The sequence below is a fragment of the Lytechinus pictus genome, chromosome 9 (assembly GCF_037042905.1).
Source record: "Lytechinus pictus isolate F3 Inbred chromosome 9, Lp3.0, whole genome shotgun sequence".
In the NCBI taxonomy this organism is placed as follows: Eukaryota; Metazoa; Echinodermata; class Echinoidea; order Temnopleuroida; family Toxopneustidae; genus Lytechinus; species Lytechinus pictus.
The window spans coordinates 25,844,185-25,988,363 of record NC_087253.1 but is presented as its reverse complement, the minus strand read 5'-3'; positions in this window follow the sequence as shown (position 1 = coordinate 25,988,363).

Below are 144,179 nucleotides of genomic sequence, written 5' to 3'. Positions count from 1 at the left end.
AAGTGATTAATAAAGATCAATTTGGTTGATTTTCAAGACATGAAAAGGTGATTTCGATTAGCGGCGAATGTATTACCAGACCAAAGTGGAATTGTTGGAATACACGTATATAATACATAATTATATAACACGCGCTATATTTTCGTCCATGCACCCCCTACCTTTCGGGGCATCGTAGACCCTGTCCCCCTTTTCTGTGCACCAATGTTCACCCCTAAATCGATGAAGTGATTAATAAAGATCAATTTGGTTGATTTTCAAGACATAAAATGGTGATTTCGATTAGCGGCGAATGTATTACCAGACCAAAGTGGAATTGTTGGAATACACGTATATAATACATAATTATATAACACGCGCTATATTTTCTTCCATGCACCCCCTACCTTTCGGGGCATCGTAGACCCCGTCCCCCTTTTCTGTCCACCAATGTTCACCCCTAAATCGATGACGTGATTAATAAAGATCAATTTGGTTGATTTTCAAGATATAAAATGGTGATTTCGATTAGCGGCGAATGTATTACCAGACCAAAGTGGAATTGTTGGAATACACGTATATAATACATAATTATATAACACGCGCTATATTTTCGTCCATGCACCCCCTACCTTTCGGGGCATCGTAGACCCCGTCCCCCTTTTCTGTGCACCAATATGTTCACCCCTAAATCGATGAAGTGATTAATAAAGATCAATTTGGTTGATTTTCAAGACATAAAATGGTGATTTCGATTAGCGGCGAATGTATTACCAGACCAGAATACACGTATATAATACATAATTATATAACACGCGCTATATTTTCGTCCATGCACCCCCTACGGTTCGGGGCATCGTAGACCCCGTCCCCCTTTTCTGTGCACCAATGTTCACCCCTAAATCGATGAAGTGATTAATAAAGATCAATTTGGTTGATTTTCAAGACATAAAATGGTGATTTCGATTAGCGGCGAATGTATTACCAGACCAAAGTGGAATTGTTGGAATACACGTATATAATACATAATTATATAACACGCTCTATATTTTCGTCCATGCACCCCCTACCTTTCGGGGCATCGTAGACCCCGTCCCCCTTTTCTGTGCACCAATGTTCACCCCTAGATCGATGAAGTGATTTATAAAGATCAATTTGGTTGATTTTCAAGACATAAAAAGGTGATTTCGATTAGCGGCGAAGTTATTACCAGACCAAAGTGGAATTGTTGGAATACACGTATATAATACATAATTATATAACACGCGCTATATTTTCGTCCATGCACCCCCTACCTTTCGGGGCATCGTAGACCCCGTCCCCCTTTTCTGTGCACCAATGTTCACCCCTAAATCGATGAAGTGATTAATAAAGATCAATTTGGTTGATTTTCAAGACATAAAATGGTGATTTCGATTAGCGGCGAATGTATTACCAGACCAAAGTGGAATTGTTGGAATACACGTATATAATACATAATTATATAACACGCGCTATATTTTCGTCCATGCACCCCCTACCTTTCGGGGCATCGTAGACCCCGTCCCCCTTTTCTGTGCACCAATATTCACCCCTAAATCGATGAAGTGATTAATAAAGATCAATTTGGTTGATTTTCAAGACATAAAATGGTGATTTAGATTAGCGGCGAATGTATTACCAGACCAGAATACACGTATATAATACATAATTATATAACACGCGCTATATATTCGTCCATGCACCCCCTACCTTTCGGGGCATCGTAGACCCCGTCCCCCTTTTCTGTGCACCAATGTTCACCCCTAAATCGATGAAGTGATTAATAAAGATCAATTTGGTTGATTTTCAAGACATAAAAAGGTGATTTCGATTAGCGGCGAATGTATTACCAGACCAAAGTGGAATTGTTGGAATACACGTATATAATACATAATTATATAACACGCGCTATATTTTCGTCCATGCACCCCCTACCTTTCGGGACATCGTAGACCCCGTCCCCCTTTTCTGTGCACCAATGTTCACCCCTAGATCGATGAAGTGATTTATAAAGATCAATTTGGTCGATTTTCAAGACATAAAATGGTGATTTCGATTAGCGGCGAATGTATTACCAGACCAAAGTGGAATTGTTGGAATACACGTATATAATACATAATTATATAACACGCGCTATATTTTCGTCCATGCACCCCCTACCTTTCGGGGCATCGTAGACCCCGTCCCCCTTTTCTGTGCACCAATGTTCACCCCTAAATCGATGAAGTGATTAATAAAGATCAATTTGGTTGATTTTCAAGACATAAAATGGTGATTTAGATTAGCGGCGAATATATTACCAGACCAAAGTGGAATTGTTGGAATACACGTATATAATACATAATTATATAACACGCGCTATATTTTCGTCCATGCACCCCCTACCTTTCGGGGCATCGTAGACCCCGTCCCCCTTTTCTGTGCACCAATGTTCACCCCTAAATCGATGAAGTGATTAATAAAGATCAATTTGGTTGATTTTCAAGACATGAAAAGGTGATTTCGATTAGCGGCGAATGTATTACCAGACCAAAGTGGAATTGTTGGAATACACGTATATAATACATAATTATATAACACGCGCTATATTTTCGTCCATGCACCCCCTACCTTTCGGGGCATCGTAGACCCTGTCCCCCTTTTCTGTGCACCAATGTTCACCCCTAAATCGATGAAGTGATTAATAAAGATCAATTTGGTTGATTTTCAAGACATAAAATGGTGATTTCGATTAGCGGCGAATGTATTACCAGACCAAAGTGGAATTGTTGGAATACACGTATATAATACATAATTATATAACACGCGCTATATTTTCTTCCATGCACCCCCTACCTTTCGGGGCATCGTAGACCCCGTCCCCCTTTTCTGTCCACCAATGTTCACCCCTAAATCGATGACGTGATTAATAAAGATCAATTTGGTTGATTTTCAAGACATAAAATGGTGATTTCGATTAGCGGCGAATGTATTACCAGACCAAAGTGGAATTGTTGGAATACACGTATATAATACATAATTATATAACACGCGCTATATTTTCGTCCATGCACCCCCTACCTTTCGGGGCATCGTAGACCCCGTCCCCCTTTTCTGTGCACCAATATGTTCACCCCTAAATCGATGAAGTGATTAATAAAGATCAATTTGGTTGATTTTCAAGACATAAAATGGTGATTTCGATTAGCGGCGAATGTATTACCAGACCAGAATACACGTATATAATACATAATTATATAACACGCGCTATATTTTCGTCCATGCACCCCCTACGGTTCGGGGCATCGTAGACCCCGTCCCCCTTTTCTGTGCACCAATGTTCACCCCTAAATCGATGAAGTGATTAATAAAGATCAATTTGGTTGATTTTCAAGACATAAAATGGTGATTTCGATTAGCGGCGAATGTATTACCAGACCAAAGTGGAATTGTTGGAATACACGTATATAATACATAATTATATAACACGCTCTATATTTTCGTCCATGCACCCCCTACCTTTCGGGGCATCGTAGACCCCGTCCCCCTTTTCTGTGCACCAATGTTCACCCCTAGATCGATGAAGTGATTTATAAAGATCAATTTGGTTGATTTTCAAGACATAAAATGGTGATTTCGATTAGCGGCGAATGTATTACCAGACCAAAGTGGAATTGTTGGAATATACGTATATAATACATAATTATATAACACGCGCTATATTTTCTTCTATGCACCCCCTACCTTTCGGGGCATCGTAGACCCCGTCCCCCTTTTCTGTCCACCAATGTTCACCCCTAAATCGATGAAGTGATTAATAAAGATCAATTTGGTTGATTTTCAAGACATAAAATGGTGATTTCGATTAGCGGCGAATGTATTACCAGACCAAAGTGGAATTGTTGGAATACACGTATATAATACATAATTATATAACACGCGCTATATTTTCGTCCATGCACCCCCTACCTTTCGGGGCATCGTAGACCCCGTCCCCCTTTTCTGTGCACCAATATGTTCACCCCTAAATCGATGAAGTGATTAATAAAGATCAATTTGGTTGATTTTCAAGACATAAAATGGTGATTTCGATTAGCGGCGAATGTATTACCAGACCAGAATACACGTATATAATACATAATTATATAACACGCGCTATATTTTCGTCCATGCACCCCCTACGTTTCGGGGCATCGTAGACCCCGTCCCCCTTTTCTGTGCACCAATGTTCACCCCTAAATCGATGAAGTGATTAATAAAGATCAATTTGGTTGATTTTCAAGACATAAAATGGTGATTTCGATTAGCGGCGAATGTATTACCAGACCAAAGTGGAATTGTTGGAATACACGTATATAATACATAATTATATAACACGCTCTATATTTTCGTCCATGCACCCCCTACTTTTCGGGGCATCGTAGACCCCGTCCCCCTTTTCTGTGCACCAATGTTCACCCCTAGATCGATGAAGTGATTTATAAAGATCAATTTGGTCGATTTTCAAGACATAAAAAGGTGATTTCGATTAGCGGCGAATGTATTACCAGACCAAAGTGGAATTGTTGAAATACACGTATATAATACATAATAATATAACACGCGCTATATTTTCGTCCATGCACCCCCTACCTTTCGGGGCATCGTAGACCCCGTCCCCCTTTTCTGTCCACAAATGTTTACCCCTAAATCGATGAAGTGATTAATAAAGATCAATTTGGTTGATTTTCAAGACATAAACTGGTGATTTCGATTAGCTGCGAATGTATTAACAGAACAAAGTGGAATTGTTGGAATACACGTATATAATACATAATTATATAACACGCGCTATATTTTCGTCCATGCACCCCCTACCTTTCGGGGCATCGTTGACCCCGTCCCCCTTTTCTGTGCACCAATGTTCACCCCTAAATCGATGAAGTGATTTATAAAGATCAATTTGGTCGATTTTCAAGACATAAAAAGGTGATTTCGATTAGCGGCGAATGTCTTACCAGACCAAAGTGGAATTGTTGGAATACACGTATATAATACATAATTATATAACACGCGCTATATTTTCGTCCATGCACCCCCTACCTTTCGGGGCATCGTAATCCCCGTCCCCCTTTTCTGTGCACCAATGTTCACCCCTAAATCGATGAAGTGATTAATAAAGATCAATTTGGATGATTTTCAAGACATAAAAAGGTGATTTCGATTAGCGGCGAATGTATTACCAGACCAAAGTGGAATTGTTGGAATACACGTATATAATACATAATTATATAACACGCGCTATATTTTCGTCCATGCACCCCCTACCTTTCCGGGCATCGTAGACCCCGAACCCCTTTTCTGTGCACAAATGTTCACCCCTAAATCGATGAAGTGATTAATAAAGATCAATTTGGTTGATTTTCAAGACATAAAAAGGTGATTTCGATTAGCGGCGAATGTATTACCAGACCAAAGTGGAATTGTTGGAATACACATATATAATACATAATTATATAACACGCGCTATATTTTCGTCCATGCACCCCCTACCTTTCGGGGCATCGTAGATCCCGTCCCCCTTTTCTGTGCACCAATGTTCACCCCTAGATCGATGAAGTGATTTATAAAGATCAATTTGGTCGATTTTCAAGACATAAAATGGTGATTTCGATTAGCGGCGAATGTATTACCGGACCAAAGTGGAATTGTTGGAATACACGTATATAATACATAATTATATAACACGCGCTATATTTTCGTCCATGCACCCCCTACCTTTCGGGGCATCGTAGACCCCGTCCCCCTTTTCTGTGCACCAATGTTCACCCCTAAATCGATGAAGTGATTTAGAAAGATCAATTTGGTCGATTTTCAAGACATAAAATGGTGATTTCGATTAGCGGCGAATGTATTACCGGACCAAAGTGGAATTGTTGGAATACACGTATATAATACATAATTATATAACACGCGCTATATTTTCGTCCATGCACCCCCTACCTTTCGGGGCATCGTAGACCCCGTCCCTCTTTTCTGTGCACCAATGTTCACCCCTAAATCGATGAAGTGATTAATAAAGATCAATTTGGTTGATTTTCAAGACATAAAATGGTGATTTCGATTAGCGGCGAATGTATTACGAGACCAAAGTGGAATTGTTGGAGTACACGTATATAATTCATAATTATATAACACGCGCTATATTTTCGTCCATGCACCCCCTACCTTTCGGGGCATCGTAGACCCCGTCCCCCTTTTCTGTGCACCAATGTTCACCCCTAAATCGATGAAGTGATTAATAAAGATCAATTTGGTTGATTTTCAAGACATAAAATGGTGATTTCGATTAGCGGCGAATGTATTACCAGACCAGAATACACGTATATAATACATAATTATATAACACGCGCTATATTTTCGTCCATGCACCCCCTACCTTTCGGGGCATCGTAGACCCCGTCCCCCTTTTCTGTGCATCAATGTTCACCCCTAGATCGATGAAGTGATTTATAAAGATCAATTTGGTCGATTTTCAAGACATAAAATGGTGATTTCGATTAGCGGCGAATGTATTACCAGACCAAAGTGGAATTGTTGGAATACACGTATATAATACATAATTATATAACACGCGCAATATTTTCGTCCATGCACCCCCTACCTTTCGGGGCATCGTAGACCCCGTCCCCCTTTTCTGTGCACCAATATTCACCCCTAAATCGATGAAGTGATTAATAAAGATCAATTTGGTTGATTTTCAAGACATAAAATGGTGATTTAGATTAGCGGCGAATGTATTACCAGACCAAAGTGGAATTGTTGGAATACACGTATATAATACATAATTATATAACACGCGCTATATTTTCGTCCATGCACCCCCTACCTTTCGGGGCATCGTAGACCAGGTCCCCCTTTTCTGTGCACCAATGTTCACCCCTAAATCGATGAAGTGATTCATAAAGATCAATTTGGTTGATTTTCAAGACATAAAAAGGTGATTTCGATTAGCGGCGAATGTATTACCAGACCAAAGTGGAATTGTTGGAATACACGTATATAATACATAATTATATAACACGCGCTATATTTTCGTCCATGCACCCCCTACCTTTCGGGGCATCGTAGACCCCGTCCCCCTTTTCTGTGCACCAATGTTCACCCCTAAATCGATGAAGTGATTAATAAAGATCAATTTGGTTGATTTTCAAGACATAAAATGGTGATTTCGATTAGCGGCGAATGTATTACCAGACCAGAATACACGTATATAATACATAATTATATAACACGCGCTATATTTTCGTCCATGCACCCCCTACGTTTCGGGGCATCGTAGACCCCGTCCCCCTTTTCTGTGCACCAATGTTCACCCCTAAATCGATGAAGTGATTAATAAAGATCAATTTGGTTGATTTTCAAGACATAAAATGGTGATTTCGATTAGCGGCGAATGTATTAACAGAACAAAGTGGAATTGTTGGAATACACGTATATAATACATAATTATATAACACGCGCTATATTTTCGTCCATGCACCCCTTACCTTTCGGGGCATCGTTGACCCCGTCCCCCTTTTCTGTGCACCAATGTTCACCCCTAAATCGATGAAGTGATTTATAAAGATCAATTTGGTCGATTTTCAAGACATAAAAAGGTGATTTCGATTAGCGGCGAATGTCTTACCAGACCAAAGTGGAATTGTTGGAATACACGTATATAATACATAATTATATAACACGCGCTATATTTTCGTCCATGCACCCCCTACCTTTCGGGGCATCGTAGACCCCGTCCCCCTTTTCTGTGCACCAATGTTCACCCCTAAATCAATGAAGTGATTAATAAAGATCAATTTGGATGATTTTCAAGACATAAAAAGGTGATTTCGATTAGCGGCGAATGTATTACCAGACCAAAGTGGAATTGTTGGAATACACGTATATAATACATAATTATATAACACGCGCTATATTTTCGTCCATGCACCCCCTACTTTTCCGGGCATCGTAGACCCGGAACCCCTTTTCTGTGCACAAATGTTCACCCCTAAATCGATGAAGTGATTAATAAAGATCAATTTGGTTGATTTTCAAGACATAAAAAGGTGATTTCGATTAGCGGCGAATGTATTACCAGACCAAAGTGGAATTGTTGGAATACACGTATATAATACATAATTATATAACACGCGCTATATTTTCGTCCATGCACCCCCTACCTTTCGGGGCATCGTAGATCCCGTCCCCCTTTTCTGTGCACCAATGTTCACCCCTAGATCGATGAAGTGATTTATAAAGATCAATTTGGTCGATTTTCAAGACATAAAATGGTGATTTCGATTAGCGGCGAATGTATTACCGGACCAAAGTGGAATTGTTGGAATACACGTATATAATACATAATTATATAACACGCGCTATATTTTCGTCCATGCACCCTCTACCTTTCGGGGCATCGTAGACCCCGTCCCCCTTTTCTGTGCACCAATGTTCACCCCTAAATCGATGAAGTGATTTATAAAGATCAATTTGGTCGATTTTCAAGACATAAAATGGTGATTTCGATTAGCGGCGAATGTATTACCGGACCAAAGTGGAATTGTTGGAATACACGTATATAATACATAATTATATAACACGCGCTATAGTTTCGTCCATGCACCCCCTACCTTTCGGGGCATCGTAGACCCCGTCCCCCTTTTCTGTGCACCAATGTTCACCCCTAAATCGATGAAATGATTAATAAAGATCAATTTGGTTGATTTTCAAGACATAAAATGGTGATTTCGATTAGCGGCGAATGTATTACGAGACCAAAGTGGAATTGTTGGAATACACGTATATAATACATAATTATATAACACGCGCTATATTTTCGTCCATGCACCCCCTACCTTTCGGGGCATCGTAGAGCCCGTCCCCCTTTTCTGTGCACCAATGTTCACCCCTAAATCGATGAAGAGATTAATAAAGATCAATTTGGTTGATTTTCAAGACATAAAATGGTGATTTCGATTAGCGGCGAATGTATTACCAGACCAGAATACACGTATATAATACATAATTATATAACACGCGCTATATTTTCGTCCATGCACCCCCTACCTTTCGGGGCATCGTAGACCCCGTCCCCCTTTTCTGTGCACCAATGTTCACCCCTAAATCGATGAAGTGATTAATAAAGATCAATTTGGTTGATTTTCAAGACATAAAATGGTGATTTAGATTAGCGGCGAATGTATTACCAGACCAAAGTGGAATTGTTGGAATACACGTATATAATACATAATTATATAACACGCGCTATATTTTCGTCCATGCACCCCCTACTTTTCGGGGCATCGTAGACCCCGTCCCCCTTTTCTGTGCACCAATGTTTACCCCTAGATCGATGAAGTGATTTATAAAGATCAATTTGGTCGATTTTCAAGACATTAAATGGTGATTTCGATTAGCGGCGAATGTATTACCAGACCAAAGTGGAATTGTTGGAATACACGTATATAATACATAATTATATAACACGCGCTATATTTTCGTCCATGCACCCCCTACCATTCGGGGCATCGTAGACCCCGTCCCCCTTTTCTGTGCACCAATATTCACCCCTAAATCGATGAAGTGATTAATAAAGATCAATTTGGTTGATTTTCAAGACATAAAATGGTGATTTAGATTAGCGGCGAATGTATTACCAGACCAAAGTGGAATTGTTGGAATACACGTATATAATACATAATTATATAACACGCGCTATATTTTCGTCCATGCACCCCCTACCTTTCGGGGCATCGTAGACCCCGTCCCCCTTTTCTGTGCACCAATGTTCACCCCTAAATCGATGAAGTGATTCATAAAGATCAATTTGGTTGATTTTCAAGACATAAAAAGGTGATTTCGATTAGCGGCGAATGTATTACCAGACCAAAGTGGAATTGTTGGAATACACGTATATAATACATAATTATATAACACGCGCTATATTTTCGTCCATGCACCCCCTACTTTTCGGGGCATCGTAGACCCCGTCCCCCTTTTCTGTGCACCAATGTTTACCCCTAGATCGATGAAGTGATTTATAAAGATCAATTTGGTCGATTTTCAAGACATTAAATGGTGATTTCGATTAGCGGCGAATGTATTACCAGACCAAAGTGGAATTGTTGGAATACACGTATATAATACATAATTATATAACACGCGCTATATTTTCGTCCATGCACCCCCTACCATTCGGGGCATCGTAGACCCCGTCCCCCTTTTCTGTGCACCAATATTCACCCCTAAATCGATGAAGTGATTAATAAAGATCAATTTGGTTGATTTTCAAGACATAAAATGGTGATTTAGATTAGCGGCGAATGTATTACCAGACCAAAGTGGAATTGTTGGAATACACGTATATAATACATAATTATATAACACGCGCTATATTTTCGTCCATGCACCCCCTACCTTTCGGGGCATCGTAGACCCCGTCCCCCTTTTCTGTGCACCAATGTTCACCCCTAAATCGATGGAGTGATTCATAAAGATCAATTTGGTTGATTTTCAAGACATAAAAAGGTGATTTCGATTAGCGGCGAATGTATTACCAGACCAAAGTGGAATTGTTGGAATACACGTATATAATACATAATTATATAACACGCGCTATATTTTCGTCCATGCACCCCCTACCTTTCGGGGCATCGTAGACCCCGTCCCCCTTTTCTGTGTACCAATGTTCACCCCTAAATCGATGAAGTGATTTATAAAGATCAATTTGGTCGATTTTCAAGACATAAAATGGTGATTTCGATTAGCGGCGAATGTCTTACCAGACCAAAGTGGAATTGTTGGAATACACGTATATAATACATAATTATATAACACGCGCTATATTTTCGTCCATGCACCCCCTACCTTTCGGGGCATCGTAGACCCCGTCCCCCTTTTCTGTGCACCAATGTTCACCCCTAAATCGATGAAGTGATTAATAAAGATCAATTTGGATGATTTTCAAGACATAAAAAGGTGATTTCGATTAGCGGCGAATGTATTACCAGACCAAAGTGGAATTGTTGGAATACACGTATATAATACATAATTATATAACACGCGCTATATTTTCGTCCATGCACCCCCTACCTTTCCGGGCATCGTAGACCCCGAACCCCTTTTCTGTGCACAAATGTTCACCCCTAAATCGATGAAGTGATTAATAAAGATCAATTTGGTTGATTTTCAAGACATAAAAAGGTGATTTCGATTAGCGGCGAATGTATTACCAGACCAAAGTGGAATTGTTGGAATACACGTATATAATACATAATTATATAACACGCGCTATATTTTCGTCCATGCACCCCCTACCTTTCGGGGCATCGTAGATCCCTTCCCCCTTTTCTGTGCACCAATGTTCACCCCTAGATCGATGAAGTGATTTATAAAGATCAATTTGGTCGATTTTCAAGACATAAAATGGTGATTTCGATTAGCGGCGAATGTATTACCGGACCAAAGTGGAATTGTTAGAATACACGTATATAATACATAATTATATAACACGCGCTATATTTTCGTCCATGCACCCCCTACCTTTCGGGGCATCGTAGACCCCGTCCCCCTTTTCTGTGCACCAATGTTCACCCCTAAATCGATGAAGTGATTTATAAAGATCAATTTGGTCGATTTTCAAGACATAAAATGGTGATTTCGATTAGCGGCGAATGTATTACCGGACCAAAGTGGAATTGTTGGAATACACGTATATAATACATAATTATATAACACGCGCTATAGTTTCGTCCATGCACCCCCTACCTTTCGGGGCATCGTAGACCCCGTCCCCCTTTTCTGTGCACCAATGTTCACCCCTAAATCGATGAAGTGATTAATAAAGATCAATTTGGTTGATTTTCAAGACATAAAATGGTGATTTCGATTAGCGGCGAATGTATTACCAGACCAAAGTGGAATTGTTGGAATACACGTATATAATACATAATTATATAACACGCGCTATATTTTCGTCCATGCACCCCCTACCTTTCGGGGCATCGTAGATCCCGTCCCCCTTTTCTGTGCACCAATGTTCACCCTTAGATCGATGAAGTGATTTATAAAGATCAATTTGGTCGATTTTCAAGACATAAAATGGTGATTTCGATTAGCGGCGAATGTATTACCGGACCAAAGTGGAATTGTTGGAATACACGTATATAATACATAATTATATAACACGCGCTATATTTTCGTCCATGCACCCCCTACCTTTCGGGGCATCGTAGACCCCGTCCCCCTTTTCTGTGCACCAATGTTCACCCCTAAATCGATGAAGTGATCTATAAAGATCAATTTGGTCGATTTTCAAGACATAAAATGGTGATTTCGATTAGCGGCGAATGTATTACCGGACCAAAGTGGAATTGTTGGAATACACGTATATAATACATAATTATATAACACGCGCTATATTTTCGTCCATGCACCCCCTACCTTTCGGGGCATCGTAGACCCCGTCCCCCTTTTCTGTGCACCAATGTTCACCCCTAAATCGATGAAGTGATTAATAAAGATCAATTTGGTTGATTTTCAAGACATAAAATGGTGATTTCGATTAGCGGCGAATGTATTACCAGACCAGAATACACGTATATAATACATAATTATATAACACGCGCTATATTTTCGTCCATGCACCCCCTACCTTTCGGGGCATCGTAGACCCCGTCCCCCTTTTCTGTGCACCAATGTTCACCCCTAAATCGATGAAGTGATTAATAAAGATCAATTTGGTTGATTTTCAAGACATAAAATGGTGATTTAGATTAGCGGCGAATGTATTACCAGACCAAAGTGGAATTGTTGGAATACACGTATATAATACATAATTATATAACACGCGCTATATTTTCGCCCATGCACCCCCTACCTTTCGGGGCATCGTAGACCCCGTCCCCCTTTTCTGTGCACCAATGTTCACCCCTAGATCGATGAAGTGATTTATAAAGATCAATTTGGTCGATTTTCAAGACATAAAATGGTGATTTCGATTAGCGGCGAATGTATTACCAGACCAAAGTGGAATTGTTGGAATACACGTATAGAATACATAATTATATAACACGCGCTATATTTTCGTCCATGCACCCCCTACCTTTCGGGGCATCGTAGACCCCGTCCCCCTTTTCTGTGCACCAATGTTCACCCCTAAATCGATGAAGTGATTAATAAAGATCAATTTGGATGATTTTCAAGACATAAAAAGGTGATTTCGATTAGCGGCGAATGTATTACCAGACCAAAGTGGAATTGTTGGAATACACGTATATAATACATAATTATATAACACGCGCTATATTTTCGTCCATGCACCCCCTACCTTTCCGGGCATCGTAGACCCCGAACCCCTTTTCTGTGCACAAATGTTCACCCCTAAATCGATGAAGTGATTAATAAAGATCAATTTGGTTGATTTTCAAGACATAAAAAGGTGATTTCGATTAGCGGCGAATGTATTACCAGACCAAAGTGGAATTGTTGGAATACACGTATATAATACATAATTATATAACACGCGCTATATTTTCGTCCATGCACCACCTACCTTTCGGGGCATCGTAGATCCCTTCCCCCTTTTCTGTGCACCAATGTTCACCCCTAGATCGATGAAGTGATTTATAAAGATCAATTTGGTCGATTTTCAAGACATAAAATGGTGATTTCGATTAGCGGCGAATGTATTACCGGACCAAAGTGGAATTGTTAGAATACACGTATATAATACATAATTATATAACACGCGCTATATTTTCGTCCATGCACCCCCTACCTTTCGGGGCATCGTAGACCCCGTCCCCCTTTTCTGTGCACCAATGTTCACCCCTAAATCGATGAAGTGATTTATAAAGATCAATTTGGTCGATTTTCAAGACATAAAATGGTGATTTCGATTAGCGGCGAATGTATTACCGGACCAAAGTGGAATTGTTGGAATACACGTATATAATACATAATTATATAACACGCGCTATAGTTTCGTCCATGCACCCCCTACCTTTCGGGGCATCGTAGACCCCGTCCCCCTTTTCTGTGCACCAATGTTCACCCCTAAATCGATGAAGTGATTAATAAAGATCAATTTGGTTGATTTTCAAGACATAAAATGGTGATTTCGATTAGCGGCGAATGTATTACCAGACCAAAGTGGAATTGTTGGAATACACGTATATAATACATAATTATATAACACGCGCTATATTTTCGTCCATGCACCCCCTACCTTTCGGGGCATCGTAGATCCCGTCCCCCTTTTCTGTGCACCAATGTTCACCCTTAGATCGATGAAGTGATTTATAAAGATCAATTTGGTCGATTTTCAAGACATAAAATGGTGATTTCGATTAGCGGCGAATGTATTACCGGACCAAAGTGGAATTGTTGGAATACACGTATATAATACATAATTATATAACACGCGCTATATTTTCGTCCATGCACCCCCTACCTTTCGGGGCATCGTAGACCCCGTCTCCCTTTTCTGTGCACCAATGTTCACCCCTAAATCGATGAAGTGATCTATAAAGATCAATTTGGTCGATTTTCAAGACATAAAATGGTGATTTCGATTAGCGGCGAATGTATTACCGGACCAAAGTGGAATTGTTGGAATACACGTATATAATACATAATTATATAACACGCGCTATATTTTCGTCCATGCACCCCCTACCTTTCGGGGCATCGTAGACCCCGTCCCCCTTTTCTGTGCACCAATGTTCACCCCTAAATCGATGAAGTGATTAATAAAGATCAATTTGGTTGATTTTCAAGACATAAAATGGTGATTTCGATTAGCGGCGAATGTATTACCAGACCAGAATACACGTATATAATACATAATTATATAACACGCGCTATATTTTCGTCCATGCACCCCCTACCTTTCGGGGCATCGTAGACCCCGTCCCCCTTTTCTGTGCACCAATGTTCACCCCTAAATCGATGAAGTGATTAATAAAGATCAATTTGGTTGATTTTCAAGACATAAAATGGTGATTTAGATTAGCGGCGAATGTATTACCAGACCAAAGTGGAATTGTTGGAATACACGTATATAATACATAATTATATAACACGCGCTATATTTTCGTCCATGCACCCCCTACCTTTCGGGGCATCGTAGACCCTGTCCCCCTTTTCTGTGCACCAATGTTCACCCCTAGATCGATGAAGTGATTTATAAAAATCAATTTGGTCGATTTTCAAGACATAAAATGGTGATTTCGATTAGCGGCGAATGTATTACCAGACCAAAGTGGAATTGTTGGAATACACGTATAGAATACATAATTATATAACACGCGCTATATTTTCGTCCATGCACCCCCTACCTTTCGGGGCATCGTAGACCCCGTCCCCCTTTTCTGTGCACCAATGTTCACCCCTAAATCGATGAAGTGATTAATAAAGATCAATTTGGATGATTTTCAAGACATAAAAAGGTGATTTCGATTAGCGGCGAATGTATTACCAGACCAAAGTGGAATTGTTGGAATACACGTATATAATACATAATTATATAACACGCGCTATATTTTCGTCCATGCACCCCCTACCTTTCCGGGCATCGTAGACCCCGAACCCCTTTTCTGTGCACAAATGTTCACCCCTAAATCGATGAAGTGATTAATAAAAATCAATTTGGTTGATTTTCAAGACATAAAAAGGTGATTTCGATTAGCGGCGAATGTATTACCAGACCAAAGTGGAATTGTTGGAATACACGTATATAATACATAATTATATAACACGCGCTATATTTTCGTCCATGCACCCCCTACCTTTCGGGGCATCGTAGACCCCGTCCCCCTTTTCTGTGCACCAATGTTCACCCCTAAATCGATGAAGTGATTAATAAAGATCAATTTGGTTGATTTTCAAGACATAAAATGGTGATTTCGATTAGCGGCGAATGTATTACCAGACCAGAATACACGTATATAATACATAATTATATAACACGCGCTATATTTTCGTCCATGCACCCCCTACCTTTCGGGGCATCGTAGACCCCGTCCCCCTTTTCTGTGCACCAATGTTCACCCCTAAATCGATGAAGTGATTAATAAAGATCAATTTGGTTGATTTTCAAGACATAAAATGGTGATTTAGATTAGCGGCGAATGTATTACCAGACCAAAGTGGAATTGTTGGAATACACGTATATAATACATAATTATATAACACGCGCTATATTTTCGTCCATGCACCCCCTACCTTTCCGGGCATCGTAGACCCCGAACCCCTTTTCTGTGCACAAATGTTCACCCCTAAATCGATGAAGTGATTAATAAAAATCAATTTGGTTGATTTTCAAGACATAAAAAGGTGATTTCGATTAGCGGCGAATGTATTACCAGACCAAAGTGGAATTGTTGGAATACACGTATATAATACATAATTATATAACACGCGCTATATTTTCGTCCATGCACCACCTACCTTTCGGGGCATCGTAGATCCCTTCCCCCTTTTCTGTGCACCAATGTTCACCCCTAGATCGATGAAGTGATTTATAAAGATCAATTTGGTCGATTTTCAAGACATAAAATGGTGATTTCGATTAGCGGCGAATGTATTACCGGACCAAAGTGGAATTGTTAGAATACACGTATATAATACATAATTATATAACACGCGCTATATTTTCGTCCGTGCACCCCCTACCTTTCGGGGCATCGTAGACCCCGTCCCCTTTTTCTGTGCACCAATGTTCACCCCTAAATCGATGAAGTGATTTATAAAGATCAATTTGGTCGATTTTCAAGACATAAAATGGTGATTTCGATTAGCGGCGAATGTATTACCGGACCAAAGTGGAATTGTTGGAATACACGTATATAATACATAATTATATAACACGCGCTATAGTTTCGTCCATGCACCCCCTACCTTTCGGGGCATCGTAGACCCCGTCCCCCTTTTCTGTGCACCAATGTTCACCCCTTAATCGATGAAGTGATTAATAAAGATCAATTTGGTTGATTTTCAAGACATAAAATGGTGATTTCGATTAGCGGCGAATGTATTACCAGACCAAAGTGGAATTGTTGGAATACACGTATATAATACATAATTATATAACACGCGCTATATTTTCGTCCATGCACCCCCTACCTTTCGGGGCATCGTAGATCCCGTCCCCCTTTTCTGTGCACCAATGTTCACCCTTAGATCGATGAAGTGATTTATAAAGATCAATTTGGTCGATTTTCAAGACATAAAATGGTGATTTCGATTAGCGGCGAATGTATTACCGGACCAAAGTGGAATTGTTGGAATACACGTATATAATACATAATTATATAACACGCGCTATATTTTCGTCCATGCACCCCCTACCTTTCGGGGCATCGTAGACCCCGTCCCCCTTTTCTGTGCACCAATGTTCACCCCTAAATCGATGAAGTGATCTATAAAGATAAATTTGGTCGATTTTCAAGACATAAAATGGTGATTTCGATTAGCGGCGAATGTATTACCGGACCAAAGTGGAATTGTTGGAATACACGTATATAATACATAATTATATAACACGCGCTATATTTTCGTCCATGCACCCCCTACCTTTCGGGGCATCGTAGACCCCGTCCCCCTTTTCTGTGCACCAATGTTCACCCCTAAATCGAGGAAGTGATTAATAAAGATCAATTTGGTTGATTTTCAAGACATAAAATGGTGATTTCGATTAGCGGCGAATGTATTACCAGACCAGAATACACGTATATAATACATAATTATATAACACGCGCTATATTTTCGTCCATGCACCCCCTACCTTTCGGGGCATCGTAGACCCCGTCCCCCTTTTCTGTGCACCAATGTTCACCCCTAAATCAATGAAGTGATTAATAAAGATCAATTTGGTTGATTTTCAAGACATAAAATGGTGATTTAGATTAGCGGCGAATGTATTAACAGACCAAAGTGGAATTGTTGGAATACACGTATATAATACATAATTATATAACACGCGCTATATTTTCGTCCATGCACCCTCTATCTTTCGGGGCATCGTAGACCCCGTCCCCCTTTTCTGTGCACCAATGTTCACCCCTAAATCGATGAAGTGATTAATAAAGATCAATTTGGTTGATTTTCAAGACATAAAATGGTGATTTCGATTAGCGGCGAATGTATTACCAGACCAAAGTGGAATTGTTGGAATACACGTATATAATACATAATTATATAACACGCGCTATATTTTCGTCCATGCACCCCCTACCTTTCGGGGCATCGTAGATCCCGTCCCCCTTTTCTGTGCACCAATGTTCACCCTTAGATCGATGAAGTGATTTATAAAGATCAATTTGGTCGATTTTCAAGACATAAAATGGTGATTTCGATTAGCGGCGAATGTATTACCGGACCAAAGTGGAATTGTTGGAATACACGTATATAATACATAATTATATAACACGCGCTATATTTTCGTCCATGCACCCCCTACCTTTCGGGGCATCGTAGACCCCGTCCCCCTTTTCTGTGCACCAATGTTCACCCCTAAATCGATGAAGTGATCTATAAAGATCAATTTGGTCGATTTTCAAGACATAAAATGGTGATTTCGATTAGCGGCGAATGTATTACCGGACCAAAGTGGAATTGTTGGAATACACGTATATAATACATAATTATATAACACGCGCTATATTTTCGTCCATGCACCCCCTACCTTTCGGGGCATCGTAGACCCCGTCCCCCTTTTCTGTGCACCAATGTTCACCCCTAAATCGATGAAGTGATTAATAAAGATCAATTTGGTTGATTTTCAAGACATAAAATGGTGATTTCGATTAGCGGCGAATGTATTACCAGACCAGAATACACGTATATAATACATAATTATATAACACGCGCTATATTTTCGTCCATGCACCCCCTACCTTTCGGGGCATCGTAGACCCCGTCCCCCTTTTCTGTGCACCAATGTTCACCCCTAAATCGATGAAGTGATTAATAAAGATCAATTTGGTTGATTTTCAAGACATAAAATGGTGATTTAGATTAGCGGCGAATGTATTACCAGACCAAAGTGGAATTGTTGGAATACACGTATATAATACATAATTATATAACACGCGCTATATTTTCGTCCATGCACCCCCTACCTTTCGGGGCATCGTAGACCCTGTCCCCCTTTTCTGTGCACCAATGTTCACCCCTAGATCGATGAAGTGATTTATAAAGATCAATTTGGTCGATTTTCAAGACATAAAATGGTGATTTCGATTAGCGGCGAATGTATTACCAGACCAAAGTGGAATTGTTGGAATACACGTATAGAATACATAATTATATAACACGCGCTATATTTTCGTCCATGCACCCCCTACCTTTCGGGGCATCGTAGACCCCGTCCCCCTTTTCTGTGCACCAATGTTCACCCCTAGATCGATGAAGTGATTTATAAAGATCAATTTGGTCGATTTTCAAGACATAAAATGGTGATTTCGATTAGCGGCGAATGTATTACCAGACCAAAGTGGAATTGTTGGAATACACGTATAGAATACATAATTATATAACACGCGCTATATTTTCGTCCATGCACCCCCTACCTTTCGGGGCATCGTAGACCCCGTCCCCCTTTTCTGTGCACCAATGTTCACCCCTAAATCGATGAAGTGATTAATAAAGATCAATTTGGATGATTTTCAAGACATAAAAAGGTGATTTCGATTAGCGGCGAATGTATTACCAGACCAAAGTGGAATTGTTGGAATACACGTATATAATACATAATTATATAACACGCGCTTTATTTTCGTCCATGCACCCCCTACCTTTCCGGGCATCGTAGACCCCGAACCCCTTTTCTGTGCACAAATGTTCACCCCTAAATCGATGAAGTGATTAATAAAGATCAATTTGGTTGATTTTCAAGACATAAAAAGGTGATTTCGATTAGCGGCGAATGTATTACCAGACCAAAGTGGAATTGTTGGAATACACGTATATAATACATAATTATATAACACGCGCTATATTTTCGTCCATGCACCACCTACCTTTCGGGGCATCGTAGATCCCTTCCCCCTTTTCTGTGCACCAATGTTCACCCCTAGATCGATGAAGTGATTTATAAAGATCAATTTGGTCGATTTTCAAGACATAAAATGGTGATTTCGATTAGCGGCGAATGTATTACCGGACCAAAGTGGAATTGTTAGAATACACGTATATAATACATAATTATATAACACGCGCTATATTTTCGTCCATGCACCCCCTACCTTTCGGGGCATCGTAGACCCCGTCCCCCTTTTCTGTGCACCAATGTTCACCCCTAAATCGATGAAGTGATTAATAAAGATCAATTTGGTCGATTTTCAAGACATAAAATGGTGATTTCGATTAGCGGCGAATGTATTACCGGACCAAAGTGGAATTGTTGGAATACACGTATATAATACATAATTATATAACACGCGCTATAGTTTCGTCCATGCACCCCCTACCTTTCGGGGCATCGTAGACCCCGTCCCCCTTTTCTGTGCACCAATGTTCACCCCTAAATCGATGAAGTGATTAATAAAGATCAATTTGGTTGATTTTCAAGACATAAAATGGTGATTTCGATTAGCGGCGAATGTATTACCAGACCAAAGTGGAATTGTTGGAATACACGTATATAATACATAATTATATAACACGCGCTATATTTTCGTCCATGCACCCCCTACCTTTCGGGGCATCGTAGATCCCGTCCCCCTTTTCTGTGCACCAATGTTCACCCTTAGATCGATGAAGTGATTTATAAAGATCAATTTGGTCGATTTTCAAGACATAAAATGGTGATTTCGATTAGCGGCGAATGTATTACCGGACCAAAGTGGAATTGTTGGAATACACGTATATAATACATAATTATATAACACGCGCTATATTTTCGTCCATGCACCCCCTACCTTTCAGGGCATCGTAGACCCCGTCCCCCTTTTCTGTGCACCAATGTTCACCCCTAAATCGATGAAGTGATCTATAAAGATCAATTTGGTCGATTTTCAAGACATAAAATGGTGATTTCGATTAGCGGCGAATGTATTACCGGACCAAAGTGGAATTGTTGGAATACACGTATATAATACATAATTATATAACACGCGCTATATTTTCGTCCATGCACCCCCTACCTTTCGGGGCATCGTAGACCCCGTCCCCCTTTTCTGTGCACCAATGTTCACCCCTAAATCGATGAAGTGATTAATAAAGATCAATTTGGTTGATTTTCAAGACATAAAATGGTGATTTCGATTAGCGGCGAATGTATTACCAGACCAGAATACACGTATATAATACATAATTATATAACACGCGCTATATTTTCGTCCATGCACCCCCTACCTTTCGGGGCATCGTAGACCCCGTCCCCCTTTTCTGTGCACCAATGTTCACCCCTAAATCAATGAAGTGATTAATAAAGATCAATTTGGTTGATTTTCAAGACATAAAATGGTGATTTAGATTAGCGGCGAATGTATTACCAGACCAAAGTGGAATTGTTGGAATACACGTATATAATACATAATTATATAACACGCGCTATATTTTCGTCCATGCACCCCCTATCTTTCGGGGCATCGTAGACCCCGTCCCCCTTTTCTGTGCACCAATGTTCACCCCTAGATCGATGAAGTGATTTATAAAGATCAATTTGGTCGATTTTCAAGACATAAAATGGTGATTTCGATTAGCGGCGAATGTATTACCAGACCAAAGTGGAATTGTTGGAATACACGTATAGAATACATAATTATATAACACGCGCTATATTTTCGTCCATGCACCCCCTACCTTTCGGGGCATCGTAGACCCCGTCCCCCTTTTCTGTGCACCAATATTCACCCCTAAATCGATGAAGTGATTAATAAAGATCAATTTGGTTGATTTTCAAGACATAAAATGGTGATTTCGATTAGCGGCGAATGTATTACCAGACCAAAGTGGAATTGTTGGAATACACGTATATAATACATAATTATATAACACGCGCTATATTTTCGTCCATGCACCCCCTACCTTTCGGGGCATCGTAGATCCCGTCCCCCTTTTCTGTGCACCAATGTTCACCCTTAGATCGATGAAGTGATTTATAAAGATCAATTTGGTCGATTTTCAAGACATAAAATGGTGATTTCGATTAGCGGCGAATGTATTACCGGACCAAAGTGGAATTGTTGGAATACACGTATATAATACATAATTATATAACACGCGCTATATTTTCGTCCATGCACCCCCTACCTTTCGGGGCATCGTAGACCCCGTCCCCCTTTTCTGTGCACCAATGTTCACCCCTAAATCGATGAAGTGATCTATAAAGATCAATTTGGTCGATTTTCAAGACATAAAATGGTGATTTCGATTAGCGGCGAATGTATTACCGGACCAAAGTGGAATTGTTGGAATACACGTATATAATACATAATTATATAACACGCGCTATATTTTCGTCCATGCACCCCCTACCTTTCGGGGCATCGTAGACCCCGTCCCCCTTTTCTGTGCACCAATGTTCACCCCTAAATCGATGAAGTGATTAATAAAGATCAATTTGGTTGATTTTCAAGACATAAAATGGTGATTTCGATTAGCGGCGAATGTATTACCAGACCAGAATACACGTATATAATACATAATTATATAACACGCGCTATATTTTCGTCCATGCACCCCCTACCTTTCGGGGCATCGTAGACCCCGTCCCCCTTTTCTGTGCACCAATGTTCACCCCTAAATCAATGAAGTGATTAATAAAGATCAATTTGGTTGATTTTCAAGACATAAAATGGTGATTTAGATTAGCGGCGAATGTATTACCAGACCAAAGTGGAATTGTTGGAATACACGTATATAATACATAATTATATAACACGCGCTATATTTTCGTCCATGCACCCCCTATCTTTCGGGGCATCGTAGACCCCGTCCCCCTTTTCTGTGCACCAATGTTCACCCCTAAATCGATGAAGTGATTAATAAAGATCAATTTGGTTGATTTTCAAGACATAAAATGGTGATTTCGATTAGCGGCGAATGTATTACCAGACCAAAGTGGAATTGTTGGAATACACGTATATAATACATAATTATATAACACGCGCTATATTTTCGTCCATGCACCCCCTACCTTTCGGGGCATCGTAGATCCCGTCCCCCTTTTCTGTGCACCAATGTTCACCCTTAGATCGATGAAGTGATTTATAAAGATCAATTTGGTCGATTTTCAAGACATAAAATGGTGATTTCGATTAGCGGCGAATGTATTACCGGACCAAAGTGGAATTGTTGGAATACACGTATATAATACATAATTATATAACACGCGCTATATTTTCGTCCATGCACCCCCTACCTTTCGGGGCATCGTAGACCCCGTCCCCCTTTTCTGTGCACCAATGTTCACCCCTAAATCGATGAAGTGATCTATAAAGATCAATTTGGTCGATTTTCAAGACATAAAATGGTGATTTCGATTAGCGGCGAATGTATTACCGGACCAAAGTGGAATTGTTGGAATACACGTATATAATACATAATTATATAACACGCGCTATATTTTCGTCCATGCACCCCCTACCTTTCGGGGCATCGTAGACCCCGTCCCCCTTTTCTGTGCACCAATGTTCACCCCTAAATCGATGAAGTGATTAATAAAGATCAATTTGGTTGATTTTCAAGACATAAAATGGTGATTTCGATTAGCGGCGAATGTATTACCAGACCAGAATACACGTATATAATACATAATTATATAACACGCGCTATATTTTCGTCCATGCACCCCCTACCTTTCGGGGCATCGTAGACCCCGTCCCCCTTTTCTGTGCACCAATGTTCACCCCTAAATCGATGAAGTGATTAATAAAGATCAATTTGGTTGATTTTCAAGACATAAAATGGTGATTTAGATTAGCGGCGAATGTATTACCAGACCAAAGTGGAATTGTTGGAATACACGTATATAATACATAATTATATAACACGCGCTATATTTTCGTCCATGCACCCCCTACCTTTCGGGGCATCGTAGACCCTGTCCCCCTTTTCTGTGCACCAATGTTCACCCCTAGATCGATGAAGTGATTTATAAAGATCAATTTGGTCGATTTTCAAGACATAAAATGGTGATTTCGATTAGCGGCGAATGTATTACCAGACCAAAGTGGAATTGTTGGAATACACGTATAGAATACATAATTATATAACACGCGCTATATTTTCGTCCATGCACCCCCTACCTTTCGGGGCATCGTAGACCCCGTCCCCCTTTTCTGTGCACCAATGTTCACCCCTAGATCGATGAAGTGATTTATAAAGATCAATTTGGTCGATTTTCAAGACATAAAATGGTGATTTCGATTAGCGGCGAATGTATTACCAGACCAAAGTGGAATTGTTGGAATACACGTATAGAATACATAATTATATAACACGCGCTATATTTTCGTCCATGCACCCCCTACCTTTCGGGGCATCGTAGACCCCGTCCCCCTTTTCTGTGCACCAATGTTCACCCCTAAATCGATGAAGTGATTAATAAAGATCAATTTGGATGATTTTCAAGACATAAAAAGGTGATTTCGATTAGCGGCGAATGTATTACCAGACCAAAGTGGAATTGTTGGAATACACGTATATAATACATAATTATATAACAAGCGCTATATTTTCGTCCATGCACCCCCTACCTTTCCGGGCATCGTAGACCCCGAACCCCTTTTCTGTGCACAAATGTTCACCCCTAAATCGATGAAGTGATTAATAAAGATCAATTTGGTTGATTTTCAAGACATAAAAAGGTGATTTCGATTAGCGGCGAATGTATTACCAGACCAAAGTGGAATTGTTGGAATACACGTATATAATACATAATTATATAACACGCGCTATATTTTCGTCCATGCACCCCCTACCTTTCGGGGCATCGTAGATCCCGTCCCCCTTTTCTGTGCACCAATGTTCACCCTTAGATCGATGAAGTGATTTATAAAGATCAATTTGGTCGATTTTCAAGACATAAAATGGTGATTTCGATTAGCGGCGAATGTATTACCGGACCAAAGTGGAATTGTTGGAATACACGTATATAATACATAATTATATAACACGCGCTATATTTTCGTCCATGCACCCCCTACCTTTCGGGGCATCGTAGACCCCGTCCCCCTTTTCTGTGCACCAATGTTCACCCCTAAATCGATGAAGTGATCTATAAAGATCAATTTGGTCGATTTTCAAGACATAAAATGGTGATTTCGATTAGCGGCGAATGTATTACCGGACCAAAGTGGAATTGTTGGAATACACGTATATAATACATAATTATATAACACGCGCTATATTTTCGTCCATGCACCCCCTACCTTTCGGGGCATCGTAGACCCCGTCCCCCTTTTCTGTGCACCAATGTTCACCCCTAAATCAATGAAGTGATTAATAAAGATCAATTTGGTTGATTTTCAAGACATAAAATGGTGATTTCGATTAGCGGCGAATGTATTACCAGACCAGAATACACGTATATAATACATAATTATATAACACGCGCTATATTTTCGTCCATGCACCCCCTACCTTTCGGGGCATCGTAGACCCCGTCCCCCTTTTCTGTGCACCAATGTTCACCCCTAAATCGATGAAGTGATTAATAAAGATCAATTTGGTTGATTTTCAAGACATAAAATGGTGATTTAGATTAGCGGCGAATGTATTACCAGACCAAAGTGGAATTGTTGGAATACACGTATATAATACATAATTATATAACACGCGCTATATTTTCGTCCATGCACCCCCTACCTTTCGGGGCATCGTAGACCCTGTCCCCCTTTTCTGTGCACCAATGTTCACCCCTAGATCGATGAAGTGATTTATAAAGATCAATTTGGTCGATTTTCAAGACATAAAATGGTGATTTCGATTAGCGGCGAATGTATTACCAGACCAAAGTGGAATTGTTGGAATACACGTATAGAATACATAATTATATAACACGCGCTATATTTTCGTCCATGCACCCCCTACCTTTCGGGGCATCGTAGACCCCGTCCCCCTTTTCTGTGCACCAATGTTCACCCCTAGATCGATGAAGTGATTTATAAAGATCAATTTGGTCGATTTTCAAGACATAAAATGGTGATTTCGATTAGCGGCGAATGTATTACCAGACCAAAGTGGAATTGTTGGAATACACGTATAGAATACATAATTATATAACACGCGCTATATTTTCGTCCATGCACCCCCTACCTTTCGGGGCATCGTAGACCCCGTCCCCCTTTTCTGTGCACCAATGTTCACCCCTAAATCGATGAAGTGATTAATAAAGATCAATTTGGATGATTTTCAAGACATAAAAAGGTGATTTCGATTAGCGGCGAATGTATTACCAGACCAAAGTGGAATTGTTGGAATACACGTATATAATACATAATTATATAACACGCGCTATATTTTCGTCCATGCACCCCCTACCTTTCCGGGCATCGTAGACCCCGAACCCCTTTTCTGTGCACAAATGTTCACCCCTAAATCGATGAAGTGATTAATAAAGATCAATTTGGTTGATTTTCAAGACATAAAAAGGTGATTTCGATTAGCGGCGAATGTATTACCAGACCAAAGTGGAATTGTTGGAATACACGTATATAATACATAATTATATAACACGCGCTATATTTTCGTCCATGCACCACCTACCTTTCGGGGCATCGTAGATCCCTTCCCCCTTTTCTGTGCACCAATGTTCACCCCTAGATCGATGAAGTGATTTATAAAGATCAATTTGGTCGATTTTCAAGACATAAAATGGTGATTTCGATTAGCGGCGAATGTATTACCGGACCAAAGTGGAATTGTTAGAATACACGTATATAATACATAATTATATAACACGCGCTATATTTTCGTCCATGCACCCCCTACCTTTCGGGGCATCGTAGACCCCGTCCCCCTTTTCTGTGCACCAATGTTCACCCCTAAATCGATGAAGTGATTTATAAAGATCAATTTGGTCGATTTTCAAGACATAAAATGGTGATTTCGATTAGCGGCGAATGTATTACCGGACCAAAGTGGAATTGTTGGAATACACGTATATAATACATAATTATATAACACGCGCTATAGTTTCGTCCATGCACCCCCTACCTTTCGGGGCATCGTAGACCCCGTCCCCCTTTTCTGTGCACCAATGTTAACCCCTAAATCGATGAAGTGATTAATAAAGATCAATTTGGTTGATTTTCAAGACATAAAATGGTGATTTCGATTAGCGGCGAATGTATTACCAGACCAAAGTGGAATTGTTGGAATACACGTATATAATACATAATTATATAACACGCGCTATATTTTCGTCCATGCACCCCCTACCTTTCGGGGCATCGTAGATCCCGTCCCCCTTTTCTGTGCACCAATGTTCACCCTTAGATCGATGAAGTGATTTATAAAGATCAATTTGGTCGATTTTCAAGACATAAAATGGTGATTTCGATTAGCGGCGAATGTATTACCGGACCAAAGTGGAATTGTTGGAATACACGTATATAATACATAATTATATAACACGCGCTATATTTTCGTCCATGCACCCCCTACCTTTCAGGGCATCGTAGACCCCGTCCCCCTTTTCTGTGCACCAATGTTCACCCCTAAATCGATGAAGTGATCTATAAAGATCAATTTGGTCGATTTTCAAGACATAAAATGGTGATTTCGATTAGCGGCGAATGTATTACCGGACCAAAGTGGAATTGTTGGAATACACGTATATAATACATAATTATATAACACGCGCTATATTTTCGTCCATGCACCCCCTACCTTTCGGGGCATCGTAGACCCCGTCCCCCTTTTCTGTGCACCAATGTTCACCCCTAAATCGATGAAGTGATTAATAAAGATCAATTTGGTTGATTTTCAAGACATAAAATGGTGATTTCGATTAGCGGCGAATGTATTACCAGACCAGAATACACGTATATAATACATAATTATATAACACGCGCTATATTTTCGTCCATGCACCCCCTACCTTTCGGGGCATCGTAGACCCCGTCCCCCTTTTCTGTGCACCAATGTTCACCCCTAAATCAATGAAGTGATTAATAAAGATCAATTTGGTTGATTTTCAAGACATAAAATGGTGATTTAGATTAGCGGCGAATGTATTACCAGACCAAAGTGGAATTGTTGGAATACACGTATATAATACATAATAATATAACACGCGCTATATTTTCGTCCATGCACCCCCTATCTTTCGGGGCATCGTAGACCCCGTCCCCCTTTTCTGTGCACCAATGTTCACCCCTAGATCGATGAAGTGATTTATAAAGATCAATTTGGTCGATTTTCAAGACATAAAATGGTGATTTCGATTAGCGGCGAATGTATTACCAGACCAAAGTGGAATTGTTGGAATACACGTATAGAATACATAATTATATAACACGCGCTATATTTTCGTCCATGCACCCCCTACCTTTCGGGGCATCGTAGACCCCGTCCCCCTTTTCTGTGCACCAATATTCACCCCTAAATCGATGAAGTGATTAATAAAGATCAATTTGGTTGATTTTCAAGACATAAAATGGTGATTTAGATTAGCGGCGAATGTATTACCAGACCAAAGTGGAATTGTTGGAATACACGTATATAATACATAATTATATAACACGCGCTATATTTTCGTCCATGCACCCCCTACCTTTCGGGGCATCGTAGACCCCGTCCCCCTTTTCTGTGCACCAATGTTCACCCCTAAATCGATGAAGTGATTCTTAAAGATCAATTTGGTTGATTTTCAAGACATAAAAAGGTGATTTCGATTAGCGGCGAATGTATTACCAGACCAAAGTGGAATTGTTGGAATACACGTATATAATACATAATTATATAACACGCGCTATATTTTCGTCCATGCACCCCCTACCTTTCGGGGCATCGTAGACCCCGTCCCCCTTTTCTGTGTACCAATGTTCACCCCTAAATCGATGAAGTGATTTATAAAGATCAATTTGGTCGATTTTCAAGACATAAAAAGGTGATTTCGATTAGCGGCGAATGTATTACCAGACCAAAGTGGAATTGTTGGAATACACGTATATGATACATAATTATATAACACGCGCTATATTTTCGTCCATGCACCCCCTACCTTTCGGGGCATCGTAGACCCCGTCCCCCTTTTCTGTGCACCAATGTTCACCCCTAAATCGATGAAGTGATTTATAAAGATCAATTTGGTCGATTTTCAAGACATAAAATGGTGATTTCGATTAGCGGCGAATGTATTACCAGACCAAAGTGGAATTGTTGGAATACACGTATATAATACATAATTATATAACACGCGCTATATTTTCGTCCATGCACCCCCTACCTTTCGGGGCATCGTAGACCCCGTCCCCCTTTTCTGTGCACAAATGTTCACCCCTAAATCGATGAAGTGATTAATAAAGATCAATTTGGTTGATTTTCAAGACATAAAATGGTGATTTAGATTAGCGGCGAATGTATTACCAGACCAAAGTGGAATTGTTTGAATACACGTATATAATACATAATTATTTAACACGCGCTATATTTTCGTCCATGCACCCCCTACCTTTCGGGGCATCGTAGACCCCGTCCCCCTTTTCTGTGCACCAATGTTCACCCCTAAATCGATGAAGTGATTAATAAAGATCAATTTGGTTGATTTTCAAGACATAAAGAGGTGATTTCGATTAGCAGCGAATGTATTACCAGACCAAAGTGGAATTGTTGGAATACACGTATATAATACATAATTATATAACACGCGCTATATTTTCGTCCATGCACCCCCTACCTTTCGGGGCATCGTAGACCCCGTCCCCCTTTTCTGTGCAAAAATGGTCACCCCTAGATCGATGAAGTGATTTATAAAGATCAATTTGGTCGATTTTCAAGACATAAAATGGTGATTTCGATTAGCGGCGAATGTATTACCAGACCAAAGTGGAATTGTTGGAATACACGTATATAATACATAATTATATAACACGCGCTATATTTTCGTCCATGCACCCCCTACCTTTCGGGGCATCGTAGACCCCGTCCCCCTTTTCTGTGCACCAATGTTTACCCCTAAATCGATGAAGTGATTAATAAAGATCAATTTGGTTGATTTTCAAGACATAAAATGGTGATTTAGATTAGCGGCGAATGTATTACCAGACCAAAGTGGAATTGTTGGAATACACGTATATAATACATAATTATATAACACGCGCTATATTTTCGTCCATGCACCCCCTACCTTTCGGGGTATCGTAGACCCCGTCCCCCTTTTCTGTGCACCAATGTTCACCCCTAAATCGATGAAGTGATTTATAAAGATCAATTTGGTCGATTTTCAAGACATAAAAAGGTGATTTCGATTAGCGGCGAATGTATTACCAGACCAAAGTGGAATTGTTGGAATACACGTATATAATACATAATTATATAACACGCGCTATATTTTCGTCCATGCACCCCCTACCTTTCGGGGCATCGTAGACCCCGTCCCCCTTTTATGTGCACCAATGTTCACCCCTAAATCGATGAAGTGATTAATAAAGATCAATTTGGTTGATTTTCAAGACTTAAAATGGTGATTTCGATTAGCGGCGAATGTATTACCAGACCAGAATACACGTATATAATACATAATTATATAACACGCGCTATATTTTCGTCCATGCACCCCCTACCTTTCGGGGCATCGTAGACCCCGTCCCCCTTTTCTGTGCACCAATGTTCACCCCTAAATCGATGAAGTGATTAATAAAGATCAATTTGGTTGATTTTCAAGACATAAAAAGGTAATTTCGATTAGCGGCGAATGTATTACCAGACCAAAGTGGAATTGTTGGAATACACGTATATAATACATAATTATATAACACGCGCTTTATGTTCGTCCATGCACCCCCTACCTTTCGGGGCATCGTAGACCCTGTCCCCCTTTTCTGTGCATCAATGTTCACCCCTAAATCGATGAAGTGATTAATAAAGATCAATTTGGTCGATTTTCAAGACATAAAATGGTGATTTCGATTAGCGGCGAATGTATTACCAGACCAAAGTGGAATTGTTGGAATACACGTATATAATACATAATTATAAAACACGCGCTATATTTTCGTCCATGCACCCCCTACCTTTCGGGGCATTGTAGACCCCGTCCCCCTTTTCTGTGCACCAATGTTCACCCCTAGATCGATGAAGTGATTTATAAAGATCAATTTGGTCGATTTTCAAGACATCAAAGGGTGATTTCGATTAGCGGCGAATGTATTACCAGACCAAAGTGGAATTGTTGGAATACACGTATATAATACATAATTATATAACACGCGCTATATTTTCGTCCATGCACCCCCTACCTTTCGGGGCATCGTAGACCCCGTCCCCCTTTTCTGTGCACCAATGTTCATCCCTAAATCGATGAAGTGATTAATAAAGATCAATTTGGTTGATTTTCAAGACATAAAATGGTGATTTAGATTAGCGGCGAATGTATTACCAGACCAAAGTGGAATTGTTGGAATACACGTATATAATACATAATTATATAACACGCGCTATATTTTCGTCCATGCACCCCCTACCTTTCGGGGCATCGTAGACCCCGTCCCCCTTTTCTGTGCACCAATGTTCACCCCTAAATCGATGAAGTGATTAATAAAGATCAATTTGGTTGATTTTCAAGACATAAAAAGGTGATTTCGATTAGCAGCCAATGTATTACCAGACCAAAGTGGAATTGTTGGAATACACGTATATAATACATAATTATATAACACGCGCTATATTTTCGTCCATGCACCCCCTACCTTTCGGGGCATCGTAGACCCCGTCCCCCTTTTCTGTGCACCAATGGTTACCCCTAGATCGATGAAGTGATTTATAAAGATCAATTTGGTCGATTTTCAAGACATAAAATGGTGATTTCGATTAGCGGCGAATGTATTACCAGACCAAAGTGGAATTGTTGGAATACACGTATATAATACATAATTATATAACACGCGCTATATTTTCGTCCATGCACCCCCTACCTTTCGGGGCATCGTAGACCCCGTCCCCCTTTTCTGTGCACCAATGTTTACCCCTAAATCGATGAAGTGATTAATAAAGATCAATTTGGTTGATTTTCAAGACATAAAATGGTGATTTAGATTAGCGGCGAATGTATTACCAGACCAAAGTGGAATTGTTGGAATACACGTATATAATACATAATTATATAACACGCGCTATATTTTCGTCCATGCACCCCCTACCTTTCGGGGCATCGTAGACCCCGTCCCCCTTTTCTGTGCACCAATGTTCACCCCTAAATCGATGAAGTGATTTATAAAGATCAATTTGGTCGATTTTCAAGACATAAAAAGGTGATTTCGATTAGCGGCGAATGTATTACCAGACCAAAAAGGAATTGTTGGAATACACGTATATAATACATAATTATATAACACGCGCTATATTTTCGTCCATGCACCCCCTACCTTTCGGGGCATCGTAGACCCCGTCCCCCTTTTATGTGCACCAATGTTCACCCCTAAATCGATGAAGTGATTAATAAAGATCAATTTGGTTGATTTTCAAGACATAAAATGGTGATTTCGATTAGCGGCGAATGTATTACCAGACCAGAATACACGTATATAATACATAATTATATAACACGCGCTATATTTTCGTCCATGCACCCCCTACCTTTCGGGGCATCGTAGACCCCGTCCCCCTTTTCTGTGCACCAATGTTCACCCCTAAATCGATCAAGTGATTAATAAAGATCAATTTGGTTGATTTTCAAGACATAAAATGGTTATTTAGATTAGCGGCGAATGTATTACCAGACCAAAGTGGAATTGTTGGAATACACGTATATAATACATAATTATATAACACGCGCTATATTTTCGTCCATGCACCCCCTACCTTTTGAGGCATCGTAGACCCCGTCCCCCTTTTCTGTGCACCAATGTTCACCCCTAAATCAATGAAGTGATTAATAAAGATCAATTTGGTTGATTTTCAAGACATAAAATGGTGATTTCGATTAGCGGCGAATGTATTACGAGACCAAAGTGGAATTGTTGGAATACACGTATATAATACATAATTATATAACACGCGCTATATTCTCGTCCATGCACCCCCTACCTTTCGGGGCATCGTAGACCCCGTCCCCCTTTTCTGTGCACCAATGTTCACCCCTAAAACGATGAAGTGATTAATAAAGATCAATTTGGTTGATTTTCAAGACATAAAATGGTGATTTCGATTAGCGGCGAATGTATTACCAGACCAGAATACACGTATATAATACATAATTATATAACACGCGCTATATTTTCGTCCATGCAGCCCCTACCTTTCGGGGCATCGTAGACCCCGTCCCCCTTTTCTGTGCACCAATGTTCACCCCTAAATCGATGAAGTGATTAATAAAGATCAATTTGGTTAATTTTCAAGACATAAAATGGTGATTTAGATTAGCGGCGAATGTATTACCAGACCAAAGTGGAATTGTTGGAATACACGTATATAATACATAATTATATAACACGCGCTATATTTTCGTCCATGCACCCCCTACCTTTCGGGGCATCGTAGACCCCGTCCCCCTTTTCTGTGCACCAATGTTCACCCCTAAATCGATGAAGTGATTAATAAAGATCAATTTGGTTGATTTTCAAGACATAAAAAGGTGATTTCGATTAGCGGCGAATGTATTACCAGACCAAATTGGAATTGTTGGAATACACGTATATAATACATAATTATATAACACGCGCTATATTTTCGTCCATGCACCCCCTACTTTTCGGGGCATCGTAGACCCCGTCCCCCTTTTCTGTGCACCAATGTTCACCCCTAGATCGATGAAGTGATTTATAAAGATCAATTTGGTCGATTTTCAAGACATAAAATGGTGATTTAGATTAGCGGCGAATATATTACCAGACCAAAGTTGAATTGTTTGAATACACGTATATAATACATAATTATATAACACGCGCTATATTTTCGTCCATGCACCCCCTACCTTTCGGGGCATCGTAGACCCCGTCCCCCTTTTCTGTGCACCAATGTTCACCCCTAAATCGATGAAGTGATTAATAAAGATCAATTTGGTTGATTTTCAAGACATAAAAAGGTGATTTCGATTAGCGGCGAATGTATTACCAGACCAAAGTGGAATTGTTGGAATACACGTATATAGTACATAATTATATAACACGCGCTATATTTTCGTCCATGCACCCCCTACCTTTCGGGGCATCGTAAACCCCGTCCCCCTTTTCTGTGCACCAATGTTCACCCCTAAATCGATGAAGTGATTTATAAAGATCAATTTGGTCGATTTTCAAGACATAAAAAGGTGATTTCGATTAGCGGCGAATGTATTACCAGACCAAAGTGGAATTGTTGGAATACACGTATATAATACATAATTATATAACACGCGCTATATTTTCGTCCATGCACCCCCTACCTTTCGGGGCATCGTAGACCCCGTCCCCCTTTTCTGTGCACCAATGTTCATCCCTAAATCGATGAAGTGATTAATAAAGATCAATTTGGTTGATTTTCAAGACATAAAATGGTGATTTCGATTAGCGGCGAATGTATTACGAGACCAAAGTGGAATTGTAGGAATACACGTATATAATACATAATTATATAACACGCGCTATATTCTCGTCCATGCACCCCCTACCTTTCGGGGCATCGTAGACCCCGTCCCCCTTTTCTGTGCACCAATGTTCACCCCTAAATCGATGAAGTGATTAATAAAGATCAATTTGGTTGATTTTCAAGACATAAAATGGTGATTTCGATTAGCGGCGAATGTATTACCAGACCAGAATACACGTATATAATACATAATTATATAACACGCGCTATATTTTCGTCCATGCAGCCCCTACCTTTCGGGGCATCGTAGACCCCGTCCCCCTTTTCTGTGCACCAATGTTCACCCCTAAATCGATGAAGTGATTAATAAAGATCAATTTGGTTAATTTTCAAGACATAAAATGGTGATTTAGATTAGCGGCGAATGTATTACCAGACCAAAGTGGAATTGTTGGAATACACGTATATAATACATAATTATATAACACGCGCTATATTTTCGTCCATGCACCCCCTACCTTTCGGGGCATCGTAGACCCCGTCCCCCTTTTCTGTGCACCAATGTTCACCCCTAAATCGATGAAGTGATTAATAAAGATCAATTTGGTTGATTTTCAAGACAAAAAAAGGTGATTTCGATTAGCGGCGAATGTATTACCAGACCAAATTGGAATTGTTGGAATACACGTATATAATACATAATTATATAACACGCGCTATATTTTCGTCCATGCACCCCCTACCTTTCGGGGCATCGTAGACCCCGTCCCCCTTTTCTGTGCACCAATGTTCACCCCTAGATCGATGAAGTGATTTATAAAGATCAATTTGGTCGATTTTCAAGACATAAAATGGTGATTTCGATTAGCGGCGAATGTATTACCAGACCAAAGTGGAATTGTTGGAATACACGTATATAATACATAATTATATAACACGCGCTATATTTTCGTCCATGCACCCCCTACCTTTCGGGGCATCGTAGACCCCGTCCCCCTTTTCTGTGCACCAATGTTCACCCCTAAATCGATGAAGTGATTAATAAAGATCAATTTGGTTGCTTTTCAAGACATAAAATGGTGATTTAGATTAGCGGCGAATATATTACCAGACCAAAGTTGAATTGTTTGAATACACGTATATAATACATAATTATATAACACGCGCTATATTTTCGTCCATGCACCCCCTACCTTTCGGGGCATCGTAGACCCCGTCCCCCTTTTCTGTGCACCAATGTTCACCCCTAATTCGATGAAGTGATTAATAAATATCAATTTGGTTGATTTTCAAGACATAAAAAGGTGATTTCGATTAGCGGCGAATGTATTACCAGACCAAAGTGGAATTGTTGGAATACACGTATATAATACATAATTATATAACACGCGCTATATTTTCGTCCATGCACCCCCTACCTTTCGGGGCATCGTAAACCCCGTCCCCCTTTTCTGTGCACCAATGTTCACCCCTAAATCGATGAAGTGATTTATAAAGATCAATTTGGTCGATTTTCAAGACATAAAAAGGTGATTTCGATTAGCGGCGAATGTATTACCAGACCAAAGTGGAATTGTTGGAATACACGTATATAATACATAATTATATAACACGCGCTATATTTTCGTCCATGCACCCCCTACCTTTCGGGGCATCGTAGACCCCGTCCCCCTTTTCTGTGCACCAATGTTCATCCCTAAATCGATGAAGTGATTAATAAAGATCAATTTGGTTGATTTTCAAGACATAAAATGGTGATTTCGATTAGCGGCGAATGTATTACGAGACCAAAGTGGAATTGTTGGAATACACGTATATAATACATAATTATATAACACGCGCTATATTCTCGTCCATGCACCCCCTACCTTTCGGGGCATCGTAGACCCCGTCCCCCTTTTCTTTGCACCAATGTTCACCCCTAAATCGATGAAGTGATTAATAAAGATCAATTTGGTTGATTTTCAAGACATAAAATGGTGATTTCGATTAGCGGCGAATGTATTACCAGACCAGAATACACGTATATAATACATAATTATATAACACGCGCTATATTTTCGTCCATGCAGCCCCTACCTTCCGGGGCATCGTAGACCCCGTCCCCCTTTTCTGTGCACCAATGTTCACCCCTAAATCGATGAAGTGATTAATAAAGATCAATTTGGTTGATTGTCAAGACATAAAATGGTGATTTAGATTAGCGGCGAATGTATTACCAGACCAAAGTGGAATTGTTGGAATACACGTATATAATACATAATTATATAACACGCGCTATATTTTCGTCCATGCACCCCCTACCTTTCGGGGCATCGTAGACCCCGTCCCCCTTTTCTGTGCACCAATGTTCACCCCTAAATCGATGAAGTGATTAATAAAGATCAATTTGGTTGATTTTCAAGACATAAAAAGGTGATTTCGATTAGCGGCGAATGTATTACCAGACCAAAGTGGAATTGTTGGAATACACGTATATAATACATAATTATATAACACGCGCTATATTTTCGTCCATGCACCCCCTACCTTTCGGGGCATCGTAGACCCCGTCCCCCTTTTCTGTGCACCAATGTTCACCCCTAGATCGATGTAGTGATTTATAAAGATCAATTTGGTCGATTTTCAAGACATAAAATGGTGATTTCGATTAGCGGCGAATGTATTACCAGACCAAAGTGGAATTGTTGGAATACACGTATATAATACATAATTATATAACACGCGCTATATTTTCGTCCATGCACCCCCTACCTTTCGGGGCATCGTAGACCCCGTCCCCCTTTTCTGTGCACCAATGTTCACCCCTAAATCGATGAAGTGATTAATAAAGATCAATTTGGTTGCTTTTCAAGACATAAAATGGTGATTTAGATTAGCGGCGAATATATTACCAGACCAAAGTTGAATTGTTTGAATACACGTATATAATACATAATTATATAACACGCGCTATATTTTCGTCCATGCACCCCCTACCTTTCGGGGCATCGTAGACCCCGTCCCCCTTTTCTGTGCACCAATGTTCACCCCTAAATCGATGGAGTGATTAATAAAGATCAATTTGGTTGATTTTCAAGACATAAAAAGGTGATTTCGATTAGCGGCGAATGTATTACCAGACCAAAGTGGAATTGTTGGAATACACGTATATAATACATAATTATATAACACGCGCTATATTTTCGTCCATGCACCCCCTACCTTTCGGGGCATCGTAGACCCCGTCCCCCTTTTCTGAGCACCAATGTTCACCCCTAAATCGATGAAGTGATTTATAAAGATCAATTTGGTCGATTTTCAAGACATAAAAAGGTGATTTCGATTAGCGGCGAATGTATTACCAGACCAAAGTGGAATTGTTGGAATACACGTATATAATACATAATTATATAACACGCGCTATATTTTCGTCCATGCACCCCCTACCTTTCGGGGCATCGTAGACCCCGTCCCCCTTTTCTGTGCACCAATGTTCATCCCTAAATCGATGAAGTGATTAATAAAGATCAATTTGGTTGATTTTCAAGACATAAAATGGTGATTAAGATTAGCGGCGAATGTATTACCAGACCAAAGTGGAATTGTTGGAATACACGTATATAATACATAATTATATAACACGCGCTATATTTTCGTCCATGCACCCCCTACCTTTCGGGGCATCGTAGACCCCGTCCCCCTTTTCTGTGCACCAATGTTCACCCCTAAATCGATGAAGTGATTTATAAAGATCAATTTGGTCGATTTCAAGACATAAAAAGGTGATTTCGATTAGCGGCGAATGTATTACCAGACCAAAGTGGAATTGTTGGAATACACGTATATAATACATAATTATATAACACGCGCTATATTTTCGTCCATGCACCCCCTACCTTTCGGGGCATCGTAGACCCCGTCCCCCTTTTCTGTGCACCAATGTTCACCCCTAAATCAATGAAGTGATTAATAAAGATCAATTTGGTTGATTTTCAAGACATAAAATGGTGATTTCGATTAGCGGCGAATGTATTACGAGACCAAAGTGGAATTGTTGGAATACACGTATATAATACATAATTATATAACACGCGCTATATTCTCGTCCATGCACCCCCTACCTTTCGGGGCATCGTAGACCCCGTCCCCCTTTTCTGTGCACCAATGTTCACCCCTAAATCGATGAAGTGATTAATAAAGATCAATTTGGTTGATTTTCAAGACATAAAATGGTGATTTCGATTAGCGGCGAATGTATTACCAGACCAGAATACACGTATATAATACATAATTATATAACACGCGCTATATTTTCGTCCATGCAGCCCCTACCTTTCGGGGCATCGTAGACCCCGTCCCCCTTTTCTGTGCACCAATGTTCACCCCTAAATCGATGAAGTGATTAATAAAGATCAATTTGGTTAATTTTCAAGACATAAAATGGTGATTTAGATTAGCGGCGAATGTATTACCAGACCAAAGTGGAATTGTTGGAATACACGTATATAATACATAATTATACAACACGCGCTATATTTTCGTCCATGCACCCCCTACCTTTCGGGGCATCGTAGACCCCGTCCCCCTTTTCTGTGCACCAATGTTCACCCCTAAATCGATGAAGTGATTAATAAAGATCAATTTGGTTGATTTTCAAGACATAAAAAGGTGATTTCGATTAGCGGCGAATGTATTACCAGACCAAATTGGAATTGTTGGAATACACGTATATAATACATAATTATATAACACGCGCTATATTTTCGTCCATGCACCCCCTACCTTTCGGGGCATCGTAGACCCCGTCCCCCTTTTCTGTGCACCAATGTTCACCCCTAGATCGATGAAGTGATTAATAAAGATCAATTTGGTTGATTTTCAAGACATAAAATGGTTATTTAGATTAGCGGCGAATGTATTACCAGACCAAAGTGGAATTGTTGGAATACACGTATATAATACATAATAATATAACACGCGCTATATTTTCGTCCATGCACCCCCTACCTTTCGGGGCATCGTAGACCCCGTCCCCCTTTTCTGTGCACCAATGTTTACCCCTAAATCGATGAAGTGATTAATAAAGATCAATTTGGTTGCTTTTCAAGACATAAAATGGTGATTTAGATTAGCGGCGAATATATTACCAGACCAAAGTTGAATTGTTTGAATACACGTATATAATACATAATTATATAACACGCGCTATATTTTCGTCCATGCACCCCCTACCTTTCGGGGCATCGTAGACCCCGTCCCCCTTTTCTGTGCACCAATGTTCACCCCTAAATCGATGAAGTGATTAATAAAGATCAATTTGGTTGATTTTCAAGACATAAAAAGGTGATTTCGATTAGCGGCGAATGTATTACCAGACCAAAGTGGAATTGTTGGAATACACGTATATAATACATAATTATATAACACGCGCTATATTTTCGTCCATGCACCCCCTACCTTTCGGGGCATCGTAAACCCCGTCCCCCTTTTCTGTGCACCAATGTTCACCCCTAAATCGATGAAGTGATTTATAAAGATCAATTTGGTCGATTTTCAAGACATAAAAAGGTGATTTCGATTAGCGGCGAATGTATTACCAGACCAAAGTGGAATTGTTGGAATACACGTATATAATACATAATTATATAACACGCGCTATATTTTCGTCCATGCACCCCCTACCTTTCGGGGCACCGTAGACCCCGTCCCCCTTTTCTGTGCACCAATGTTCACCCCTAAATCGATGAAGTGATTAATAAAGATCAATTTGGTTGATTTTCAAGACATAAAATGGTGATTTCGATTAGCGGCGAATGTATTACGAGACCAAAGTGGAATTGTTGGAATACACGTATATAATACATAATTATATAACACGCGCTATATTCTCGTCCATGCACCCCCTACCTTTCGGGGCATCGTAGACCCCGTCCCCCTTTTCTGTGCACCAATGTTCACCCCTAAATCGATGAAGTGATTAATAAAGATCAATTTGGTTGATTTTCAAGACATAAAATGGTGATTTCGATTAGCGGCGAATGTATTACCAGACCAGAATACACGTATATAATACATAATTATATAACACGCGCTATATTTTCGTCCATGCAGCCCCTACCTTCCGGGGCATCGTAGACCCCGTCCCCCTTTTCTGTGCACCAATGTTCACCCCTAAATCGATGAAGTGATTAATAAAGATCAATTTGGTTGATTGTCAAGACATAAAATGGTGATTTAGATTAGCGGCGAATGTATTACCAGACCAAAGTGGAATTGTTGGAATACACGTATATAATACATAATTATATAACACGCGCTATATTTTCGTCCATGCACCCCCTACCTTTCGGGGCATCGTAGACCCCGTCCCCCTTTTCTGTGCACCAATGTTCACCCCTAAATCGATGAAGTGATTAATAAAGATCAATTTGGTTGATTTTCAAGACATAAAAAGGTGATTTCGATTAGCGGCGAATGTATTACCAGACCAAAGTGGAATTGTTGGAATACACGTATATAATACATAATTATATAACACGCGCTATATTTTCGTCCATGCACCCCCTACCTTTCGGGGCATCGTAGACCCCGTCCCCCTTTTCTGTGCACCAATGTTCACCCCTAGATCGATGAAGTGATTTATAAAGATCAATTTGGTCGATTTTCAAGACATAAAATGGTGATTTCGATTAGCGGCGAATGTATTACCAGACCAAAGTGGAATTGTTGGAATACACGTATATAATACATAATTATATAACACGCGCTATATTTTCGTCCATGCACCCCCTACCTTTCGGGGCATCGTAGACCCCGTCCCCCTTTTCTGTGCACCAATGTTCACCCCTAAATCGATGAAGTGATTAATAAAGATCAATTTGGTTGATTTTCAAGACATAAAATGGTGATTTAGATTAGCGGCGAATATATTACCAGACCAAAGTTGAATTGTTTGAATACACGTATATAATACATAATTATATAACACGCGCTATATTTTCGTCCATGCACCCCCTACCTTTCGGGGCATCGTAGACCCCGTCCCCCTTTTCTGTGCACCAATGTTCACCCCTAAATCGATGAAGTGATTAATAAAGATCAATTTGGTTGATTTTCAAGACATAAAAAGGTGATTTCGATTAGCGGCGAATGTATTACCAGACCAAAGTGGAATTGTTGGAATACACGTATATAATACATAATTATATAACACGCGCTATATTTTCGTCCATGCACCCCCTACCATTCGGGGCATCGTAGACCCCGTCCCCCTTTTCTGAGCACCAATGTTCACCCCTAAATCGATGAAGTGATTTATAAAGATCAATTTGGTCGATTTTCAAGACATAAAAAGGTGATTTCGATTAGCGGCGAATGTATTACCAGACCAAAGTGGAATTGTTGGAATACACGTATATAATACATAATTATATAACACGCGCTATATTTTCGTCCATGCACCCCCTACCTTTCGGGGCATCGTAGACCCCGTCCCCCTTTTCTGTGCACCAATGTTCACCCCTAGATCGATGAAGTGATTTATAAAGATCAATTTGGTCGATTTTCAAGACATAAAATGGTGATTTCGATTAGCGGCGAATGTATTACCAGACCAAAGTGGAATTGTTGGAATACACGTATATAATACATAATTATATAACACGCGCTATATTTTCGTCCATGCACCCCCTACCTTTCGGGGAATCGTAGACCCCGTCCCCCTTTTCTGTGCACCAATGTTCACCCCTAAATCGATGAAGTGATTAATAAAGATCAATTTGGTTGCTTTTCAAGACATAAAATGGTGATTTAGATTAGCGGCGAATATATTACCAGACCAAAGTTGAATTGTTTGAATACACGTATATAATACATAATTATATAACACGCGCTATATTTTCGTCCATGCACCCCCTACCTTTCGGGGCATCGTAGACCCCGTCCCCCTTTTCTGTGCACCAATGTTCACCCCTAAATCGATGAAGTGATTAATAAAGATCAATTTGGTTGATTTTCAAGACATAAAAAGGTGATTTCGATTAGCGGCGAATGTATTACCAGACCAAAGTGGAATTGTTGGAATACACGTATATAATACATAATTATATAACACGCACTATATTTTCGTCCATGCACCCCCTACCTTTCGGGGCATCGTAGACCCCGTCCCCCTTTTCTGAGCACCAATGTTCACCCCTAAATCGATGAAGTGATTTATAAAGATCAATTTGGTCGATTTTCAAGACATAAAAAGGTGATTTCGATTAGCGGCGAATGTATTACCAGACCAAAGTGGAATTGTTGGAATACACGTATATAATACATAATTATATAACACGCGCTATATTTTCGTCCATGCACCCCCTACCTTTCGGGGCATCGTAGACCCCGTCCCCCTTTTCTGTGCACCAATGTTCATCCCTAAATCGATGAAGTGATTAATAAAGATCAATTTGGTTGATTTTCAAGACATAAAATGGTGATTTCGATTAGCGGCGAATGTATTACCAGACCAAAGTGGAATTGTTGGAATACACGTATATAATACATAATTATATAACACGCGCTATATTTTCGTCCATGCACCCCCTACCTTTCGGGGCATCGTAGACCCCGTCCCCCTTTTCTGTGCACCAATGTTCACCCCTAAATCGATGAAGTGATTAATAAAGATCAATTTGGTTGCTTTTCAAGACATAAAATGGTGATTTAGATTAGCGGCGAATATATTACCAGACCAAAGTGGAATTGTTGGAATACACGTATATAATACATAATTATATAACACGTGCTATATTTTCGTCCATGCACCCCCTACCTTTCGGGGCATCGTAGACCCCGTCCCCCTTTTCTGTGCACCAATGTTCACCCCTAAATCGATGAAGTGATTAATAAAGATCAATTTGGTTGATTTTCAAGACATAAAAAGGTGATTTCGATTAGCGGCGAATGTATTACCAGACCAAAGTGGAATTGTTGGAATACACGTATATAATACATAATTATATAACACGCGCTATATTTTCGTCCATGCACCCCCTACCTTTCGGGGCATCGTAGACCCCGTCCCCCTTTTCTGTGCACCAATGTTCACCCCTAAATCGATGAAGTGATTAATAAAGATCAATTTGGTTGATTTTCAAGACATAAAATGGTTATTTAGATTAGCGGCGAATGTATTACCAGACCAAAGTGGAATTGTTGGAATACACGTATATAATACATAATAATATAACACGCGCTATATTTTCGTCCATGCACCCCCTACCTTTCGGGGCATCGTAGACCCCGTCCCCCTTTTCTGTGCACCAATGTTCACCCCTAAATCGATGAAGTGATTAATAAAGATCAATTTGGTTGATTTTCAAGACATAAAAAGGTGATTTCGATTAGCGGCGAATGTATTACCAGACCAAAGTGGAATTGTTGGAATACACGTATATAATACATAATTATATAACACGCGCTATATTTTCGTCCATGCACCCCCTACCTTTCGGGGCATCGTAGACCCCGTCCCCCTTTTCTGAGCACCAATGTTCACCCCTCAATCGATGAAGTGATTTATAAAGATCAATTTGGTCGATTTTCAAGACATAAAAAGGTGATTTCGATTAGCGGCGAATGTATTACCAGACCAAAGTGGAATTGTTGGAATACACGTATATAATACATAATTATATAACACGCGCTATATTTTCGTCCATGCACCCCCTACCTTTCGGGGCATCGTAGACCCCGTCCCCCTTTTCTGTGCACCAATGTTCATCCCTAAATCGATGAAGTGATTAATAAAGATCAATTTGGTTGCTTTTCAAGACATAAAATGGTGATTTAGATTAGCGGCGAATATATTACCAGACCAAAGTTGAATTGTTTGAATACACGTATATAATACATAATTATATAACACGCGCTATATTTTCGTCCATGCACCCCCTACCTTTCGGGGCATCGTAGACCCCGTCCCCCTTTTCTGTGCACCAATGTTCACCCCTAAATCGATGAAGTGATTAATAAAGATCAATTTGGTTGATTTTCAAGACATAAAAAGGTGATTTCGATTAGCGGCGAATGTATTACCAGACCAAAGTGGAATTGTTGGAATACACGTATATAGTACATAATTATATAACACGCGCTATATTTTCGTCCATGCACCCCCTACCTTTCGGGGCATCGTAGACCCCGTCCCCCTTTTCTGTGCACCAATGTTCACCCCTAAATCGATGAAGTGATTAATAAAGATCAATTTGGTTGATTTTCAAGACATAAAAAGGTGATTTCGATTAGCGGCGAATGTATTACCAGACCAAATTGGAATTGTTGGAATACACGTATATAATACATAATTATATAACACGCGCTATATTTTCGTCCATGCACCCCCTACTTTTCGGGGCATCGTAGACCCCGTCCCCCTTTTCTGTGCACCAATGTTCACCCCTAGATCGATGAAGTGATTTATAAAGATCAATTTGGTCGATTTTCAAGACATAAAATGGTGATTTAGATTAGCGGCGAATATATTACCAGACCAAAGTTGAATTGTTTGAATACACGTATATAATACATAATTATATAACACGCGCTATATTTTCGTCCATGCACCCCCTACCTTTCGGGGCATCGTAGACCCCGTCCCCCTTTTCTGTGCACCAATGTTCACCCCTAAATCGATGAAGTGATTAATAAAGATCAATTTGGTTGATTTTCAAGACATAAAAAGGTGATTTCGATTAGCGGCGAATGTATTACCAGACCAAAGTGGAATTGTTGGAATACACGTATATAGTACATAATTATATAACACGCGCTATATTTTCGTCCATGCACCCCCTACCTTTCGGGGCATCGTAAACCCCGTCCCCCTTTTCTGTGCACCAATGTTCACCCCTAAATCGATGAAGTGATTTATAAAGATCAATTTGGTCGATTTTCAAGACATAAAAAGGTGATTTCGATTAGCGGCGAATGTATTACCAGACCAAAGTGGAATTGTTGGAATACACGTATATAATACATAATTATATAACACGCGCTATATTTTCGTCCATGCACCCCCTACCTTTCGGGGCATCGTAGACCCCGTCCCCCTTTTCTGTGCACCAATGTTCATCCCTAAATCGATGAAGTGATTAATAAAGATCAATTTGGTTGATTTTCAAGACATAAAATGGTGATTTCGATTAGCGGCGAATGTATTACGAGACCAAAGTGGAATTGTAGGAATACACGTATATAATACATAATTATATAACACGCGCTATATTCTCGTCCATGCACCCCCTACCTTTCGGGGCATCGTAGACCCCGTCCCCCTTTTCTGTGCACCAATGTTCACCCCTAAATCGATGAAGTGATTAATAAAGATCAATTTGGTTGATTTTCAAGACATAAAATGGTGATTTCGATTAGCGGCGAATGTATTACCAGACCAGAATACACGTATATAATACATAATTATATAACACGCGCTATATTTTCGTCCATGCAGCCCCTACCTTTCGGGGCATCGTAGACCCCGTCCCCCTTTTCTGTGCACCAATGTTCACCCCTAAATCGATGAAGTGATTAATAAAGATCAATTTGGTTAATTTTCAAGACATAAAATGGTGATTTAGATTAGCGGCGAATGTATTACCAGACCAAAGTGGAATTGTTGGAATACACGTATATAATACATAATTATATAACACGCGCTATATTTTCGTCCATGCACCCCCTACCTTTCGGGGCATCGTAGACCCCGTCCCCCTTTTCTGTGCACCAATGTTCACCCCTAAATCGATGAAGTGATTAATAAAGATCAATTTGGTTGATTTTCAAGACATAAAAAGGTGATTTCGATTAGCGGCGAATGTATTACCAGACCAAATTGGAATTGTTGGAATACACGTATATAATACATAATTATATAACACGCGCTATATTTTCGTCCATGCACCCCCTACCTTTCGGGGCATCGTAGACCCCGTCCCCCTTTTCTGTGCACCAATGTTCACCCCTAGATCAATGAAGTGATTTATAAAGATCAATTTGGTCGATTTTCAAGACATAAAATGGTGATTTCGATTAGCGGCGAATGTATTACCAGACCAAAGTGGAATTGTTGGAATACACGTATATAATACATAATTATATAACACGCGCTATATTTTCGTCCATGCACCCCCTACCTTTCGGGGCATCGTAGACCCCGTCCCCCTTTTCTGTGCACCAATGTTCACCCCTAAATCGATGAAGTGATTAATAAAGATCAATTTGGTTGCTTTTCAAGACATAAAATGGTGATTTAGATTAGCGGCGAATATATTACCAGACCAAAGTTGAATTGTTTGAATACACGTATATAATACATAATTATATAACACGCGCTATATTTTCGTCCATGCACCCCCTACCTTTCGGGGTATCGTAGACCCCGTCCCCCTTTTCTGTGCACCAATGTTCACCCCTAAATCGATGAAGTGATTAATAAAGATCAATTTGGTTGATTTTCAAGACATAAAAAGGTGATTTCGATTAGCGGCGAATGTATTACCAGACCAAAGTGGAATTGTTGGAATACACGTATATAATACATAATTATATAACACGCGCTATATTTTCGTCCATGCACCCCCTACCTTTCGGGGCATCGTAAACCCCGTCCCCCTTTTCTGTGCACCAATGTTCACCCCTAAATCGATGAAGTGATTTATAAAGATCAATTTGGTCGATTTTCAAGACATAAAAAGGTGATTTCGATTAGCGGCGAATGTATTACCAGACCAAAGTGGAATTGTTGGAATACACGTATATAATACATAATTATATAACACGCGCTATATTTTCGTCCATGCACCCCCTACCTTTCGGGGCATCGTAGACCCCGTCCCCCTTTTCTGTGCACCAATGTTCATCCCTAAATCGATGAAGTGATTAATAAAGATCAATTTGGTTGATTTTCAAGACATAAAATGGTGATTTCGATTAGCGGCGAATGTATTACGAGACCAAAGTGGAATTGTTGGAATACACGTATATAATACATAATTATATAACACGCGCTATATTCTCGTCCATGCACCCCCTACCTTTCGGGGCATCGTAGACCCCGTCCCCCTTTTCTTTGCACCAATGTTCACCCCTAAATCGATGAAGTGATTAATAAAGATCAATTTGGTTGATTTTCAAGACATAAAATGGTGATTTCGATTAGCGGCGAATGTATTACCAGACCAGAATACACGTATATAATACATAATTATATAACACGCGCTATATTTTCGTCCATGCAGCCCCTACCTTCCGGGGCATCGTAGACCCCGTCCCCCTTTTCTGTGCACCAATGTTCACCCCTAAATCGATGAAGTGATTAATAAAGATCAATTTGGTTGATTGTCAAGACATAAAATGGTGATTTAGATTAGCGGCGAATGTATTACCAGACCAAAGTGGAATTGTTGGAATACACGTATATAATACATAATTATATAACACGCGCTATATTTTCGTCCATGCACCCCCTACCTTTCGGGGCATCGTAGACCCCGTCCCCCTTTTCTGTGCACCAATGTTCACCCCTAAATCGATGAAGTGATTAATAAAGATCAATTTGGTTGATTTTCAAGACATAAAAAGGTGATTTCGATTAGCGGCGAATGTATTACCAGACCAAAGTGGAATTGTTGGAATACACGTATATAATACATAATTATATAACACGCGCTATATTTTCGTCCATGCACCCCCTACCTTTCGGGGCATCGTAGACCCCGTCCCCCTTTTCTGTGCACCAATGTTCACCCCTAGATCGATGTAGTGATTTATAAAGATCAATTTGGTCGATTTTCAAGACATAAAATGGTGATTTCGATTAGCGGCGAATGTATTACCAGACCAAAGTGGAATTGTTGGAATACACGTATATAATACATAATTATATAACACGCGCTATATTTTCGTCCATGCACCCCCTACCTTTCGGGGCATCGTAGACCCCGTCCCCCTTTTCTGTGCACCAATGTTTACCCCTAAATCGATGAAGTGATTAATAAAGATCAATTTGGTTGCTTTTCAAGACATAAAATGGTGATTTAGATTAGCGGCGAATATATTACCAGACCAAAGTTGAATTGTTTGAATACACGTATATAATACATAATTATATAACACGCGCTATATTTTCGTCCATGCACCCCCTACCTTTCGGGGCATCGTAGACCCCGTCCCCCTTTTCTGTGCACCAATGTTCACCCCTAAATCGATGGAGTGATTAATAAAGATCAATTTGGTTGATTTTCAAGACATAAAAAGGTGATTTCGATTAGCGGCGAATGTATTACCAGACCAAAGTGGAATTGTTGGAATACACGTATATAATACATAATTATATAACACGCGCTATATTTTCGTCCATGCACCCCCTACCTTTCGGGGCATCGTAGACCCCGTCCCCCTTTTCTGAGCACCAATGTTCACCCCTAAATCGATGAAGTGATTTATAAAGATCAATTTGGTCGATTTTCAAGACATAAAAAGGTGATTTCGATTAGCGGCGAATGTATTACCAGACCAAAGTGGAATTGTTGGAATACACGTATATAATACATAATTATATAACACGCGCTATATTTTCGTCCATGCACCCCCTACCTTTCGGGGCATCGTAGACCCCGTCCCCCTTTTCTGTGCACCAATGTTCATCCCTAAATCGATGAAGTGATTAATAAAGATCAATTTGGTTGATTTTCAAGACATAAAATGGTGATTAAGATTAGCGGCGAATGTATTACCAGACCAAAGTGGAATTGTTGGAATACACGTATATAATACATAATTATATAACACGCGCTATATTTTCGTCCATGCACCCCCTACCTTTCGGGGCATCGTAGACCCCGTCCCCCTTTTCTGTGCACCAATGTTCACCCCTAAATCGATGAAGTGATTTATAAAGATCAATTTGGTCGATTTCAAGACATAAAAAGGTGATTTCGATTAGCGGCGAATGTATTACCAGACCAAAGTGGAATTGTTGGAATACACGTATATAATACATAATTATATAACACGCGCTATATTTTCGTCCATGCACCCCCTACCTTTCGGGGCATCGTAGACCCCGTCCCCCTTTTCTGTGCACCAATGTTCACCCCTAAATCAATGAAGTGATTAATAAAGATCAATTTGGTTGATTTTCAAGACATAAAATGGTGATTTCGATTAGCGGCGAATGTATTACGAGACCAAAGTGGAATTGTTGGAATACACGTATATAATACATAATTATATAACACGCGCTATATTCTCGTCCATGCACCCCCTACCTTTCGGGGCATCGTAGACCCCGTCCCCCTTTTCTGTGCACCAATGTTCACCCCTAAATCGATGAAGTGATTAATAAAGATCAATTTGGTTGATTTTCAAGACATAAAATGGTGATTTCGATTAGCGGCGAATGTATTACCAGACCAGAATACACGTATATAATACATAATTATATAACACGCGCTATATTTTCGTCCATGCAGCCCCTACCTTTCGGGGCATCGTAGACCCCGTCCCCCTTTTTTGTGCACCAATGTTCACCCCTAAATCGATGAAGTGATTAATAAAGATCAATTTGGTTAATTTTCAAGACATAAAATGGTGATTTAGATTAGCGGCGAATGTATTACCAGACCAAAGTGGAATTGTTGGAATACACGTATATAATACATAATTATATAACACGCGCTATATTTTCGTCCATGCACCCCCTACCTTTCGGGGCATCGTAGACCCCGTCCCCCTTTTCTGTGCACCAATGTTCACCCCTAAATCGATGAAGTGATTAATAAAGATCAATTTGGTTGATTTTCAAGACATAAAAAGGTGATTTCGATTAGCGGCGAATGTATTACCAGACCAAATTGGAATTGTTGGAATACACGTATATAATACATAATTATATAACACGCGCTATATTTTCGTCCATGCACCCCCTACCTTTCGGGGCATCGTAGACCCCGTCCTCCTTTTCTGTGCACCAATGTTCACCCCTAGATCGATGAAGTGATTTATAAAGATCAATTTGGTCGATTTTCAAGACATAAAATGGTGATTTCGATTAGCGGCGAATGTATTACCAGACCAAAGTGGAATTGTTGGAATACACGTATATAATACATAATTATATAACACGCGCTATATTTTCGTCCATGCACCCCCTACCTTTCGGGGCATCGTAGACCCCGTCCCCCTTTTCTGTGCACCAATGTTTACCCCTAACTCGATGAAGTGATTAATAAAGATCAATTTGGTTGCTTTTCAAGACATAAAATGGTGATTTAGATTAGCGGCGAATATATTACCAGACCAAAGTTGAATTGTTTGAATACACGTATATAATACATAATTATATAACACGCGCTATATTTTCGTCCATGCACCCCCTACCTTTCGGGGCATCGTAGACCCCGTCCCCCTTTTCTGTGCACCAATGTTCACCCCTAAATCGATGAAGTGATTAATAAAGATCAATTTGGTTGATTTTCAAGACATAAAAAGGTGATTTCGATTAGCGGCGAATGTATTACCAGACCAAAGTGGAATTGTTGGAATACACGTATATAATACATAATTATATAACACGCGCTATATTTTCGTCCATGCACCCCCTACCTTTCGGGGCATCGTAAACCCCGTCCCCCTTTTCTGTGCACCAATGTTCACCCCTAAATCGATGAAGTGATTTATAAAGATCAATTTGGTCGATTTTCAAGACATAAAAAGGTGATTTCGATTAGCGGCGAATGTATTACCAGACCAAAGTGGAATTGTTGGAATACACGTATATAATACATAATTATATAACACGCGCTATATTTTCGTCCATGCACCCCCTACCTTTCGGGGCATCGTAGACCCCGTCCCCCTTTTCTGTGCACCAATGTTCACCCCTAAATCGATGAAGTGATTAATAAAGATCAATTTGGTTGATTTTCAAGACATAAAATGGTGATTTCGATTAGCGGCGAATGTATTACGAGACCAAAGTGGAATTGTTGGAATACACGTATATAATACATAATTATATAACACGCGCTATATTCTCGTCCATGCACCCCCTACCTTTCGGGGCATCGTAGACCCCGTCCCCCTTTTCTGTGCACCAATGTTCACCCCTAAATCGATGAAGTGATTAATAAAGATCAATTTGGTTGATTTTCAAGACATAAAATGGTGATTTCGATTAGCGGCGAATGTATTACCAGACCAGAATACACGTATATAATACATAATTATATAACACGCGCTATATTTTCGTCCATGCAGCCCCTACCTTCCGGGGCATCGTAGACCCCGTCCCCCTTTTCTGTGCACCAATGTTCACCCCTAAATCGATGAAGTGATTAATAAAGATCAATTTGGTTGATTGTCAAGACATAAAATGGTGATTTAGATTAGCGGCGAATGTATTACCAGACCAAAGTGGAATTGTTGGAATACACGTATATAATACATAATTATATAACACGCGCTATATTTTCGTCCATGCACCCCCTACCTTTCGGGGCATCGTAGACCCCGTCCCCCTTTTCTGTGCACCAATGTTCACCCCTAAATCGATGAAGTTATTAATAAAGATCAATTTGGTTGATTTTCAAGACATAAAAAGGTGATTTCGATTAGCGGCGAATGTATTACCAGACCAAAGTGGAATTGTTGGAATACACGTATATAATACATAATTATATAACACGCGCTATATTTTCGTCCATGCACCCCCTACCTTTCGGGGCATCGTAGACCCCGTCCCCCTTTTCTGTGCACCAATGTTCACCCCTAGATCGATGAAGTGATTTATAAAGATCAATTTGGTCGATTTTCAAGACATAAAATGGTGATTTCGATTAGCGGCGAATGTATTACCAGACCAAAGTGGAATTGTTGGAATACACGTATATAATACATAATTATATAACACGCGCTATATTTTCGTCCATGCACCCCCTACCTTTCGGGGCATCGTAGACCCCGTCCCCCTTTTCTGTGCACCAATGTTCACCCCTAAATCGATGAAGTGATTAATAAAGATCAATTTGGTTGATTTTCAAGACATAAAATGGTGATTTAGATTAGCGGCGAATATATTACCAGACCAAAGTTGAATTGTTTGAATACACGTATATAATACATAATTATATAACACGCGCTATATTTTCGTCCATGCACCCCCTACCTTTCGGGGCATCGTAGACCCCGTCCCCCTTTTCTGTGCACCAATGTTCACCCCTAGATCGATGAAGTGATTTATAAAGATCAATTTGGTCGATTTTCAAGACATAAAATGGTGATTTCGATTAGCGGCGAATGTATTACCAGACCAAAGTGGAATTGTTGGAATACACGTATATAATACATAATTATATAACACGCGCTATATTTTCGTCCATGCACCCCCTACCTTTCGGGGCATCGTAGACCCCGTCCCCCTTTTCTGTGCACCAATGTTCACCCCTAAATCGATGAAGTGATTAATAAAGATCAATTTGGTTGATTTTCAAGACATAAAATGGTGATTTAGATTAGCGGCGAATATATTACCAGACCAAAGTTGAATTGTTTGAATACACGTATATAATACATAATTATATAACACGCGCTATATTTTCGTCCATGCACCCCCTACCTTTCGGGGCATCGTAGACCCCGTCCCCCTTTTCTGTGCACCAATGTTCACCCCTAAATCGATGAAGTGATTAATAAAGATCAATTTGGTTGATTTTCAAGACATAAAAAGGTGATTTCGATTAGCGGCGAATGTATTACCAGACCAAAGTGGAATTGTTGGAATACACGTATATAATACATAATTATATAACACGCGCTATATTTTCGTCCATGCACCCCCTACCATTCGGGGCATCGTAGACCCCGTCCCCCTTTTCTGAGCACCAATGTTCACCCCTAAATCGATGAAGTGATTTATAAAGATCAATTTGGTCGATTTTCAAGACATAAAAAGGTGATTTCGATTAGCGGCGAATGTATTACCAGACCAAAGTGGAATTGTTGGAATACACGTATATAATACATAATTATATAACACGCGCTATATTTTCGTCCATGCACCCCCTACCTTTCGGGGCATCGTAGACCCCGTCCCCCTTTTCTGTGCACCAATGTTCACCCCTAAATCGATGAAGTGATTAATAAAGATCAATTTGGTTGCTTTTCAAGACATAAAATGGTGATTTAGATTAGCGGCGAATATATTACCAGACCAAAGTTGAATTGTTTGAATACACGTATATAATACATAATTATATAACACGCGCTATATTTTCGTCCATGCACCCCCTACCTTTCGGGGCATCGTAGACCCCGTCCCCCTTTTCTGTGCACCAATGTTCACCCCTAAATCGATGAAGTGATTAATAAAGATCAATTTGGTTGATTTTCAAGACATAAAAAGGTGATTTCGATTAGCGGCGAATGTATTACCAGACCAAAGTGGAATTGTTGGAATACACGTATATAATACATAATTATATAACACGCGCTATATTTTCGTCCATGCACCCCCTACCTTTCGGGGCATCGTAGACCCCGTCCCCCTTTTCTGAGCACCAATGTTCACCCCTAAATCGATGAAGTGATTTATAAAGATCAATTTGGTCGATTTTCAAGACATAAAAAGGTGATTTCGATTAGCGGCGAATGTATTACCAGACCAAAGTGGAATTGTTGGAATACACGTATATAATACATAATTATATAACACGCGCTATATTTTCGTCCATGCACCCCCTACCTTTCGGGGCATCGTAGACCCCGTCCCCCTTTTCTGTGCACCAATGTTCATCCCTAAATCGATGAAGTGATTAATAAAGATCAATTTGGTTGATTTTCAAGACATAAAATGGTGATTTCGATTAGCGGCGAATGTATTACGAGACCAAAGTGGAATTGTTGGAATACACGTATATAATACATAATTATATAACACGCGCTATATTTTCGTCCATGCACCCCCTACCTTTCGGGGCATCGTAGACCCCGTCCCCCTTTTCTGTGCACCAATGTTCACCCCTAAATCGATGAAGTGATTAATAAAGATCAATTTGGTTGCTTTTCAAGACATAAAATGGTGATTTAGATTAGCGGCGAATATATTACCAGACCAAAGTGGAATTGTTGGAATACACGTATATAATACATAATTATATAACACGTGCTATATTTTCGTCCATGCACCCCCTACCTTTCGGGGCATCGTAGACCCCGTCCCCCTTTTCTGTGCACCAATGTTCACCCCTAAATCGATGAAGTGATTAATAAAGATCAATTTGGTTGATTTTCAAGACATAAAAAGGTGATTTCGATTAGCGGCGAATGTATTACCAGACCAAAGTGGAATTGTTGGAATACACGTATATAATACATAATTATATAACACGCGCTATATTTTCGTCCATGCACCCCCTACCTTTCGGGGCATCGTAGACCCCGTCCCCCTTTTCTGTGCACCAATGTTCACCCCTAAATCGATGAAGTGATTAATAAAGATCAATTTGGTTGATTTTCAAGACATAAAATGGTTATTTAGATTAGCGGCGAATGTATTACCAGACCAAAGTGGAATTGTTGGAATACACGTATATAATACATAATAATATAACACGCGCTATATTTTCGTCCATGCACCCCCTACCTTTCGGGGCATCGTAGACCCCGTCCCCCTTTTCTGTGCACCAATGTTCACCCCTAAATCGATGAAGTGATTAATAAAGATCAATTTGGTTGATTTTCAAGACATAAAAAGGTGATTTCGATTAGCGGCGAATGTATTACCAGACCAAAGTGGAATTGTTGGAATACACGTATATAATACATAATTATATAACACGCGCTATATTTTCGTCCATGCACCCCCTACCTTTCGGGGCATCGTAGACCCCGTCCCCCTTTTCTGAGCACCAATGTTCACCCCTCAATCGATGAAGTGATTTATAAAGATCAATTTGGTCGATTTTCAAGACATAAAAAGGTGATTTCGATTAGCGGCGAATGTATTACCAGACCAAAGTGGAATTGTTGGAATACACGTATATAATACATAATTATATAACACGCGCTATATTTTCGTCCATGCACCCCCTACCTTTCGGGGCATCGTAGACCCCGTCCCCCTTTTCTGTGCACCAATGTTCATCCCTAAATCGATGAAGTGATTAATAAAGATCAATTTGGTTGCTTTTCAAGACATAAAATGGTGATTTAGATTAGCGGCGAATATATTACCAGACCAAAGTTGAATTGTTTGAATACACGTATATAATACATAATTATATAACACGCGCTATATTTTCGTCCATGCACCCCCTACCTTTCGGGGCATCGTAGACCCCGTCCCCCTTTTCTGTGCACCAATGTTCACCCCTAAATCGATGAAGTGATTAATAAAGATCAATTTGGTTGATTTTCAAGACATAAAAAGGTGATTTCGATTAGCGGCGAATGTATTACCAGACCAAAGTGGAATTGTTGGAATACACGTATATAATACATAATTATATAACACGCGCTATATTTTCGTCCATGCACCCCCTACCTTTCGGGGCATCGTAGACCCCGTCCCCCTTTTCTGAGCACCAATGTTCACCCCTAACTCGATGAGGTGATTTATAAAGATCAATTTGGTCGATTTTCAAGACATAAAAAGGTGATTTCGATTAGCGGCGAATGTATTACCAGACCAAAGTGGAATTGTTGGAATACACGTATATAATACATAATTATATAACACGCGCTATATTTTCGTCCATGCACCCCCTACCTTTCGGGGCATCGTAGACCCCGTCCCCCTTTTCTGTGCACCAATGTTCATCCCTAAATCGATGAAGTGATTAATAAAGATCAATTTGGTTGATTTTCAAGACATAAAATGGTTATTTAGATTAGCGGCGAATGTATTACCAGACCAAAGTGGAATTGTTGGAATACACGTATATAATACATAATAATATAACACGCGCTATATTTTCGTCCATGCACCCCCTACCTTTCGGGGCATCGTAGACCCCGTCCCCCTTTTCTGTGCACCAATGTTCACCCCTAAATCGATGAAGTGATTAATAAAGATCAATTTGGTTGATTTTCAAGACATAAAAAGGTGATTTCGATTAGCGGCGAATGTATTACCAGACCAAAGTGGAATTGTTGGAATACACGTATATAATACATAATTATATAACACGCGCTATATTTTCGTCCATGCACCCCCTACCTTTCGGGGCATCGTAGACCCCGTCCCCCTTTTCTGAGCACCAATGTTCACCCCTCAATCGATGAAGTGATTTATAAAGATCAATTTGGTCGATTTTCAAGACATAAAAAGGTGATTTCGATTAGCGGCGAATGTATTACCAGACCAAAGTGGAATTGTTGGAATACACGTATATAATACATAATTATATAACACGCGCTATATTTTCGTCCATGCACCCCCTACCTTTCGGGGCATCGTAGACCCCGTCCCCCTTTTCTGTGCACCAATGTTCATCCCTAAATCGATGAAGTGATTAATAAAGATCAATTTGGTTGATTTTCAAGACATAAAATGGTGATTTCGATTAGCGGCGAATGTATTACGAGACCAAAGTGGAATTGTTGGAATACACGTATATAATACATAATTATATAACACGCGCTATATTTTCGTCCATGCACCCCCTACCTTTCGGGGCATCGTAGACCCCGTCCCCCTTTTCTGTGCACCAATGTTCACCCCTAAATCGATGAAGTGATTAATAAAGATCAATTTGGTTGCTTTTCAAGACATAAAATGGTGATTTAGATTAGCGGCGAATATATTACCAGACCAAAGTTGAATTGTTTGAATACACGTATATAATACATAATTATATAACACGCGCTATATTTTCGTCCATGCACCCCCTACCTTTCGGGGCATCGTAGACCCCGTCCCCCTTTTCTGTGCACCAATGTTCACCCCTAAATCGATGAAGTGATTAATAAAGATCAATTTGGTTGATTTTCAAGACATAAAAAGGTGATTTCGATTAGCGGCGAATGTATTACCAGACCAAAGTGGAATTGTTGGAATACACGTATATAATACATAATTATATAACACGCGCTATATTTTCGTCCATGCACCCCCTACCTTTCGGGGCATCGTAGACCCCGTCCCCCTTTTCTGTGCACCAATGTTCACCACTAAATCGATGAAGTGATTTATAAAGATCAATTTGGTCGATTTTCAAGACATAAAAAGGTGATTTCGATTAGCGGCGAATGTATTACCAGACCAAAGTGGAATTGTTGGAATACACGTATATAATACATAATTATATAACACGCGCTATATTTTCGTCCATGCACCCCCTACCTTTCGGGGCATCGTAGACCCCGTACCCCTTTTCTGTGCACCAATGTTCATCCCTAAATCGATGAAGTGATTAATAAAGATCAATTTGGTTGATTTTCAAGACATAAAATGGTGATTTCGATTAGCGGCGAATGTATTACGAGACCAAAGTGGAATTGTTGGAATACACGTATATAATACATAATTATATAACACGCGCTATATTCTCGTCCATGCACCCCCTACCTTTCGGGGCATCGTAGACCCCGTCCCCCTTTTCTGTGCACCAATGTTCACCCCTAAATCGATGAAGTGATTAATAAAGATCAATTTGGTTGATTTTCAAGACATAAAATGGTGATTTCGATTAGCGGCGAATGTATTACCAGACCAGAATACACGTATATAATACATAATTATATAACACGCGCTATATTTTCGTCCATGCAGCCCCTACCTTCCGGGGCATCGTAGACCCCGTCCCCCTTTTCTGTGCACCAATGTTCACCCCTAAATCGATGAAGTGATTAATAAAGATCAATTTGGTTGATTGTCAAGACATAAAATGGTGATTTAGATTAGCGGCGAATGTATTACCAGACCAAAGTGGAATTGTTGGAATACACGTATATAATACATAATTATATAACACGCGCTATATTTTCGTCCATGCACCCCCTACCTTTCGGGGCATCGTAGACCCCGTCCCCCTTTTCTGTGCACCAATGTTCACCCCTAAATCGATGAAGTGATTAATAAAGATAAATTTGGTTGATTTTCAAGACATAAAAAGGTGATTTCGATTAGCGGCGAATGTATTACCAGACCAAAGTGGAATTGTTGGAATACACGTATATAATACATAATTATATAACACGCGCTATATTTTCGTCCATGCACCCCCTACCTTTCGGGGCATCGTAGACCCCGTCCCCCTTTTCTGTGCACCAATGTTCACCCCTAGATCGATGAAGTGATTTATAAAGATCAATTTGGTCGATTTTCAAGACATAAAATGGTGATTTCGATTAGCGGCGAATGTATTACCAGACCAAAGTGGAATTGTTGGAATACACGTATATAATACATAATTATATAACACGCGCTATATTTTCGTCCATGCACCCCCTACCTTTCGGGGCATCGTAGACCCCGTCCCCCTTTTCTGTGCACCAATGTTCACCCCTAAATCGATGAAGTGATTAATAAAGATCAATTTGGTTGCTTTTCAAGACATAAAATGGTGATTTAGATTAGCGGCGAATATATTACCAGACCAAAGTTGAATTGTTTGAATACACGTATATAATACATAATTATATAACACGCGCTATATTTTCGTCCATGCACCCCCTACCTTTCGGGGCATCGTAGACCCCGTCCCCCTTTTCTGTGCACCAATGTTCACCCCTAAATCGATGAAGTGATTAATAAAGATCAATTTGGTTGATTTTCAAGACATAAAAAGGTGATTTCGATTAGCGGCGAATGTATTACCAGACCAAAGTGGAATTGTTGGAATACACGTATATAATACATAATTATATAACACGCGCTATATTTTCGTCCATGCACCCCCTACCTTTCGGGGCATCGTAGACCCCGTCCCCCTTTTCTGAGCACCAATGTTCACCCCTAAATCGATGAAGTGATTAATAAAGATCAATTTGGTTGATTTTCAAGACATAAAATGGTGATTTCGATTAGCGGCGAATGTATTACCAGACCAGAATACACGTATATAATACATAATTATATAACACGCGCTATATTTTCGTCCATGCAGCCCCTACCTTCCGGGGCATCGTAGACCCCGTCCCCCTTTTCTGTGCACCAATGTTCACCCCTAAATCGATGAAGTGATTAATAAAGATCAATTTGGTTGATTGTCAAGACATAAAATGGTGATTTAGATTAGCGGCGAATGTATTACCAGACCAAAGTGGAATTGTTGGAATACACGTATATAATACATAATTATATAACACGCGCTATATTTTCGTCCATGCACCCCCTACCTTTCGGGGCATCGTATACCCCGTCCCCCTTTTCTGAGCACCAATGTTCACCCCTAAATCGATGAAGTGATTTATAAAGATCAATTTGGTCGATTTTCAAGACATAAAAAGGTGATTTAGATTAGCGGCGAATGTATTACCAGACCAAACTGGAATTGTTGGAATACACGTATATAATACATAATTATATAACACGCGCTATATTTTCGTCCATGCACCCCCTACCTTTCGGGGCATCGTAGACCCCGTCCCCCTTTTCTGTGCACCAATGTTCATCCCTAAATCGATGAAGTGATTAATAAAGATCAATTTGGTTGATTTTCAAGACATAAAATGGTGATTTCGATTAGCGGCGAATGTATTACGAGACCAAAGTGGAATTGTTGGAATACACGTATATAATACATAATTATATAACACGCGCTATATTCTCGTCCATGCACCCCCTACCTTTCGGGGCATCGTAGACCCCGTCCCCCTTTTCTGTGCACCAATGTTCACCCCTAAATCGATGAAGTGATTAATAAAGATCAATTTGGTTGATTTTCAAGACATAAAATGGTGATTTCGATTAGCGGCGAATGTATTACCAGACCAGAATACACGTATATAATACATAATTATATAACACGCGCTATATTTTCGTCCATGCAGCCCCTACCTTCCGGGGCATCGTAGACCCCGTCCCCCTTTTCTGTGCACCAATGTTCACCCCTAAATCGATGAAGTGATTAATAAAGATCAATTTGGTTGATTGTCAAGACATAAAATGGTGATTTAGATTGGCGGCGAATGTATTACCAGACCAAAGTGGAATTGTTGGAATACACGTATATAATACATAATTATATAACACGCGCTATATTTTCGTCCATGCACCCCCTACATTTCGGAGCATCGTAGACCCCGTCCCCCATTTCTGTGCACCAATGTTCACCCCTAAATCGATGAAGTGATTAATAAAGATCAATTTGGTTGATTTTCAAGACATAAAAAGGTGATTTCGATTAGCGGCGAATGTATTACCAGACCAAAGTGGAATTGTTGGAATACACGTATATAATACATAATTATATAACACGCGCTATATTTTCGTCCATGCACCCCCTACCTTTCGGGGCATCGTAGACCCCGTCCCCCTTTTCTGTGCACCAATGTTCACCCCTAGATCGATGAAGTAATTTATAAAGATCAATTTGGTCGATTTTCAAGACATAAAATGGTGATTTCGATAAGCGGCGAATGTATTACCAGACCAAAGTGGAATTGTTGGAATACACGTATATAATACATAATTATATAACACGCGCTATATTTTCGTCCATGCACCCCCTACCTTTCGGGGCATCGTAGACCCCGTCCCCCTTTTCTGTGCACCAATGTTCACCCCTAGATCGATGAAGTGATTAATAAAGATCAATTTGGTTGATTTTCAAGACATAAAAAGGTGATTTCGATTAGCGGCGAATGTATTACCAGACCAAAGTGGAATTGTTGGAATACACGTATATAATACATAATTATATAACACGCGCTATATTTTCGTCCATGCACCCCCTACCTTTCGGGGCATCGTAGACCCCGTCCCCCTTTTCTGTGCACCAATGTTCACCCCTAAATCGATGAAGTGATTAATAAAGATCAATTTGGTTGATTTTCAAGACATAAAAAGGTGATTTCGATTAGCGGCGAATGTATTACCAGACCAAAGTGGAATTGTTGGAATACACGTATATAATACATAATTATATAACACGCGCTATATTTTCGTCCATGCACCCCCTACCTTTCGGGGCATCGTAGACCCCGTCCCCCTTTTCTGTGCACCAATGTTCACCCCTAATTCGATGAAGTGATTTATAAAGATCAATTTGGTCGATTTTCAAGACATAAAAAGGTGATTTCGATTAGCGGCGAATGTATTACCAGACCAAAGTGGAATTGTTGGAATACACGTATATAATACATAATTATATAACACGCGCTATATTTTCGTCCATGCACCCCCTACCTTTCGGGGCATCGTAGACCCCGTCCCCCTTTTCTGTGCACCAATGTTTACCCCTAAATCGATGAAGTGATTAATAAAGATCAATTTGGTTGATTTTCAAGACATAAAATGGTGATTTCGATTAGCGGCGAATGTATTACGAGACCAAAGTGGAATTGTTGGAATACACGTATATAATACATAATTATATAACACGCGCTATATTCTCGTCCATGCACCCCCTGCCTTTCGGGGCATCGTAGACCCCGTCCCCCTTTTCTGTACACCAATGTTCACCCCTAAATCGATGAAGTGATTAATAAAGATCAATTTGGTTGATTTTCAAGACATAAAATGGTGATTTCGATTAGCGGCGAATGTATTACCAGACCAGAATACACGTATATAATACATAATTATATAACACGCGCTATATTTTCGTCCATGCAGCCCCTACCTTCCGGGGCATCGTAGACCCCGTCCCCCTTTTCTGTGCACCAATGTTCACCCCTAAATCGATGAAGTGATTAATAAAGATCAATTTGGTTGATTTTCAAGACATAAAATGGTGATTTAGATTAGCGGCGAATGTATTACCAGACCAAAGTGGAATTGTTGGAATACACGTATATAATACATAATTATATAACACGCGCTATATTTTCGTCCATGCACCCCCTACCTTTCGGGGCATCGTAGACCCCGTCCCCCTTTTCTGTGCACCAATGGTCACCCCTAAATCGATGAAGTGATTAATAAAGATCAATTTGGTTGATTTTCAAGACATAAAAAAGGTGATTTCGATTAGCGGCGAATGTATTACCAGACCAAAGTGGAATTGTTGGAATACACGTATATAATACATAATTATATAACACGCGCTATATTTTCGTCCATGCACCCCCTACCTTTCGGGGCATCGTAGACCCCGTCCCCCTTTTCTGTGCACCAATGTTCACCCCTAGATCGATGAAGTGATTAATAAAGATCAATTTGGTTGCTTTTCAAGACATAAAATGGTGATTTAGATTAGCGGCGAATATATTACCAGACCAAAGTTGAATTGTTGGAATACACGTATATAATACATAATTATATAACACGCGCTATATTTTCGTCCATGCACCCCCTACCTTTCGGGGCATCGTAGACCCCGTCCCCCTTTTCTGTGCACCAATGTTCACCCCTAAATCGATGAAGTGATTAATAAAGATCAATTTGGTTGATTTTCAAGACATAAAAAGGTGATTTCGATTAGCGGCGAATGTATTACCAGACCAAAGTGGAATTGTTGGAATACACGTATATAATACATAATTATATAACACGCGCTATATTTTCGTCCATGCACCCCCTACCTTTCGGGGCATCGTAGACCCTGTCCCCCTTTTCTGTGCATCAATGTTCACCCCTAAATCGATGAAGTGATTAATAAAGATCAATTTGGTTGATTTTCAAGACATAAAATGGTGATTTCGATTAGCGGCGAATGTATTACCAGACCAAAGTGGAATTGTTGGAATACACGTATATAATACATAATTATATAACACGCGCTATATTTTCGTCCATGCACCCCCTACCTTTCGGGGAGTCGTAGACCCCGTCCCCCTTTTCTGTGCACCAATGTTCACCCCTAGATCGATGAAGTGATTTATAAAGATCAATTTGGTCGATTTTCAAGACATAAAATGGTGATTTCGATTAGCGGCGAATGTATTACCAGACCAAAGTGGAATTGTTGGAATACACGTATATAATACATAATTATATAACACGCGCTATATTTTCGTCCATGCACCCCCTACCTTTCGGGGCATCGTAGACCCCGTCCCCCTTTTCTGTGCACCAATGTTCACCCCTAAATCGATGAAGTGATTTATAAAGATCAATTTGGTCGATTTTCAAGACATAAAAAGGTGATTTCGATTAGCGGCGAATGTATTACCAGACCAAAGTGGAATTGTTGGAATACACGTATATAATACATAATTATATAACACGCGCTATATTTTCGTCCATGCACCCCCTACCTTTCGGGGCATCGTAGACCCCGTCCCCCTTTTCTGTGCACCAATGTTCACCCCTAAATCGATGAAGTGATTAATAAAGATCAATTTGGTTGATTTTCAAGACATAAAATGGTGATTTAGATTAGCGGCGAATGTATTACCAGACCAAAGTGGAATTGTTGGAATACACGTATATAATACATAATTATATAACACGCGCTATATTTTCGTCCATGCACCCCCTACCTTTCGGGGCATCGTAGACCCCGTCCCCCTTTTCTGTGCACCAATGTTCACCCCTAAATCGATGAAGTGATTAATAAAGATCAATTTGGTTGATTTTCAAGACATAAAATGGTGATTTGGATTAGCGGCGAATGTATTACGAGACCAAAGTGGAATTGTTGGAATACACGTATATAATACATAATTATATAACACGCGCTATATTCTCGTCCATGCACCCCCTACCTTTCGGGGCATCGTAGACCCCGTCCCCCTTTTCTGTGCACCAATGTTCACCCCTAAATCGATGAAGTGATTAATAAAGATCAATTTGGTTGATTTTCAAGACATAAAATGGTGATTTCGATTAGCGGCGAATGTATTACCAGACCAGAATACACGTATATAATACATAATTATATAACACGCGCTATATTTTCGTCCATGCAGCCCCTACCTTTCGGGGCATCGTAGACCCCGTCCCCCTTTTCTGTGCACCAATGTTCACCCCTAAATCGATGAAGTGATTAATAAAGATCAATTTGGTTGATTTTCAAGACATAAAATGGTGATTTAGATTAGCGGCGAATGTATTACCAGACCAAAGTGGAATTGTTGGAATACACGTATATAATACATAATTATATAACACGCGCTATATTTTCGTCCATGCACCCCCTACCTTTCGGGGCATCGTAGACCCCGTCCCCCTTTTCTGTGCACCAATGTTCACCCCTAAATCGATGAAGTGATTAATAAAGATCAATTTGGTTGATTTTCAAGACATAAAAAGGTGATTTCGATTAGCGGCGAATGTATTACCAGACCAAAGTGGAATTGTTGGAATACACGTATATAATACATAATTATATAACACGCGCTATATTTTCGTCCATGCACCCCCTACCTTTCGGGGCATCGTAGACCCCGTCCCCCTTTTCTGTGCACCAATGTTCACCCCTAGATCGATGAAGTGATTTATAAAGATCAATTTGGTCGATTTTCAAGACATAAAATGGTGATTTCGATTAGCGGCGAATGTATTACCAGACCAAAGTGGAATTGTTGGAATACACGTATATAATACATAATTATATAACACGCGCTATATTTTCGTCCATGCACCCCCTACCTTTCGGGGCATCGTAGACCCCGTCCCCCTTTTCTGTGCACCAATGTTCACCCCTAGATCGATGAAGTGATTAATAAAGATCAATTTGGTTGCTTTTCAAGACATAAAATGGTGATTTAGATTAGCGGCGAATATATTACCAGACCAAAGTTGAATTGTTGGAATACACGTATATAATACATAATTATATAACACGCGCTATATTTTCGTCCATGCACCCCCTACCTTTCGGGGCATCGTAGACCCCGTCCCCCTTTTCTGTGCACCAATGTTCACCCCTAAATCGATGAAGTGATTAATAAAGATCAATTTGGTTGATTTTCAAGACATAAAAAGGTGATTTCGATTAGTGGCGAATGTATTACCAGACCAAAGTGGAATTGTTGGAATACACGTATATAATACATAATTATATAACACGCGCTATATTTTCGTCCATGCACCCCCTACCTTTCGGGGCATCGTAGACCCTGTCCCCCTTTTCTGTGCATCAATGTTCACCCCTAAATCGATGAAGTGATTAATAAAGATCAATTTGGTTGATTTTCAAGACATAAAATGTATGCGTTAAATCAAAGGGATGAGACCTAATGATGACGGGTGTATGAAAGGGTGTGTGCATGTGGTGTGTATCTGTTTGTGTGTAAGGGTGAGTGTGCAGTGTTGTTAGACATAGTTTTTTTTTTTATCAGTAATTCAAATTAATCCATTTATAATTATGTATCTGAGTAATATTTCACCCTATAATAATGTTATATTTTCTGTATTATGCATTCATATTGAAGGTATTCTGTATATTACCAATTTGTCATTTGATTACAATTCGTAATTATTTGTATAAACTTACTGTCTTTGTATTATCACCTGGTAATAATAACGATTATTATGTTTTATGTATTATTCATGTATACTAAGATTGGGTGCCTTTTACTTTGTACATTTTATTCATGGCACGGCCCCAATGCAAATCAGACTATGTATCTGTTTGGGTTTTTTACCGTGTGAAAATAAAATTTATCTATCTATCTATCTATCTATTTCGATTAGCGGCGAATGTATTACCAGACCAAAGTGGAATTGTTGGAATACACGTATATAATACATAATTATATAACACGCGCTATATTTTCGTCCATGCACCCCCTACCTTTCGGGGAGTCGTAGACCCCGTCCCCCTTTTCTGTGCACCAATGTTCACCCCTAGATCGATGAAGTGATTTATAAAGATCAATTTGGTCGATTTTGAAGACATAAAATGGTGATTTCGATTAGCGGCGAATGTATTACCAGACCAAAGTGGAATTGTTGGAATACACGTATATAATACATAATTATATAACACGCGCTATATTTTCGTCCATGCACCCCCTACCTTTCGGGGCATCGTAGACCCCGTCCCCCTTTTCTGTGCACCAATGTTCACCCCTAAATCGATGAAGTGATTTATAAAGATCAATTTGGTCGATTTTCAAGACATAAAAAGGTGATTTCGATTAGCGGCGAATGTATTACCAGACCAAAGTGGAATTGTTGGAATACACGTATATAATACATAATTATATAACACGCGCTATATTTTCGTCCATGCACCCCCTACCTTTCGGGGCATCGTAGACCCCGTCCCCCTTTTCTGTGCACCAATGTTCACCCCTAAATCGATGAAGTGATTAATAAAGATCAATTTGGTTGATTTTCAAGACATAAAATGGTGATTTAGATTAGCGGCGAATGTATTACCAGACCAAAGTGGAATTGTTGGAATACACGTATATAATACATAATTATATAACACGCGCTATATTTTCGTCCATGCACCCCCTACCTTTCGGGGCATCGTAGACCCCGTCCCCCTTTTCTGTGCACCAATGTTCACCCCTAAATCGATGAAGTGATTTATGAAGGTCAATTTGGTCGATTTTCAAGACATAAAAAGGTGATTTCGATTAGCGGCGAATGTATTACCAGACCAAAGTGGAATTGTTGGAATACACGTACATTGTATATAATACATAATTATATAACACGCGCTATATTTTCGTCCATGCACCCCCTACCTTTCGGGGCATCGTAGACCCCGTCCCCCTTTTCTGTGCACCAATGTTCACCCCTAAATCGATGAAGTGATTAATAAAGATCAATTTGGTTGATTTTCAAGAAATAAAATGGTGATTTCGATTAGCGGCGAATGTATTACCAGACCAAAGTGGAATTGTTGGAATACACGTATATAATACATAATTATATAACACGCGCTATATTCTCGTCCATGCACCCCCTACCTTTCGGGGCATCGTAGACCCCGTCATCCTTTTCTGTGCACCAATGTTCACCCCTAAATCGATGAAGTGATTAATAAAGATCAATTTGGTTGATTTTCAAGACATAAAATGGTGATTTCGATTAGCGGCGAATGTATTACCAGACCAGAATACACGTATATAATACATAATTATATAACACGCGCTATATTTTCGTCCATGCAGCCCCTACCTTTCGGGGCATCGTAGACCCCGTCCCCCTTTTCTGTGCACCAATGTTCACCCCTAAATCGATGAAGTGATTAATAAAGATCAATTTGGTTGATTTTCAAGACATAAAATGGTGATTTAGATTAGCGGCGAATGTATTACCAGACCAAAGTGGAATTGTTGGAATACACGTATATAATACATAATTATATAACACGCGCTATATTTTCGTCCATGCACCCCCTACCTTTCGGGGCATCGTAGACCCCGTCCCCCTTTTCTGTGCACCAATGTTCACCCCTAAATCGATGAAGTGATTAATAAAGATCAATTTGGTTGATTTTCAAGACATAAAAAGGTGATTTCGATTAGCGGCGAATGTATTACCAGACCAAAGTGGAATTGTTGGAATACACGTATATAATACATAATTATATAACACGCGCTATATTTTCGTCCATGCACCCCCTACCTTTCGGGGCATCGTAGACCCCGTCCCCCTTTTCTGTGCACCAATGTTCACCCCTAGATCGATGAAGTGATTTATAAAGATCAATTTGGTCGATTTTCAAGACATAAAATGGTGATTTCGATTAGCGGCGAATGTATTACCAGACCAAAGTGGAATTGTTGGAATACACGTATATAATACATAATTATATAACACGCGCTATATTTTCGTCCATGCACCCCCTACCTTTCGGGGCATCGTAGACCCCGTCCCCCTTTTCTGTGCACCAATGTTCACCCCTAAATCGATGAAGTGATTAATAAAGATCAATTTGCTTGATTTTCAAGACATAAAATGGTGATTTAGATTAGCGGCGAATATATTACCAGACCAAAGTTGAATTGTTGGAATACACGTATATAATACATAATTATATAACACGCGCTATATTTTCGTCCATGCACCCCCTACCTTTCGGGGCATCGTAGACCCCGTCCCCCTTTTCTGTGCACCAATGTTCACCCCTAAATCGATGAAGTGATTAATAAAGATCAATTTTGTTGATTTTCAAGACATAAAATGGTGATTTAGATTAGCGGCGAATGTATTACCAGACCAAAGTGGAATTGTTAGAATACACGTATATAATACATAATTATATAACACGCGCTATATTTTCGTCCAAGCACCCCCTACCTTTCGGGGCATCGTAGACCCCGTCCCCCTTTTCTGTGCACCAATGTTCACCCCTAAATCGATGAAGTGATTTATGAAGGTCAATTTGGTCGATTTTCAAGACATAAAAAGGTGATTTCGATTAGCGGCGAATGTATTACCAGACCAAAGTGGAATTGTTGGAATACACGTACATTGTATATAATACATAATTATATAACACGCGCTATATTTTCGTCCATGCACCCCCTACCTTTCGGGGCATCGTAGACCCCGTCCCCCTTTTCTGTGCACCAATGTTCACCCCTAAATCGATGAAGTGATTAATAAAGATCAATTTGGTTGATTTTCAAGACATAAAATGGTGATTTCGATTAGCGGCGAATGTATTACCAGACCAAAGTGGAATTGTTGGAATACACGTATATAATACATAATTATATAACACGCGCTATATTCTCGTCCATGCACCCCCTACCTTTCGGGGCATCGTAGACCCCGTCATCCTTTTCTGTGCACCAATGTTCACCCCTAAATCGATGAAGTGATTAATAAAGATCAATTTGGTTGATTTTCAAGACATAAAATGGTGATTTCGATTAGCGGCGAATGTATTACCAGACCAGAATGCACGTATATAATACATAATTATATAACACGCGCTATATTTTCGTCCATGCAGCCCCTACCTTTCGGGGCATCGTAGACCCCGTCCCCCTTTTCTGTGCACCAATGTTCACCCCTAAATCGATGAAGTGATTAATAAAGATCAATTTGGTTGATTTTCAAGACATAAAATGGTGATTTAGATTAGCGGCGAATGTATTACCAGACCAAAGTGGAATTGTTGGAATACACGTATATAATACATAATTATATAACACGCGCTATATTTTCGTCCATGCACCCCCTACCTTTCGGGGCATCGTAGACCCCGTCCCCCTTTTCTGTGCACCAATGTTCACCCCTAAATCGATGAAGTGATTAATAAAGATCAATTTGGTTGATTTTCAAGACATAAAAAGGTGATTTCGATTAGCGGCGAATGTATTACCAGACCAAAGTGGAATTGTTGGAATACACGTATATAATACATAATTATATAACACGCGCTATATTTTCGTCCATGCACCCCCTACCTTTCGGGGCATCGTAGACCCCGTCCCCCTTTTCTGTGCACCAATGTTCACCCCTAGATCGATGAAGTGATTTATAAAGATCAATTTGGTCGATTTTCAAGACATAAAATGGTGATTTCGATTAGCGGCGAATGTATTACCAGACCAAAGTGGAATTGTTGGAATACACGTATATAATACATAATTATATAACACGCGCTATATTTTCGTCCATGCACCCCCTACCTTTCGGGGCATCGTAGACCCCGTCCCCCTTTTCTGTGCACCAATGTTCACCCCTAAATCGATGAAGTGATTAATAAAGATCAATTTGGTTGATTTTCAAGACATAAAATGGTGATTTAGATTAGCGGCGAATATATTACCAGACCAAAGTTGAATTGTTGGAATACACGTATATAATACATAATTATATAACACGCGCTATATTTTCGTCCATGCACCCCCTACCTTTCGGGGCATCGTAGACCCCGTCCCCCTTTTCTGTGCACCAATGTTCACCCCTAAATCGATGAAGTGATTAATAAAGATCAATTTGGTTGATTTTCAAGACATAAAATGGTGATTTAGATTAGCGGCGAATGTATTACCAGACAAAAGTGGAATTGTTAGAATACACGTATATAATACATAATTATATAACACGCGCTATATTTTCGTCCAAGCACCCCCTACCTTTCGGGGCATCGTAGACCCCGTCCCCCTTTTCTGTGCACCAATGTTCACCCCTAAATCGATGAAGTGATTAATAAAGATCAATTTGGTTGATTTTCAAGACATAAAAAGGTGATTTCGATTAGCGGCGAATGTATTACCAGACCAAAGTGGAATTGTTGGAATACGCGTATATAATACATAATTATATAACACGCGCTATATTTTCGTCCATGCACCCCCTACCTTTCGGGGCATTGTAGACCCCGTCCCCCTTTTCTGTGCACCAATGTTCACCCCTAGATCGATGAAGTGATTTATAAAGATCAATTTGGTCGATTTTCAAGACATAAAATGGTGATTTCGATTAGCGGCGAATGTATTACCAGACCAAAGTGGAATTGTTGGAATACACGTATATAATACATAATTATATAACACGCGCTATATTTTCGTCCATGCACCCCCTAACTTTCCGGGCATCGTAGACCCCGAACCCCTTTTCTGTGCACCAATGTTCACCCCTAAATCGATGAAGTGATTAATAAAGATCAATTTGGCTGATTTTTAAGACATAAAATGGTGATTTCGATTAGCGGCGAATGTATTACCGGACCAAAGTGGAATTGTTGGAATACACGTATATAATACATAATTATATAACACGCGCTATATTTTCGTCCATGCACCCCCTACCTTTCGGGGCATCGTAGACCCCGTCCCCCTTTTCTGTGCACCAATGTTTACCCCTAAATCGATGAAGTGATTAATAAAGATTAATTTGGTTGATTTTCAAGACATAAAATGGTGATTTCGATTAGCGGCGAATGTATTACCAGACCAAAGTGGAATTGTTGGAATACACGTATATAATACATAATTATATAACACGCGCTATATTTTCGTCCATGCACCCCCTACCTTTCGGGGCATCGTAGACCCCGTCCCCCTTTTCTGTGCACCAATGTTCACCCCTAAATCGATGAAGTGAGTAATAAAGATCAATTTGGTCGATTTTCAAGACATAAAAAGGTGATTTCGATTAGCGGCGAATGTATTACCAGACCAAAGTGGAATTGTTGGAATACACGTATATAATACATAATTATATAACACGCGCTATATTTTCGTCCATGCACCCCCTACCTTTCGGGGCATCGTAGACCCCGTCCCCCTTTTCTGTGCACCAATGTTCACCCCTAAATCGATGAAGTGATTAATAAAGATCAATTTGGTTGATTTTCAAGACATAAAATGGTGATTTCGATTAGCGGCGAATGTATTACCAGACCAAAGTGGAATTGTTGGAATACACGTATATAATACATAATTATATAACACGCGCTATATTTTCGTCCATGCACCCCCTACCTTTCGGTGCATCGTAGACCCCGTCCCCCTTTTCTGTGCACCAATGTTCACCCCTAAATCGATGAAGTGATTAATAAAGATAAATTTGGTTGATTTTCAAGACATAAAAAGGTGATTTCGATTAGCGGCGAATGTATTACCAGACCAAAGTGGAATTGTTGGAATACACGTATATAATACATAATTATATAACACGCGCTATATTTTCGTCCATGCACCCCCTACCTTTCGGGGCATCGTAGACCCCGTCCCCCTTTTCTGTGCACCAATGTTCACCCCTAAATCGATGAAGTGATTAATAAAGATCAATTTGGTTGATTTTCAAGACATAAAATGGTGATTTCGATTAGCGGCGAATGTATTACCAGACCAAAGTGGAATTGTTGGAATACACGTATATAATACATAATTATATAACACGCGCTATATTTTCGTCCATGCACCCCCTACCTTTCGGGGCATCGTAGACCCCGTCCCCCTTTTCTGTGCACCAATATTCACCCCTAGATCGATGAAGTGATTTATAAAGATCAATTTGGTCGATTTTCAAGACATAAAAAGGGGATTTCGATTAGCGGCGAATGTATTACCAGACCAAAGTGGAATTGTTGGAATACACGTATATAATACATAATTATATAACACGCGCTATATTTTCGTCCATGCACCCCCTACCTTTCCGGGCATCGTAGACCCCGAACCCCTTTTCTGTGCACCAATGTTCACCCCTAAATCGATGAAGTGATTAATAAAGATCAATTTGGTTGATTTTCAAGACATAAAATGGTGATTTCGATTAGCGGCGAATGTATTACCAGACCAAAGTGGAATTGTTGGAATACACGTATATAATACATAATTATATAACACGCGCTATATTTTCGTCCATGCACCCCCTACTTTTGTGGGGCATCGTAGACCCCGTTCCCCTTTTCTGTGCACCAATGTTCACCCCTAGATCGATGAAGTGATTTATAAAGATCAATTTGGTCGTTTTTCAAGACATAAAAAGGTGATTTCGATTAGCGGCGAATGTATTACCAGACCAAAGTGGAATTGTTGGAATACACGTATATAATACATAATTATATAACACGCGCTATATTTTCGTCCATGCACCCCCTACCTTTCCGGGCATCGTAGACCCCGAACCCCTTTTCTGTGCACAAATGTTCACCCCTAAATCGATGAAGTGATTAATAAAGATCAATTTGGTTGATTTTCAAGACATAAAATGGTGATTTCGATTAGCGGCGAATGTATTACCAGACCAAAGTGGAATTGTAGGAATACACGTATATAATACATAATTATATGACACGCGCTATATTTTCGTCCATGCACCCCCTACCTTTCGGGGCATCGTAGACCCCGTCCCCCTTTTCTGTGCACCAATGTTCACCCCTTAATCGATGAAGTGATTAATAAAGATCAATTTGGTTGATTTTCAAGACATAAAATGGTGATTTCGATTAGCGGCGAATGTATTACCAGACCAGAATACACGTATATAATACATAATTATATAACACGCGCTATATTTTCGTCCATGCACCCCCTACCTTTCGGGGCATCGTAGACCCCGTCCCCCTTTTCTGTGCACCAATGTTCACCCCTAGATCGATGAAGTGATTTATAAAGATCAATTTGGTCGATTTTCAAGACATAAAAAGGTGATTTCGATTAGCGGCGAATGTATTACCAGACCAAAGTGGAATTGTTGGAATACACGTATATAATACATAATTATATAACACGCGCTATATTTTCGTCCATGCACCCCCTACCTTTCCGGGCATCGTAGACCCCGAACCCCTTTTCTGTGCACCAATGTTCACCCCTAAATCGATAAATTGATTAATAAAGATCAATTTGGTTGATTTTCAAGACATAAAATGGTGATTTCGATTAGCGGCGAATGTATTACCAGACCAAAGTGGAATTGTTGGAATACACGTATATAATACATAATTATATAACACGCGCTATATTTTCGTCCATGCACCCCCTACCTTTCGGGGCATCGTAGACCCCGTCCCCCTTTTCTGTGCACCAATGTTTACCCCTAAATCGATGAAGTGATTAATAAAGATTAATTTGGTTGATTTTCAAGACATAAAATGGTGATTTCGATTAGCGGCGAATGTATTACCAGACCAAAGTGGAATTGTTGGAATACACGTATATAATACATAATTATATAACACGCGCTATATTTTCGTCCATGCACCCCCTACCTTTCGGGGCATCTTAGACCCCGTCCCCCTTTTCTGTGCACAAATGTTCACCCCTAAATCTATGAAGTAAGTAATAAAGATCAATTTGGTCGATTTTCAAGACATAAAAAGGTGATTTCGATTAGCGGCGAATGTATTACCAGACCAAAGTGGAATTGTTGGAATACACGTATATAATACATAATTATATAACACGCGCTATATTTTCGTCCATGCACCCCCTACCTTTCGGGGCATCGTAGACCCCGTCCCCCTTTTCTGTGCACCAATGTTCACCCCTAAATCGATGAAGTGATTAATAAAGATAAATTTGGTTGATTTTCAAGACATAAAAAGGTGATTTCGATTAGCGGCGAATGTATTGCCAGACCAAAGTGGAATTGTTGGAATACACGTAAATAATACATAATTATATAACACGCGCTATATTTTCGTCCATGCACCCCCTACCTTTCGGGGCATCGTAGACCCCGTCCCCCTTTTCTGTGCACCAATGTTCACCCCTAAATCGATGAAGTGATTAATAAAGATCAATTTGGTTGATTTTCAAGACATAAAATGGTGATTTCGATTAGCGGCGAATGTAATACCAGACCAAAGTGGAATTGTTGGAATACACGTATATAATACATAATTATATAACACGCGCTGTGCACAAATGTTCACCCCTAAATCGATGAAGTGAGTAATAAAGATCAATTTGGTCGATTTTCAAGACATAAAAAGGTGATTTCGATTAGCGGCGAATGTATTACCAGACCAAAGTGGAATTGTTGGAATACACGTATATAATACATAATTATATAACACGCGCTATATTTTCGTCCATGCACCCCCTACCTTTCGGGGCATCGTAGACCCCGTTCCCCTTTTCTGTGCACCAATGTTCACCCCTAAATCGATGAAGTGATTAATAAAGATCAATTTGGTCGATTTTCAAGACATAAAAAGGGGATTTCGATTAGCGGCGAATGTATTACCAGACCAAAGTGGAATTGTTGGAATACACGTATATAATACATAATTATATAACACGCGCTATATTTTCGTCCATGCACCCCCTACCTTTCGGGGCATCGTAGACCCCGTCCCCCTTTTCTGTGCACCAATGTTCACCCCTAAATCGATGAAGTGATTAATAAAGATCAATTTGGTTGATTTTCAAGACATAAAATGGTGATTTCGATTAGCGGCGAATGTATTACCAGACCAGAATACACGTATATAATACATAATTATATAACACGCGCTATATTTTCGTCCATGCACCCCCTACCTTTCGGGGCATCGTAGACCCCGTCCCCCTTTTCTGTGCACCAATGTTCACCCCTAGATCGATGAAGTGATTTATAAAGATCAATTTGGTCGATTTTCAAGACATAAAAAGGTGATTTCGATTAGCGGCGAATGTATTACCAGACCAAAGTGGAATTGTTGGAATACACGTATATAATACATAATTATATAACACGCGCTATATTTTCGTCCATGCACCCCCTACCTTTCCGGGCATCGTAGACCCCGAACCCCTTTTCTGTGCACCAATGTTCACCCCTAAATCGATAAATTGATTAATAAAGATCAATTTGGTTGATTTTCAAGACATAAAATGGTGATTTCGATTAGCGGCGAATGTATTACCAGACCAAAGTGGAATTGTTGGAATACACGTATATAATACATAATTATATAACACGCGCTATATTTTCGTCCTTGCACCCCCTACCTTTCGGGGCATCGTAGACCCCGTCCCCCTTTTCTGTGCACCAATGTTTACCCCTAAATCGATGAAGTGATTAATAAAGATTAATTTGGTTGATTTTCAAGACATAAAATGGTGATTTCGATTAGCGGCGAATGTATTACCAGACCAAAGTGGAATTGTTGGAATACACGTATATAATACATAATTATATAGCACGCGCTATATTTTCGTCCATGCACCCCCTACCTTTCGGGGCATCGTAGACCCCGTCCCCCTTTTCTGTGCACAAATGTTCACCCCTAAATCGATGAAGTGAGTAATAAAGATCAATTTGGTCGATTTTCAAGACATAAAAAGGTGATTTCGATTAGCGGCGAATGTATTACCAGACCAAAGTGGAATTGTTGGAATACACGTATATAATACATAATTATATAACACGCGCTATATTTTCGTCCATGCACCCCCTACCTTTCGGGGCATCGTAGACCCCGTTCCCCTTTTCTGTGCACCAATGTTCACCCCTAAATCGATGAAGTGATAAATAAAGATCAATTTGGTTGATTTTCAAGACATAAAATGGTGATTTCGATTAGCGGCGAATGTATTACCAGACCAAAGTGGAATTGTTGGAATACACGTATATAATACATAATTATATAACACGCGCTATATTTTCGTCCATGCACCCCCTACCTTTCGGGGCATCGTAGACCCCGTCCCCCTTTTCTGTGCACCAATGTTCACCCCTAGATCGATGAAGTGATTTATAAAGATCAATTTGGTCGATTTTCAAGACATAAAAAGGGGATTTCGATTAGCGGCGAATGTATTACCAGACCAAAGTGGAATTGTTGGAATACACGTATATAATACATAATTATATAACACGCGCTATATTTTCGTCCTTGCACCCCCTACCTTTCGGGGCATCGTAGACCCCGTCCCCCTTTTCTGTGCACCAATGTTTACCCCTAAATCGATGAAGTGATTAATAAAGATTAATTTGGTTGATTTTCAAGACATAAAATGGTGATTTCGATTAGCGGCGAATGTATTACCAGACCAAAGTGGAATTGTTGGAATACACGTATATAATACATAATTATATAGCACGCGCTATATTTTCGTCCATGCACCCCCTACCTTTCGGGGCATCGTAGACCCCGTCCCCCTTTTCTGTGCACCAATGTTTACCCCTAAATCGATGAAGTGATTAATAAAGATTAATTTGGTTGATTTTCAAGACATAAAATGGTGATTTCGATTAGCGGCGAATGTATTACCAGACCAAAGTGGAATTGTTGGAATACACGTATATAATACATAATTATATAGCACGCGCTATATTTTCGTCCATGCACCCCCTACCTTTCGGGGCATCGTAGACCCCGTCCCCCTTTTCTGTGCACAAATGTTCACCCCTAAATCGATGAAGTGAGTAATAAAGATCAATTTGGTCGATTTTCAAGACATAAAAAGGTGATTTCGATTAGCGGCGAATGTATTACCAGACCAAAGTGGAATTGTTGGAATACACGTATATAATACATAATTATATAACACGCGCTATATTTTCGTCCATGCACCCCCTACCTTTCGGGGCATCGTAGACCCCGTTCCCCTTTTCTGTGCACCAATGTTCACCCCTAAATCGATGAAGTGATAAATAAAGATCAATTTGGTTGATTTTCAAGACATAAAATGGTGATTTCGATTAGCGGCGAATGTATTACCAGACCAAAGTGGAATTGTTGGAATACACGTATATAATACATAATTATATAACACGCGCTATATTTTCGTCCATGCACCCCCTACCTTTCGGGGCATCGTAGACCCCGTCCCCCTTTTCTGTGCACCAATGTTCACCCCTAGATCGATGAAGTGATTTATAAAGATCAATTTGGTCGATTTTCAAGACATAAAAAGGGGATTTCGATTAGCGGCGAATGTATTACCAGACCAAAGTGGAATTGTTGGAATACACGTATATAATACATAATTATATAACACGCGCTATATTTTCGTCCTTGCACCCCCTACCTTTCGGGGCATCGTAGACCCCGTCCCCCTTTTCTGTGCACCAATGTTTACCCCTAAATCGATGAAGTGATTAATAAAGATTAATTTGGTTGATTTTCAAGACATAAAATGGTGATTTCGATTAGCGGCGAATGTATTACCAGACCAAAGTGGAATTGTTGGAATACACGTATATAATACATAATTATATAGCACGCGCTATATTTTCGTCCATGCACCCCCTACCTTTCGGGGCATCGTAGACCCCGTCCCCCTTTTCTGTGCACAAATGTTCACCCCTAAATCGATGAAGTGAGTAATAAAGATCAATTTGGTCGATTTTCAAGACATAAAAAGGTGATTTCGATTAGCGGCGAATGTATTACCAGACCAAAGTGGAATTGTTGGAATACACGTATATAATACATAATTATATAACACGCGCTATATTTTCGTCCATGCACCCCCTACCTTTCGGGGCATCGTAGACCCCGTTCCCCTTTTCTGTGCACCAATGTTCACCCCTAAATCGATGAAGTGATAAATAAAGATCAATTTGGTTGATTTTCAAGACATAAAATGGTGATTTCGATTAGCGGCGAATGTATTACCAGACCAAAGTGGAATTGTTGGAATACACGTATATAATACATAATTATATAACACGCGCTATATTTTCGTCCATGCACCCCCTACCTTTCGGGGCATCGTAGACCCCGTCCCCCTTTTCTGTGCACCAATGTTCACCCCTAGATCGATGAAGTGATTTATAAAGATCAATTTGGTCGATTTTCAAGACATAAAAAGGGGATTTCGATTAGCGGCGAATGTATTACCAGACCAAAGTGGAATTGTTGGAATACACGTATATAATACATAATTATATAACACGCGCTATATTTTCGTCCATGCACCCCCTAACTTTCCGGGCATCGTAGACCCCGAACCCCTTTTCTGTGCACCAATGTTCACCCCTAAATCGATGAAGTGATTAATAAAGATCAATTTGGTTGATTTTCAAGACATAAAATGGTGATTTCGATTAGCGGCGAATGTATTACCAGACCAGAATACACGTATATAATACATAATTATATAACACGCGCTATATTTTCGTCCATGCACCCCCTACCTTTCGGGGCATCGTAGACCCCGTCCCCCTTTTCTGTGCACCAATGTTCACCCCTAGATCGATGAAGTGATTTATAAAGATCAATTTGGTCGATTTTCAAGACATAAAAAGGTGATTTCGATTAGTGGCGAATGTATTACCAGACCAAAGTGGAATTGTTGGAATACACGTATATAATACATAATTATATAACACGCGCTATATTTTCGTCCATGCACCCCCTACCTTTCCGGGCATCGTAGACCCCGAACCCCTTTTCTGTGCACCAATGTTCACCCCTAAATCGATAAATTGATTAATAAAGATCAATTTGGTTGATTTTCAAGACATAAAATGGTGATTTCGATTAGCGGCGAATGTATTACCAGACCAAAGTGGAATTGTTGGAATACACGTATATAATACATAATTATATAACACGCGCTATATTTTCGTCAATGCACCCCCTACATTTCGGGGCATCGTAGACCCCGTCCCCCTTTTCTGTGCACCAATGTTCACCCCTAGATCGATGAAGTGATTTATAAAGATCAATTTGGTCGATTTTCAAGACATAAAAAGGTGATTTCGATTAGCGGCGAATGTATTACCAGACCAAAGTGGAATTGTTGGAATACACGTATATAATACATATTTATATAACACGCGCTATATTTTCGTCCATGCACCCCCTACCTTTCCGGGCATCGTAGACCCCGAACCCCTTTTCTGTGCACAAATGTTCACCCCTAAATCGATGAAGTGATTAATAAAGATCAATTTGGTTGATTTTCAAGACATAAAATGGTGATTTCGATTAGCGGCGAATGTATTACCAGACCAAAGTGGAATTGTAGGAATACACGTATATAATACATAATTATATGACACGCGCTATATTTTCGTCCATGCACCCCCTACCTTTCGGGGCATCGTAGACCCCGTCCCCCTTTTCTGTGCACCAATGTTCACCCCTTAATCGATGTAGTGATTAATAAAGATCAATTTGGTTGATTTTCAAGACATAAAATGGTGATTTCGATTAGCGGCGAATTTATTACCAGACCAAAGTGGAATTGTTGGAATACACGTATATTATACATAATTATATAACACGCGCTATATTTTCGTCCATGCACCCCCTACCTTTCGGGGCATCGTAGACCCCGTCCCCCTTTTCTGTGCACCAATGTTCACCCCTAAATCGATGGAGTGATTAATAAAGATCAATTTGGTTGATTTTCAAGAGATAAAATGGTGATTTCGATTAGCGGCGAATGTATTACCAGACCAGAATACACGTATATAATACATAATTATATAACACGCGCTATATTTTCGTCCATGCACCCCCTACCTTTCGGGGCATCGTAGACCCCGTCCCCCTTTTCTGTGCACCAATGTTCACCCCTAAATCGATGAGGTGATTAATAAAGATCAATTTGGTTGATTTTCAAGACATAAAATGGTGATTAAGATTAGCGGCGAATGTATTACCAGACCAAAGTGGAATTGTTGGAATACACGTATATAATACATAATTATATAACACGCGCTATATTTTCGTCCATGCACCCCCTACCTTTCCGGGCATCGTAGACCCCGAACCCCTTTTCTGTGCACAAATGTTCACCCCTAAATCGATAAAGTGATTAATAAAGATCAATTTGGTTGATTTTCAAGACATAAAAAGGTGATTTCGATTAGCGGCGAATGTATTACCAGACCAAAGTGGAATTGTTGGAATACACGTATATAATACATAATTATATAACACGCGCTATATTTTCGTCCATGCACCCCCTACCTTTCGGGGCATCGTAGACCCCGTCCCCCTTTTCTGTGCACCAATGTTCACCCCTAGATCGATGAAGTGATTTATAAAGATCAATTTGGTCGATTTTCAAGACATAAAATGGTGATTTCGATTAGCGGCGAATGTATTACCGGACCAAAGTGGAATTGTTGGAATACACGTATATAATACATAATTATATAACACGCGCTATATTTTCGTCCATGCACCCCCTACATTTCGGGGCATCGTAGACCCCGTCCCCCTTTTCTGTGCACCAATGTTCACCCCTAAATCGATGAAGTGATTAATAAAGATCAATTTGGTTGATTTTCAAGACATTAAATGGTGATTTAGATTAGCGGCGAATGTATTACCGGACCAAAGTGGAATTGTTGGAATACAAGTATATAATACATAATTATATAACACGCGCTATATTTTCGTCCATGCACCCCCTACCTTTCGGGGCATCGTAGACCCCGTCCCCCTTTTCTGTGCACCAATGTTCACCCCTAAATCAATGAAGTGATTTATAAAGATCAATTTGGTCGATTTTCAAGACATAAAAAGGTGATTTCGATTAGCGGCGAAGTTATTACCAGACCAAAGTGGAATTGTTGGAATACACGTATATAATACATAATTATATAACACGCGCTATATTTTCGTCCATGCACCCCCTACCTTTCGGGGCATCGTAGACCCCGTCCCCCTTTTCTGTGCACCAATGTTCACCCCTAAATCGATGAAGTGATTAATAAAGATCAATTTGGTTGATTTTCAAGACATAAAATGGTGATTTCGATTAGCGGCGAATGTATTACCAGACCAAAGTGGAATTGTTGGAATACACGTATATAATACATAATTATATAACACGCGCTATATTTTCGTCCATGCACCCCCTACCTTTCGGGGCATCGTAGACCCCGTCCCCCTTTTCTGTGCACCAATATTCACCCCTAAATCGATGAAGTGATTAATAAAGATCAATTTGGTTGATTTTCAAGACATAAAATGGTGATTTAGATTAGCGGCGAATGTATTACCAGACCAGAATACACGTATATAATACATAATTATATAACACGCGCTATATATTCGTCCATGCACCCCCTACCTTTCGGGGCATCGTAGACCCCGTCCCCCTTTTCTGTGCACCAATGTTCACCCCTAAATCGATGAAGTGATTAATAAAGATCAATTTGGTTGATTTTCAAGACATAAAAAGGTGATTTCGATTAGCGGCGAATGTATTTCCAGACCAAAGTGGAATTGTTGGAATACACGTATATAATACATAATTATATAACACGCGCTATATTTTCGTCCATGCACCCCCTACCTTTCGGGACATCGTAGACCCCGTCCCCCTTTTCTGTGCACCAATGTTCACCCCTAGATCGATGAAGTGATTTATAAAGATCAATTTGGTCGATTTTCAAGACATAAAATGGTGATTTCGATTAGCGGCGAATGTATTACCAGACCAAAGTGGAATTGTTGGAATACACGTATATAATACATAATTATATAACACGCGCTATATTTTCGTCCATGCACCCCCTACCTTTCGGGGCATCGTAGACCCCGTCCCCCTTTTCTGTGCACCAATGTTCACCCCTAAATCGATGAAGTGATTAATAAAGATAAATTTGGTTGATTTTCAAGACATAAAATGGTGATTTAGATTAGCGGCGAATATATTACCAGACCAAAGTGGAATTGTTGGAATACACGTATATAATACATAATTATATAACACGCGCTATATTTTCGTCCATGCACCCCCTACCTTTCGGGGCATCGTAGACCCCGTCCCCCTTTTCTGTGCACCAATGTTCACCCCTAAATCGATGAAGTGATTAATAAAGATCAATTTGGTTGATTTTCAAGACATGAAAAGGTGATTTCGATTAGCGGCGAATGTATTACCAGACCAAAGTGGAATTGTTGGAATACACGTATATAATACATAATTATATAACACGCGCTATATTTTCGTCCATGCACCCCCTACCTTTCGGGGCATCGTAGACCCTGTCCCCCTTTTCTGTGCACCAATGTTCACCCCTAAATCGATGAAGTGATTAATAAAGATCAATTTGGTTGATTTTCAAGACATAAAATGGTGATTTCGATTAGCGGCGAATGTATTACCAGACCAAAGTGGAATTGTTGGAATACACGTATATAATACATAATTATATAACACGCGCTATATTTTCTTCCATGCACCCCCTACCTTTCGGGGCATCGTAGACCCCGTCCCCCTTTTCTGTCCACCAATGTTCACCCCTAAATCGATGACGTGATTAATAAAGATCAATTTGGTTGATTTTCAAGACATAAAATGGTGATTTCGATTAGCGGCGAATGTATTACCAGACCAAAGTGGAATTGTTGGAATACACGTATATAATACATAATTATATAACACGCGCTATATTTTCGTCCATGCACCCCCTACCTTTCGGGGCATCGTAGACCCCGTCCCCCTTTTCTGTGCACCAATATGTTCACCCCTAAATCGATGAAGTGATTAATAAAGATCAATTTGGTTGATTTTCAAGACATAAAATGGTGATTTCGATTAGCGGCGAATGTATTACCAGACCAGAATACACGTATATAATACATAATTATATAACACGCGCTATATTTTCGTCCATGCACCCCCTACGGTTCGGGGCATCGTAGACCCCGTCCCCCTTTTCTGTGCACCAATGTTCACCCCTAAATCGATGAAGTGATTAATAAAGATCAATTTGGTTGATTTTCAAGACATAAAATGGTGATTTCGATTAGCGGCGAATGTATTACCAGACCAAAGTGGAATTGTTGGAATACACGTATATAATACATAATTATATAACACGCTCTATATTTTCGTCCATGCACCCCCTACCTTTCGGGGCATCGTAGACCCCGTCCCCCTTTTCTGTGCACCAATGTTCACCCCTAGATCGATGAAGTGATTTATAAAGATCAATTTGGTTGATTTTCAAGACATAAAAAGGTGATTTCGATTAGCGGCGAAGTTATTACCAGACCAAAGTGGAATTGTTGGAATACACGTATATAATACATAATTATATAACACGCGCTATATTTTCGTCCATGCACCCCCTACCTTTCGGGGCATCGTAGACCCCGTCCCCCTTTTCTGTGCACCAATGTTCACCCCTAAATCGATGAAGTGATTAATAAAGATCAATTTGGTTGATTTTCAAGACATAAAATGGTGATTTCGATTAGCGGCGAATGTATTACCAGACCAAAGTGGAATTGTTGGAATACACGTATATAATACATAATTATATAACACGCGCTATATTTTCGTCCATGCACCCCCTACCTTTCGGGGCATCGTAGACCCCGTCCCCCTTTTCTGTGCACCAATATTCACCCCTAAATCGATGAAGTGATTAATAAAGATCAATTTGGTTGATTTTCAAGACATAAAATGGTGATTTAGATTAGCGGCGAATGTATTACCAGACCAGAATACACGTATATAATACATAATTATATAACACGCGCTATATATTCGTCCATGCACCCCCTACCTTTCGGGGCATCGTAGACCCCGTCCCCCTTTTCTGTGCACCAATGTTCACCCCTAAATCGATGAAGTGATTAATAAAGATCAATTTGGTTGATTTTCAAGACATAAAAAGGTGATTTCGATTAGCGGCGAATGTATTACCAGACCAAAGTGGAATTGTTGGAATACACGTATATAATACATAATTATATAACACGCGCTATATTTTCGTCCATGCACCCCCTACCTTTCGGGACATCGTAGACCCCGTCCCCCTTTTCTGTGCACCAATGTTCACCCCTAGATCGATGAAGTGATTTATAAAGATCAATTTGGTCGATTTTCAAGACATAAAATGGTGATTTCGATTAGCGGCGAATGTATTACCAGACCAAAGTGGAATTGTTGGAATACACGTATATAATACATAATTATATAACACGCGCTATATTTTCGTCCATGCACCCCCTACCTTTCGGGGCATCGTAGACCCCGTCCCCCTTTTCTGTGCACCAATGTTCACCCCTAAATCGATGAAGTGATTAATAAAGATCAATTTGGTTGATTTTCAAGACATAAAATGGTGATTTAGATTAGCGGCGAATATATTACCAGACCAAAGTGGAATTGTTGGAATACACGTATATAATACATAATTATATAACACGCGCTATATTTTCGTCCATGCACCCCCTACCTTTCGGGGCATCGTAGACCCCGTCCCCCTTTTCTGTGCACCAATGTTCACCCCTAAATCGATGAAGTGATTAATAAAGATCAATTTGGTTGATTTTCAAGACATGAAAAGGTGATTTCGATTAGCGGCGAATGTATTACCAGACCAAAGTGGAATTGTTGGAATACACGTATATAATACATAATTATATAACACGCGCTATATTTTCGTCCATGCACCCCCTACCTTTCGGGGCATCGTAGACCCTGTCCCCCTTTTCTGTGCACCAATGTTCACCCCTAAATCGATGAAGTGATTAATAAAGATCAATTTGGTTGATTTTCAAGACATAAAATGGTGATTTCGATTAGCGGCGAATGTATTACCAGACCAAAGTGGAATTGTTGGAATACACGTATATAATACATAATTATATAACACGCGCTATATTTTCGTCCATGCACCCCCTACCTTTCGGGGCATCGTAGACCCCGTCCCCCTTTTCTGTCCACCAATGTTCACCCCTAAATCGATGACGTGATTAATAAAGATCAATTTGGTTGATTTTCAAGACATAAAATGGTGATTTCGATTAGCGGCGAATGTATTACCAGACCAAAGTGGAATTGTTGGAATACACGTATATAATACATAATTATATAACACGCGCTATATTTTCGTCCATGCACCCCCTACCTTTCGGGGCATCGTAGACCCCGTCCCCCTTTTCTGTGCACCAATATGTTCACCCCTAAATCGATGAAGTGATTAATAAAGATCAATTTGGTTGATTTTCAAGACATAAAATGGTGATTTCGATTAGCGGCGAATGTATTACCAGACCAGAATACACGTATATAATACATAATTATATAACACGCGCTATATTTTCGTCCATGCACCCCCTACGGTTCGGGGCATCGTAGACCCCGCCCCCCTTTTCTGTGCACCAATGTTCACCCCTAAATCGATGAAGTGATTAATAAAGATCAATTTGGTTGATTTTCAAGACATAAAATGGTGATTTCGATTAGCGGCGAATGTATTACCAGACCAAAGTGGAATTGTTGGAATACACGTATATAATACATAATTATATAACACGCTCTATATTTTCGTCCATGCACCCCCTACCTTTCGGGGCATCGTAGACCCCGTCCCCCTTTTCTGTGCACCAATGTTCACCCCTAGATCGATGAAGTGATTTATAAAGATCAATTTGGTTGATTTTCAAGACATAAAATGGTGATTTCGATTAGCGGCGAATGTATTACCAGACCAAAGTGGAATTGTTGGAATATACGTATATAATACATAATTATATAACACGCGCTATATTTTCTTCTATGCACCCCCTACCTTTCGGGGCATCGTAGACCCCGTCCCCCTTTTCTGTCCACCAATGTTCACCCCTAAATCGATGAAGTGATTAATAAAGATCAATTTGGTTGATTTTCAAGACATAAAATGGTGATTTCGATTAGCGGCGAATGTATTACCAGACCAAAGTGGAATTGTTGGAATACACGTATATAATACATAATTATATAACACGCGCTATATTTTCGTCCATGCATCCCCTACCTTTCGGGGCATCGTAGACCCCGTCCCCCTTTTCTGTGCGCCAATATGTTCACCCCTAAATCGATGAAGTGATTAATAAAGATCAATTTGGTTGATTTTCAAGACATAAAATGGTGATTTCGATTAGCGGCGAATGTATTACCAGACCAGAATACACGTATATAATACATAATTATATAACACGCGCTATATTTTCGTCCATGCACCCCCTACGTTTCGGGGCATCGTAGACCCCGTCCCCCTTTTCTGTGCACCAATGTTCACCCCTAAATCGATGAAGTGATTAATAAAGATCAATTTGGTTGATTTTCAAGACATAAAATGGTGATTTCGATTAGCGGCGAATGTATTACCAGACCAAAGTGGAATTGTTGGAATACACGTATATAATACATAATTATATAACACGCTCTATATTTTCGTCCATGCACCCCCTACCTTTCGGGGCATCGTAGACCCCGTCCCCCTTTTCTGTGCACCAATGTTCACCCCTAGATCGATGAAGTGATTTATAAAGATCAATTTGGTCGATTTTCAAGACATAAAAAGGTGATTTCGATTAGCGGCGAATGTATTACCAGACCAAAGTGGAATTGTTGAAATACACGTATATAATACATAATAATATAACACGCGCTATATTTTCGTCCATGCACCCCCTACCTTTCGGGGCATCGTAGACCCCGTCCCCCTTTTCTGTCCACAAATGTTTACCCCTAAATCGATGAAGTGATTAATAAAGATCAATTTGGTTGATTTTCAAGACATAAACTGGTGATTTAGATTAGCTGCGAATGTATTAACAGAACAAAGTGGAATTGTTGGAATACACGTATATAATACATAATTATATAACACGCGCTATATTTTCGTCCATGCACCCCCTACCTTTCGGGGCATCGTTGACCCCGTCCCCCTTTTCTGTGCACCAATGTTCACCCCTAAATCGATGAAGTGATTTATAAAGATCAATTTGGTCGATTTTCAAGACATAAAAAGGTGATTTCGATTAGCGGCGAATGTCTTACCAGACCAAAGTGGAATTGTTGGAATACACGTATATAATTCATAATTATATAACACGCGCTATATTTTCGTCCATGCACCCCCTACCTTTCGGGGCATCGTAATCCCCGTCCCCCTTTTCTGTGCACCAATGTTCACCCCTAAATCGATGAAGTGATTAATAAAGATCAATTTGGATGATTTTCAAGACATAAAAAGGTGATTTCGATTAGCGGCGAATGTATTACCAGACCAAAGTGGAATTGTTGGAATACACGTATATAATACATAATTATATAACACGCGCTATATTTTCGTCCATGCACCCCCTACCTTTCCGGGCATCGTAGACCCCGAACCCCTTTTCTGTGCACAAATGTTCACCCCTAAATCGATGAAGTGATTAATAAAGATCAATTTGGTTGATTTTCAAGACATAAAATGGTGATTTCGATTAGCGGCGAATGTATTACCAGACCAGAATACACGTATATAATACATAATTATATAACACGCGCTATATTTTCGTCCATGCACCCCCTACGTTTCGGGGCATCGTAGACCCTGTCCCCCTTTTCTGTGCACCAATGTTCACCCCTAAATCGATGAAGTGATTAATAAAGATCAATTTGGTTGATTTTCAAGACATAAAATGGTGATTTCGATTAGCGGCGAATGTATTACCAGACCAAAGTGGAATTGTTGGAATACACGTATATAATACATAATTATATAACACGCTCTATATTTTCGTCCATGCACCCCCTACCTTTCGGGGCATCGTAGACCCCGTCCCCCTTTTCTGTGCACCAATGTTCACCCCTAGATCGATGAAGTGATTTATAAAGATCAATTTGGTCGATTTTCAAGACATAAAAAGGTGATTTCGATTAGCGGCGAATGTATTACCAGACCAAAGTGGAATTGTTGAAATACACGTATATAATACATAATAATATAACACGCGCTATATTTTCGTCCATGCACCCCCTACCTTTCGGGGCATCGTAGACCCCGTCCCCCTTTTCTGTCCACAAATGTTTACCCCTAAATCGATGAAGTGATTAATAAAGATCAATTTGGTTGATTTTCAAGACATAAACTGGTGATTTAGATTAGCTGCGAATGTATTAACAGAACAAAGTGGAATTGTTGGAATACACGTATATAATACATAATTATATAACACGCGCTATATTTTCGTCCATGCACCCCCTACCTTTCGGGGCATCGTTGACCCCGTCCCCCTTTTCTGTGCACCAATGTTCACCCCTAAATCGATGAAGTGATTTATAAAGATCAATTTGGTCGATTTTCAAGACATAAAAAGGTGATTTCGATTAGCGGCGAATGTCTTACCAGACCAAAGTGGAATTGTTGGAATACACGTATATAATACATAATTATATAACACGCGCTATATTTTCGTCCATGCACCCCCTACCTTTCGGGGCATCGTAATCCCCGTCCCCCTTTTCTGTGCACCAATGTTCACCCCTAAATCGATGAAGTGATTAATAAAGATCAATTTGGATGATTTTCAAGACATAAAAAGGTGATTTCGATTAGCGGCGAATGTATTACCAGACCAAAGTGGAATTGTTGGAATACACGTATATAATACATAATTATATAACACGCGCTATATTTTCGTCCATGCACCCCCTACCTTTCCGGGCATCGTAGACCCCGAACCCCTTTTCTGTGCACAAATGTTCACCCCTAAATCGATGAAGTGATTAATAAAGATCAATTTGGTTGATTTTCAAGACATAAAAAGGTGATTTCGATTAGCGGCGAATGTATTACCAGACCAAAGTGGAATTGTTGGAATACACATATATAATACATAATTATATAACACGCGCTATATTTTCGTCCATGCACCCCCTACCTTTCGGGGCATCGTAGATCCCGTCCCCCTTTTCTGTGCACCAATGTTCACCCCTAGATCGATGAAGTGATTTATAAAGATCAATTTGGTCGATTTTCAAGACATAAAATGGTGATTTCGATTAGCGGCGAATGTATTACCGGACCAAAGTGGAATTGTTGGAATACACGTATATAATACATAATTATATAACACGCGCTATATTTTCGTCCATGCACCCCCTACCTTTCGGGGCATCGTAGACCCCGTCCCCCTTTTCTGTGCACCAATGTTCACCCCTAAATCGATGAAGTGATTTAGAAAGATCAATTTGGTCGATTTTCAAGACATAAAATGGTGATTTCGATTAGCGGCGAATGTATTACCGGACCAAAGTGGAATTGTTGGAATACACGTATATAATACATAATTATATAACACGCGCTATATTTTCGTCCATGCACCCCCTACCTTTCGGGGCATCGTAGACCCCGTCCCTCTTTTCTGTGCACCAATGTTCACCCCTAAATCGATGAAGTGATTAATAAAGATCAATTTGGTTGATTTTCAAGACATAAAATGGTGATTTCGATTAGCGGCGAATGTATTACGAGACCAAAGTGGAATTGTTGGAATACACGTATATAATTCATAATTATATAACACGCGCTATATTTTCGTCCATGCACCCCCTACCTTTCGGGGCATCGTAGACCCCGTCCCCCTTTTCTGTGCACCAATGTTCACCCCTAAATCGATGAAGTGATTAATAAAGATCAATTTGGTTGATTTTCAAGACATAAAATGGTGATTTCGATTAGCGGCGAATGTATTACCAGACCAGAATACACGTATATAATACATAATTATATAACACGCGCTATATTTTCGTCCATGCACCCCCTACCTTTCGGGGCATCGTAGACCCCGTCCCCCTTTTCTGTGCATCAATGTTCACCCCTAGATCGATGAAGTGATTTATAAAGATCAATTTGGTCGATTTTCAAGACATAAAATGGTGATTTCGATTAGCGGCGAATGTATTACCAGACCAAAGTGGAATTGTTGGAATACACGTATATAATACATAATTATATAACACGCGCAATATTTTCGTCCATGCACCCCCTACCTTTCGGGGCATCGTAGACCCCGTCCCCCTTTTCTGTGCACCAATATTCACCCCTAAATCGATGAAGTGATTAATAAAGATCAATTTGGTTGATTTTCAAGACATAAAATGGTGATTTAGATTAGCGGCGAATGTATTACCAGACCAAAGAGGAATTGTTGGAATACACGTATATAATACATAATTATATAACACGCGCTATATTTTCGTCCATGCACCCCCTACCTTTCGGGGCATCGTAGACCAGGTCCCCCTTTTCTGTGCACCAATGTTCACCCCTAAATCGATGAAGTGATTCATAAAGATCAATTTGGTTGATTTTCAAGACATAAAAAGGTGATTTCGATTAGCGGCGAATGTATTACCAGACCAAAGTGGAATTGTTGGAATACACGTATATAATACATAATTATATAACACGCGCTATATTTTCGTCCATGCACCCCCTACCTTTCGGGGCATCGTAGACCCCGTCCCCCTTTTCTGTGCACCAATGTTCACCCCTAAATCGATGAAGTGATTAATAGAGATCAATTTGGTTGATTTTCAAGACATTAAATGGTGATTTCGATTAGCGGCGAATGTATTACCAGACCAGAATACACGTATATAATACATAATTATATAACACGCGCTATATTTTCGTCCATGCACCCCCTACGTTTCGGGGCATCGTAGACCCCGTCCCCCTTTTCTGTGCACCAATGTTCACCCCTAAATCGATGAAGTGATTAATAAAGATCAATTTGGTTGATTTTCAAGACATAAAATGGTGATTTCGATTAGCGGCGAATGTATTAACAGAACAAAGTGGAATTGTTGGAATACACGTATATAATACATAATTATATAACACGCGCTATATTTTCGTCCATGCACCCCCTACCTTTCGGGGCATCGTTGACCCCGTCCCCCTTTTCTGTGCACCAATGTTCACCCCTAAATCGATGAAGTGATTTATAAAGATCAATTTGGTCGATTTTCAAGACATAAAAAGGTGATTTCGATTAGCGGCGAATGTCTTACCAGACCAAAGTGGAATTGTTGGAATACACGTATATAATACATAATTATATAACACGCGCTATATTTTCGTCCATGCACCCCCTACCTTTCGGGGCATCGTAGACCCCGTCCCCCTTTTCTGTGCACCAATGTTCACCCCTAAATCAATGAAGTGATTAATAAAGATCAATTTGGATGATTTTCAAGACATAAAAAGGTGATTTCGATTAGCGGCGAATGTATTACCAGACCAAAGTGGAATTGTTGGAATACACGTATATAATACATAATTATATAACACGCGCTATATTTTCGTCCATGCACCCCCTACTTTTCCGGGCATCGTAGACCCGGAACCCCTTTTCTGTGCACAAATGTTCACCCCTAAATCGATGAAGTGATTAATAAAGATCAATTTGGTTGATTTTCAAGACATAAAAAGGTGATTTCGATTAGCGGCGAATGTATTACCAGACCAAAGTGGAATTGTTGGAATACACGTATATAATACATAATTATATAACACGCGCTATATTTTCGTCCATGCACCCCCTACCCTTCGGGGCATCGTAGATCCCGTCCCCCTTTTCTGTGCACCAATGTTCACCCCTAGATCGATGAAGTGATTTATAAAGATCAATTTGGTCGATTTTCAAGACATAAAATGGTGATTTCGATTAGCGGCGAATGTATTACCGGACCAAAGTGGAATTGTTGGAATACACGTATATAATACATAATTATATAACACGCGCTATATTTTCGTCCATGCACCCTCTACCTTTCGGGGCATCGTAGACCCCGTCCCCCTTTTCTGTGCACCAATGTTCACCCCTAAATCGATGAAGTGATTTATAAAGATCAATTTGGTCGATTTTCAAGACATAAAATGGTGATTTCGATTAGCGGCGAATGTATTACCGGACCAAAGTGGAATTGTTGGAATACACGTATATAATACATAATTATATAACACGCGCTATAGTTTCGTCCATGCACCCCCTACCTTTCGGGGCATCGTAGACCCCGTCCCCCTTTTCTGTGCACCAATGTTCACCCCTAAATCGATGAAATGATTAATAAAGATCAATTTGGTTGATTTTCAAGACATAAAATGGTGATTTCGATTAGCGGCGAATGTATTACGAGACCAAAGTGGAATTGTTGGAATACACGTATATAATACATAATTATATAACACGCGCTATATTTTCGTCCATGCACCCCCTACCTTTCGGGGCATCGTAGACCCCGTCCCCCTTTTCTGTGCACCAATGTTCACCCCTAAATCGATGAAGAGATTAATAAAGATCAATTTGGTTGATTTTCAAGACATAAAATGGTGATTTCGATTAGCGGCGAATGTATTACCAGACCAGAATACACGTATATAATACATAATTATATAACACGCGCTATATTTTCGTCCATGCACCCCCTACCTTTCGGGGCATCGTAGACCCCGTCCCCCTTTTCTGTGCACCAATGTTCACCCCTAAATCGATGAAGTGATTAATAAAGATCAATTTGGTTGATTTTCAAGACATAAAATGGTGATTTAGATTAGCGGCGAATGTATTACCAGACCAAAGTGGAATTGTTGGAATACACGTATATAATACATAATTATATAACACGCGCTATATTTTCGTCCATGCACCCCCTACTTTTCGGGGCATCGTAGACCCCGTCCCCCTTTTCTGTGCACCAATGTTTACCCCTAGATCGATGAAGTGATTTATAAAGATCAATTTGGTCGATTTTCAAGACATTAAATGGTGATTTCGATTAGCGGCGAATGTATTACCAGACCAAAGTGGAATTGTTGGAATACACGTATATAATACATAATTATATAACACGCGCTATATTTTCGTCCATGCACCCCCTACCATTCGGGGCATCGTAGACCCCGTCCCCCTTTTCTGTGCACCAATGTTTACCCCTAGATCGATGAAGTGATTTATAAAGATCAATTTGGTCGATTTTCAAGACATAAAATGGTGATTTAGATTAGCGGCGAATGTATTACCAGACCAAAGTGGAATTGTTGGAATACACGTATATAATACATAATTATATAACACGCGCTATATTTTCGTCCATGCACCCCCTACCTTTCGGGGCATCGTAGACCCCGTCCCCCTTTTCTGTGCACCAATGTTCACCCCTAAATCGATGAAGTGATTCATAAAGATCAATTTGGTTGATTTTCAAGACATAAAAAGGTGATTTCGATTAGCGGCGAATGTATTACCAGACCAAAGTGGAATTGTTGGAATACACGTATATAATACATAATTATATAACACGCGCTATATTTTCGTCCATGCACCCCCTACCTTTCGGGGCATCGTAGACCCCGTCCCCCTTTTCTGTGTACCAATGTTCACCCCTAAATCGATGAAGTGATTTATAAAGATCAATTTGGTCGATTTTCAAGACATAAAAAGGTGATTTCGATTAGCGGCGAATGTCTTACCAGACCAAAGTGGAATTGTTGGAATACACGTATATAATACATAATTATATAACACGCGCTATATTTTCGTCCATGCACCCCCTACCTTTCGGGGCATCGTAGACCCCGTCCCCCTTTTCTGTGCACCAATGTTCACCCCTAAATCGATGAAGTGATTAATAAAGATCAATTTGGATGATTTTCAAGACATAAAAAGGTGATTTCGATTAGCGGCGAATGTATTACCAGACCAAAGTGGAATTGTTGGAATACACGTATATAATACATAATTATATAACACGCGCTATATTTTCGTCCATGCACCCCCTACCTTTCCGGGCATCGTAGACCCCGAACCCCTTTTCTGTGCACAAATGTTCACCCCTAAATCGATGAAGTGATTAATAAAGATCAATTTGGTTGATTTTCAAGACATAAAAAGGTGATTTCGATTAGCGGCGAATGTATTACCAGACCAAAGTGGAATTGTTGGAATACACGTATATAATACATAATTATATAACACGCGCTATATTTTCGTCCATGCACCCCCTACCTTTCGGGGCATCGTAGATCCCTTCCCCCTTTTCTGTGCACCAATGTTCACCCCTAGATCGATGAAGTGATTTATAAAGATCAATTTGGTCGATTTTCAAGACATAAAATGGTGATTTCGATTAGCGGCGAATGTATTACCGGACCAAAGTGGAATTGTTAGAATACACGTATATAATACATAATTATATAACACGCGCTATATTTTCGTCCATGCACCCCCTACCTTTCGGGGCATCGTAGACCCCGTCCCCCTTTTCTGTGCACCAATGTTCACCCCTAAATCGATGAAGTGATTTATAAAGATCAATTTGGTCGATTTTCAAGACATAAAATGGTGATTTCGATTAGCGGCGAATGTATTACCGGACCAAAGTGGAATTGTTGGAATACACGTATATAATACATAATTATATAACACGCGCTATAGTTTCGTCCATGCACCCCCTACCTTTCGGGGCATCGTAGACCCCGTCCCCCTTTTCTGTGCACCAATGTTCACCCCTAAATCGATGAAGTGATTAATAAAGATCAATTTGGTTGATTTTCAAGACATAAAATGGTGATTTCGATTAGCGGCGAATGTATTACCAGACCAAAGTGGAATTGTTGGAATACACGTATATAATACATAATTATATAACACGCGCTATATTTTCGTCCATGCACCCCCTACCTTTCGGGGCATCGTAGATCCCGTCCCCCTTTTCTGTGCACCAATGTTCACCCTTAGATCGATGAAGTGATTTATAAAGATCAATTTGGTCGATTTTCAAGACATAAAATGGTGATTTCGATTAGCGGCGAATGTATTACCGGACCAAAGTGGAATTGTTGGAATACACGTATATAATACATAATTATATAACACGCGCTATATTTTCGTCCATGCACCCCCTACCTTTCGGGGCATCGTAGACCCCGTCCCCCTTTTCTGTGCACCAATGTTCACCCCTAAATCGATGAAGTGATCTATAAAGATCAATTTGGTCGATTTTCAAGACATAAAATGGTGATTTCGATTAGCGGCGAATGTATTACCGGACCAAAGTGGAATTGTTGGAATACACGTATATAATACATAATTATATAACACGCGCTATATTTTCGTCCATGCACCCCCTACCTTTCGGGGCATCGTAGACCCCGTCCCCCTTTTCTGTGCACCAATGTTCACCCCTAAATCGATGAAGTGATTAATAAAGATCAATTTGGTTGATTTTCAAGACATAAAATGGTGATTTCGATTAGCGGCGAATGTATTACCAGACCAGAATACACGTATATAATACATAATTATATAACACGCGCTATATTTTCGTCCATGCACCCCCTACCTTTCGGGGCATCGTAGACCCCGTCCCCCTTTTCTGTGCACCAATGTTCACCCCTAAATCGATGAAGTGATTAATAAAGATCAATTTGGTTGATTTTCAAGACATAAAATGGTGATTTAGATTAGCGGCGAATGTATTACCAGACCAAAGTGGAATTGTTGGAATACACGTATATAATACATAATTATATAACACGCGCTATATTTTCGCCCATGCACCCCCTACCTTTCGGGGCATCGTAGACCCCGTCCCCCTTTTCTGTGCACCAATGTTCACCCCTAGATCGATGAAGTGATTTATAAAGATCAATTTGGTCGATTTTCAAGACATAAAATGGTGATTTCGATTAGCGGCGAATGTATTACCAGACCAAAGTGGAATTGTTGGAATACACGTATAGAATACATAATTATATAACACGCGCTATATTTTCGTCCATGCACCCCCTACCTTTCGGGGCATCGTAGACCCCGTCCCCCTTTTCTGTGCACCAATGTTCACCCCTAAATCGATGAAGTGATTAATAAAGATCAATTTGGATGATTTTCAAGACATAAAAAGGTGATTTCGATTAGCGGCGAATGTATTACCAGACCAAAGTGGAATTGTTGGAATACACGTATATAATACATAATTATATAACACGCGCTATATTTTCGTCCATGCACCCCCTACCTTTCCGGGCATCGTAGACCCCGAACCCCTTTTCTGTGCACAAATGTTCACCCCTAAATCGATGAAGTGATTAATAAAGATCAATTTGGTTGATTTTCAAGACATAAAAAGGTGATTTCGATTAGCGGCGAATGTATTACCAGACCAAAGTGGAATTGTTGGAATACACGTATATAATACATAATTATATAACACGCGCTATATTTTCGTCCATGCACCACCTACCTTTCGGGGCATCGTAGATCCCTTCCCCCTTTTCTGTGCACCAATGTTCACCCCTAGATCGATGAAGTGATTTATAAAGATCAATTTGGTCGATTTTCAAGACATAAAATGGTGATTTCGATTAGCGGCGAATGTATTACCGGACCAAAGTGGAATTGTTAGAATACACGTATATAATACATAATTATATAACACGCGCTATATTTTCGTCCATGCACCCCCTACCTTTCGGGGCATCGTAGACCCCGTCCCCCTTTTCTGTGCACCAATGTTCACCCCTAAATCGATGAAGTGATTTATAAAGATCAATTTGGTCGATTTTCAAGACATAAAATGGTGATTTCGATTAGCGGCGAATGTATTACCGGACCAAAGTGGAATTGTTGGAATACACGTATATAATACATAATTATATAACACGCGCTATAGTTTCGTCCATGCACCCCCTACCTTTCGGGGCATCGTAGACCCCGTCCCCCTTTTCTGTGCACCAATGTTCACCCCTAAATCGATGAAGTGATTAATAAAGATCAATTTGGTTGATTTTCAAGACATAAAATGGTGATTTCGATTAGCGGCGAATGTATTACCAGACCAAAGTGGAATTGTTGGAATACACGTATATAATACATAATTATATAACACGCGCTATATTTTCGTCCATGCACCCCCTACCTTTCGGGGCATCGTAGATCCCGTCCCCCTTTTCTGTGCACCAATGTTCACCCTTAGATCGATGAAGTGATTTATAAAGATCAATTTGGTCGATTTTCAAGACATAAAATGGTGATTTCGATTAGCGGCGAATGTATTACCGGACCAAAGTGGAATTGTTGGAATACACGTATATAATACATAATTATATAACACGCGCTATATTTTCGTCCATGCACCCCCTACCTTTCGGGGCATCGTAGACCCCGTCCCCCTTTTCTGTGCACCAATGTTCACCCCTAAATCGATGAAGTGATCTATAAAGATCAATTTGGTCGATTTTCAAGACATAAAATGGTGATTTCGATTAGCGGCGAATGTATTACCGGACCAAAGTGGAATTCTTGGAATACACGTATATAATACATAATTATATAACACGCGCTATATTTTCGTCCATGCACCCCCTACCTTTCGGGGCATCGTAGACCCCGTCCCCCTTTTCTGTGCACCAATGTTCACCCCTAAATCGATGAAGTGATTAATAAAGATCAATTTGGTTGATTTTCAAGACATAAAATGGTGATTTCGATTAGCGGCGAATGTATTACCAGACCAGAATACACGTATATAATACATAATTATATAACACGCGCTATATTTTCGTCCATGCACCCCCTACCTTTCGGGGCATCGTAGACCCCGTCCCCCTTTTCTGTGCACCAATGTTCACCCCTAAATCGATGAAGTGATTAATAAAGATCAATTTGGTTGATTTTCAAGACATAAAATGGTGATTTAGATTAGCGGCGAATGTATTACCAGACCAAAGTGGAATTGTTGGAATACACGTATATAATACATAATTATATAACACGCGCTATATTTTCGTCCATGCACCCCCTACCTTTCGGGGCATCGTAGACCCTGTCCCCCTTTTCTGTGCACCAATGTTCACCCCTAGATCGATGAAGTGATTTATAAAGATCAATTTGGTCGATTTTCAAGACATAAAAAGGTGATTTCGATTAGCGGCGAATGTATTACCAGACCAAAGTGGAATTGTTGGAATACACGTATATAATACATAATTATATAACACGCGCTATATTTTCGTCCATGCACCCCCTACCTTTCCGGGCATCGTAGACCCCGAACCCCTTTTCTGTGCACAAATGTTCACCCCTAAATCGATGAAGTGATTAATAAAAATCAATTTGGTTGATTTTCAAGACATAAAAAGGTGATTTCGATTAGCGGCGAATGTATTACCAGACCAAAGTGGAATTGTTGGAATACACGTATATAATACATAATTATATAACACGCGCTATATTTTCGTCCATGCACCCCCTACCTTTCGGGGCATCGTAGACCCCGTCCCCCTTTTCTGTGCACCAATGTTCACCCCTAAATCGATGAAGTGATTAATAAAGATCAATTTGGTTGATTTTCAAGACATAAAATGGTGATTTCGATTAGCGGCGAATGTATTACCAGACCAGAATACACGTATATAATACATAATTATATAACACGCGCTATATTTTCGTCCATGCACCCCCTACCTTTCGGGGCATCGTAGACCCCGTCCCCCTTTTCTGTGCACCAATGTTCACCCCTAAATCGATGAAGTGATTAATAAAGATCAATTTGGTTGATTTTCAAGACATAAAATGGTGATTTAGATTAGCGGCGAATGTATTACCAGACCAAAGTGGAATTGTTGGAATACACGTATATAATACATAATTATATAACACGCGCTATATTTTCGTCCATGCACCCCCTACCTTTCGGGGCATCGTAGACCCTGTCCCCCTTTTCTGTGCACCAATGTTCACCCCTAGATCGATGAAGTGATTTATAAAGATCAATTTGGTCGATTTTCAAGACATAAAATGGTGATTTCGATTAGCGGCGAATGTATTACCAGACCAAAGTGGAATTGTTGGAATACACGTATAGAATACATAATTATATAACACGCGCTATATTTTCGTCCATGCACCCCCTACCTTTCGGGGCATCGTAGACCCCGTCCCCCTTTTCTGTGCACCAATGTTCACCCCTAAATCGATGAAGTGATTAATAAAGATCAATTTGGATGATTTTCAAGACATAAAAAGGTGATTTCGATTAGCGGCGAATGTATTACCAGACCAAAGTGGAATTGTTGGAATACACGTATATAATACATAATTATATAACACGCGCTATATTTTCGTCCATGCACCCCCTACCTTTCCGGGCATCGTAGACCCCGAACCCCTTTTCTGTGCACAAATGTTCACCCCTAAATCGATGAAGTGATTAATAAAAATCAATTTGGTTGATTTTCAAGACATAAAAAGGTGATTTCGATTAGCGGCGAATGTATTACCAGACCAAAGTGGAATTGTTGGAATACACGTATATAATACATAATTATATAACACGCGCTATATTTTCGTCCATGCACCACCTACCTTTCGGGGCATCGTAGATCCCTTCCCCCTTTTCTGTGCACCAATGTTCACCCCTAGATCGATGAAGTGATTTATAAAGATCAATTTGGTCGATTTTCAAGACATAAAATGGTGATTTCGATTAGCGGCGAATGTATTACCGGACCAAAGTGGAATTGTTAGAATACACGTATATAATACATAATTATATAACACGCGCTATATTTTCGTCCGTGCACCCCCTACCTTTCGGGGCATCGTAGACCCCGTCCCCTTTTTCTGTCCACCAATGTTCACCCCTAAATCGATGAAGTGATTTATAAAGATCAATTTGGTCGATTTTCAAGACATAAAATGGTGATTTCGATTAGCGGCGAATGTATTACCGGACCAAAGTGGAATTGTTGGAATACACGTATATAATACATAATTATATAACACGCGCTATAGTTTCGTCCATGCACCCCCTACCTTTCGGGGCATCGTAGACCCCGTCCCCCTTTTCTGTGCACCAATGTTCACCCCTTAATCGATGAAGTGATTAATAAAGATCAATTTGGTTGATTTTCAAGACATAAAATGGTGATTTCGATTAGCGGCGAATGTATTACCAGACCAAAGTGGAATTGTTGGAATACACGTATATAATACATAATTATATAACACGCGCTATATTTTCGTCCATGCACCCCCTACCTTTCGGGGCATCGTAGATCCCGTCCCCCTTTTCTGTGCACCAATGTTCACCCTTAGATCGATGAAGTGATTTATAAAGATCAATTTGGTCGATTTTCAAGACATAAAATGGTGATTTCGATTAGCGGCGAATGTATTACCGGACCAAAGTGGAATTGTTGGAATACACGTATATAATACATAATTATATAACACGCGCTATATTTTCGTCCATGCACCCCCTACCTTTCGGGGCATCGTAGACCCCGTCCCCCTTTTCTGTGCACCAATGTTCACCCCTAAATCGATGAAGTGATCTATAAAGATCAATTTGGTCGATTTTCAAGACATAAAATGGTGATTTCGATTAGCGGCGAATGTATTACCGGACCAAAGTGGAATTGTTGGAATACACGTATATAATACATAATTATATAACACGCGCTATATTTTCGTCCATGCACCCCCTACCTTTCGGGGCATCGTAGACCCCGTCCCCCTTTTCTGTGCACCAATGTTCACCCCTAAATCGATGAAGTGATTAATAAAGATCAATTTGGTTGATTTTCAAGACATAAAATGGTGATTTCGATTAGCGGCGAATGTATTACCAGACCAGAATACACGTATATAATACATAATTATATAACACGCGCTATATTTTCGTCCATGCACCCCCTACCTTTCGGGGCATCGTAGACCCCGTCCCCCTTTTCTGTGCACCAATGTTCACCCCTAAATCAATGAAGTGATTAATAAAGATCAATTTGGTTGATTTTCAAGACATAAAATGGTGATTTAGATTAGCGGCGAATGTATTAACAGACCAAAGTGGAATTGTTGGAATACACGTATATAATACATAATTATATAACACGCGCTATATTTTCGTCCATGCACCCTCTATCTTTCGGGGCATCGTAGACCCCGTCCCCCTTTTCTGTGCACCAATGTTCACCCCTAAATCGATGAAGTGATTAATAAAGATCAATTTGGTTGATTTTCAAGACATAAAATGGTGATTTCGATTAGCGGCGAATGTATTACCAGACCAAAGTGGAATTGTTGGAATACACGTATATAATACATAATTATATAACACGCGCTATATTTTCGTCCATGCACCCCCTACCTTTCGGGGCATCGTAGATCCCGTCCCCCTTTTCTGTGCACCAATGTTCACCCTTAGATCGATGAAGTGATTTATAAAGATCAATTTGGTCGATTTTCAAGACATAAAATGGTGATTTCGATTAGCGGCGAATGTATTACCGGACCAAAGTGGAATTGTTGGAATACACGTATATAATACATAATTATATAACACGCGCTATATTTTCGTCCATGCACCCCCTACCTTTCGGGGCATCGTAGACCCCGTCCCCCTTTTCTGTGCACCAATGTTCACCCCTAAATCGATGAAGTGATCTATAAAGATCAATTTGGTCGATTTTCAAGACATAAAATGGTGATTTCGATTAGCGGCGAATGTATTACCGGACCAAAGTGGAATTGTTGGAATACACGTATATAATACATAATTATATAACACGCGCTATATTTTCGTCCATGCACCCCCTACCTTTCGGGGCATCGTAGACCCCGTCCCCCTTTTCTGTGCACCAATGTTCACCCCTAAATCGATGAAGTGATTAATAAAGATCAATTTGGTTGATTTTCAAGACATAAAATGGTGATTTCGATTAGCGGCGAATGTATTACCAGACCAGAATACACGTATATAATACATAATTATATAACACGCGCTATATTTTCGTCCATGCACCCCCTACCTTTCGGGGCATCGTAGACCCCGTCCCCCTTTTCTGTGCACCAATGTTCACCCCTAAATCGATGAAGTGATTAATAAAGATCAATTTGGTTGATTTTCAAGACATAAAATGGTGATTTAGATTAGCGGCGAATGTATTACCAGACCAAAGTGGAATTGTTGGAATACACGTATATAATACATAATTATATAACACGCGCTATATTTTCGTCCATGCACCCCCTACCTTTCGGGGCATCGTAGACCCTGTCCCCCTTTTCTGTGCACCAATGTTCACCCCTAGATCGATGAAGTGATTTATAAAGATCAATTTGGTCGATTTTCAAGACATAAAATGGTGATTTCGATTAGCGGCGAATGTATTACCAGACCAAAGTGGAATTGTTGGAATACACGTATAGAATACATAATTATATAACACGCGCTATATTTTCGTCCATGCACCCCCTACCTTTCGGGGCATCGTAGACCCCGTCCCCCTTTTCTGTGCACCAATGTTCACCCCTAGATCGATGAAGTGATTTATAAAGATCAATTTGGTCGATTTTCAAGACATAAAATGGTGATTTCGATTAGCGGCGAATGTATTACCAGACCAAAGTGGAATTGTTGGAATACACGTATAGAATACATAATTATATAACACGCGCTATATTTTCGTCCATGCACCCCCTACCTTTCGGGGCATCGTAGACCCCGTCCCCCTTTTCTGTGCACCAATGTTCACCCCTAAATCGATGAAGTGATTAATAAAGATCAATTTGGATGATTTTCAAGACATAAAAAGGTGATTTCGATTAGCGGCGAATGTATTACCAGACCAAAGTGGAATTGTTGGAATACACGTATATAATACATAATTATATAACACGCGCTTTATTTTCGTCCATGCACCCCCTACCTTTCCGGGCATCGTAGACCCCGAACCCCTTTTCTGTGCACAAATGTTCACCCCTAAATCGATGAAGTGATTAATAAAGATCAATTTGGTTGATTTTCAAGACATAAAAAGGTGATTTCGATTAGCGGCGAATGTATTACCAGACCAAAGTGGAATTGTTGGAATACACGTATATAATACATAATTATATAACACGCGCTATATTTTCGTCCATGCACCACCTACCTTTCGGGGCATCGTAGATCCCTTCCCCCTTTTCTGTGCACCAATGTTCACCCCTAGATCGATGAAGTGATTTATAAAGATCAATTTGGTCGATTTTCAAGACATAAAATGGTGATTTCGATTAGCGGCGAATGTATTACCGGACCAAAGTGGAATTGTTAGAATACACGTATATAATACATAATTATATAACACGCGCTATATTTTCGTCCATGCACCCCCTACCTTTCGGGGCATCGTAGACCCCGTCCCCCTTTTCTGTGCACCAATGTTCACCCCTAAATCGATGAAGTGATTAATAAAGATCAATTTGGTCGATTTTCAAGACATAAAATGGTGATTTCGATTAGCGGCGAATGTATTACCGGACCAAAGTGGAATTGTTGGAATACACGTATATAATACATAATTATATAACACGCGCTATAGTTTCGTCCATGCACCCCCTACCTTTCGGGGCATCGTAGACCCCGTCCCCCTTTTCTGTGCACCAATGTTCACCCCTAAATCGATGAAGTGATTAATAAAGATCAATTTGGTTGATTTTCAAGACATAAAATGGTGATTTCGATTAGCGGCGAATGTATTACCAGACCAAAGTGGAATTGTTGGAATACACGTATATAATACATAATTATATAACACGCGCTATATTTTCGTCCATGCACCCCCTACCTTTCGGGGCATCGTAGATCCCGTCCCCCTTTTCTGTGCACCAATGTTCACCCTTAGATCGATGAAGTGATTTATAAAGATCAATTTGGTCGATTTTCAAGACATAAAATGGTGATTTCGATTAGCGGCGAATGTATTACCGGACCAAAGTGGAATTGTTGGAATACACGTATATAATACATAATTATATAACACGCGCTATATTTTCGTCCATGCACCCCCTACCTTTCAGGGCATCGTAGACCCCGTCCCCCTTTTCTGTGCACCAATGTTCACCCCTAAATCGATGAAGTGATCTATAAAGATCAATTTGGTCGATTTTCAAGACATAAAATGGTGATTTCGATTAGCGGCGAATGTATTACCGGACCAAAGTGGAATTGTTGGAATACACGTATATAATACATAATTATATAACACGCGCTATATTTTCGTCCATGCACCCCCTACCTTTCGGGGCATCGTAGACCCCGTCCCCCTTTTCTGTGCACCAATGTTCACCCCTAAATCGATGAAGTGATTAATAAAGATCAATTTGGTTGATTTTAAAGACATAAAATGGTGATTTCGATTAGCGGCGAATGTATTACCAGACCAGAATACACGTATATAATACATAATTATATAACACGCGCTATATTTTCGTCCATGCACCCCCTACCTTTCGGGGCATCGTAGACCCCGTCCCCCTTTTCTGTGCACCAATGTTCACCCCTAAATCAATGAAGTGATTAATAAAGATCAATTTGGTTGATTTTCAAGACATAAAATGGTGATTTAGATTAGCGGCGAATGTATTACCAGACCAAAGTGGAATTGTTGGAATACACGTATATAATACATAATTATATAACACGCGCTATATTTTCGTCCATGCACCCCCTATCTTTCGGGGCATCGTAGACCCCGTCCCCCTTTTCTGTGCACCAATGTTCACCCCTAGATCGATGAAGTGATTTATAAAGATCAATTTGGTCGATTTTCAAGACATAAAATGGTGATTTCGATTAGCGGCGAATGTATTACCAGACCAAAGTGGAATTGTTGGAATACACGTATAGAATACATAATTATATAACACGCGCTATATTTTCGTCCATGCACCCCCTACCTTTCGGGGCATCGTAGACCCCGTCCCCCTTTTCTGTGCACCAATATTCACCCCTAAATCGATGAAGTGATTAATAAAGATCAATTTGGTTGATTTTCAAGACATAAAATGGTGATTTCGATTAGCGGCGAATGTATTACCAGACCAAAGTGGAATTGTTGGAATACACGTATATAATACATAATTATATAACACGCGCTATATTTTCGTCCATGCACCCCCTACCTTTCGGGGCATCGTAGATCCCGTCCCCCTTTTCTGTGCACCAATGTTCACCCTTAGATCGATGAAGTGATTTATAAAGATCAATTTGGTCGATTTTCAAGACATAAAATGGTGATTTCGATTAGCGGCGAATGTATTACCGGACCAAAGTGGAATTGTTGGAATACACGTATATAATACATAATTATATAACACGCGCTATATTTTCGTCCATGCACCCCCTACCTTTCGGGGCATCGTAGACCCCGTCCCCCTTTTCTGTGCACCAATGTTCACCCCTAAATCGATGAAGTGATCTATAAAGATCAATTTGGTCGATTTTCAAGACATAAAATGGTGATTTCGATTAGCGGCGAATGTATTACCGGACCAAAGTGGAATTTTTGGAGTACACGTATATAATACATAATTATATAACACGCGCTATATTTTCGTCCATGCACCCCCTACCTTTCGGGGCATCGTAGACCCCGTCCCCCTTTTCTGTGCACCAATGTTCACCCCTAAATCGATGAAGTGATTAATAAAGATCAATTTGGTTGATTTTCAAGACATAAAATGGTGATTTCGATTAGCGGCGAATGTATTACCAGACCAGAATACACGTATATAATACATAATTATATAACACGCGCTATATTTTCGTCCATGCACCCCCTACCTTTCGGGGCATCGTAGACCCCGTCCCCCTTTTCTGTGCACCAATGTTCACCCCTAAATCAATGAAGTGATTAATAAAGATCAATTTGGTTGATTTTCAAGACATAAAATGGTGATTTAGATTAGCGGCGAATGTATTACCAGACCAAAGTGGAATTGTTGGAATACACGTATATAATACATAATTATATAACACGCGCTATATTTTCGTCCATGCACCCCCTACCTTTCGGGGCATCGTAGACCCCGTCCCCCTTTTCTGTGCACCAATGTTCACCCCTAAATCGATGAAGTGATTAATAAAGATCAATTTGGTTGATTTTCAAGACATAAAATGGTGATTTCGATTAGCGGCGAATGTATTACCAGACCAAAGTGGAATTGTTGGAATACACGTATATAATACATAATTATATAACACGCGCTATATTTTCGTCCATGCACCCCCTACCTTTCGGGGCATCGTAGATCCCGTCCCCCTTTTCTGTGCACCAATGTTCACCCTTAGATCGATGAAGTGATTTATAAAGATCAATTTGGTCGATTTTCAAGACATAAAATGGTGATTTCGATTAGCGGCGAATGTATTACCGGACCAAAGTGGAATTGTTGGAATACACGTATATAATACATAATTATATAACACGCGCTATATTTTCGTCCATGCACCCCCTACCTTTCGGGGCATCGTAGACCCCGTCCCCCTTTTCTGTGCACCAATGTTCACCCCTAAATCGATGAAGTGATCTATAAAGATCAATTTGGTCGATTTTCAAGACATAAAATGGTGATTTCGATTAGCGGCGAATGTATTACCGGACCAAAGTGGAATTGTTGGAATACACGTATATAATACATAATTATATAACACGCGCTATATTTTCGTCCATGCACCCCCTACCTTTCGGGGCATCGTAGACCCCGTCCCCCTTTTCTGTGCACCAATGTTCACCCCTAAATCGATGAAGTGATTAATAAAGATCAATTTGGTTGATATTCAAGACATAAAATGGTGATTTCGATTAGCGGCGAATGTATTACCAGACCAGAATACACGTATATAATACATAATTATATAACACGCGCTATATTTTCGTCCATGCACCCCCTACCTTTCGGGGCATCGTAGACCCCGTCCCCCTTTTCTGTGCACCAATGTTCACCCCTAAATCGATGAAGTGATTAATAAAGATCAATTTGGTTGATTTTCAAGACATAAAATGGTGATTTAGATTAGCGGCGAATGTATTACCAGACCAAAGTGGAATTGTTGGAATACACGTATATAATACATAATTATATAACACGCGCTATATTTTCGTCCATGCACCCCCTACCTTTCGGGGCATCGTAGACCCTGTCCCCCTTTTCTGTGCACCAATGTTCACCCCTAGATCGATGAAGTGATTTATAAAGATCAATTTGGTCGATTTTCAAGACATAAAATGGTGATTTCGATTAGCGGCGAATGTATTACCAGACCAAAGTGGAATTGTTGGAATACACGTATAGAATACATAATTATATAACACGCGCTATATTTTCGTCCATGCACCCCCTACCTTTCGGGGCATCGTAGACCCCGTCCCCCTTTTCTGTGCACCAATGTTCACCCCTAGATCGATGAAGTGATTTATAAAGATCAATTTGGTCGATTTTCAAGACATAAAATGGTGATTTCGATTAGCGGCGAATGTATTACCAGACCAAAGTGGAATTGTTGGAATACACGTATAGAATACATAATTATATAACACGCGCTATATTTTCGTCCATGCACCCCCTACCTTTCGGGGCATCGTAGACCCCGTCCCCCTTTTCTGTGCACCAATGTTCACCCCTAAATCGATGAAGTGATTAATAAAGATCAATTTGGATGATTTTCAAGACATAAAAAGGTGATTTCGATTAGCGGCGAATGTATTACCAGACCAAAGTGGAATTGTTGGAATACACGTATATAATACATAATTATATAACACGCGCTATATTTTCGTCCATGCACCCCCTACCTTTCCGGGCATCGTAGACCCCGAACCCCTTTTCTGTGCACAAATGTTCACCCCTAAATCGATGAAGTGATTAATAAAGATCAATTTGGTTGATTTTCAAGACATAAAAATGTGATTTCGATTAGCGGCGAATGTATTACCAGACCAAAGTGGAATTGTTGGAATACACGTATATAATACATAATTATATAACACGCGCTATATTTTCGTCCATGCACCCCCTACCTTTCGGGGCATCGTAGATCCCGTCCCCCTTTTCTGTGCACCAATGTTCACCCTTAGATCGATGAAGTGATTTATAAAGATCAATTTGGTCGATTTTCAAGACATAAAATGGTGATTTCGATTAGCGGCGAATGTATTACCGGACCAAAGTGGAATTGTTGGAATACACGTATATAATACATAATTATATAACACGCGCTATATTTTCGTCCATGCACCCCCTACCTTTCGGGGCATCGTAGACCCCGTCCCCCTTTTCTGTGCACCAATGTTCACCCCTAAATCGATGAAGTGATCTATAAAGATCAATTTGGTCGATTTTCAAGACATAAAATGGTGATTTCGATTAGCGGCGAATGTATTACCGGACCAAAGTGGAATTGTTGGAATACACGTATATAATACATAATTATATAACACGCGCTATATTTTCGTCCATGCACCCCCTACCTTTCGGGGCGTCGTAGACCCCGTCCCCCTTTTCTGTGCACCAATGTTCACCCCTAAATCGATGAAGTGATTAATAAAGATCAATTTGGTTGATTTTCAAGACATAAAATGGTGATTTCGATTAGCGGCGAATGTATTACCAGACCAAAGTGGAATTGTTGGAATACACGTATATAATACATAATTATATAACACGCGCTATATTTTCGTCCATGCACCCCCTACCTTTCCGGGCATCGTAGACCCCGAACCCCTTTTCTGTGCACAAATGTTCACCCCTAAATCGATGAAGTGATTAATAAAGATCAATTTGGTTGATTTTCAAGACATAAAAAGGTGATTTCGATTAGCGGCGAATGTATTACCAGACCAAAGTGGAATTGTTGGAATACACGTATATAATACATAATTATATAACACGCGCTATATTTTCGTCCATGCACCACCTACCTTTCGGGGCATCGTAGATCCCTTCCCCCTTTTCTGTGCACCAATGTTCACCCCTAGATCGATGAAGTGATTTATAAAGATCAATTTGGTCGATTTTCAAGACATAAAATGGTGATTTCGATTAGCGGCGAATGTATTACCGGACCAAAGTGGAATTGTTAGAATACACGTATATAATACATAATTATATAACACGCGCTATATTTTCGTCCATGCACCCCCTACCTTTCGGGGCATCGTAGACCCCGTCCCCCTTTTCTGTGCACCAATGTTCACCCCTAAATCGATGAAGTGATTTATAAAGATCAATTTGGTCGATTTTCAAGACATAAAATGGTGATTTCGATTAGCGGCGAATGTATTACCGGACCAAAGTGGAATTGTTGGAATACACGTATATAATACATAATTATATAACACGCGCTATAGTTTCGTCCATGCACCCCCTACCTTTCGGGGCATCGTAGACCCCGTCCCCCTTTTCTGTGCACCAATGTTCACCCCTAAATCGATGAAGTGATTAATAAAGATCAATTTGGTTGATTTTCAAGACATAAAATGGTGATTTCGATTAGCGGCGAATGTATTACCAGACCAAAGTGGAATTGTTGGAATACACGTATATAATACATAATTATATAACACGCGCTATATTTTCGTCCATGCACCCCCTACCTTTCGGGGCATCGTAGATCCCGTCCCCCTTTTCTGTGCACCAATGTTCACCCTTAGATCGATGAAGTGATTTATAAAGATCAATTTGGTCGATTTTCAAGACATAAAATGGTGATTTCGATTAGCGGCGAATGTATTACCGGACCAAAGTGGAATTGTTGGAATACACGTATATAATACATAATTATATAACACGCGCTATATTTTCGTCCATGCACCCCCTACCTTTCAGGGCATCGTAGACCCCGTCCCCCTTTTCTGTGCACCAATGTTCACCCCTAAATCGATGAAGTGATCTATAAAGATCAGTTTGGTCGATTTTCAAGACATAAAATGGTGATTTCGATTAGCGGCGAATGTATTACCGGACCAAAGTGGAATTGTTGGAATACACGTATATAATACATAATTATATAACACGCGCTATATTTTCGTCCATGCACCCCCTACCTTTCGGGGCATCGTAGACCCCGTCCCCCTTTTCTGTGCACCAATGTTCACCCCTAAATCGATGAAGTGATTAATAAAGATCAATTTGGTTGATTTTCAAGACATAAAATGGTGATTTCGATTAGCGGCGAATGTATTACCAGACCAGAATACACGTATATAATACATAATTATATAACACGCGCTATATTTTCGTCCATGCACCCCCTACCTTTCGGGGCATCGTAGACCCCGTCCCCCTTTTCTGTGCACCAATGTTCACCCCTAAATCAATGAAGTGATTAATAAAGATCAATTTGGTTGATTTTCAAGACATAAAATGGTGATTTAGATTAGCGGCGAATGTATTACCAGACCAAAGTGGAATTGTTGGAATACACGTATATAATACATAATTATATAACACGCGCTATATTTTCGTCCATGCACCCCCTATCTTTCGGGGCATCGTAGACCCCGTCCCCCTTTTCTGTGCACCAATGTTCACCCCTAGATCGATGAAGTGATTTATAAAGATCAATTTGGTCGATTTTCAAGACATAAAATGGTGATTTCGATTAGCGGCGAATGTATTACCAGACCAAAGTGGAATTGTTGGAATACACGTATAGAATACATAATTATATAACACGCGCTATATTTTCGTCCATGCACCCCCTACCTTTCGGGGCATCGTAGACCCCGTCCCCCTTTTCTGTGCACCAATATTCACCCCTAAATCGATGAAGTGATTAATAAAGATCAATTTGGTTGATTTTCAAGACATAAAATGGTGATTTAGATTAGCGGCGAATGTATTACCAGACCAAAGTGGAATTGTTGGAATATACGTATATAATACATAATTATATAACACGCGCTATATTTTCGTCCATGCACCCCCTACCTTTCGGGGCATCGTAGACCCCGTCCCCCTTTTCTGTGCACCAATGTTCACCCCTAAATCGATGAAGTGATTCTTAAAGATCAATTTGGTTGATTTTCAAGACATAAAAAGGTGATTTCGATTAGCGGCGAATGTATTACCAGACCAAAGTGGAATTGTTGGAATACACGTATATAATACATAATTATATAACACGCGCTATATTTTCGTCCATGCACCCCCTACCTTTCGGGGCATCGTAGACCCCGTCCCCCTTTTCTGTGTACCAATGTTCACCCCTAAATCGATGAAGTGATTTATAAAGATCAATTTGGTCGATTTTCAAGACATAAAAAGGTGATTTCGATTAGCGGCGAATGTATTACCAGACCAAAGTGGAATTGTTGGAATACACGTATATGATACATAATTATATAACACGCGCTATATTTTCGTCCATGCACCCCCTACCTTTCGGGGCATCGTAGACCCCGTCCCCCTTTTCTGTGCACCAATGTTCACCCCTAAATCGATGAAGTGATTTATAAAGATCAATTTGGTCGATTTTCAAGACATAAAATGGTGATTTCGATTAGCGGCGAATGTATTACCAGACCAAAGTGGAATTGTTGGAATACACGTATATAATACATAATTATATAACACGCGCTATATTTTCGTCCATGCACCCCCTACCTTTCGGGGCATCGTAGACCCCGTTCCCCTTTTCTGTGCACAAATGTTCACCCCTAAATCGATGAAGTGATTAATAAAGATCAATTTGGTTGATTTTCAAGACATAAAATGGTGATTTAGATTAGCGGCGAATGTATTACCAGACCAAAGTGGAATTGTTGGAATACACGTATATAATACATAATTATTTAACACGCGCTATATTTTCGTCCATGCACCCCCTACCTTTCGGGGCATCGTAGACCCCGTCCCCCTTTTCTGTGCACCAATGTTCACCCCTAAATCGATGAAGTGATTAATAAAGATCAATTTGGTTGATTTTCAAGACATAAAGAGGTGATTTCGATTAGCAGCGAATGTATTACCAGACCAAAGTGGAATTGTTGGAATACACGTATATAATACATAATTATATAACACGCGCTATATTTTCGTCCATGCACCCCCTACCTTTCGGGGCATCGTAGACCCCGTCCCCCTTTTCTGTGCAAAAATGGTCACCCCTAGATCGATGTAGTGATTTATAAAGATCAATTTGGTCGATTTTCAAGACATAAAATGGTGATTTCGATTAGCGGCGAATGTATTACCAGACCAAAGTGGAATTGTTGGAATACACGTATATAATACATAATTATATAACACGCGCTATATTTTCGTCCATGCACCCCCTACCTTTCGGGGCATCGTAGACCCCGTCCCCCTTTTCTGTGCACCAATGTTTACCCCTAAATCGATGAAGTGATTAATAAAGATCAATTTGGTTGATTTTCAAGACATAAAATGGTGATTTAGATTAGCGGCGAATGTATTACCAGACCAAAGTGGAATTGTTGGAATACACGTATATAATACATAATTATATAACACGCGCTATATTTTCGTCCATGCACCCCCTACCTTTCGGGGTATCGTAGACCCCGTCCCCCTTTTCTGTGCACCAATGTTCACCCCTAAATCGATGAAGTGATTTATAAAGATCAATTTGGTGGATTTTCAAGACATAAAAAGGTGATTTCGATTAGCGGCGAATGTATTACCAGACCAAAGTGGAATTGTTGGAATACACGTATATAATACATAATTATATAACACGCGCTATATTTTCGTCCATGCACCCCCTACCTTTCGGGGCATCGTAGACCCCGTCCCCCTTTTATGTGCACCAATGTTCACCCCTAAATCGATGAAGTGATTAATAAAGATCAATTTGGTTGATTTTCAAGACTTAAAATGGTGATTTCGATTAGCGGCGAATGTATTACCAGACCAGAATACACGTATATAATACATAATTATATAACACGCGCTATATTTTCGTCCATGCACCCCCTACCTTTCGGGGCATCGTAGACCCCGTCCCCCTTTTCTGTGCACCAATGTTCACCCCTAAATCGATGAAGTGATTAATAAAGATCAATTTGGTTGATTTTCAAGACATAAAAAGGTAATTTCGATTAGCGGCGAATGTATTACCAGACCAAAGTGGAATTGTTGGAATACACGTATATAATACATAATTATATAACACGCGCTTTATGTTCGTCCATGCACCCCCTACCTTTCGGGGCATCGTAGACCCTGTCCCCCTTTTCTGTGCATCAATGTTCACCCCTAAATCGATGAAGTGATTAATAAAGATCAATTTGGTCGATTTTCAAGACATAAAATGGTGATTTCGATTAGCGGCGAATGTATTACCAGACCAAAGTGGAATTGTTGGAATACACGTATATAATACATAATTATAAAACACGCGCTATATTTTCGTCCATGCACCCCCTACCTTTCGGGGCATTGTAGACCCCGTCCCCCTTTTCTGTGCACCAATGTTCACCCCTAGATCGATGAAGTGATTTATAAAGATCAATTTGGTCGATTTTCAAGACATCAAAGGGTGATTTCGATTAGCGGCGAATGTATTACCAGACCAAAGTGGAATTGTTGGAATACACGTATATAATACATAATTATATAACACGCGCTATATTTTCGTCCATGCACCCCCTACCTTTCGGGGCATCGTAGACCCCGTCCCCCTTTTCTGTGCACCAATGTTCACCCCTAAATCGATGAAGTGATTAATAAAGATCAATTTGGTTGATTTTCAAGACATAAAATGGTGATTTAGATTAGCGGCGAATGTATTACCAGACCAAAGTGGAATTGTTGGAATACACGTATATAATACATAATTATATAACACGCGCTATATTTTCGTCCATGCACCCCCTACCTTTCGGGGCATCGTAGACCCCGTCCCCCTTTTCTGTGCACCAATGTTCACCCCTAAATCGATGAAGTGATTAATAAAGATCAATTTGGTTGATTTTCAAGACATAAAAAGGTGATTTCGATTAGCAGCGAATGTATTACCAGACCAAAGTGGAATTGTTGGAATACACGTATATAATACATAATTATATAACACGCGCTATATTTTCGTCCATGCACCCCCTACCTTTCGGGGCATCGTAGACCCCGTCCCCCTTTTCTGTGCACCAATGGTTACCCCTAGATCGATGAAGTGATTTATAAAGATCAATTTGGTCGATTTTCAAGACATAAAATGGTGATTTCGATTAGCGGCGAATGTATTACCAGACCAAAGTGGAATTGTTGGAATACACGTATATAATACATAATTATATAACACGCGCTATATTTTCGTCCATGCACCCCCTACCTTTCGGGGCATCGTAGACCCCGTCCCCCTTTTCTGTGCACCAATGTTTACCCCTTAATCGATGAAGTGATTAATAAAGATCAATTTGGTTGATTTTCAAGACATAAAATGGTGATTTAGATTAGCGGCGAATGTATTACCAGACCAAAGTGGAATTGTTGGAATACACGTATATAATACATAATTATATAACACGCGCTATATTTTCGTCCATGCACCCCCTACCTTTCGGGGCATCGTAGACCCCGTCCCCCTTTTCTGTGCACCAATGTTCACCCCTAAATCGATGAAGTGATTTATAAAGATCAATTTGGTCGATTTTCAAGACATAAAAAGGTGATTTCGATTAGCGGCGAATGTATTACCAGACCAAAAAGGAATTGTTGGAATACACGTATATAATACATAATTATATAACACGCGCTATATTTTCGTCCATGCACCCCCTACCTTTCGGGGCATCGTAGACCCCGTCCCCCTTTTATGTGCACCAATGTTCACCCCTAAATCGATGAAGTGATTAATAAAGATCAATTTGGTTGATTTTCAAGACATAAAATGGTGATTTCGATTAGCGGCGAATGTATTACCAGACCAGAATACACGTATATAATACATAATTATATAACACGCGCTATATTTTCGTCCATGCACCCCCTACCTTTCGGGGCATCGTAGACCCCGTCCCCCTTTTCTGTGCACCAATGTTCACCCCTAAATCGATCAAGTGATTAATAAAGATCAATTTGGTTGATTTTCAAGACATAAAATGGTTATTTAGATTAGCGGCGAATGTATTACCAGACCAAAGTGGAATTGTTGGAATACACGTATATAATACATAATTATATAACACGCGCTATATTTTCGTCCATGCACCCCCTACCTTTTGAGGCATCGTAGACCCCGTCCCCCTTTTCTGTGCACCAATGTTCACCCCTAAATCGATGAAGTGATTAATAAAGATCAATTTGGTTGATTTTCAAGACATAAAATGGTGATTTAGATTAGCGGCGAATGTATTACCAGACCAAAGTGGAATTGTTGGAATACACGTATATAATACATAATTATATAACACGCGCTATATTTTCGTCCATGCACCCCCTACCTTTCGGGGCATCGTAGACCCCGTCCCCCTTTTCTGTGCACCAATGTTCACCCCTAAATCAATGAAGTGATTAATAAAGATCAATTTGGTTGATTTTCAAGACATAAAATGGTGATTTCGATTAGCGGCGAATGTATTACGAGACCAAAGTGGAATTGTTGGAATACACGTATATAATACATAATTATATAACACGCGCTATATTCTCGTCCATGCACCCCCTACCTTTCGGGGCATCGTAGACCCTGTCCCCCTTTTCTGTGCACCAATGTTCACCCCTAAAACGATGAAGTGATTAATAAAGATCAATTTGGTTGATTTTCAAGACATAAAATGGTGATTTCGATTAGCGGCGAATGTATTACCAGACCAGAATACACGTATATAATACATAATTATATAACACGCGCTATATTTTCGTCCATGCAGCCCCTACCTTTCGGGGCATCGTAGACCCCGTCCCCCTTTTCTGTGCACCAATGTTCACCCCTAAATCGATGAAGTGATTAATAAAGATCAATTTGGTTAATTTTCAAGACATAAAATGGTGATTTAGATTAGCGGCGAATGTATTACCAGACCAAAGTGGAATTGTTGGAATACACGTATATAATACATAATTATATAACACGCGCTATATTTTCGTCCATGCACCCCCTACCTTTCGGGGCATCGTAGACCCCGTCCCCCTTTTCTGTGCACCAATGTTCACCCCTAAATCGATGAAGTGATTAATAAAGATCAATTTGGTTGATTTTCAAGACATAAAAAGGTGATTTCGATTAGCGGCGAATGTATTACCAGACCAAATTGGAATTGTTGGAATACACGTATATAATACATAATTATATAACACGCGCTATATTTTCGTCCATGCACCCCCTACTTTTCGGGGCATCGTAGACCCCGTCCCCCTTTTCTGTGCACCAATGTTCACCCCTAGATCGATGAAGTGATTTATAAAGATCAATTTGGTCGATTTTCAAGACATAAAATGGTGATTTAGATTAGCGGCGAATATATTACCAGACCAAAGTTGAATTGTTTGAATACACGTATATAATACATAATTATATAACACGCGCTATATTTTCGTCCATGCACCCCCTACCTTTCGGGGCATCGTAGACCCCGTCCCCCTTTTCTGTGCACCAATGTTCACCCCTAAATCGATGAAGTGATTAATAAAGATCAATTTGGTTGATTTTCAAGACATAAAAAGGTGATTTCGATTAGCGGCGAATGTATTACCAGACCAAAGTGGAATTGTTGGAATACACGTATATAGTACATAATTATATAACACGCGCTATATTTTCGTCCATGCACCCCCTACCTTTCGGGGCATCGTAAACCCCGTCCCCCTTTTCTGTGCACCAATGTTCACCCCTAAATCGATGAAGTGATTTATAAAGATCAATTTGGTCGATTTTCAAGACATAAAAAGGTGATTTCGATTAGCGGCGAATGTATTACCAGACCAAAGTGGAATTGTTGGAATACACGTATATAATACATAATTATATAACACGCGCTATATTTTCGTCCATGCACCCCCTACCTTTCGGGGCATCGTAGACCCCGTCCCCCTTTTCTGTGCACCAATGTTCATCCCTAAATCGATGAAGTGATTAATAAAGATCAATTTGGTTGATTTTCAAGACATAAAATGGTGATTTCGATTAGCGGCGAATGTATTACGAGACCAAAGTGGAATTGTAGGAATACACGTATATAATACATAATTATATAACACGCGCTATATTCTCGTCCATGCACCCCCTACCTTTCGGGGCATCGTAGACCCCGTCCCCCTTTTCTGTGCACCAATGTTCACCCCTAAATCGATGAAGTGATTAATAAAGATCAATTTGGTTGATTTTCAAGACATAAAATGGTGATTTCGATTAGCGGCGAATGTATTACCAGACCAGAATACACGTATATAATACATAATTATATAACACGCGCTATATTTTCGTCCATGCAGCCCCTACCTTTCGGGGCATCGTAGACCCCGTCCCCCTTTTCTGTGCACCAATGTTCACCCCTAAATCGATGAAGTGATTAATAAAGATCAATTTGGTTAATTTTCAAGACATAAAATGGTGATTTAGATTAGCGGCGAATGTATTACCAGACCAAAGTGGAATTGTTGGAATACACGTATATAATACATAATTATATAACACGCGCTATATTTTCGTCCATGCACCCCCTACCTTTCGGGGCATCGTAGACCCCGTCCCCCTTTTCTGTGCACCACTGTTCACCCCTAAATCGATGAAGTGATTAATAAAGATCAATTTGGTTGATTTTCAAGACATAAAAAGGTGATTTCGATTAGCGGCGAATGTATTACCAGACCAAATTGGAATTGTTGGAATACACGTATATAATACATAATTATATAACACGCGCTATATTTTCGTCCATGCACCCCCTACCTTTCGGGGCATCGTAGACCCCGTCCCCCTTTTCTGTGCACCAATGTTCACCCCTAGATCGATGAAGTGATTTATAAAGATCAATTTGGTCGATTTTCAAGACATAAAATGGTGATTTCGATTAGCGGCGAATGTATTACCAGACCAAAGTGGAATTGTTGGAATACACGTATATAATACATAATTATATAACACGCGCTATATTTTCGTCCATGCACCCCCTACCTTTCGGGGCATCGTAGACCCCGTCCCCCTTTTCTGTGCACCAATGTTCACCCCTAAATCGATGAAGTGATTAATAAAGATCAATTTGGTTGCTTTTCAAGACATAAAATGGTGATTTAGATTAGCGGCGAATATATTACCAGACCAAAGTTGAATTGTTTGAATACACGTATATAATACATAATTATATAACACGCGCTATATTTTCGTCCATGCACCCCCTACCTTTCGGGGCATCGTAGACCCCGTCCCCCTTTTCTGTGCACCAATGTTCACCCCTAATTCGATGAAGTGATTAATAAAGATCAATTTGGTTGATTTTCAAGACATAAAAAGGTGATTTCGATTAGCGGCGAATGTATTACCAGACCAAAGTGGAATTGTTGGAATACACGTATATAATACATAATTATATAACACGCGCTATATTTTCGTCCATGCACCCCCTACCTTTCGGGGCATCGTAAACCCCGTCCCCCTTTTCTGTGCACCAATGTTCACCCCTAAATCGATGAAGTGATTTATAAAGATCAATTTGGTCGATTTTCAAGACATAAAAAGGTGATTTCGATTAGCGGCGAATGTATTACCAGACCAAAGTGGAATTGTTGGAATACACGTATATAATACATAATTATATAACACGCGCTATATTTTCGTCCATGCACCCCCTACCTTTCGGGGCATCGTAGACCCCGTCCCCCTTTTCTGTGCACCAATGTTCATCCCTAAATCGATGAAGTGATTAATAAAGATCAATTTGGTTGATTTTCAAGACATAAAATGGTGATTTCGATTAGCGGCGAATGTATTACGAGACCAAAGTGGAATTGTTGGAATACACGTATATAATACATAATTATATAACACGCGCTATATTCTCGTCCATGCACCCCCTACCTTTCGGGGCATCGTAGACCCCGTCCCCCTTTTCTTTGCACCAATGTTCACCCCTAAATCGATGAAGTGATTAATAAAGATCAATTTGGTTGATTTTCAAGACATAAAATGGTGATTTCGATTAGCGGCGAATGTATTACCAGACCAGAATACACGTATATAATACATAATTATATAACACGCGCTATATTTTCGTCCATGCAGCCCCTACCTTCCGGGGCATCGTAGACCCCGTCCCCCTTTTCTGTGCACCAATGTTCACCCCTAAATCGATGAAGTGATTAATAAAGATCAATTTGGTTGATTGTCAAGACATAAAATGGTGATTTAGATTAGCGGCGAATGTATTACCAGACCAAAGTGGAATTGTTGGAATACACGTATATAATACATAATTATATAACACGCGCTATATTTTCGTCCATGCACCCCCTACCTTTCGGGGCATCGTAGACCCCGTCCCCCTTTTCTGTGCACCAATGTTCACCCCTAAATCGATGAAGTGATTAATAAAGATCAATTTGGTTGATTTTCAAGACATAAAAAGGTGATTTCGATTAGCGGCGAATGTATTACCAGACCAAAGTGGAATTGTTGGAATACACGTATATAATACATAATTATATAACACGCGCTATATTTTCGTCCATGCACCCCCTACCTTTCGGGGCATCGTAGACCCCGTCCCCCTTTTCTGTGCACCAATGTTCACCCCTAGATCGATGTAGTGATTTATAAAGATCAATTTGGTCGATTTTCAAGACATAAAATGGTGATTTCGATTAGCGGCGAATGTATTACCAGACCAAAGTGGAATTGTTGGAATACACGTATATAATACATAATTATATAACACGCGCTATATTTTCGTCCATGCACCCCCTACCTTTCGGGGCATCGTAGACCCCGTCCCCCTTTTCTGTGCACCAATGTTCACCCCTAAATCGATGAAGTGATTAATAAAGATCAATTTGGTTGCTTTTCAAGACATAAAATGGTGATTTAGATTAGCGGCGAATATATTACCAGACCAAAGTTGAATTGTTTGAATACACGTATATAATACATAATTATATAACACGCGCTATATTTTCGTCCATGCACCCCCTACCTTTCGGGGCATCGTAGACCCCGTCCCCCTTTTCTGTGCACCAATGTTCACCCCTAAATCGATGGAGTGATTAATAAAGATCAATTTGGTTGATTTTCAAGACATAAAAAGGTGATTTCGATTAGCGGCGAATGTATTACCAGACCAAAGTGGAATTGTTGGAATACACGTATATAATACATAATTATATAACACGCGCTATATTTTCGTCCATGCACCCCCTACCTTTCGGGGCATCGTAGACCCCGTCCCCCTTTTCTGAGCACCAATGTTCACCCCTAAATCGATGAAGTGATTTATAAAGATCAATTTGGTCGATTTTCAAGACATAAAAAGGTGATTTCGATTAGCGGCGAATGTATTACCAGACCAAAGTGGAATTGTTGGAATACACGTATATAATACATAATTATATAACACGCGCTATATTTTCGTCCATGCACCCCCTACCTTTCGGGGCATCGTAGACCCCGTCCCCCTTTTCTGTGCACCAATGTTCATCCCTAAATCGATGAAGTGATTAATAAAGATCAATTTGGTTGATTTTCAAGACATAAAATGGTGATTAAGATTAGCGGCGAATGTATTACCAGACCAAAGTGGAATTGTTGGAATACACGTATATAATACATAATTATATAACACGCGCTATATTTTCGTCCATGCACCCCCTACCTTTCGGGGCATCGTAGACCCCGTCCCCCTTTTCTGTGCACCAATGTTCACCCCTAAATCGATGAAGTGATTTATAAAGATCAATTTGGTCGATTTCAAGACATAAAAAGGTGATTTCGATTAGCGGCGAATGTATTACCAGACCAAAGTGGAATTGTTGGAATACACGTATATAATACATAATTATATAACACGCGCTATATTTTCGTCCATGCACCCCCTACCTTTCGGGGCATCGTAGACCCCGTCCCCCTTTTCTGTGCACCAATGTTCACCCCTAAATCAATGAAGTGATTAATAAAGATCAATTTGGTTGATTTTCAAGACATAAAATGGTGATTTCGATTAGCGGCGAATGTATTACGAGACCAAAGTGGAATTGTTGGAATACACGTATATAATACATAATTATATAACACGCGCTATATTCTCGTCCATGCACCCCCTACCTTTCGGGGCATCGTAGACCCCGTCCCCCTTTTCTGTGCACCAATGTTCACCCCTAAATCGATGAAGTGATTAATAAAGATCAATTTGGTTGATTTTCAAGACATAAAATGGTGATTTCGATTAGCGGCGAATGTATTACCAGACCAGAATACACGTATATAATACATAATTATATAACACGCGCTATATTTTCGTCCATGCAGCCCCTACCTTTCGGGGCATCGTAGACCCCGTCCCCCTTTTCTGTGCACCAATGTTCACCCCTAAATCGATGAAGTGATTAATAAAGATCAATTTGGTTAATTTTCAAGACATAAAATGGTGATTTAGACTAGCGGCGAATGTATTACCAGACCAAAGTGGAATTGTTGGAATACACGTATATAATACATAATTATATAACACGCGCTATATTTTCGTCCATGCACCCCCTACCTTTCGGGGCATCGTAGACCCCGTCCCCCTTTTCTGTGCACCAATGTTCACCCCTAAATCGATGAAGTGATTAATAAAGATCAATTTGGTTGATTTTCAAGACATAAAAAGGTGATTTCGATTAGCGGCGAATGTATTACCAGACCAAATTGGAATTGTTGGAATACACGTATATAATACATAATTATATAACACGCGCTATATTTTCGTCCATGCACCCCCTACCTTTCGGGGCATCGTAGACCCCGTCCCCCTTTTCTGTGCACCAATGTTCACCCCTAGATCGATGAAGTGATTTATAAAGATCAATTTGGTCGATTTTCAAGACATAAAATGGTGATTTCGATTAGCGGCGAATGTATTACCAGACCAAAGTGGAATTGTTGGAATACACGTATATAATACATAATTATATAACACGCGCTATATTTTCGTCCATGCACCCCCTACCTTTCGGGGCATCGTAGACCCCGTCCCCCTTTTCTGTGCACCAATGTTTACCCCTAAATCGATGAAGTGATTAATAAAGATCAATTTGGTTGCTTTTCAAGACATAAAATGGTGATTTAGATTAGCGGCGAATATATTACCAGACCAAAGTTGAATTGTTTGAATACACGTATATAATACATAATTATATAACACGCGCTATATTTTCGTCCATGCACCCCCTACCTTTCGGGGCATCGTAGACCCCGTCCCCCTTTTCTGTGCACCAATGTTCACCCCTAAATCGATGAAGTGATTAATAAAGATCAATTTGGTTGATTTTCAAGACATAAAAAGGTGATTTCGATTAGCGGCGAATGTATTACCAGACCAAAGTGGAATTGTTGGAATACACGTATATAATACATAATTATATAACACGCGCTATATTTTCGTCCATGCACCCCCTACCTTTCGGGGCATCGTAAACCCCGTCCCCCTTTTCTGTGCACCAATGTTCACCCCTAAATCGATGAAGTGATTTATAAAGATCAATTTGGTCGATTTTCAAGACATAAAAAGGTGATTTCGATTAGCGGCGAATGTATTACCAGACCAAAGTGGAATTGTTGGAATACACGTATATAATACATAATTATATAACACGCGCTATATTTTCGTCCATGCACCCCCTACCTTTCGGGGCATCGTAGACCCCGTCCCCCTTTTCTGTGCACCAATGTTCACCCCTAAATCGATGAAGTGATTAATAAAGATCAATTTGGTTGATTTTCAAGACATAAAATGGTGATTTCGATTAGCGGCGAATGTATTACGAGACCAAAGTGGAATTGTTGGAATACACGTATATAATACATAATTATATAACACGCGCTATATTCTCGTCCATGCACCCCCTACCTTTCGGGGCATCGTAGACCCCGTCCCCCTTTTCTGTGCACCAATGTTCACCCCTAAATCGATGAAGTGATTAATAAAGATCAATTTGGTTGATTTTCAAGACATAAAATGGTGATTTCGATTAGCGGCGAATGTATTACCAGACCAGAATACACGTATATAATACATAATTATATAACACGCGCTATATTTTCGTCCATGCAGCCCCTACCTTCCGGGGCATCGTAGACCCCGTCCCCCTTTTCTGTGCACCAATGTTCACCCCTAAATCGATGAAGTGATTAATAAAGATCAATTTGGTTGATTGTCAAGACATAAAATGGTGATTTAGATTAGCGGCGAATGTATTACCAGACCAAAGTGGAATTGTTGGAATACACGTATATAATACATAATTATATAACACGCGCTATATTTTCGTCCATGCACCCCCTACCTTTCGGGGCATCGTAGACCCCGTCCCCCTTTTCTGTGCACCAATGTTCACCCCTAAATCGATGAAGTGATTAATAAAGATCAATTTGGTTGATTTTCAAGACATAAAAAGGTGATTTCGATTAGCGGCGAATGTATTACCAGACCAAAGTGGAATTGTTGGAATACACGTATATAATACATAATTATATAACACGCGCTATATTTTCGTCCATGCACCCCCTACCTTTCGGGGCATCGTAGACCCCGTCCCCCTTTTTTGTGCACCAATGTTCACCCCTAGATCGATGAAGTGATTTATAAAGATCAATTTGGTCGATTTTCAAGACATAAAATGGTGATTTCGATTAGCGGCGAATGTATTACCAGACCAAAGTGGAATTGTTGGAATACACGTATATAATACATAATTATATAACACGCGCTATATTTTCGTCCATGCACCCCCTACCTTTCGGGGCATCGTAGACCCCGTCCCCCTTTTCTGTGCACCAATGTTCACCCCTAAATCGATGAAGTGATTAATAAAGATCAATTTGGTTGATTTTCAAGACATAAAATGGTGATTTAGATTAGCGGCGAATATATTACCAGACCAAAGTTGAATTGTTTGAATACACGTATATAATACATAATTATATAACACGCGCTATATTTTCGTCCATGCACCCCCTACCTTTCGGGGCATCGTAGACCCCGTCCCCCTTTTCTGTGCACCAATGTTCACCCCTAAATCGATGAAGTGATTAATAAAGATCAATTTGGTTGATTTTCAAGACATAAAAAGGTGATTTCGATTAGCGGCGAATGTATTACCAGACCAAAGTGGAATTGTTGGAATACACGTATATAATACATAATTATATAACACGCGCTATATTTTCGTCCATGCACCCCCTACCATTCGGGGCATCGTAGACCCCGTCCCCCTTTTCTGAGCACCAATGTTCACCCCTAAATCGATGAAGTGATTTATAAAGATCAATTTGGTCGATTTTCAAGACATAAAAAGGTGATTTCGATTAGCGGCGAATGTATTACCAGACCAAAGTGGAATTGTTGGAATACACGTATATAATACATAATTATATAACACGCGCTATATTTTCGTCCATGCACCCCCTACCTTTCGGGGCATCGTAGACCCCGTCCCCCTTTTCTGTGCACCAATGTTCACCCCTAGATCGATGAAGTGATTTATAAAGATCAATTTGGTCGATTTTCAAGACATAAAATGGTGATTTCGATTAGCGGCGAATGTATTACCAGACCAAAGTGGAATTGTTGGAATACACGTATATAATACATAATTATATAACACGCGCTATATTTTCGTCCATGCACCCCCTACCTTTCGGGGAATCGTAGACCCCGTCCCCCTTTTCTGTGCACCAATGTTCACCCCTAAATCGATGAAGTGATTAATAAAGATCAATTTGGTTGCTTTTCAAGACATAAAATGGTGATTTAGATTAGCGGCGAATATATTACCAGACCAAAGTTGAATTGTTTGAATACACGTATATAATACATAATTATATAACACGCGCTATATTTTCGTCCATGCACCCCCTACCTTTCGGGGCATCGTAGACCCCGTCCCCCTTTTCTGTGCACCAATGTTCACCCCTAAATCGATGAAGTGATTAATAAAGATCAATTTGGTTGATTTTCAAGACATAAAAAGGTGATTTCGATTAGCGGCGAATGTATTACCAGACCAAAGTGGAATTGTTGGAATACACGTATATAATACATAATTATATAACACGCACTATATTTTCGTCCATGCACCCCCTACCTTTCGGGGCATCGTAGACCCCGTCCCCCTTTTCTGAGCACCAATGTTCACCCCTAAATCGATGAAGTGATTTATAAAGATCAATTTGGTCGATTTTCAAGACATAAAAAGGTGATTTCGATTAGCGGCGAATGTATTACCAGACCAAAGTGGAATTGTTGGAATACACGTATATAATACATAATTATATAACACGCGCTATATTTTCGTCCATGCACCCCCTACCTTTCGGGGCATCGTAGACCCCGTCCCCCTTTTCTGTGCACCAATGTTCACCCCTAAATCGATGAAGTGATTAATAAAGATCAATTTGGTTGCTTTTCAAGACATAAAATGGTGATTTAGATTAGCGGCGAATATATTACCAGACCAAAGTGGAATTGTTGGAATACACGTATATAATACATAATTATATAACACGTGCTATATTTTCGTCCATGCACCCCCTACCTTTCGGGGCATCGTAGACCCCGTCCCCCTTTTCTGTGCACCAATGTTCACCCCTAAATCGATGAAGTGATTAATAAAGATCAATTTGGTTGATTTTCAAGACATAAAAAGGTGATTTCGATTAGCGGCGAATGTATTACCAGACCAAAGTGGAATTGTTGGAATACACGTATATAATACATAATTATATAACACGCGCTATATTTTCGTCCATGCACCCCCTACCTTTCGGGGCATCGTAGACCCCGTCCCCCTTTTCTGTGCACCAATGTTCACCCCTAAATCGATGAAGTGATTAATAAAGATCAATTTGGTTGATTTTCAAGACATAAAATGGTTATTTAGATTAGCGGCGAATGTATTACCAGACCAAAGTGGAATTGTTGGAATACACGTATATAATACATAATAATATAACACGCGCTATATTTTCGTCCATGCACCCCCTACCTTTCGGGGCATCGTAGACCCCGTCCCCCTTTTCTGTGCACCAATGTTCACCCCTAAATCGATGAAGTGATTAATAAAGATCAATTTGGTTGATTTTCAAGACATAAAAAGGTGATTTCGATTAGCGGCGAATGTATTACCAGACCAAAGTGGAATTGTTGGAATACACGTATATAATACATAATTATATAACACGCGCTATATTTTCGTCCATGCACCCCCTACCTTTCGGGGCATCGTAGACCCCGTCCCCCTTTTCTGAGCACCAATGTTCACCCCTCAATCGATGAAGTGATTTATAAAGATCAATTTGGTCGATTTTCAAGACATAAAAAGGTGATTTCGATTAGCGGCGAATGTATTACCAGACCAAAGTGGAATTGTTGGAATACACGTATATAATACATAATTATATAACACGCGCTATATTTTCGTCCATGCACCCCCTACCTTTCGGGGCATCGTAGACCCCGTCCCCCTTTTCTGTGCACCAATGTTCATCCCTAAATCGATGAAGTGATTAATAAAGATCAATTTGGTTGCTTTTCAAGACATAAAATGGTGATTTAGATTAGCGGCGAATATATTACCAGACCAAAGTTGAATTGTTTGAATACACGTATATAATACATAATTATATAACACGCGCTATATTTTCGTCCATGCACCCCCTACCTTTCGGGGCATCGTAGACCCCGTCCCCCTTTTCTGTGCACCAATGTTCACCCCTAAATCGATGAAGTGATTAATAAAGATCAATTTGGTTGATTTTCAAGACATAAAAAGGTGATTTCGATTAGCGGCGAATGTATTACCAGACCAAAGTGGAATTGTTGGAATACACGTATATAATACATAATTATATAACACGCGCTATATTTTCGTCCATGCACCCCCTACCTTTCGGGGCATCGTAGACCCCGTCCCCCTTTTCTGTGCACCAATGTTCACCCCTAAATCGATGAAGTGATTAATAAAGATCAATTTGGTTGATTTTCAAGACATAAAAAGGTGATTTCGATTAGCGGCGAATGTATTACCAGACCAAATTGGAATTGTTGGAATACACGTATATAATACATAATTATATAACACGCGCTATATTTTCGTCCATGCACCCCCTACCTTTCGGGGCATCGTAGACCCCGTCCCCCTTTTCTGTGCACCAATGTTCATCCCTAAATCGATGAAGTGATTAATAAAGATCAATTTGGTTGATTTTCAAGACATAAAATGGTGATTAAGATTAGCGGCGAATGTATTACCAGACCAAAGTGGAATTGTTGGAATACACGTATATAATACATAATTATATAACACGCGCTATATTTTCGTCCATGCACCCCCTACCTTTCGGGGCATCGTAGACCCCGTCCCCCTTTTCTGTGCACCAATGTTCACCCCTAAATCGATGAAGTGATTTATAAAGATCAATTTGGTCGATTTCAAGACATAAAAAGGTGATTTCGATTAGCGGCGAATGTATTACCAGACCAAAGTGGAATTGTTGGAATACACGTATATAATACATAATTATATAACACGCGCTATATTTTCGTCCATGCACCCCCTACCTTTCGGGGCATCGTAGACCCCGTCCCCCTTTTCTGTGCACCAATGTTCACCCCTAAATCAATGAAGTGATTAATAAAGATCAATTTGGTTGATTTTCAAGACATAAAATGGTGATTTCGATTAGCGGCGAATGTATTACGAGACCAAAGTGGAATTGTTGGAATACACGTATATAATACATAATTATATAACACGCGCTATATTCTCGTCCATGCACCCCCTACCTTTCGGGGCATCGTAGACCCCGTCCCCCTTTTCTGTGCACCAATGTTCACCCCTAAATCGATGAAGTGATTAATAAAGATCAATTTGGTTGATTTTCAAGACATAAAATGGTGATTTCGATTAGCGGCGAATGTATTACCAGACCAGAATACACGTATATAATACATAATTATATAACACGCGCTATATTTTCGTCCATGCAGCCCCTACCTTTCGGGGCATCGTAGACCCCGTCCCCCTTTTCTGTGCACCAATGTTCACCCCTAAATCGATGAAGTGATTAATAAAGATCAATTTGGTTAATTTTCAAGACATAAAATGGTGATTTAGATTAGCGGCGAATGTATTACCAGACCAAAGTGGAATTGTTGGAATACACGTATATAATACATAATTATATAACACGCGCTATATTTTCGTCCATGAACCCCCTACCTTTCGGGGCATCGTAGACCCCGTCCCCCTTTTCTGTGCACCAATGTTCACCCCTAAATCGATGAAGTGATTAATAAAGATCAATTTGGTTGATTTTCAAGACATAAAAAGGTGATTTCGATTAGCGGCGAATGTATTACCAGACCAAATTGGAATTGTTGGAATACACGTATATAATACATAATTATATAACACGCGCTATATTTTCGTCCATGCACCCCCTACCTTTCGGGGCATCGTAGACCCCGTCCCCCTTTTCTGTGCACCAATGTTCACCCCTAGATCGATGAAGTGATTTATAAAGATCAATTTGGTCGATTTTCAAGACATAAAATGGTGATTTCGATTAGCGGCGAATGTATTACCAGACCAAAGTGGAATTGTTGGAATACACGTATATAATACATAATTATATAACACGCGCTATATTTTCGTCCATGCACCCCCTACCTTTCGGGGCATCGTAGACCCCGTCCCCCTTTTCTGTGCACCAATGTTTACCCCTAAATCGATGAAGTGATTAATAAAGATCAATTTGGTTGCTTTTCAAGACATAAAATGGTGATTTAGATTAGCGGCGAATATATTACCAGACCAAAGTTGAATTGTTTGAATACACGTATATAATACATAATTATATAACACGCGCTATATTTTCGTCCATGCACCCCCTACCTTTCGGGGCATCGTAGACCCCGTCCCCCTTTTCTGTGCACCAATGTTCACCCCTAAATCGATGAAGTGATTAATAAAGATCAATTTGGTTGATTTTCAAGACATAAAAAGGTGATTTCGATTAGCGGCGAATGTATTACCAGACCAAAGTGGAATTGTTGGAATACACGTATATAATACATAATTATATAACACGCGCTATATTTTCGTCCATGCACCCCCTACCTTTCGGGGCATCGTAAACCCCGTCCCCCTTTTCTGTGCACCAATGTTCACCCCTAAATCGATGAAGTGATTAATAAAGATCAATTTGGTTGATTTTCAAGACATAAAATGGTGATTTCGATTAGCGGCGAATGTATTACCAGACCAGAATACACGTATATAATACATAATTATATAACACGCGCTATATTTTCGTCCATGCAGCCCCTACCTTCCGGGGCATCGTAGACCCCGTCCCCCTTTTCTGTGCACCAATGTTCACCCCTAAATCGATGAAGTGATTAATAAAGATCAATTTGGTTGATTGTCAAGACATAAAATGGTGATTTAGATTAGCGGCGAATGTATTACCAGACCAAAGTGGAATTGTTGGAATACACGTATATAATACATAATTATATAACACGCGCTATATTTTCGTCCATGCACCCCCTACCTTTCGGGGCATCGTAGACCCCGTCCCCCTTTTCTGTGCACCAATTTTCACCCCTAAATCGATGAAGTGATTAATAAAGATCAATTTGGTTGATTTTCAAGACATAAAAAGGTGATTTCGATTAGCGGCGAATGTATTACCAGACCAAAGTGGAATTGTTGGAATACACGTATATAATACATAATTATATAACACGCGCTATATTTTCGTCCATGCACCCCCTACCTTTCGGGGCATCGTAGACCCCGTCCCCCTTTTCTGTGCACCAATGTTCACCCCTAGATCGATGAAGTGATTTATAAAGATCAATTTGGTCGATTTTCAAGACATAAAATGGTGATTTCGATTAGCGGCGAATGTATTACCAGACCAAAGTGGAATTGTTGGAATACACGTATATAATACATAATTATATAACACGCGCTATATTTTCGTCCATGCACCCCCTACCTTTCGGGGCATCGTAGACCCCGTCCCCCTTTTCTGTGCACCAATGTTCACCCCTAAATCGATGAAGTGATTAATAAAGATCAATTTGGTTGATTTTCAAGACATAAAATGGTGATTTAGATTAGCGGCGAATATATTACCAGACCAAAGTTGAATTGTTTGAATACACGTATATAATACATAATTATATAACACGCGCTATATTTTCGTCCATGCACCCCCTACCTTTCGGGGCATCGTAGACCCCGTCCCCTTTTTCTGTGCACCAATGTTCACCCCTAAATCGATGAAGTGATTAATAAAGATCAATTTGGTTGATTTTCAAGACATAAAAAGGTGATTTCGATTAGCGGCGAATGTATTACCAGACCAAAGTGGAATTGTTGGAATACACGTATATAATACATAATTATATAACACGCGCTATATTTTCGTCCATGCACCCCCTACCATTCGGGGCATCGTAGACCCCGTCCCCCTTTTCTGAGCACCAATGTTCACCCCTAAATCGATGAAGTGATTTATAAAGATCAATTTGGTCGATTTTCAAGACATAAAAAGGTGATTTCGATTAGCGGCGAATGTATTACCAGACCAAAGTGGAATTGTTGGAATACACGTATATAATACATAATTATATAACACGCGCTATATTTTCGTCCATGCACCCCCTACCTTTCGGGGCATCGTAGACCCCGTCCCCCTTTTCTGTGCACCAATGTTCACCCCTAGATCGATGAAGTGATTTATAAAGATCAATTTGGTCGATTTTCAAGACATAAAATGGTGATTTCGATTAGCGGCGAATGTATTACCAGACCAAAGTGGAATTGTTGGAATACACGTATATAATACATAATTATATAACACGCGCTATATTTTCGTCCATGCACCCCCTACCTTTCGGGGAATCGTAGACCCCGTCCCCCTTTTCTGTGCACCAATGTTCACCCCTAAATCGATGAAGTGATTAATAAAGATCAATTTGGTTGCTTTTCAAGACATAAAATGGTGATTTAGATTAGCGGCGAATATATTACCAGACCAAAGTTGAATTGTTTGAATACACGTATATAATACATAATTATATAACACGCGCTATATTTTCGTCCATGCACCCCCTACCTTTCGGGGCATCGTAGACCCCGTCCCCCTTTTCTGTGCACCAATGTTCACCCCTAAATCGATGAAGTGATTAATAAAGATCAATTTGGTTGATTTTCAAGACATAAAAAGGTGATTTCGATTAGCGGCGAATGTATTACCAGACCAAAGTGGAATTGTTGGAAAACACGTATATAATACATAATTATATAACACGCACTATATTTTCGTCCATGCACCCCCTACCTTTCGGGGCATCGTAGACCCCGTCCCCCTTTTCTGAGCACCAATGTTCACCCCTAAATCGATGAAGTGATTTATAAAGATCAATTTGGTCGATTTTCAAGACATAAAAAGGTGATTTCGATTAGCGGCGAATGTATTACCAGACCAAAGTGGAATTGTTGGAATACACGTATATAATACATAATTATATAACACGCGCTATATTTTCGTCCATGCACCCCCTACCTTTCGGGGCATCGTAGACCCCGTCCCCCTTTTCTGTGCACCAATGTTCACCCCTAAATCGATGAAGTGATTAATAAAGATCAATTTGGTTGCTTTTCAAGACATAAAATGGTGATTTAGATTAGCGGCGAATATATTACCAGACCAAAGTGGAATTGTTGGAATACACGTATATAATACATAATTATATAACACGTGCTATATTTTCGTCCATGCACCCCCTACCTTTCGGGGCATCGTAGACCCCGTCCCCCTTTTCTGTGCACCAATGTTCACCCCTAAATCGATGAAGTGATTAATAAAGATCAATTTGGTTGATTTTCAAGACATAAAAAGGTGATTTCGATTAGCGGCGAATGTATTACCAGACCAAAGTGGAATTGTTGGAATACACGTATATAATACATAATTATATAACACGCGCTATATTTTCGTCCATGCACCCCCTACCTTTCGGGGCATCGTAGACCCCGTCCCCCTTTTCTGTGCACCAATGTTCACCCCTAAATCGATGAAGTGATTAATAAAGATCAATTTGGTTGATTTTCAAGACATAAAATGGTTATTTAGATTAGCGGCGAATGTATTACCAGACCAAAGTGGAATTGTTGGAATACACGTATATAATACATAATAATATAACACGCGCTATATTTTCGTCCATGCACCCCCTACCTTTCGGGGCATCGTAGACCCCGTCCCCCTTTTCTGTGCACCAATGTTCACCCCTAAATCGATGAAGTGATTAATAAAGATCAATTTGGTTGATTTTCAAGACATAAAAAGGTGATTTCGATTAGCGGCGAATGTATTACCAGACCAAAGTGGAATTGTTGGAATACACGTATATAATACATAATTATATAACACGCGCTATATTTTCGTCCATGCACCCCCTACCTTTCGGGGCATCGTAGACCCCGTCCCCCTTTTCTGAGCACCAATGTTCACCCCTCAATCGATGAAGTGATTTATAAAGATCAATTTGGTCGATTTTCAAGACATAAAAAGGTGATTTCGATTAGCGGCGAATGTATTACCAGACCAAAGTGGAATTGTTGGAATACACGTATATAATACATAATTATATAACACGCGCTATATTTTCGTCCATGCACCCCCTACCTTTCGGGGCATCGTAGACCCCGTCCCCCTTTTCTGTGCACCAATGTTCATCCCTAAATCGATGAAGTGATTAATAAAGATCAATTTGGTTGCTTTTCAAGACATAAAATGGTGATTTAGATTAGCGGCGAATATATTACCAGACCAAAGTTGAATTGTTTGAATACACGTATATAATACATAATTATATAACACGCGCTATATTTTCGTCCATGCACCCCCTACCTTTCGGGGCATCGTAGACCCCGTCCCCCTTTTCTGTGCACCAATGTTCACCCCTAAATCGATGAAGTGATTAATAAAGATCAATTTGGTTGATTTTCAAGACATAAAAAGGTGATTTCGATTAGCGGCGAATGTATTACCAGACCAAAGTGGAATTGTTGGAATACACGTATATAATACATAATTATATAACACGCGCTATATTTTCGTCCATGCACCCCCTACCTTTCGGGGCATCGTAGACCCCGTCCCCCTTTTCTGTGCACCAATGTTCACCCCTTAATCGATGAAGTGATTAATAAAGATCAATTTGGTTGATTTTCAAGACATAAAAAGGTGATTTCGATTAGCGGCGAATGTATTACCAGACCAAATTGGAATTGTTGGAATACACGTATATAATACATAATTATATAACACGCGCTATATTTTCGTCCATGCACCCCCTACTTTTCGGGGCATCGTAGACCCCGTCCCCCTTTTCTGTGCACCAATGTTCACCCCTAGATCGATGAAGTGATTTATAAAGATCAATTTGGTCGATTTTCAAGACATAAAATGGTGATTTAGATTAGCGGCGAATATATTACCAGACCAAAGTTGAATTGTTTGAATACACGTATATAATACATAATTATATAACACGCGCTATATTTTCGTCCATGCACCCCCTACCTTTCGGGGCATCGTAGACCCCGTCCCCCTTTTCTGTGCACCAATGTTCACCCCTAAATCGATGAAGTGATTAATAAAGATCAATTTGGTTGATTTTCAAGACATAAAAAGGTGATTTCGATTAGCGGCGAATGTATTACCAGACCAAAGTGGAATTGTTGGAATACACGTATATAGTACATAATTATATAACACGCGCTATATTTTCGTCCATGCACCCCCTACCTTTCGGGGCATCGTAAACCCCGTCCCCCTTTTCTGTGCACCAATGTTCACCCCTAAATCGATGAAGTGATTTATAAAGATCAATTTGGTCGATTTTCAAGACATAAAAAGGTGATTTCGATTAGCGGCGAATGTATTACCAGACCAAAGTGGAATTGTTGGAATACACGTATATAATACATAATTATATAACACGCGCTATATTTTCGTCCATGCACCCCCTACCTTTCGGGGCATCGTAGACCCCGTCCCCCTTTTCTGTGCACCAATGTTCATCCCTAAATCGATGAAGTGATTAATAAAGATCAATTTGGTTGATTTTAAAGACATAAAATGGTGATTTCGATTAGCGGCGAATGTATTACGAGACCAAAGTGGAATTGTAGGAATACACGTATATAATACATAATTATATAACACGCGCTATATTCTCGTCCATGCACCCCCTACCTTTCGGGGCATCGTAGACCCCGTCCCCCTTTTCTGTGCACCAATGTTCACCCCTAAATCGATGAAGTGATTAATAAAGATCAATTTGGTTGATTTTCAAGACATAAAATGGTGATTTCGATTAGCGGCGAATGTATTACCAGACCAGAATACACGTATATAATACATAATTATATAACACGCGCTATATTTTCGTCCATGCAGCCCCTACCTTTCGGGGCATCGTAGACCCCGTCCCCCTTTTCTGTGCACCAATGTTCACCCCTAAATCGATGAAGTGATTAATAAAGATCAATTTGGTTAATTTTCAAGACATAAAATGGTGATTTAGATTAGCGGCGAATGTATTACCAGACCAAAGTGGAATTGTTGGAATACACGTATATAATACATAATTATATAACACGCGCTATATTTTCGTCCATGCACCCCCTACCTTTCGGGGCATCGTAGACCCCGTCCCCCTTTTCTGTGCACCAATGTTCACCCCTAAATCGATGAAGTGATTAATAAAGATCAATTTGGTTGATTTTCAAGACATAAAAAGGTGATTTCGATTAGCGGCGAATGTATTACCAGACCAAATTGGAATTGTTGGAATACACGTATATAATACATAATTATATAACACGCGCTATATTTTCGTCCATGCACCCCCTACCTTTCGGGGCATCGTAGACCCCGTCCCCCTTTTCTGTGCACCAATGTTCACCCCTAGATCGATGAAGTGATTTATAAAGATCAATTTGGTCGATTTTCAAGACATAAAATGGTGATTTCGATTAGCGGTGAATGTATTACCAGACCAAAGTGGAATTGTTGGAATACACGTATATAATACATAATTATATAACACGCGCTATATTTTCGTCCATGCACCCCCTACCTTTCGGGGCATCGTAGACCCCGTCCCCCTTTTCTGTGCACCAATGTTTACCCCTAAATCGATGAAGTGATTAATAAAGATCAATTTGGTTGCTTTTCAAGACATAAAATGGTGATTTAGATTAGCGGCGAATATATTACCAGACCAAAGTTGAATTGTTTGAATACACGTATATAATACATAATTATATAACACGCGCTATATTTTCGTCCATGCACCCCCTACCTTTCGGGGTATCGTAGACCCCGTCCCCCTTTTCTGTGCACCAATGTTCACCCCTAAATCGATGAAGTGATTAATAAAGATCAATTTGGTTGATTTTCAAGACATAAAAAGGTGATTTCGATTAGCGGCGAATGTATTACCAGACCAAAGTGGAATTGTTGGAATACACGTATATAATACATAATTATATAACACGCGCTATATTTTCGTCCATGCACCCCCTACCTTTCGGGGCATCGTAAACCCCGTCCCCCTTTTCTGTGCACCAATGTTCACCCCTAAATCGATGAAGTGATTTATAAAGATCAATTTGGTCGATTTTCAAGACATAAAAAGGTGATTTCGATTAGCGGCGAATGTATTACCAGACCAAAGTGGAATTGTTGGAATACACGTATATAATACATAATTATATAACACGCGCTATATTTTCGTCCATGCACCCCCTACCTTTCGGGGCATCGTAGACCCCGTCCCCCTTTTCTGTGCACCAATGTTCATCCCTAAATCGATGAAGTGATTAATAAAGATCAATTTGGTTGATTTTCAAGACATAAAATGGTGATTTCGATTAGCGGCGAATGTATTACGAGACCAAAGTGGAATTGTTGGAATACACGTATATAATACATAATTATATAACACGCGCTATATTCTCGTCCATGCACCCCCTACCTTTCGGGGCATCGTAGACCCCGTCCCCCTTTTCTTTGCACCAATGTTCACCCCTAAATCGATGAAGTGATTAATAAAGATCAATTTGGTTGATTTTCAAGACATAAAATGGTGATTTCGATTAGCGGCGAATGTATTACCAGACCAGAATACACGTATATAATACATAATTATATAACACGCGCTATATTTTCGTCCATGCAGCCCCTACCTTCCGGGGCATCGTAGACCCCGTCCCCCTTTTCTGTGCACCAATGTTCACCCCTAAATCGATGAAGTGATTAATAAAGATCAATTTGGTTGATTGTCAAGACATAAAATGGTGATTTAGATTAGCGGCGAATGTATTACCAGACCAAAGTGGAATTGTTGGAATACACGTATATAATACATAATTATATAACACGCGCTATATTTTCGTCCATGCACCCCCTACCTTTCGGGGCATCGTAGACCCCGTCCCCCTTTTCTGTGCACCAATGTTCACCCCTAAATCGATGAAGTGATTAATAAAGATCAATTTGGTTGATTTTCAAGACATAAAAAGGTGATTTCGATTAGCGGCGAATGTATTACCAGACCAAAGTGGAATTGTTGGAATACACGTATATAATACATAATTATATAACACGCGCTATATTTTCGTCCATGCACCCCCTACCTTTCGGGGCATCGTAGACCCCGTCCCCCTTTTCTGTGCACCAATGTTCACCCCTAGATCGATGTAGTGATTTATAAAGATCAATTTGGTCGATTTTCAAGACATAAAATGGTGATTTCGATTAGCGGCGAATGTATTACCAGACCAAAGTGGAATTGTTGGAATACACGTATATAATACATAATTATATAACACGCGCTATATTTTCGTCCATGCACCCCCTACCTTTCGGGGCATCGTAGACCCCGTCCCCCTTTTCTGTGCACCAATGTTCACCCCTAAATCGATGAAGTGATTAATAAAGATCAATTTGGTTGCTTTTCAAGACATAAAATGGTGATTTAGATTAGCGGCGAATATATTACCAGACCAAAGTTGAATTGTTTGAATACACGTATATAATACATAATTATATAACACGCGCTATATTTTCGTCCATGCACCCCCTACCTTTCGGGGCATCGTAGACCCCGTCCCCCTTTTCTGTGCACCAATGTTCACCCCTAAATCGATGGAGTGATTAATAAAGATCAATTTGGTTGATTTTCAAGACATAAAAAGGTGATTTCGATTAGCGGCGAATGTATTACCAGACCAAAGTGGAATTGTTGGAATACACGTATATAATACATAATTATATAACACGCGCTATATTTTCGTCCATGCACCCCCTACCTTTCGGGGCATCGTAGACCCCGTCCCCCTTTTCTGAGCACCAATGTTCACCCCTAAATCGATGAAGTGATTTATAAAGATCAATTTGGTCGATTTTCAAGACATAAAAAGGTGATTTCGATTAGCGGCGAATGTATTACCAGACCAAAGTGGAATTGTTGGAATACACGTATATAATACATAATTATATAACACGCGCTATATTTTCGTCCATGCACCCCCTACCTTTCGGGGCATCGTAGACCCCGTCCCCCTTTTCTGTGCACCAATGTTCATCCCTAAATCGATGAAGTGATTAATAAAGATCAATTTGGTTGATTTTCAAGACATAAAATGGTGATTAAGATTAGCGGCGAATGTATTACCAGACCAAAGTGGAATTGTTGGAATACACGTATATAATACATAATTATATAACACGCGCTATATTTTCGTCCATGCACCCCCTACCTTTCGGGGCATCGTAGACCCCGTCCCCCTTTTCTGTGCACCAATGTTCACCCCTAAATCGATGAAGTGATTTATAAAGATCAATTTGGTCGATTTCAAGACATAAAAAGGTGATTTCGATTAGCGGCGAATGTATTACCAGACCAAAGTGGAATTGTTGGAATACACGTATATAATACATAATTATATAACACGCGCTATATTCTCGTCCATGCACCCCCTACCTTTCGGGGCATCGTAGACCCCGTCCCCCTTTTCTTTGCACCAATGTTCACCCCTAAATCGATGAAGTGATTAATAAAGATCAATTTGGTTGATTTTCAAGACATAAAATGGTGATTTCGATTAGCGGCGAATGTATTACCAGACCAGAATACACGTATATAATACATAATTATATAACACGCGCTATATTTTCGTCCATGCAGCCCCTACCTTCCGGGGCATCGTAGACCCCGTCCCCCTTTTCTGTGCACCAATGTTCACCCCTAAATCGATGAAGTGATTAATAAAGATCAATTTGGTTGATTGTCAAGACATAAAATGGTGATTTAGATTAGCGGCGAATGTATTACCAGACCAAAGTGGAATTGTTGGAATACACGTATATAATACATAATTATATAACACGCGCTATATTTTCGTCCATGCACCCCCTACCTTTCGGGGCATCGTAGACCCCGTCCCCCTTTTCTGTGCACCAATGTTCACCCCTAAATCGATGAAGTGATTAATAAAGATCAATTTGGTTGATTTTCAAGACATAAAAAGGTGATTTCGATTAGCGGCGAATGTATTACCAGACCAAAGTGGAATTGTTGGAATACACGTATATAATACATAATTATATAACACGCGCTATATTTTCGTCCATGCACCCCCTACCTTTCGGGGCATCGTAGACCCCGTCCCCCTTTTCTGTGCACCAATGTTCACCCCTAGATCGATGTAGTGATTTATAAAGATCAATTTGGTCGATTTTCAAGACATAAAATGGTGATTTCGATTAGCGGCGAATGTATTACCAGACCAAAGTGGAATTGTTGGAATACACGTATATAATACATAATTATATAACACGCGCTATATTTTCGTCCATGCACCCCCTACCTTTCGGGGCATCGTAGACCCCGTCCCCCTTTTCTGTGCACCAATGTTCACCCCTAAATCGATGAAGTGATTAATAAAGATCAATTTGGTTGCTTTTCAAGACATAAAATGGTGATTTAGATTAGCGGCGAATATATTACCAGACCAAAGTTGAATTGTTTGAATACACGTATATAATACATAATTATATAACACGCGCTATATTTTCGTCCATGCACCCCCTACCTTTCGGGGCATCGTAGACCCCGTCCCCCTTTTCTGTGCACCAATGTTCACCCCTAAATCGATGGAGTGATTAATAAAGATCAATTTGGTTGATTTTCAAGACATAAAAAGGTGATTTCGATTAGCGGCGAATGTATTACCAGACCAAAGTGGAATTGTTGGAATACACGTATATAATACATAATTATATAACACGCGCTATATTTTCGTCCATGCACCCCCTACCTTTCGGGGCATCGTAGACCCCGTCCCCCTTTTCTGAGCACCAATGTTCACCCCTAAATCGATGAAGTGATTTATAAAGATCAATTTGGTCGATTTTCAAGACATAAAAAGGTGATTTCGATTAGCGGCGAATGTATTACCAGACCAAAGTGGAATTGTTGGAATACACGTATATAATACATAATTATATAACACGCGCTATATTTTCGTCCATGCACCCCCTACCTTTCGGGGCATCGTAGACCCCGTCCCCCTTTTCTGTGCACCAATGTTCATCCCTAAATCGATGAAGTGATTAATAAAGATCAATTTGGTTGATTTTCAAGACATAAAATGGTGATTAAGATTAGCGGCGAATGTATTACCAGACCAAAGTGGAATTGTTGGAATACACGTATATAATACATAATTATATAACACGCGCTATATTTTCGTCCATGCACCCCCTACCTTTCGGGGCATCGTAGACCCCGTCCCCCTTTTCTGTGCACCAATGTTCACCCCTAAATCAATGAAGTGATTAATAAAGATCAATTTGGTTGATTTTCAAGACATAAAATGGTGATTTCGATTAGCGGCGAATGTATTACGAGACCAAAGTGGAATTGTTGGAATACACGTATATAATACATAATTATATAACACGCGCTATATTCTCGTCCATGCACCCCCTACCTTTCGGGGCATCGTAGACCCCGTCCCCCTTTTCTGTGCACCAATGTTCACCCCTAAATCGATGAAGTGATTAATAAAGATCAATTTGGTTGATTTTCAAGACATAAAATGGTGATTTCGATTAGCGGCGAATGTATTACCAGACCAGAATACACGTATATAATACATAATTATATAACACGCGCTATATTTTCGTCCATGCAGCCCCTACCTTTCGGGGCATCGTAGACCCCGTCCCCCTTTTCTGTGCACCAATGTTCACCCCTAAATCGATGAAGTGATTAATAAAGATCAATTTGGTTAATTTTCAAGACATAAAATGGTGATTTAGATTAGCGGCGAATGTATTACCAGACCAAAGTGGAATTGTTGGAATACACGTATATAATACATAATTATATAACACGCGCTATATTTTCGTCCATGCACCCCCTACCTTTCGGGGCATCGTAGACCCCGTCCCCCTTTTCTGTGCACCAATGTTCACCCCTAAATCGATGAAGTGATTAATAAAGATCAATTTGGTTGATTTTCAAGACATAAAAAGGTGATTTCGATTAGCGGCGAATGTATTACCAGACCAAATTGGAATTGTTGGAATACACGTATATAATACATAATTATATAACACGCGCTATATTTTCGTCCATGCACCCCCTACCTTTCGGGGCATCGTAGACCCCGTCCCCCTTTTCTGTGCACCAATGTTCACCCCTAGATCGATGAAGTGATTTATAAAGATCAATTTGGTCGATTTTCAAGACATAAAATGGTGATTTCGATTAGCGGCGAATGTATTACCAGACCAAAGTGGAATTGTTGGAATACACGTATATAATACATAATTATATAACACGCGCTATATTTTCGTCCATGCACCCCCTACCTTTCGGGGCATCGTAGACCCCGTCCCCCTTTTCTGTGCACCAATGTTTACCCCTAACTCGATGAAGTGATTAATAAAGATCAATTTGGTTGCTTTTCAAGACATAAAATGGTGATTTAGATTAGCGGCGAATATATTACCAGACCAAAGTTGAATTGTTTGAATACACGTATATAATACATAATTATATAACACGCGCTATATTTTCGTCCATGCACCCCCTACCTTTCGGGGCATCGTAGACCCCGTCCCCCTTTTCTGTGCACCAATGTTCACCCCTAAATCGATGAAGTGATTAATAAAGATCAATTTGGTTGATTTTCAAGACATAAAAAGGTGATTTCGATTAGCGGCGAATGTATTACCAGACCAAAGTGGAATTGTTGGAATACACGTATATAATACATAATTATATAACACGCGCTATATTTTCGTCCATGCACCCCCTACCTTTCGGGGCATCGTAAACCCCGTCCCCCTTTTCTGTGCACCAATGTTCACCCCTAAATCGATGAAGTGATTTATAAAGATCAATTTGGTCGATTTTCAAGACATAAAAAGGTGATTTCGATTAGCGGCGAATGTATTACCAGACCAAAGTGGAATTGTTGGAATACACGTATATAATACATAATTATATAACACGCGCTATATTTTCGTCCATGCACCCCCTACCTTTCGGGGCATCGTAGACCCCGTCCCCCTTTTCTGTGCACCAATGTTCACCCCTAAATCGATGAAGTGATTAATAAAGATCAATTTGGTTGATTTTCAAGACATAAAATGGTGATTTCGATTAGCGGCGAATGTATTACGAGACCAAAGTGGAATTGTTGGAATACACGTATATAATACATAATTATATAACACGCGCTATATTCTCGTCCATGCACCCCCTACCTTTCGGGGCATCGTAGACCCCGTCCCCCTTTTCTGTGCACCAATGTTCACCCCTAAATCGATGAAGTGATTAATAAAGATCAATTTGGTTGATTTTCAAGACATAAAATGGTGATTTCGATTAGCGGCGAATGTATTACCAGACCAGAATACACGTATATAATACATAATTATATAACACGCGCTATATTTTCGTCCATGCAGCCCCTACCTTCCGGGGCATCGTAGACCCCGTCCCCCTTTTCTGTGCACCAATGTTCACCCCTAAATCGATGAAGTGATTAATAAAGATCAATTTGGTTGATTGTCAAGACATAAAATGGTGATTTAGATTAGCGGCGAATGTATTACCAGACCAAAGTGGAATTGTTGGAATACGCGTATATAATACATAATTATATAACACGCGCTATATTTTCGTCCATGCACCCCCTACCTTTCGGGGCATCGTAGACCCCGTCCCCCTTTTCTGTGCACCAATGTTCACCCCTAAATCGATGAAGTTATTAATAAAGATCAATTTGGTTGATTTTCAAGACATAAAAAGGTGATTTCGATTAGCGGCGAATGTATTACCAGACCAAAGTGGAATTGTTGGAATACACGTATATAATACATAATTATATAACACGCGCTATATTTTCGTCCATGCACCCCCTACCTTTCGGGGCATCGTAGACCCCGTCCCCCTTTTCTGTGCACCAATGTTCACCCCTAGATCGATGAAGTGATTTATAAAGATCAATTTGGTCGATTTTCAAGACATAAAATGGTGATTTCGATTAGCGGCGAATGTATTACCAGACCAAAGTGGAATTGTTGGAATACACGTATATAATACATAATTATATAACACGCGCTATATTTTCGTCCATGCACCCCCTACCTTTCGGGGCATCGTAGACCCCGTCCCCCTTTTCTGTGCACCAATGTTCACCCCTAAATCGATGAAGTGATTAATAAAGATCAATTTGGTTGATTTTCAAGACATAAAATGGTGATTTAGATTAGCGGCGAATATATTACCAGACCAAAGTTGAATTGTTTGAATACACGTATATAATACATAATTATATAACACGCGCTATATTTTCGTCCATGCACCCCCTACCTTTCGGGGCATCGTAGACCCCGTCCCCCTTTTCTGTGCACCAATGTTCACCCCTAAATCGATGAAGTGATTAATAAAGATCAATTTGGTTGATTTTCAAGACATAAAAAGGTGATTTCGATTAGCGGCGAATGTATTACCAGACCAAAGTGGAATTGTTGGAATACACGTATATAATACATAATTATATAACACGCGCTATATTTTCGTCCATGCACCCCCTACCATTCGGGGCATCGTAGACCCCGTCCCCCTTTTCTGAGCACCAATGTTCACCCCTAAATCGATGAAGTGATTTATAAAGATCAATTTGGTCGATTTTCAAGACATAAAAAGGTGATTTCGATTAGCG